General features: G+C 34.6%; 4 protein-coding genes and 6 non-coding genes across 13 annotated transcripts; 4 read left to right on the top strand and 6 right to left on the bottom strand.

Annotated features, from left to right (window-relative positions):
• The first annotated feature begins 20,306 nt into the window (after positions 1 to 20,306).
• Positions 20,307 to 21,291, top strand: LOC131612152 (RING-H2 finger protein ATL67-like). The gene has a single exon (XM_058883964.1). It carries the CDS (start codon positions 20,389 to 20,391, stop codon positions 20,944 to 20,946), a length of 558 nt encoding a protein of 185 aa, XP_058739947.1. The 5' UTR covers positions 20,307 to 20,388; the 3' UTR covers positions 20,947 to 21,291.
• An 11,298-nt stretch (positions 21,292 to 32,589) lies between these two features.
• Positions 32,590 to 41,687, bottom strand: LOC131609664 (golgin candidate 3-like). 2 transcript variants are annotated; one of them, XM_058881436.1, is made up of 15 exons: positions 41,244 to 41,687; positions 40,232 to 40,330; positions 38,830 to 38,925; positions 38,083 to 38,238; positions 37,588 to 37,726; positions 37,430 to 37,494; positions 36,321 to 36,488; positions 36,068 to 36,181; positions 35,804 to 35,950; positions 35,222 to 35,518; positions 34,982 to 35,047; positions 34,460 to 34,662; positions 34,212 to 34,266; positions 33,241 to 33,426; positions 32,590 to 33,110 (listed from the first exon to the last, which is right to left on the bottom strand). In XM_058881436.1, the coding sequence occupies exons 1-15, from the start codon at positions 41,472 to 41,474 to the stop codon at positions 32,784 to 32,786; spliced, it is 2,349 nt and encodes a 782-aa protein (XP_058737419.1). In that variant the 5' UTR covers positions 41,475 to 41,687; the 3' UTR covers positions 32,590 to 32,783. The 2 variants fall into 2 exon arrangements, with proteins under 2 accessions (XP_058737419.1, XP_058737420.1); XM_058881437.1 differs by lacking the exon at positions 38,083 to 38,238.
• Positions 41,688 to 50,991: 9,304 nt separating this feature from the next.
• On the top strand, positions 50,992 to 51,064 carry TRNAA-AGC (transfer RNA alanine (anticodon AGC)). Its single transcript has one exon. It is a non-coding gene; the product is annotated as a tRNA-Ala (tRNA).
• Positions 51,065 to 51,125: 61 nt separating this feature from the next.
• Positions 51,126 to 51,198, bottom strand: TRNAF-GAA (transfer RNA phenylalanine (anticodon GAA)). The gene has a single exon. It is a non-coding gene; the product is annotated as a tRNA-Phe (tRNA).
• A 31,453-nt stretch (positions 51,199 to 82,651) lies between these two features.
• TRNAA-AGC (transfer RNA alanine (anticodon AGC)) lies at positions 82,652 to 82,724 on the top strand. Its single transcript has one exon. It is a non-coding gene; the product is annotated as a tRNA-Ala (tRNA).
• A 61-nt stretch (positions 82,725 to 82,785) lies between these two features.
• On the bottom strand, positions 82,786 to 82,858 carry TRNAF-GAA (transfer RNA phenylalanine (anticodon GAA)). The gene has a single exon. It is a non-coding gene; the product is annotated as a tRNA-Phe (tRNA).
• Positions 82,859 to 122,531: 39,673 nt separating this feature from the next.
• TRNAF-GAA (transfer RNA phenylalanine (anticodon GAA)) lies at positions 122,532 to 122,604 on the top strand. Its single transcript has one exon. It is a non-coding gene; the product is annotated as a tRNA-Phe (tRNA).
• A 61-nt stretch (positions 122,605 to 122,665) lies between these two features.
• TRNAA-AGC (transfer RNA alanine (anticodon AGC)) lies at positions 122,666 to 122,738 on the bottom strand. Its single transcript has one exon. It is a non-coding gene; the product is annotated as a tRNA-Ala (tRNA).
• Positions 122,739 to 125,980: 3,242 nt separating this feature from the next.
• Positions 125,981 to 128,382, bottom strand: LOC131612151 (uncharacterized). Of its 3 annotated transcripts, none has more exons than XM_058883963.1 (4): positions 128,109 to 128,382; positions 127,392 to 128,018; positions 126,468 to 127,193; positions 125,981 to 126,294 (listed from the first exon to the last, which is right to left on the bottom strand). In XM_058883963.1, the coding sequence occupies exons 2-4, from the start codon at positions 128,001 to 128,003 to the stop codon at positions 126,082 to 126,084; spliced, it is 1,551 nt and encodes a 516-aa protein (XP_058739946.1). In that variant the 5' UTR covers positions 128,004 to 128,018; positions 128,109 to 128,382; the 3' UTR covers positions 125,981 to 126,081. The 3 variants fall into 3 exon arrangements, with proteins under 3 accessions (XP_058739946.1, XP_058739945.1, XP_058739944.1); XM_058883962.1 differs by having other exon boundaries at positions 127,392 to 128,026; positions 128,109 to 128,381; XM_058883961.1 differs by having other exon boundaries at positions 127,392 to 128,381.
• A 12,559-nt stretch (positions 128,383 to 140,941) lies between these two features.
• LOC131614457 (uncharacterized) lies at positions 140,942 to 143,264 on the bottom strand. The gene is made up of 4 exons (XM_058886039.1): positions 142,629 to 143,264; positions 141,829 to 142,548; positions 141,487 to 141,649; positions 140,942 to 141,189 (listed from the first exon to the last, which is right to left on the bottom strand). The coding sequence occupies exons 1-4, from the start codon at positions 143,262 to 143,264 to the stop codon at positions 140,942 to 140,944; spliced, it is 1,767 nt and encodes a 588-aa protein (XP_058742022.1).
• Positions 143,265 to 144,179: the final 915 nt, after the last annotated feature.

Here is a 144,179-nt window from a genome sequence, read left to right as displayed (position 1 = left end):
AGATATGTTTCAAATCTTGACCAAAAGGGTATTCATCTATCAACAATCAAACTCTAGAGATAGATTTGTGAGTTGATAATCACTTGTATCAAACTTTAAAGGTTATTATGTCAACTGTCGGCATGAGAGATCATCTGACGGTTAATATAATAACAATCACGACACTGCTTTAGAGATAAACAGTATCGAGAGGATACGTGATTGTATTAATCATTGATATGTTCATATACATGATCATCAGAGTATATACAAAAGCAAGCTAACAAAAACTAATCTTGATACAGTTTTACCAATCCGTTTTAAAATCCTAAGTTATTGTCTTTAATTTCTGTTCATGCTATTTATCTTTCATGACACTAAAAACATCCCGAATCTTAACTCAAAATACACTAAGTTGTAGAACGGCGATAATATCGCATCAATCCCTGAGGAGACGATACTAGAAATATTTATCCTATACTTTCTAACACTACCCAATATCCTTCTATTCCAACTAACTTTTGGATTTTTCTACTAATCCACTTACTCTTATAATAATCCTCCTTAGATTATTATAGAATAAGTCTATTGTGCAAACCAATTATCAATTAAATGATAATTACCTGGGTCGAAGAATCGGGATATTACATTCTCCCCCCCCCTTAAATTGAATTCGTCCTCGAATTCTTTCTGATCACCACGGAAACAACTATCCAAGTCTATTCCTGTAGTGTTGTGAACCCAAGTAGAAAGGATTAGTTGGGTGGTGAATTGTATATGGAAGCTGGATTTATTGGACGACTTAAGTAGAAGGGATATTGGAGTCGTCAAGCTTAAGAGGAGCGTTTGACGCAAAGAAGTAATACCGGAACTACCAAGGTGTGGATTGAGACAACTAGAACCCCCAGGATTTTGACTGGATAAAGTGAAACTTTCTCTATGTCTTGGTAATAGTAAGGGAAATCCAGACAGGACTTTCTATATCTAAAGCTTTTGTATGTACTCAGTAATCCTTTTTCCGACATGTGTGGGACAAAGGTGATCTGAAGCTCGAGGTAGAATTCTGATTTGGCACTTGTGAGATGCAGATCCAGACTCTCATAAGGTATGTGGGATAAGGATCCATACGTCGCGCTCGATAGTAGAGGAATAACTAGACAGGCGATGGTGAGATGGATCAAGATCCGATACTATGCTTATAGAGACTCTGAATGATCGTGCTCGCGCTAGTTAGAGTTAGATTATACCTTGCAGACGTTCTCATTTCGTGAAGTGTTAAGTTGGAAATTTTGCATGAGTGCCTAGGGTGGGACTCATGTGCGGTCATGATATCCTGGTCAGCATGGTGAGTGGCTATCATGTACCATTGGCGATCGGTGATGGAATATGCAGGTTGTATCTTGGATCGGCTCGATGTGTGGTGTGTCCGGTAAGGTATTGCTAGATACTCTGAATGGAGAAGTGTTAATCTTGGTAAAGCATGGACATTTTGGTTTGAGAACTGCTAAGGAGTTTATAAAGAGATGTTCGAAGTGCAAAGTGCAAAGTGCAATTTCTTGCATTATGGCTACACTCAGACCGTTGGAAGCACTGCAATGAAGGATGCAGCCGCTGAGGAAGTCAGTTCAGTGTCTGATTCAGAGGTGGAACATACGTTAGATGACTGTGTGAATAGAGTGTGGCTATGGGAGGATCGTTATATCAGTAAGTCACACGAGTTATCAGAGGTGATACTACGCTAAGAGAATGAAGGTGTATGGTTGGGTAGAAGTTGTGTAAAACTGCTAGAGTTATCATGAACTGCAGAATGTCGTGAAGGATTCGATATACCGGTTGAGCAACAAAGATTTGTTGGAATGAAAAACATAGCAGATGTACACTGTGGAAATCAGTGACAAGGACGAACCTCTAAGTCAGTGAGTGTTTGGGTTTCAATGTCCTGAGGATGAAACGTGTACCTAAATTGTGGTTGATGAACTATATGGAATGGCAGAGTAAGTAGAAGCTTGATTCTGGAGAGTACGGAACTTCGAAGAGTAGTAGTCGACGATGGATGTATATGGAGTTCTAGGACGTGTTGTAATTGGACAACTGTGGATAAGGAATTATTGTGTGTTAATGGAAACTAAGTGAGTTATGGATATAATGTGACTCAGAGGATTTCAAGGTGTGTGACTTGTTGGGATCAGAGTAGTGCAACGGATCAAGGAAGAATCAGATAAGTCTGAGGTAGGAACGAACGGACTGTTTTTGGGACTTTACGTTGGGATGAAAGTATCTTCCTAAGGGAAATTGTCGAAGCAGCATTTTGTTCGTTCTAGTTTCTCAAGGATCACCATAACTCGAGAGGTGTTGACAATGGACCAGCTTGGGAATACATTTTTGTGGATGGCATACGGTCCGACGTTCGTAGGTCATCAGTTTAGCTTGCAAGTCACAAGGGTTTGACTGAGTATCAGACTGTCGAAATGTTGAAGGCTAGAGAGGACATTCAGTTGGCGCAAGTTCTTTGTGGTTATGCCTTGTGTACTATGATTGTATAGGAAGACTGGTATAATGGTTACAGGTCAGTTGTTGAATTTCACGTCTTATCAGTAGAATCTTGTTCGAAGTTGTCGAATGTCAAGGCTATAGTTGCAAGATGATTACACCTTCGCGGTCTATGATGACAGTTGTTATGTCTAGACTGGAGTAAGTGTTAAAGTAAGGAGATTCAGTTGTATGAGTAAAGGTAAATTTGGGACAATCATCCTAAGACTCTGGGAACCAGAAATTAAGACCAAGGAATTTGGCTAACACCTAATGACATTGTATGGACTCGAGTGGAGAATAACTTGAAGTGTTATCGCAGAAGCGACGTTGTGGCGGTAATTCTCAAGTGGGAAATAATTCAAGGAGCTGAGTGAATCAGTAATGTTTGTTGAACGAGGGTGAACACACCAGAGAATGAAACGAAGGATATCCGACATGAGTGGATTATTGGAGTTTTTGAAGTTTTGGAGATTCAGTGCAGAGCAGTAAAGGTCAAGGACCCTGGAAGGACCCTTTCCCCAGGTGTGTCAAGACGAAGTATCAGATTAGACGTGTTGCTTGAGAGTTAAGGTTTCTAATCATGTGTAGTGGGATGCAAGTGTTTTGGCAAATTATGTTTCTTCGTATGGAATGACCATCATACAGAGTAGAGAGATTATCTAAAGAGGAATGTGAGTAACGTTCTTCCCTTTGATTGGATAGATATGAAGAGTTGGTTTTCATGGTGAACGGAAGGAATTCGAGGACGAATTCTATTTAAGGGGGGGAGAATGTAATACCCCGACTCTCCGACACTGGTAATTATCATTAAATTGGTTAATTGATAATTAAAATGCACTTTGGTCTTAGTCCATATCATCTAAGCATAATTGTATTAGAAGTCTTAAGAGAAAGCAATGGAATTGGTTGGAATTGAACTAAGTGGCATTTATGTAAATACCACTTAGTTAAAGGGCACATTGGACCTTAAATGATATTTGCATGGACTTAAAGTATGGTTAGAAAAGATAATCATTCCAAATCAGAATTTTTGAAGAAGAGAGAGCATAGGAACATGGAAAGAAAGAAGTTCATCATCTTCATATCTCCATTTTCGCAACCCTTGATACAGCTCCACTAAATCAGGTATATCTCTCAACTCGTAACTCCAATCGTAACGATTCTGGTCCCATTGGAAAGCTAACGAATTTTTTTTCGATTTGCACCTATGGTTCGCATCTATAGCTTATGTCTTGAAGGAGAAAAACGAGTTTGAAGTTGGGACATGCATGCTGAATGTGAAGAAGGAGGGGTTACGGGTTTGGTGAACTTGAAGGTGTAGTTTGTGTCAAGAAGATAGTTCAATGGCAGCAAGAACGTGATCTTAACCTCCATTGATGCAAGGTGAGTCCTTAGTTAGATACCTTGGGGAATTTGTATGCAAGGGTTTATGTTGGGAATTGGGGTTTGAGTGATAATCCATATTGCATGTGATCAACTTGCTTAATTGATGAGTATATGTTGCATGTTGATGATTATGAATATATGTGTGATATAAATTGTTGGGACTGTATTAGTAGTGCAGGGGATTCACTATAGAGCATTTGGGACTGTTATAGAACCCTTAAAATGCAGAAAAATGATTCTGGTACAGTGTAACCAGTTACGAGTTTTGTTGTAACCGGTTACGCTGTTGAAAAATTGGAAATCTGGGCATTTTCGTGCTCGTAACCGGTTACGGTTTTGGCGTAACCCGTTACGCTGGGTTAAAAGGGGAAAAATCAACAAACTTCGGAAATTCGTAACTTTCGGCTCGGGTATCGGAATTGCGCAAACTTTATATCGTTGGAAAGCTAGCGACGTGTACTTTCTAATAAAATTAGTCCCCAAACCAGAATGTTTGATTTAACCATAGTGGAACCCCATTTAGTGAATCAATGAATTAGTATGAGAACTTATGTCTCTATCATTCGATTAATAATTCTCATGTTATGCGTGATATATATTATCTATTGCTTACTATGAATGTGACATCCATATTTGAGAATGTTATGCCATTATGTTTTATACATGAAAATCTATGGACACCGTCGTTTCGGTTAAACGATCGGCATTGATTGCATTGTTTGTGACCTTGACTTTATGTCATATTTCTGTATGCTTGAATCGAAGTGGCCGGCAGGCTAGATTGGGACGCTGCTCTGACCGTGTAGTCTATGAGCCCTCCCGGACCGTGTAGTCCAATGGAATAACCCGTTCATGTGTATTGTTCAATATGGTGTGCATCTGAGCTATCGTTGCAGTGTGCTCGTGAGTTTCCGCACGGGGTGTTACTCACTTGGCGTTAACACACTTGCGTGCTTGGTATGGTGGGGTTATGCGGCCAAGTAGGCTAATGCATAATGAGATAACTCACCTTTAGTGAAGTCACGTAGACTAACACTAGGCTTTCGCCCGATGGGCTCAGGCGTCAAGGTGGCGGTTTGTACTCGGCGTAACTCACTAGCGTGAAGGAGGTTAACGGGACAATGACGCCAATTGGGCCAGGTCATCGCACGGCCATTTAGGCTTGTGTGGACTCGTTTAACCATCATGCAGTGTGCTTGTACAAGTCCCTTGACAAATAGGCAGGAAGTTACTCATCGAGGATACATTTATTCCATAATCCTAGCCGGGGTTGTTTACACTTCTGGATTCCCCGTATGTGGATGCGGGTTTGCATACTTGTTTGCTATACAGTGTGTATTTGCTTGAGACAAGTCAAATGGTGGACGAGTCACTTTGTTTTTCTCCGTATTTGTACCGGATGTGAGGTTAACCCCCGGATCAATGGTGGATTCGGTTTTGATGCATGTACCCTGTAGATCCGAGTGGACCCATAGGATAGGAGGACTCACTGAGATTTAGTAATCTCACCCCAATCAACTTATATTTTTTGCAGGTGTGGTTTAGTAGCTTTTGGTCAGAAGCAGGTTTGGACTAAAGACTCGGAAGTGGTGTTGGCTCGAAGACCTCGTTGGTTTTGACATTCCGCTGTGCAGATCCATCGAAGACAAATGTTATGAAATTCTTATTGAATTTCATGTTGTATTGTATTATGGATCTTTCTATATCTAAAGCTTTTGTATGTACTCAGTATCAATTTAACGTTTCATGCATAATATACTAGTCAGTTATGTATGGGGTGTTACAGTTGGTATCAGAGTAGCGCAACGGATCAAGGAAGAATCAGATAAGTCTGAGGTAGGAACGAACAAACTATTTGGTAGGATTTTATGTTGGGATGAAAGTATCTTCCTAAGAGAAATTGTCGAAGCAGTGTTTCGTTCATTCCAATCTCTTGACTAAATGATATCTGACGAAATTTCAATTTTGCCTTCCATTTTCGGAGATGTATCTCTAGAAGCACTCTTTATTTAATTAACATTGAATTGTTCCTTAGATGCATTTACGGAACGGTTTAAACGTTAAATAAATATTTCGTAGATGCACCTATGAAACAAATCAACGTTTAATAAAAAAATGTGTTTTCGAAGATATACTTTCGAAAGGAGGAGATATTTTTGGAAACACACATGATGTGTGAGAAATCCCAATGAGTGATATGAGAGATTGTCAAAATTGTATAGATCTTAGAGATACAACATTGTTATTTATAAGTATTTGAACTCTCTTTAAAAGATCAACTGCATTTCTGGTGCTAGAAAATTAAATATATCAAAGACAAATATTATAAAAACATGTTGATTGTCGGAACATATTTTTTTATGTTTAACTATTTTACATGAAGCAGCTTTAAGAGTTGTCTGTCTCACATTAAAACCACCCGAATAACATTAATAAATTATACTTGTTTTTTCTTTTATTAATAAATTATAAAAAAAATTAATTGATTAATGACAACTAAGATATTTGTCACACTATGAGTTATATGTGTAAATGATTTAAATGACTCATTTATAGGAGGATAACAACTTTTAAAATGCCAAAGTGGGAAAATTATAGTTATTGAATAATGATTATTTAAATTTATAAGACTTAAATAATCTTCTTATTTAGGTGTTTTTAATATTTTGATCTCTCTATTTTAAAATCTAATTTTTTGGTCTTCAATTTTACTTTGTTCGGAATTTTGTTGGTTCCTTCACTTTTGCAGACATGTCATTGATGATTGGAATAAAAATATTATTTTTAATAATATGACATAGATAATTAGGATAATTTATTAATTAATATTTTTTATAGAATAAATAAATTAATAATTAATTTTTTTAATTAATTTTTTAATTAAAATTTTGAAAAGAATTTTTAGGCCTAAATTCGATTTCATAGCAGCAACACTCAAGAATCAAAAACAATTTGAGGATTTTGTTTAATCCCCCTCTTTTGTTTCCTTTTCCTTCTTGGAATATATTGTTCTTTTTTGGTTAAAAAAAAATACCAAAAAAGACATTGTACTATGCATTGTTGACCTTTATAAATATTAAAATTGTTTGTGAAACAAACGATGTGGGACTCTAGAGTAATTACAAGCTTGTGGGATTTCACCCTTTTTCTTGAGACGCTTGACTTCATTTTTCAACTAACTCTTTTCTTTCTGTTTTGATTTCTTCTATGTGTTAGTATCTCTCACTCGCTGCATGAGCTTTTCTTTTCGGGCAAAATTATATCAGGGGTTTTTTTAAGTTATTTTATTGTAACACGTTGGACCTTTAATTTTTTTTGCAACAGCTTGGTCCTTTAAGTTAAATAATGTGTGCATCGCTGACCTTTTTTCCAAACTTCGTTCCAAAAAAAAAAAGGTTATGTGGCACTAACATCAGTGATGTGTTAGTTAACATTGCTGAGTTGTTATTTGTTTTCTTCTTATTTTTATATTTCTAAAGAAAAATGGAAAAAATTGAAATCCCTAATTCATAAAGCAACGATTCATAACTCTCCATTATCCATCAATGACCTCGTACCTTAGGAATGGACCAAATCGATGAAGTCAAAACTCTTAATCCTTCACTTTAAGTGTATCCCAACCTGAAATCAAACCAACATGTCCATGGGAAGATAAAACGGTGATAAGAACAATTAAGAAGAAAGGAAGAAACTTTGAGAAAGCTCTTTAGCGTTGCAGATACTTTGTGGTATGTTTATTATTTTACCTTTCTCTAACTATTATGGTTTTGCAAAGATTGATTGATATGTTGTGAATGTTATTGTTAACAGAGTGAAGGTGATAATTGTGGATGTAATTATTTCGAGTGGTATGAAAAATAATATACTAATGAAGTAAAATCAGAAATACATTCGTCAATAATTTCTAAATGTTCAAAATATGAGGAAAATGATGTAGAAATCAACATACTTAGAAGGGGCATTGAAAAAAATCCATGGAGATGACAACTACACTAAGGAGTTGATGAAGAACATGTTGAAGATGTTGAAGTTGCTAGTCTTTGTCATAATGTTTTCAGTTTTGATTTTTGTAGTGTTAATGTGTATTTTTGTCAAGAAGTGATGATTGTGTTTAATAATGATGTTAGTGTTGTAAGGTTGTTGGTCCATTGTTGTAAAAGTTGTTGAGTATGGTTAATATTAATGTTGCACTTCTGTCTAATTTGCGTTACACTTCTGTCAAATTTTATGTTGCAATAAGGATCTAATTTGTGATGCACTTATGTCAAAATTTATGTTGCAGTAAGGACCTAATTTGTACTCTATTTAAAACTTGAAGGACCTATTTGTTACAATTTAAAAACATGAAAGACCTGTTTGTTATAACTTAAAAACATGAAAGACATTTTTGTTATCCTATTTCAGGAACATTAATTCAACATCCAAAATACAGTGAGATCCTAATTCAACAACAATACATATTGATCAACGTCCTATTTTTTTTCTTATGGGCAACTTTGGCTTTTGGCTTGTTAGTGGCTGAAATGCTGCAGTGGGTCCATGTTTTTCCCTTCTAATAGCAAGTAACTGGGCTAATGTGATGGACTGTGATTGTCCTTCTAACAGCAAAGTCATACCACATTTTGAGTACCATTGGACACTTCATATCTTTAAAAATCCCTAAAATTTAAAAATAACTCCATCTATCACCATCACACTTCCAATTTGACACTTCTCCTCCTACATATTTGTCATTAATAAAATATCCTCCGTGATGAAAGTCAACATAAATTACATCCATTTTTTAACATGTTTACAACAACAACAACAGACAGACAATCTCATCACTCTAAAAATAGAGAACAATAAAATAAGCAAGAGACAGTCCCACAGTTACATCGAACTCAGTCAAACAAGCAAATAAGAAGGAGAGTTGCATTACCACTGCCATTACACAAAAAATAAACACTCACAAGCAAACCCTAAAATGAGAACCATGGTTACATTGGGGAAAATGAAACCTACCTCATCGTCACTTTCACTAACTTTGTCCCCTTCTGCGTTTTCTCAATCTTCGCCGTCCACTGCTTTTGTCTCCTTCTGTAATCCTTCTTCTCCATCTCCATTCTCTCTCACTCAGCAGCGTTAGGGTTCTTCTCTAATTTTTGGATTCAAACGACTTTAGTGATTTAGAATAAGACAAATACCAACTCAACAAAGTTAACTGACACATCAACATAATTAGTACCACATAACCTTTTTGAAATGGAGTTTGAAAAAAAAGTCAATGGTGCACACATTAGTTAACTTAAAGGATCAAACTGCTGCAAAAAAATTTAAAGGACCAACATGTTATAATAACATAACTTAAAGGACCCTTGGTGTAATTTTGCCTTCTTTTTGTTTCAAAATTATTAATGTGATCCTCAACCCCTTTTTTAGTCCTAACAAAGTCTTTGAAAAGGTTGGATTTTCAGGATGTCATTTTCTGAACAAGCTTCACAACATTAAGAGAAACATTTTCAAGAGATGCTTATTTTATGCATTTCAAAGAGATATGTAGTTTCCATTGTAGCTCAGCATCATTGAGAATAAACACAAGTAAATCATCCGCCAACTCCCCTATTGTTTAGTGATAAATGCTTTCATTTGCACACAGTGTCGGCCCAAGCTATAGGCAAGGTAGGCAATTGCCTAAGGCCTCACATTTGCTTTTACTAATCATACCATATGTAGCATAAATGATATCCGATAAGTATATTTCTTCCTTTTCAATACAATAGCCATCCTTTCCAATACAATAGCATATGTAGCATATTATGTGACTTTTAATATATATTACTTCTCTTATTCAATTTAATTGTAACTTAAACTATACTTTCTAATAAAAAGATAGAATATGAGTAAAAAAATATATAATATAGAAAAACAAAAATTGGTGCCATTTAGTTTTTTCTTTTATTTTGTTTTTTTTTTTTTACTGTTTACTCATTTATCGTTAAGAGTATATTATTAATTTTATAAAAAATAATGTAACAATTAATATTTTTAATTATATTCAGATATTTGATTATTCTAAATTTTCATGTATAATGTAAAATTAATAATTTTTTTTTAATATTGTGCTTGCTAAATTTCTTTTAATTGAAGTTAATAAAATTTTATTTCAATATCAACAATTTCACAAACTCACAATGAAAATTAAATTAATTAGTTTTATTATTAATTGAAAAAACTGTATTAAACAAAATTGAAAATAATAATTTAATAAACAATTTTTTTGTAAAGTAAAATTTTATCAAAAATATAATTATAAAAACTTTATTTTAAAATTCCCCTTATGCCTCAAAATGTGTTGGGCCGACCCTGTTTACATATTCCACCCATGTCGAAAGTGGTTTCATTGTTGCCTTTTGTACTATGTTTATGTTTTTTAAATCTTAGGAATGGCATTGCTTTTAATATGCTAGATGAAGTTGAGTTAATTAGAGCATCAAAAACTATGTTCCTCCCTAGTTTTTTGTTAAAAGACATGAGCTTCAAGAAGTTGATAGTAGAGATTGAATTTTTAGAAGTTTCAAACTCATTAAAAATTCCCTCATTTGGGGCAAATGGACCTAATGTTGAAATCTTGAACCCAATGTCATTTATAGATGGTTTTGTCATCATTGTAAGTAGCATGGTCTCTTCTTTTTTATTATTGAGATAATTAGTTAACAAACTATAGTACTATAAAAGTTCACATGTTTCTAAGACATGTTTGAATTTCTGAACCGAAGAATATCTTGGGTGACTATAATTTATTCTTTTTCAATTATCATTATTATTGATGGTTAAGAAAAAGGTGATAGAGGCATAAAATGATTCAATTTTGGGATTAATTATTCAGATTGTAAGATAGGTTATAATGCTTAGTCATGCTGGCCATTGGAGTCATTCACTTGAAAGAAAAGAATCAGTTGGAAGATGAAGCCAACGAAGAGTCCCACATCGTTTTTTCATAAACAATTTTAGTGTTAATAAAAGTCAACAATGCATAGCCAAGTGTCTTTTTTGGTATTTGAGTGATGCTGATGTGTAATGTGCTCTAGGTCTAAAATTATTTTCAAATTTTTAATTAATTATTTTTTAAAAAATTCAATTATTCTAGTCATTAAAAATTATATTTTATTCCAATCATCAATTTCGTAGATTAAAAGGCTAGATTTTAAAATAGGGAACTAAAACATTAAAAACACCTAAATAGAAAGTCCAAAAGTGCATTTGTTTGGCTCCTTAATCATGATCGATTACTTACTCAGCATCAGACTAGTTTATCTGGATTCGGGGGAGATGGGGGCTCTTTGTGTGGTGCTGTTAGTGAGACTTCCATGCATGCTCTTAGAGATTGTAGAGTTGCCAGAAGCTTGTGGGAGAGTATTGTGCCGCGCGAGGTCAGGTATGTTTTCTTTCATACAGGTTGGCAAGATTGGCTAGCTTTAAACATCCAAAACAAGCTTATTGCAGACACAAAATGGTGTACTATTTGGGTCATCAGCTGCCATTCCTTATGGATGTGGAGAAACAATGAGACTCATCATAGCAACTATGCGAGACCCAACAATGCTAAGGAGATTATTGTAGATAGGGCTGGAAATGAGTCGAGTCGAGTCGAACTCGCCTCAGCTCAGTTCGACTCGTTAAGAATTGGTCGAGTTCGAGTTCGAGTTCGAGTTCATGACGAACTCTTTTTTCGGCTCAAACTCGACTCGTTAAGACTTGACCGAGTTTGAGTTCGAGTTCGAGTTTATCTCGAACTTTTTTCAGGTCAAACTCGATTTGTTAGAAGTTCACGAACATCTCGATTCAACTCGTTAGGTTTATCTTGTTAGGTTCAACTCGCTTATTTCACGGACTTAAAAGTAATTTTTTAAAGTCTATTTTTTATATATATATATATATATTTGAATTTTTAAATTTATTTTTTTAAAATAAAAAATATAGAAATAAAATAAAAGTTATAAAATTGAAATTTATACAATTTAATTTTATTTGTATAATTATTTGTAGAAATATTTTGCTCACTAGAGAATATAAGTTATCAATTAAAACCGTTAGATTAAAATAAAATATGATACTAAGATTTAGAGCAAATATTTAAACCTACTATTAAATACAATATAATCTATCTCATATATAATCGAGTTGACTCATGAACCTAACGAGTCGAACTATGTATAGTTCAAGTTCAGCTCATTTAGTTAACGAACTTAGTTTTTAGCTCATACTCAGCTCATTTGGTTCATGAACCTAGTCCAACGATTTAATTTTCGAATCGAATTTCGAACTATTTTCGAGTTAGTTTGGTTCATTGCCAGCCCTAATTGTAGACAAAGCTCTCCAATACAAGAGGGCTATGGAAGTTAAAAACAAGATTATGGATGTTGTAAATTATTAATTATAATTAATAATATGGGTGTGTTCTAAAATGACAAGGAAAATATGCTAGTGGATTTGAATTTTGAATTTGAAAGTTGGCAACTCTTCATGAAATGTTGCAACCGTTGGTGAACCATGCTGTGGGCCAAAAGTCATAACTCTTGGAAAAGAAATTGTTTCACCAAGGGTCGCTACCTTGTGAAACAATATCAGCGTGGCCTATAAAATCATAATTTCGGATTATGAATTTACATCAGAAAAATTAAAAATCCTCTAGAATAATTCCAGAGCACTCTTCGCTACATTCGAGTTTTCGTCGGTCTTGCGCAAACTCGAGAAGGCTGAATTATCCTGGGTATTCCTGCGTAGAAACTCCAAGACAAATTGGGAGTGCTTGAAATACTATAAGGAAAGTGTTTCGTACACGATTCTAGCCTCGATTCCATTCGGTTTAAATTTAATTAATTTTTATAACAATCTTATAGTATGATCAAGCAATGGCAAATCGAGGCTTCCGTTTCAAGCATCAAATGACGAACAATTGTGTCGCTCATACATTCTAAACACAAGAATATTTTCGTTATTATGAATCCGGGTACGTTTTATTGTTTTTCATTAAAAAAAATTAGAAAAGTGTGAAAATCATAATATCAAAGATTTTAAACAAATATGAAATTTATCTAATAGTTAATATTAAAGCATGGTTAATGAATGACATTATGATTTCCTAGAATCGATTAATATGATAATTAGAAAACGATATAAAAGTGTTTGAATTGGCATGTATTATTGATGGAGCAGTGTGTCTTTCAAATCCATGTTCTATGTCATTGTATTGCTAACGTTCATATATAAACATTTCGTACTTCGTAATGAATTTTTTCTTATATACAGGGCATCTAAAGTATGTCATTGTATTGCTAACGTACACATATACATATTTCGTATTGAATTTTAAAATGCAAGTTTTATTTTTTTTCATGTTCTATGAATTGGTATGAATGACAAATATAATTAATTTGAATTGATTCCTGTTTGTTGTATTCCAAATATTAAAAGACTAATATTCAAATTACTATGGGGTCATATAAATGGTATTAATGAAAAAATGGTACTGTATCTACTAGTTTGGTAATTACAATTTTATAAATTGAGCAATTTCGATTAAAAGTGTTAACAATAATATATTATCATAAATTGTACACAGTGAATATATAAATTATATAATAATACTATTGTATTTTCGATTATATAAATTGTAAATTAATTTGGATTTTATGAAGATACATGTTTGTATTCAAAGAAACTTATTATTATAAGTTATATAAAGATCATCTAAAGATAGATCATGATTTATATAGAGCTCTGAATTTGGAGTCTAATATAACTATTAGATCCAAAGATGTGGAATTTTGAGAACCTTATCGTGGAGGATAAGAAATTCGAGTTTCTAACAAATGAAGAACTTTGTGAGGAAGGTTATCTAATGATTGTTAAAACACAAATTGAAGGTTCTTTATGGAATGTTGAAACACAAATCGAAAGTTTGTCAATGTTTGTTGAAAAACAAATCGAACTTAGAATTGACAAAAAGTCTAAAAGGCTAAGGATTTAGGACCGAACAAAATTGATTGTCGGCATATTTTTGTGTATCCAGTATAAGAAAAATGCGAGAATTTTGTTCATAAGATTCCTATAATTCTTCGAGTGGAAGATGATCCTAAGATTTACAATGAAGATGTAATTTCTAAGGACTCCTCTTGGAATGATGTTATCCAAGATGAAATGGAATCAACAATGTCAAACCATACTTGGTTGGATGCAAGTGAGTGTTTAAAAGAAAGTATCATAAAGATGGTACACTAAACACATACAAGTCTAGATTAATAGCCAAGTGTTTAGACAAGGAATGTGTTAATTATTTAAACACATATGCACTAGTAGCAAGAACGGCAACAATTAGAGTATTGTTTGCATTAGTTTTTTCATGAACTTATAGTTCATCAAAAGGATGTCATTCCTAAAATGGATATCTCGATGAGGAGATTTAATGAACAAATAATGGACAAGCTTGTTAAATCCTTGTATGGATTAAAACAAGCGCCAAAACAATGACATTAAAAGTTTAAATTTTTCATTGTAAGATTCTCCGGTTAAGGAGGAGACACACAAAGTAAAGGGGAGACACACAAGTTAGAGGGAAGAAATTTCAATATTATCAAAACAAGAATTCAAAGAGTTTGTCATCATCAAAAAGGGGGAGATTGTGAAGAATACATCTTATATTTAGTTTTGATGAAGACAAAGGTTATCAAATAAGAAAAGGATCTAAAGTGTCATGTACATCAATGATGTGGTTAATCAAGAAGGTTGAACATAGAAGTTCAAGAGAAGATTTGAGAGAAGTGAACATAACTAAGGTACTCATTGCAATTCATACTATTTATTTTAAATTGCTCATAATTTAATCTCTCACTTCATCTAAAAATATTCTTGCATCATCATGCATGATTATCTAAAAACCATTTTCATCTAATTCTTATGATAAGTGTTTGTACACAAAGTTGTGTAAGAATTTTGTGATATTCCTTTGTCTCCATGTTGATCATTATCAAAGAGACGAATGAAATCTTAGAAACAAAGAGGTTTCTAACTTCCACATTCAAGATGAAAAATCTTGAAATAGTGGGCACTCTTTGCGATCAAAGTAAAACGAAAGAGTGGGGGTTGAGAAAACCACATTCAAGATGAAAGATCTTGGACTAATTGACACTCTTTTGGAGATCTACTCTTTTGGACTAATTGACACTCTTTTGGAGATCAAAGTAATGCAAAAATAGTGGGGGTTATAAACTTAGTCAAAGACACTTTGAGAAAGTTCTTGATAAGTTCAAACTATCACGTTTCAAGAAAGTGGATATTCAATTTGATCTTAGTGTCAAAATGATGATGGAAGAAATGTGGCTATATTAGAATACGCAAGTGAAATTGGTTTTCTAATGTAATGTACTAGACCTGACATAGAATTTGCACTTAGTAAATGAGTAGATTTACTAGAAGTACAAATGGTGAGCATTAGGAGGCTATCACAAGGATTTTGATTATGTTTTAAAAAATCAAAATCTTGACCTCCATTATGGTAGGTTTCCTGCCATATTAGAAGGATATACCAATATGAGTTGGATATCGAGTGTTGGAGATCATATATTTACAACTAAGTGGATATTTACACTAATTGGAGGTGAGATTTCTTGGAAGAGCAAGAAACAAACATGCATCACTCTTTTGACCATGGAGCCATGGTGTGTGAATCTCGCTTCCACTGGTCAAGAAGTTAAATGGTTGAAGGACCTTCTGTTGAAAGTTCCATTGGCTAAAGACGATGTTTCAAATATGTTAACACAATGTGATAGTCAAGCCAATTTAGCAAGAGAATTCAGAGAAGTGTAAAATGAAAAGTCTAGGCACTGAGGCCTTAGACATTCATTCGTGAGAAAATTGATTAAAGATGTAATCATTTCATTCACATGTATATGATTGATCTATAATTTGAATGATTCATTTACTAAATTACTGGCCAGGGATTTAGTAAAGACAACCTCAAGAGGTGTGAGGTTAAAACTCCTTGAATAAGTGTTCCAACAATGATAGCAACTCAATCTGAAGTTAATACATCTTAACCTAAGATTCAATGGGTAACAAACAACAAGTCGTTGATTTGGAAGTTGGTGCAACATTTTGTGACAATGTTGACTATTACATAATTGAGGGTTGAGTTTTTTAGAAACTCTTAATGAAGTTCTGAGGATATGTGTCTCAAGAAAAAGATACAAACTAAACTTCACCTATATGAATTTCTAGATGGTGCCGTCTTAAAGTGAGAGTTGGAGTTTCTCTCATGAAAAATTCATGAAAAACAGGAAAAGCACATGGCCATAAATAGTGTTAGGCGAGATATGTAGGCGAAGAACCTTTAAAGAGTGTGTGTATAGTAACGCCGGTCTGATCACATGGGATAACGGTTCAAAGTATAGCTACCTAACATTCCGATTAGGCTTTGCGTTGTCTTTACTAAGGTTAAGTTCAAATCGAAAGATACCTAACTGTATTAACACTCTTTTGCTTTCTATATTCTGGAATTAGACTTGTCATTATTAGAACAAGTGGGGGATTGTTGTAAATTATTAATTATAATTAATAATATGGGTGTGTTCCAAAATGACAAGGAAAATATGCTAGTGGATTTGAATTTTGAATTTGAAAGTTGGCAACTCTTCATGAAATGTTGCAACCGTTGGTGAACCATGCTGTGGGCCAAAAGTCATAACTCTTGGAAAAGAAATTGTTTCACCAAGGGTCGCTACCTTGTGAAACAATATCAGCGTGGCCTATAAAATCATAATTTCGGATTATGAATTTACATCAGAAAAATTAAAAATCCTCTAGAATAATTCCAGAGCACTCTTCGCTACATTCGAGTTTTCGTCGGTCTTGCGCAAACTCGAGAAGGCTGAATTATCCTGGGTATTCCTGCGTAGAAACTCCAAGACAAATTGGGAGTGCTTGAAATACTATAAGGAAAGTGTTTCGTACACGATTCTAGCCTCGATTCCATTCGGTTTAAATTTAATTAATTTTTATAACAATGGATAGGAGCAGGGTAACGAAACTTGTGAAGTGGAGTCTACCTAAGCTTTCTTTTGTGAAACTCAATGTTGATGGTGCTCATGATCAGAACGGTATGGCAGGGTGTGGAGGTATTATGAGAAGTGATCAGGGAGCTTGGCTAGGAGGATTCTCTAAAAGTATTGGTGTTTGTAGCCCTTTAATGGCAGAGATTTGGAGCATTTTCATTGGCCTTAGATTGGTTGAGGAGCTTGGCTATAGAAGAATAGAAGTCGAAACTGATTCTAGTAAAGCAGTGGAGTGTATTCTTAATGGGGATAAGAAGCATATGAGTGCGGAAAGTTTGATTTGCAGGATCAAAAGCTTGATGACAGGATTTGAAATGGTGGATTTGCATTATAATTTCAGGGAGACTAACAATTGTGCTCACGTTCTTGCTCGAGAGGGGAAGAAGCTTCAAGGAACTACTATCTTCTATAGTGAAGTTCTCCCTTGGTTGAATCATCTTGTAGAGAAGGATAGAAGAAATACTATTCATCCTAGATCTGTTTCTTTGTAGTTTGTCTTTTGGGCCTTGGCCCTCCATGTTACCAAAAAAAAAAAGACCAAAAGTGCATTTAAGTATATTTATTATAATTATTCACATTTTTATACACTAATTCTTTAAGGGTAATGCTAACGAGTGTTCCAGGGGCACTGGTTAAGAGATTAAAAAGGTAAGTTAAAGATTGTTTAATAAAGTAAAAAGTTATGTTTTTACCCAAAATATATGTATTAAATGCATTGAAAATATAAATAATTAACTTTTTTAAAGAAGATTACGTGTATTCAATGTACTGAATCTAGAATATTTTCTTAATTTGGATTGAGTAATGTTTGATATTAAATTATAAATGATATATTATAATTATTTTAAAAAAAAGTTAATTGCTTCGTTGAAATACATTTTAAAAGTCATTGAAAAGCACGATAGAGAAGACAAGAATACATGGTTAATTAGGATAAAAACCTGATGAAGAATAAGATTATGTCTGATGATATTGTCTACGATGAGAAACCTCAATACCTCTCACGTGAACGACTTTGTAATTCTGAAAGTTTTTTGTTTTTTTTTTTAAACATACAGTGAGGGTTATTAACTCCACAAAATGAAACCCCACAAAATAATAATGAACAGTACACCTTTTTTATGGATAGTAAAAATAAATAATAACGATTATTTTGTGGGATTCAAAATCTCCACAAACCTGTTGAAAAATTAGTCAAACATATTTCATATGCATGAGAAAGAGAAACATGACTTTTTCATTAAACTATTGACCGATCATATTCTTGAATTTGTCTTCGTCAAAATCATTTTGTGTGTTTATATATAACGCAATACAGAAAATATGTATTTTGGATTAAGCTGTTAATTTAAATATTATGATGTTGAAAATAAAATTATAGTTGAAAGATAACATACCTTCAGCATAGAGTTAGAGTAGGTCGGCTACTACTAATTAATATATACTCATATTTATTGATTTTCATTCTATTTAAATATTTTAATAATTATAACTAATACAAATATTTTAATAATAAAATAAATTTTATTATTAGATAGAAAAATAATGTGAGACAGTGATGTATAGATAGATTTAGTAGAACATAATCAAAACCAAGTGACTAAATATTTTCTTAATTGCTGTAGTTTAATGCAAGAAGGTATGAAAGGACACACTATACAGCTGTTTTGTGTGATGCCATTTTCATGAAAATTTGTTTCCGTTAAGATTTCACGTGGGCAAAGATTTTAACCGAATTTATGGATTCCATAAGGCAAAAAATTGTTTGATGAGAACCGATGGTTGAAAATATAAAAAGAAAAAAAGGAATATTGCCTATTTCATGAAATGTATAGATATGTCATCATGACAGGTTTTCAAGGATTTGGTCCCATTATCCAACGAAATTTCAAGGACTTAGTCTCATTATCCAACGAAAAATGGAGTAACTCTTCATGAAAATTCGTGAAAAGTGACTATGATGCTTGGACTAGCTAAAATTATCTTAATGATTGTAATCACTTAGTTTTATGAAGTGAGAGAACGACATACGAAATGTTTGGAACTTTCCGCAGTTGCACCAAAGTCTATCTAGTTCAACGCTATAGTACCCCATTGGCCTACCCTCATTATGATCCATTGTCTCCTCTACACTGAACCAACCTTTAACACGGACAAACACTGTAACACCTTGTGTGTTAGCTTTGGCAGCTTCCTCTTGAATAAATTTCATGGAGCTTTCACTAAACAATTGCCCAGATTGCAACACTGACCGCCATTTTGAACCCCTGGTATCAAATAGTGACCCCAACCTAAAATAGGTTGCTATAACACAACAACAATACCCCACCACATCCACCCAAATCCGCCAACATTAATTTCATGCCACACACACAAACACAAACCCAAGAATAACACCCTGACCACCGCCAACATTATGCTGACACCACATCTTACCACAACAATGATGACACATATGACACATCTCCTTCCTACCATAGCACCCAACCAATATACAACCAAACATCTCACCACCAAAGCATCCAACCATCATATGGATTTCAAACCCCACAAGACTAAATGCTTCATTTTCAACTCGGTTCATCATCCCAATTCTACCAACAACCCCACCCACAAGTAACCCAACCGAGTCGACCCAGCTTCAACAACATGGGCGCTGATCTCTTTGAAAGCACTGCAAGTTGGGGAGAAATAGTCGAAGAATTGTACGATGCGACTATTGTCCTAGGACCATCACATCAAACACCTCTACCTCAAACAAACCAAAACATAAAAGAACGACCTCCAAAAGATCAAAATCAAAGATCTCGAAAGCAAATTTTTGGGCAGGTTTGTTTTACCGGCGGGCGTTTGAGGCATGTGGGTGGAGGACGATGACATCAATAAAAAAAATTATTCAAACGTCTTGTAATAGTATTTTCAAATGAATGTTATAATAATTTCATTTGAAAAAAAAAATTGAAAAAAACTTGTTATTCAAAAAGAAATCTCATTCTTCTATGCTAACTATTTTTTTTTAATATCAAAATAATAATAATAATAAAAGCAAACCAAGAAACAACACAACAAAACCAAAGAGTATTTTTGTAGTTGACTACTTTTGTACTTCTAATTGACTCTCAAATCTCAATAGAAGAAAGTTGAAACCAAAACAAAACTTCCCATTCACTCTCTCTCCCATACAATTTAATGCATCCTAACCCCCTTATTGAAATTTGAAACTCGAGTCTCTCCACAAAAACCCAGTATTAAATGCAGCAGATGAAACCCTCACCCACCCTTTACCCCTCAAAAAATAATCCCATCCTAACCCCTTAATTTCCTCCCTCAATTTCTCTTTCTCTCCCTCACAAATGGAGAATTCCCTATTCTCTCCTCCTCTTCTTCCTCTCCCTTCTCCATGTCCTCTCCTCACAGCTACTTCACCAACCTTGGCCTTGGCTACTCCATAGCCATAACCCTCGCTTTCCTCGTCCTCCTCGCCACTCTCTTCCTCTCTTTCTACCTATGTTGCCGCACCAACCACAACAACAATAACCCCAACAACAACAATAATAATCCTAACAACTACACTGAAGGTATCGTTTTGTCACGTGACATCTTCATATCTGAAACCGATGAAGAAAACCAACTCGCCGAAGAAAACACCGTGGTCGGTCTAGAAGACAACGTGATAAACTCCTATCCGAGGTTTCAATTCAACAGAGACAACGCAACTGTCTTAGGACAAAACACAACGTGCTCTATTTGTTTGTGTGAGTACAAGGATTCGGAGATGGTGAGAATGATGCCGGAGTGTCGTCATTATTTTCATCTCTGCTGTCTTGATTCGTGGTTGAAGCTTAACGGTTCTTGTCCGGTTTGTCGAAACTCCCCGCTTCCAACGCCGCTAGCTACTCCGCTTCAAGAGGTTGTTCCGCTTTCTCAGTACGGTGCTGATCGGAGACGAAGAAGGTGACTCTTTTTATATATAAATATAGTCAGGTTGAGAATTATTTTAGTCAGGAATTGAATTCAGATGCTATATGAATTATTAGATTTTTATGAGATTTATGTTTGGCTTTTTTATGTAAGAAAGTTAGAAAAGAAAATTATTTGTGAAAATTATTTGTGAAGATTGTAAAGTCCGTTGCGATCTGATGCAGTTATTGCGTTGCGCCCACTATGTTGCGGCCGTTGCAGTAGCATTATAATGCGTCTTTCTTTTGGTCAAATTACGAATTTACATCGGTTATGTAAATCTGGAAATCCAACGGTATAATTTGGAATCTTACTCTTGACATAATTACAATTAATTATTAACTATAGTTGGTGAAATTCAAATCGTTTAAATTTTAAAATCAAAAATTGTGTTTTTAATTTTTTTTATTAAAATCTGCAAACAAGATAATTAATTCAGAAAATATCCCGTAGGGTGTGTTTGTTTGAAGGATTAAAATTATAATGTTGGAAATATCAAGGAATTTTATTCCTATCAATGTGTTTCACAAATGAACAAAGTTTTTAAGAATTTTTTTAGGTTTTATTTTAAGAGAAAAAGGGTGATGCATTGACAGTATAAAATATTTTTACACTGTCAACTAATCACCACCATATATCCAATTAAACCATTTTTTTTATTTAAAAAATAATTTAATGACATGATTAATTGATAGCTTTCTATTGGATGACAGTGTAAAATTATTTTACAGTGTCAGTGCACTTCCTTTTAACTCTTATTTTAATTAAATTTAAAAAATTGAAAATTGAAAAAATAAATATGTTAAAATAATATGAGAGTGAGAAGTTATGATTGGTTATTTTATATTTTCATTCTTTGACATGTGAATAAAAATAAAGAAATTTATGAACAAAACTTATTCCTTGAATTAAAAAGTATCCACATATAATTTATCAAAAATTGAAACACAAATAAATATTTAAATTTCAATGTCACATTCCTGGAAATATCATTTGTATCCATAAAATAAGCACTCGCTTAGGGGTGTTCGCGGTGCGGTTTTGACGGTTTTGACGGAAAAAAATATCCGAACCGCAAGAGAAAAAATCATGGGTTTGATTTGGTTCGGTTGGTTTTTAAAAAAAATGAACCAAACGGTCCGGTTGGTTCGGTTTTTTTCAAATATTTTATTGAGCCATACATACACATATAGATGACAACATAACTTTGTGTTTATACATTCATACACTATCAAATAACAACGAAATTCGTCATATTTTGACAACAACTTTTCATTTAATATATAAAAATTAAATTATACAAAAGTGAAATAATAAACATAAAATAATAGCATAAAATAATATAAAAATTATTATAATGAAACAAAAAAAATAGAAGAGACGGGAGATTAGTGAAGGTGAAAAAAAAAAACAAAAGAGTTGAAAGATTAGAGAAGAAGATGTACGATAAAAACGAAACTGAAATAGGGAACATTTGCATAAAAATGAGAAGGTGAAAAAGAAAAATGTAAGAGAGTAAAGATTAGAGAATAAGAGGGAAGATGTATGTGGCAAAGAAGGCGCGATAATGCTATTAGAGATTTGAGAAGATCGGGACTGAAATCATGTGTAAGGATGAGAAAATTGTTTGTAATCATAAGACTAAGGTATAATAGGTTTAAGTTTGAGTTGAATGTGAGTTAAGTAAAAGTTAGGTTGTAACATAATACGGTTTGATTCGGTTTGGTTCGGTTTACAAAATACAAACCGCAAACCGAACCGAACCGTGCGGTTTTTTTAAAAGATGACCCAAACAAATCTGAACCAAATGCGGTTTTTTGCTGTTTCGGTTTGGTTTGCGATTTTCTATTGGGTTGGTTTGGTTTTGAACACCCCTACACTCGCTTAATCTAGAGCAAATGAATATTTTCACAAAATTAAAAAAAAAATGGCAAAATTATACGCAAAGTCCTTTATCTTATATTTTGTAACAAGGTGGTCCTTTAATTTTATTTCGCTACAAAGTGGTCATTTATCTTAACAAACGTTTGCACCGTTTACCTTTTCCACAAACTTCGTTCCAAAAACGCTTATGTGGCAGTAACCATTGCTGATGTGTCATTTAACTCTAGTGAATAGATATTTGTCACATGCAAAAATAGGATTATCCCTAATTTCAGATTAAACCTAATTTCAACTTGGTGATTGAACCCAGAGCTTGAAGACGAAGACGACGAAGCGACTGGAGACGAACACGATGTGGCTGGAGACGAACACGAAGCGACTGGAGAATCATAACTCGTGTGAGCAAACGAACCTGACCTAGGTAAGAAAGCTGCATTTTAAGTTTTTATTTTGTGTTTTTGATTGTATGTTTAGGTGTAATGTTACGTTGATAGTAGCTTTGATGTGTTGATGTTAGGGTTTCTTGTTTATTTGATTGTTGGGTCTGGAATTTCGTACTGTTAACAGGTAATGGATGGGTTTAATGTTGATTTCCACCATGGGGGTATTTTGATGGTGACAAATATGAAGGAGGGGAACTGACTAACTGGACGTGTGATGGTGATAGATGGAGTTACTTTGAGATCTTAGGGGTTGTGAAAGAGATGAAGTATGAAGGGGTCTTGGAGATGTGGTATGACTTTGCTGGAACATTGAAGCCGTTAGAAGATGACTTTGGTGCAATAGAAGCATTTAACTGGTCCAAGACTAATGGGAAGGTAAAAATATACATTGTCCACCCATTGATTTATCCAACAAGTGAGGAAAACTTATGGGAGTTGACAACATATCCTGATATACTTCCACCACCAACCAGAAGAGCACCAGGTAGGCCAAAAAGAAGGAGAAACAAGGATGCTGATGAAAAGAGGAATGATGCAACACATGTTTCAAGAAAGGGGCTGCCAAACAAGTGCTCAGTATGTGGTATGTCTGGAAACAACAAAGCATCTTGTCCAGCTGCTCCAAGGCAATCCCAAACTGCCACCAATGTGGAATCCCAAACTGCCACCAATGTTGAATCACAAACTGCCACCAATGTGGAATCACAGACTGTCCAATCTCAATCAGCCCAAAGAATGCAAACAAGAAAGTCATCTCTAAGTCAGCCCCAAGTTGGTGAAGCCCCAACAACAAGAGTCCAGACACGACAAACCATCACAGTTGCTCAGTTGCTTACAATGAGAAGGGCAAGACAAGGACCAACTGCTGCATTTCAGCCACCAACAAGCCAGAGACCAAAGTTGGCCATAAAGAGAAAGGGAAAATAGAATCTTTTTGGATTGGTGTTACTGCATTCTGTTGGATTGGTGTTACTGCATTATGTTTATTTTGTGTTTTTTGGTGAAAATTGGGGGTGCATGATATCTTTTGAGCTGGTGTGTTTGAGGTGTAACTTGTAATAGAAATGTTGTACTGATGTAATCTTGTTGGATTGTTACTTTGTAATTTGGATCTAATCTTGTTGTACTGATGTAATCTTGATGTACTCATGCTAGAGCTTTAATTTTGAATATATGGTTCTTAGTTTGGAGTTTGGTCCTAATATGGATCTAAAACATATATGATTCTTATTTTGTATTTTAAGTATTGTATCAATGTATTATGGATCTACAACATTGTGGATGTGTTTCAATCTATTAAGTTCTTTTTTAGGTTATTTTTGAGGTACCAAATATATGAACAAAACCTGGAAATTATATTTAAGATTGTAACAAATCAGGACTATTTGTTTTAAATTTGTAACAACCAGGTTCTTCTACTTATATTGTAGTAACATAATCCGTACATTGGTCAATGCAGAATGTTATACAAATACAACACAAAATATGCAGAATTGATATAATCATTAGCTTCATATTTTACACTGCAGTACAATTTGGTTATTCATTCACCATTGCTTGATCAAAATAAACATCAACCCTACAACAAGCATAACTAAAAACATAATGACATAGACTTGTAGCTTCATCATTTTTATCATATTCTTCAGCATCTCATTGTCATCCTTTGCAGAGGCCCTTCTAAGCATCTTTATTTCTACATATTTTTCTTCACATTTAGAACATTTCGAAATTACTGAAGCATGAATCCCTGGATTGGTTTCATCATTGTAATGGTTCTCATACCACTCAAAAAAGTTGCACCCAACATTATCAGGTTCACTCTGTTAGAAAAACATGAACAAGTCAAGAAAATAAGTTAAATATGACTCAAGAAAATAAGTTAAACTTACCACAAAGTATCTACATCCCCAAAATAGCTTCCCAAGGTTCCTTCCTTTCTTCTTAACTGTTCTAATAACTGCTTTGGCTCCACACGAACAAGTGGGTGCAATTTCATATTGAGAAGCACCTGAAATGAATGTATTAGAGCTCTGACTTCTTCGATTTGGACCGCTGCTATCATATGAGGCCATTGATTGAATTTGGGGAAGTTAGGGTTCTAAGCAATTTGAAATTGGGGATGTTAATGCTACGTATTCCACTCCTAATATAGAATAAATATTATAATTAATGCTTATTCAGCACAGTTAAGTAACACATCAGCGACGTTACTGCCACATAAGCGTTTTTGGAACGAAGTTTGTGGAAAAGGTAAACGGTGCAAACGTTTGTTAAGATAAAGGACCACTTTGTAGCGAAATAAACTAAAAGGACCACCTTGTTACAAAAAAATAAGATAAAAGACCATGCGTATAATTTTGCCAAAAAAAATTGTACAAAAACAAAGCATTTGACTCTAAGGCTCTGTTTCGTAAGACACTTTTTTGAACTTATAGTCTATAGTTTATAGTTTATAAACTCATAACAATTTAGATATTTCATCACGAGCTTATAGCTTATTTTGTTATCTTATTGCTTCTTTTTCATATGTTATTTCAAATAGTCTTTTAGCTTATTTTGCTTATCATTTTTTCTTCTTTTTTATCTTTATTATTTTAACAAAAAAAATCAATTTTATGTCCTTTATAATTTATTTTAATTTAAAATAAAATAAATGTGTATTAAATATTTTTTATGTTATTTTACATTTATAAATTAGTTGAGCCACTAATTTTACCAAACATTTCAATTAGCTTATCAGTCTCAAAAATTATAAGTCATAAGCTATGTCATCAACCATAAACTATAAATTATCAGCTAACTTATCAGTCAACCGCTATTTTTATCAAACAGATCATAAATTAACTCTCCCGATAAATATGCTTTTTAATTTTTAAGTAACAAAGAAAATGTAACTCAACTACTAGACAATACAAACTTTTCAACTAACGGCTTAGATTTTTAATTACATTAATTTATGATGGTTGGCAATCTATTCTCAATTGTAGATAAAAAATATATATTATGCATGCATTAATATGCTTTATAATGCATGATATCTCAATACAAAATAGAGGTGTAAATGTGTCGGCGTTTTTTTCCCTTCACGAAGATATTGTTTTGTTCGAGAATAAGAATTGTTGATAAAGTTTTTGATGCGCTGGTACGAGCTATTTCGATGCAAATGTGCATATGGATATGTAATGTTAACACTCAAATGTACATGTTAGTCCTCAAATGAAGGGGGTTAAATTAATTATGAGTAGAATCATACTTTTGTTGTTTGCGTTGATATATATATATATATATATATATATATATATGTGTGTGCAATAGGAAATAGTTGGGCCTATATCGTATTCGGTGTACATAATATGCGCTGGTACGAGCTATTTCGATGCAAATGTGCATATGGATATGTAATGTTAACACTCAAATGTACATGTTAGTCCTAAGGGGGTAGAATTAATTATGAGTAGAATCATACTTTTGTTGTTTGCGTTGATATATATATATATATATATGCAATAGGAAATAGTTGGGCCTATATCGTATTCGGTGTACATAATAGTTTCCCCAAGACTTATTGTGTTGTGATGCACGAGAACTCTTTTAAGAAATTGGGTCGGGTATTCTTAGTTGGGATCCTCTGTGGAGAAGTGGAAGAGATTCGGGGAGAGTTGCATTAAATGTCAGTATCATCATTGAGAAGTTTCACAGATTTTCTCCACATGTGGTCCTAGGTTCGTAGGTTAGGGCGTAACTCTTCCCCCTAAGGTGTTTGAGTGCACTCAAGTGTTGTTATATTATTCAGGTTAATCTTGATTGTTGGTTTTTCATCTTTTATTTACATTCATTATGCAACATTGATTCACTACATCTGACTCCATTATATAATGGTTATTTTGGTCTTTCAAACAATTTTTGTTTCTTCTCATAACTGAGCCTTACTTTTTTTGCGAACTATTTCTTCTTCTCTTAAGCTCTGGTGATTTCTTTTTTTTCTTCATATTTGTCTCTAGTTTGGGTCCATTGTCCCTGATTCAACCCAATTATCAAGTTCTTATTGCTCTTAGTTGTCTCTTTGTTTCACTTCTTACTCAAGTACCATTTATAATCCTTTTTCCCTACACTTGTTATTTATCTTTCTAGTAATCAGTATGGAAAACATAGAAAATATATCTCAGAACATGATAAATCAGTTGATGGGTGAGATTCTCTAGTATCAGCAATATATGAGAACACTGGTGTTTGAGATAATGATCCTTTAGAAGTTAAGGGCCTCAACTCTAACTTTATTGTACTTAGCAATATCCCTAAATTTTGAAGGGGATTCTGTGGAGAAGCGTGACCGACACCTCAATACTTCTACTGAGAAAAATATTGAAGATTCATAGAAGAAGATGAAGTAGGTAACTCCAACAATCTGGATTTTAGGGAGGTGGTTACCGTTCTTTACCAATACTTTTAAGGCAACACATGGTTGGGACCCAAGCGATATAGAGATTAGGGATCATCTTGTTTTTAGGAGTAACACTGCAGTTTCTGACAATCAAGGTAATCATAACCAGACCGGACATAAAACCGGTATAGGTTTGACCGGGGTCGAACTGAGGTCGGACCGTTATACATATATATATATATATATATATATATATATATATATATATATATATATATATATATATATATATATATATATATATATATATAAAGGTTAAAAACAATATAAAGTTACATATATTTATTTTTCAGTTTTTTTTTTCTCTTTAACGTTTATAATCTTTTAAACTTAGTATTGTTTTTGAACTTGATCTTTACATTGCAAAAGTCCCACATCGACCAATTCTCTCAGTATAATATGTTTGTAATCTTTTAAACTTAGTATTGTTTTTGAACTTGATCTTTACATTACAAAAGTCTCACATCGACCAATTCTCTCTGTATAAGATGAGCATGCATTATAAATATACATGAAGTGGGCATGGCGTATTCTGATTCAGTATGGCTCGTTTTCCCACGCAAGTACATACTTTTTTAGCCAAATAATAAGTTCAAAATTTTAAATAGTATTAAGTGGTTCATCCATGAACCGCCGGTTTCCGGTTTCTCCCGGCCTTAAATCCGGTTTTCCTCTCTTAAATCCGGTAAGCGGTTTTAAGAGACAACCGAACCGTATGCTTGTCCGGTTTGTGGTTGGACCGGTTAGACCGGTCGGTCCGGTCCGGTTTAAATTACCTTGCTGACAATCATTACCTTTGCCATGACAGCCGGGAAGAAATGGTTAAACGAGGACGTGCAGACTTAGAGGAGCTAGAAGACGCCATTATTTACCACTGAGTAGACCTTGAATTGGTGGGAATGATTTCTTACTTTGATAATGTTGAGGAAGTGGAGGAAACTCACATAGAAGTTGGTCCTTCTTATGAAAGGTTAGTCTCACATATTGATATTGGCAAAAAGATCTACAACTACATTGATGAATGTGTTGTCCCTTTGTCCACGGTGTTTTTATACTCGATTAAAGTTCAAGCTCTCATTCAAACTTCAGCGGACTTGGGATGGAGTTATTGAGGCGTATGAATATTTCCCTCTCCTAGTTTCATTTGTCAACCTGGATGTTGGTAAAGTAATCCAATACTTGTGTATGTACTAGAGTAAGGAAATATCCATTTTTATCTTTTTGACAAAATATATTTTTTAGTCCTTTATCTGTACCTCGGGTCCATTTTGGTCTCTTAACTTTCAAAAGTATAAATGTAGTCCTTTATGTCTTAAACAACGTCATTTAGGTTTCTTCATCTAATTTTCACAACCGGCGTCTATTTATGCATGCAGAGCATCTGACGTGGCATATATTTATCACAAAGATCATCAAATTCCATGAAAATTCCAAAATAAAAAATCCTTTACCAAGATTCAAAGTAAGACCACATTGATTGTTGCACAAATGAGTCTACCATCGAACCAAGTCACTTTTCATGATTTATAATTACTTAATTTAATGTTAAAATGGATCTTATGATTTTTTTAAAATTTAACATCGTGAACTACATTGGCAACAGGTAACTTATTATCCCAGCTCAATACACTCAAATCAGAATTTATATGAAATGCATTGGCATTCAAAGGTAAATCGGGATTTGTTGCCAATAAAATGTAGCTATTATTTTTGGTAGCTTGAAACAACAAAGCACCACCACCACATGAGTTATAAGATTCCTCATGAGTGTAGAGATGATTGGAAGCATTTCCTCAAACACTTTGTGAGAAATGAAGGTGGGATAAGATCTTAACATTAAAATTTTCAAAAGAACACCCTGCAACAACAAAAAACCTAAATGAAATAACAACATTAAAGAAGAAACAAAATACCATTTTAAATGAAATATTGGAAAAATTGTTAACCTTTAGTACCTTTATTATCATCAACAAAAGGAGGAGGTATGAGATTTGAAAAGAGCGAGCTTGGTGTAGAACAAAAATGAAGCAACCCAGAGGTAAATTTAAAGGACCAAGAAAGATATTTTGCCTCTAAGGTTCCCTACCGTGGGCATGGGATGTTTTTATTTTGTCACGCATCCAAGATGATTGGCGTTTACACGGACAATTGAAAGGCATTTAAAGATCGCTTCCATCTGGTAACTCCTCGGGCTCTATAGGCCCATTCAGTCTTCTGCAAGGTCCCGGAGGGAAGACCTATTCCAATCGGCGCCTCTTCCTCGTCGTCAGCCAACTATAAAGGGAAGATCCATAAATATTGGGTCTGAAACCATTTTATTCTGGAGTCGCGCCACCACTATGTTGTCCCTTATGAAAATGTGATCCTAAAAGAGATGTCAACAAAAGAATATTTGGTAACCTTTTGGGAACAAATGGGTTTTGAAGAAGGTAAGGGTCCCCAAATATGTGGGGTCTTTTATCCAAGATATGCGGCTTATCAATACTCGGGTTATACTAGACGCGGTTAACGCCCGTGAGAGAAAAGAACATTTATGTGGAGAGGAAATTTGTTTGGTACTTGCTTTTGGTATTTCTTGGATGTTTACTAACTTTTTTTTGTTTTTGAAGATACCATGGTGTATGTCAATAGTCTTTAAAATAGGGGGAAAGGCCAAGATGGTGGCTCTTGAGCTCCAGGCGAGGTAGTGGAGGACCAGCCATCCGCAACTGTTGAATCCTAGTGGTAATAACAAAATTGGTCGAGAAAAGAATTTTATCGAGGAAGAAAGATCTAACAAGAGACCTGAATCTTCTAGATCTAAGCTGTGGGGATCACTCTTACTACCACTGAAACTACTCCTCCCAATTTTTCAACTGCTTTCCCTTTTCAGGTGCCTCAAACTTCTCAAGAAGTGCAGCCTTGTGTCACAAAGCAAGACGCTGCATATATTCAAAGCCTTTCTAACACTTAGAGTTGATATTGGAGACCGCTTTTCACATGTTTTAGTCCCACCCTTGCCTCCCAGAACCAGTCCTGCCCCCGGCGATGAACGGGTTTCCTTGCCCCGTCCCGCCCACATAAATTGTAATTTTTTTAAAATGCATATTTTTCTATAGCAATAAAAATCAATAATTAAACTAAATAATTGGTCATTTTAGAAATAATCATAATGCTTGATCATTTTTATTTAATTTATATTTTCAAAAAAATAGATAATAATTCTAATAATCTTGATATTTTAGGATTAAGTATAAATAAGTAATACAATTATTAAAAACAAAGGTAATAAATCAAATTTAATAGACAGGGCAAGTACTAGCATTCTCTGCCCCCGTAATTAAAAATCATGCTTTTCCCGCACCCGCTCTCAATTAAATTAGTTTTTTCCTGTTAAATTCAAAGCGGGACGGTCGGGGCTGACCGGGGCCAAATTTATTTGCCTTACCTAGTATTAAGGGAATCTTTGATACTTTCTAAAATGTTTGCAACCAAGTTGATGTCTTGTCTCCGGACATTGAGATTCCTCAAAATAAGATGTACCCACGGAATAAAGTTATTGATGGAGAAATTATTAGTGATCAGGAGGAGACCGAAAAGGACGGGAAGTCTAGAGAAGAGGTGGAATAATTTTGTAATCTTTAATGCTCTAAGGCTTTTGTAATTTGACTTGAACAAATTTTCAATTATGTTACGTCATTACTGATATTTCATTTGTACCATTTCCAAGCATACATCCGCTAACTTTTTTACGTATCTTTGGTCATATGTTGATTATTATACTGAGGATAAACCATATGCTTCCGCATTCATCCCGCTCAGAGGAAATTAGGCGATTGAGTCCTTCAGAGTGTTTCTTGACCACATTGTAGGAATATGTTACACACCGTATGACGATCACTACCAGACGCGTACCTTGGATAACAAATCCTTCTACTCTAAATGGTTGTTTTGTGGGTCACGTCTGATATATCCACATCTGCCTGAGAGAGTCATGTGTTAGTTCGCGTATCCATATGTTGTTCGAAGAGGCTCTTATGTGTTTGCTCCTTCCACTATGGTCCACAGAGATGTAGATGTGATCTATGATGATTTATATAATCATCTGATACCAGCTAAAGCTCGAAGTAAAGTAGCCCTCACGAATGGAGTTCAGCATTCAACTACATTCAAGGTATTTCAGAGTGTCACATCATTACATGGCACCAGATGCTCACGTAGATCCACTTAGGTAAGCTCATTATGAGATATTAGAGCGTTTGCAAACTAGGACAGATTATGTCGTTGATGTATTACCTACATTTTATCATATAGAGGTCATTGCAGGAGGGGATATATATGGGAGACTTTTGGAAGGCACTTTTGTGAGGGTCCCCACATATGTCATTCTATTTGAGAAACAAACAACATTGCAGTACAAGAGACAGAGAAGGAACATGGGGTGGTCAGATATACCCAATAGCGTTTGATAGTATTTGTTTGAGATTATGAATAGTATTATGGTTTGTAATTTCTATTTTGATAGTATTATGAATGATGGATTGATTCTAATATATGGCACTTTAATCTTATTAGATCAGTGTATGATTTAATTGATAACTATTTATTATGATAGATAGTATACTTATTATTATGCATGACCTATTAAATCATTGTATTTCTTTAAAAATGTCAAACTTTATTGCTTAAAGGGGTGATTACAAAGTTTAGAGATGCGTCTCTCAACTAAATTATGAAAAAATATGGTGTGTCTTACTTACAAAGAAATGTGGTACATATGAAATTATTACAAAATTGCACCTCCGGACAACCCCCTTCTAATTAATTGAATATGTTTAAAAAAATTTGCAAAACCTGGCACAGCTAATGTGAATTTAAAAACATAGACGCGGAACCAACAAGCTATATATGTATATCATGATGCAAGTATCACAAGAGATTATGAAGGTCTTGAAAAAAAAAAAAAATCTTGTGAAACTTTTGAATATAATACACTCATTTATGTTAAAGAATTGATTGAACAAGATTGCATGCCTATAGTATAACAATGATATCTACCTTTGAGTAATTACATTCAAAAAAATATTAGTATCTAGGAAGAAGTTTTGCACTAGTTGTTCTGCTATCTGAATATGTAAGGGGAACTGTTGAGAATTCTGAACCAATTTGTTCAGAATGCTGAAAATATCCACGAGAGGGAGGACTGGAATTCTGATTAGTAGGAGAACTGATTGGTGCATTTCCAGTACTAAACCTCTGATTTGAAGGTGGTGGTGGTGAAGAAGCAGAATTAGTATTTGTAGTTTTATCACGTGAATCACCCATGGGTTCACCTGTGCTTCCAGACATCTCCCTCTTTTCTCTTTCTTCTGTTTCCTTGAGAAGGAAATCAACCCACATATCTGCAAAGGACTGAAGGGGAAAAATACTTGTTCAAATCTGAATTTATCTTTGGCACCTTACTTTCTAAGTGAAACCCCCGCAGAAAAACAAATGAAGTGCACCAAAGGGGAAAATATACTAGTACCAGAGAAGAAATTACCTGGTTATCAGATCCCACATTTACAGCTGATTCAGATGAACTTCCTCCTAAGATGCCTCCAACCAGGCGGCCAGGCAACCCAAGAACACCACGGACAACACCTTTTCCTGGACCTTGTTGAGCAAGGCCTATCCTTTGCTTGTCCTCATTAGAGAACCCCAGCATACGAACCATTAGGTCCAAAACCTATCCCAACATCAAAAACTCCATGAAAACATCTTTTGAGCAATACTAATCAGGTAAAAGAACACAGCATTGGGAGTAAAAGTTGAGGGAAGGAACCAAAATATATACAGCCAAAAGTAAACATAAAAACTGGAGAACATATAACCTTCACAAGTTAAATGGTTCTTAAAACATCAAATAACACCAACTTCTTAAAACCCTATCCTAGCATGGTTATCCTATTTTCACATAATTTTATAACCTTCACAAGTTAAATGGTTCTTAAAACATCAACTAACACTGTAACTTCTTAAAATCCTATCTTAGCCTGGTTATCCTATTTTCACATAGATGTGGGCATCCTCATGGATCTGGCCATATAGTCATATACTAGTTTTCTTGGACAATCTAGCAACCATAAACTAACTCGGCAAATAGTATTAAAACTGAGTCCTTAATTTCTCTCCCCCGTCACAAAAGGGCGCGCCACGTACTGATAGGAGTTCGGTTATAACGTGGTGCCGAAGTCTAACTTCGAGTAGTATGTGATGCTCGGTGGAGTATTTAAGTGGTTTGGTTCTCCCCCCAAATACCACATCGAACAGTATGGGATGCACGGTGGAGTATTTAAGTGGTTTGGTTTTCTCCCTTTGATAGCTAGTTTTTAGGTGGGATCCCCCAAGTTCTTTTATACTTATCAGTTATCACATACACACAAATATCGTTGTTACAGAAGAATTAAAGGAAAGGGCTTCAGTGCTGAAAAATGTATACAACATAACTACTACAATTGGAACACTTAATACCTCTTTGCTGTGGTTTCTCTGGAAATAAGTTATAAGGAGTTTTATCACAATGCGCCTGTCAAAATACAATTAAAACCAGTAAATAATTTATTCTCAAAAACGGAAACATTATAAGAAAAAAAAGTTCCTAGCTTATTTTTTATTTTTTGTAAATACAGCTTTCTCGTAGACTGGGAGGGGCTACATTGGTCGAACGATATCATAATGTTCTACTATAGAAATTTTACTCAGAAGAAAAACATGACAACCTGTCAACAAGAAAATCAGAATCCACTGACATTCTATTTAGCCGTGTCATACTCTGTTCAAGAGCTCGTCTCAATTTTGCATTTTCTTCCTCAATCTTGCTTACTCTACTTCTCCATTCTGATTGTACCTTCTCAGAATGAGAGAGCTTGGCTAAAATTTCTTCTTTTTCACCCCTCAATATATCTGCTCTAGAATCTGCATCCTGGCAATAACATATCCATTTAAAATAATATGCTACTTAATTTTAAACACCAACAAGTTGACTTAATATCCTTTGGAGTTGAAAAAACGATACACAATGTCAATATAGTAAGCAAAATTATCAGGGATGATGGAAAATAATACAAGATGTGTTAAATTTTAAGCAAAAGATAAAGTTTAAAACATAGAGTACAACATGATACAAAAACTCAAATACTTATGTTACAAACAGCAAAGATCCAATTGCTGTTCAATTCAAATTTTCAACAATGCATAAGTTGAACGTATATTAATTTAGCAAAAGTGAGATAGATTCATACTTTCAACAGTTGAGAAAGACTAGCTGTTTCTTCCCTTGCACGAGCCAACTCTCCTTCTAGATATTCCTTCAGGAAATAAAATTTAACAGCAGATATAAGCTTACTCGGTGTATCAATAAGCAGACAGACAGGTGCGAAGATATTGACAGAAAAATATAAAAGGTGAGTGGGAATATTAGGGGTGTTAACAACTCAATTCATGGCATAAAATTTGTAATAATAAAAAAATCTAAAAACAACCTTAGCTTCAATTTCAGCATAATACTGTCCAAGAGCTGTCTGCAAATTTATCAGTTCAACATTTTTGGCATCTATTGTGCTTATACAGTTTGTAAGCTTTTTGTTCAAGTCATCAATGACTTCTCTCGACTTCAGAACTTCACTGCTGTTTGCCATCTTCAGTTTCTCCTGATCTGAAGTAGCTTGCTTCAGAACTCTCTCGAGATGTGATATTTGAGCCTTTAAGTAATTGTTACTATCCCGTAGCTCTTCAATGATTTTGGTATCCTCGTCCATTTTTTCTGACTCTTCATTTTCCTAAAGGAATAGCATCGAGATGAAAATATTTAGTCTGATGCTGAAAGACTGACATGCTAAATTCATATTTGATCTATAAGCAATTGTAGTTCATGCACACTCATTATAAAATTACGGAGACAATAATTAACTATATAATGGAGGGGGAAACAAAAACTTATGAGATGAAAACTATAAAAAGATAAAGATAGGTAGGAACATTTTCTAGTCTTGAAAGTTGAATATCACATTCATTCATCATTAATCTTGCTTCAACAGATAAATGTAATAATTAAAAAATGAAACCTTCTCTAACAAATGTTGTTTAAGGCGGGTCAATCCTTGTACTGCTTTGTCCCTCTCCTGTTGTGTTTTCTTCAACTCATTACTCATCTTCTGTAAGGATATCTCCATCTCTTCTTTTCCAGGGAAACTTTTGGAGGGATCTGACAACTGTTACCAAAAGCCAATTTCACCAATCCCCATGAAAGAGAATAAAGACGACAGTTATTAGCATGGCGCTTTAAGGACAAATTGAAAAGTAAATATTAATATGAAGTTTGGGCTCACATCACTGACAGTACTTGAATCCCTATTCTGGATTTGAGAAGCATCGGGTGACTTCTTATCATGGAAAGACGCCCTACTTACTTTGAGTGCAGCCTCAAGTTCACTTTTTTCCATCTATTAACAATGTGAAGATAGGATAAATTAGAGTGCAGTCGAGAGCACAAAATCAAAAAACAACTATTTCAAGTTTTGATTGATAAGATGGTTAACATTTTATATTATGGGAAAATAAAGTAATGCATTATCTACAAACCTTAAGAGTACTGTTTTCCTTCTCTAAAGTTTCTATTAGTCGTTTAGAGCTATCCATAGCATTGCCTGCTTCTTCACCTTCCTGTCTAGTCAACTCCAATTGCAGACGTTTTATTTCTGATACTTTTTCATTCAACTCATTATGTAATTGCCTCACCTCATCTGTAGTCTTCAAACAACAGTAATACATAAAGGGGTTAGATAGTTAAAAAATTATAACACAACTCATCAGGTTACAAATCTATAAAACAAACCAGCATCGTTATTCCTTGAAAGGATGTATCTATTACTCAACGATGCAATTAAAGTTATTAAGAAAAAAACAACCAAGAAAATGGTCAAATTATTACTTTGCGTTTACACACGCGTGCACATACACACATATACTCACATAAAAAGTCCTCTCATATACACAGAAATATTGATATTGAGAGTTTGAACTTTGAAGCATTGGAAAAAGATATTGTGTTCTCTTGTACTTTCTAGTCCTATCATTCTCGTGAATCCATGCAAATATATTCTTCAGTTCTCTACAAATATATATTTTAAACTTCTTCCTTTATAAAACTGTTATTGGATTTTCTTCCTTTTTTTTTTCTTAATTTAATATCAATTTGTGATATTTCATTCACAAACAAATAAAAATAGGAGATCTCAACTCCGATTGCTATCTCAATTCATAATATCAAGGCAGCCTATCTTCTCTAGATTGAAGATAAGCCCGTTTTCCTTATAGGGATCTGGAGGGAAAGCTGGGTGGGCAGAACTAATTGTGCTATTAACTCATCTGCTGATAATTTGTCATTATTATGTCCATCAAATGTTATTTACATATATTCCTACACCAGATAACTTCCTGAAAAGAATTGATTTGGATTGTTTGCTTTATAACTTTGTGTATTGTTTGTTAAAAGTAGTAAATATCAAAATACAAAAAAAATTACAAGTAGATATCCTAGACTAGACTACAGAACACAGTAAAACATGACATTCATTTCACAGTACATCTGTTTATCAAGTCTTTATGTCAATAGTGATCTCACATTGTAAACTACTTATGAAATAAAGGTGTTGAACATCAAATTTACATCTATGCTTATATGAACTTACTTTGTCTCTTTCCAATTTTAATAATTTAAGCTCCTCTTGGAAAGACTTGTTCAATTTCTGTTCCTCTGGCAGTGGAGAAAGAATTAGATTTATTATCAGTTTCTATTTGAACATACAAATGGTGATTCAATCAAGATATTCCATATGCAGATAAATACCGTGGAATTGTAGCTGAATGTTTGCCAATTTATCTCGTTCTTGCTGCAGTTCCAACTTCAACTTTTGTATCTCATGAGTATGTGGTACTTGTGTTGCTACTGTGGGGCTACTTTTTCCTTCTACCGAATCTGCTAGCTCCTAGAAGGCATTCATACATCTGTTGTCAAGTTCACTCATCACTAAAAAATAAAAATATATATCCTATCAAAAGTCTCAATCAAAATGATTAGACAAAAAAATAAGTTTTCAAATTATAGAAATAGAAAAGTCAAATTAAGATATATGCTCATTTTCTATAGAAGGTGCACTACATGCGGGGACTAAATGAAAGTGAACATGGACTTGGGATAGAAGAACAAAAAGTTCTTGATCAAAATCATACTAGGCTGATGAAAAACAAAAAGAAAAACTAAGTTGTCATGAATACCACGTAATGGTCAATGATATGTTAGTTCATAACTAATGAATAGCCAAAAAAACTAAATTGTCAATACCTTGTCCTTTTCTTGTAAGTTTGAATGGTTAGATACCATGTTACTTGGAATTGCATTGGATTCCAAAGTAGGCATGGTTCCGTTGTTTGTAGCATAACGGTTTTTCGTTTGAGTTGCAAACCTATGTTGTCGACTAGATGACTGGTCATTGCTTCCCTGCATAAATATATGCAACCATGGTTTCTCACTTTTTTATAAAGTTGTACGAGATGAGTCAACAATATAAACAGATTTTTTTTCTCTGTTTCTAATCAGCCCTAGTTTATAAAGACATAGATCAACTAGCCAGAAGAATTCATATTTCTTATTATTTACATTGATCCAACGTTGAGGTCAAATAACATTTTAAAGAAAACTATTGGCTTTGCTGTAACTAGAAGCCACAACAATAATTCTATGTCAAAGATTGATAAGGGTAAACCTCTAAATGAAGAGTTAAGCTTTATAATCAATTGCATCATCCCGTAAGAGAATAAATTGCACGCTATAAAAAAATACTTCATTGCTTTTCGATCCTAAAACTAAGGAAATAACTGTAATTAAAGTTCTGCAAAGAAACTGGTCAAACCCACTGCCGATTAATAACTATGACAGTTTACAAGGAAGTTGGTTTTTATATTCTTTAGGGACAGCTTATTATATTTACCTAGTTTAGGGACTAAATTGATAGTTAAATTTAAAATTTATGTAGCTAAACACAAACATTAAATTCTTATAAATAAAGTTTGAATCTAAATATAGGATTACCTTGACTTTGTAGTTGCCATTTGAAGATGCAGGACTTGAAGCCTCTAAATTCTGTTTTAACGAGCCATTTTCTTTATTCAGTCTAATGATGTGATCCTGCAAAGTTAAAATGGTTGAATAGTAAACTTACCAAATGCTTAGAATTAAAGAATCACAAATTAATACATAGGCCATTAATGGAATGTTTGATACTTCTTCAAGAGAAAGATTGCATGATGAGATATAATCTATAGCACATTGAAGCAAATAAAAAAATCTTTTTGTTTGGGTGAAGAGAATATCAAGACTCAGAGTTTTAGAAAGAAGCAACAGATTGAGATGCACAGATATATTTATTTTATTTTCAAATGGTAAATTGCAGCTGAGTTCATCTTATTTTAAACAAATACTCTCTCCGGTCTCATATATAAGCAACTTAACAAAAAAAAACACCCTTTAAGAAAAATGTCTAAATGCATTTAAGTGTTACACTCTTTCTATTTTTACCCCTACTTTTTGCTTTGGAAATCGTTAAAAACATAGAAATATGAAAGAAAGTAGGGTTATATTTGGAATAATGACATTGAATGTACTAATTATAGGTGACTTTTGCTTATATTAAGACCAAAGAAAAAAAATTGTGTTGCTTATATTCGAGACCGGAGGGAGTATGATATAAGGTCCTGATTGGGGATTACATCATACCGCTAGATGTACAGTTGAATTTGTGACTTCGATCCATCTTACAATGTGATGGGAAAAAAGATTAATGGGGACAGCTAGCAGAAGGATTCAGGTTGAATGGATGGCATCAAAAAATGTTCAAGTTAATCATAATTTGTGGATGAAAATATACATTTAAAAATAGAAAAGGGTAATTACCGGACAACTACAGATTATATAACAACCGCAGTGAAACGCGATATGACTTGAGAGAAAAAAATAAGTGTACTGTAGCAAAGATGAGAATAGGGTAGATTAAAAGGAGACATATAAAACTTTGGAATTACATTATCCACGGGAAAGTTAGAGCATATATTGAGGGGAAGATAATGCAAATTTAACTAAGGTCTGTGCGGTAATGTGAGAAGAACACCAACAGAGTATCAAGTGAAAACGGGACAAACGAGAGGCAACTTCATGATAAGTAGATGAACACAAATTATTTAAATGTATTAACAATTTTCATAAACTTTTGTTGGATAATAGAACACAATGGCATGTGGCAAACCCACCAAGTGTAAATAGAATATGGGTTGACTGTTTTTGTTTGCAAAACAATACAAGGTCCATAACAAGTTTAAAAAGAATGGTTAATGCTGCCCAACAGCTGAAACTGAACATTAAGAAGCTCCAACATTAGAAGGAACATAAAAATAATTGATATATTACCAGTGCGTAGAAAAGTGACAGCTAGCTGTACCTCTTTTTCTTTTAATAGAGCTGCGTAATTAACTGATAGTGCTTTAATTTCCGCTTCAGATGCTTGAAGTCTCGTGATTTCTGCTCTATATTGCTCTATCTACAAGAAATACCATAAAATTTAAAAAGACAATTTTAATCAACGTACCATATTTAACTAGAGGATTCAAGGGAAAATATAAAGGACAAACACCAAATAAATTAATAATACATAACAATCTCATGCATTGGGTAAAAAAATCTCTAAAGTAACTCAAGCATGAACCTTCTGTTAAGAAAAGAGAAGTGGATTGAAACATTACTTACTAGTTGGTTATAGTCACCATTTCACCCTAATGATGAACAAAACTACCCACTTCAGATAATGGACGACAAAAAACATATAAACAAACAAAACTTAACACCAGCAACTAACACTATCCACAGAGATGAAATCATATGAATACGAACATAGACAGATGTATGGGCTGTAAACTTAATAGTTGTGTTATTAATATCCTAGACCAATCCAAGCACTCTAAACACTACATGACAGCATATTAAGAAGATCTTATTCATACAGATGGAATTTCTCGCAATCTATGTTTGAGCAGGAAAAGAGATAGCCATATGGCGTATAAAATGATAACTCCCTCGGATCCAAGACAAACACTAGTAACATAGGGAAAAGTTGCACTTGCACATACGAAATTTTTCACAGACTACATATGCTGAGGACTGAGGTTGAGAAATTTTGTTGCCAGTGAGAATCTTGAAGCCAGCAAAATTTATTTTCTACGCCTCAGTATAACATGCATTCAATAATCTTGAAGCATGGCATTCAATAACACCAATCATTAATTAAACCCTGCGAATTGTTAATCTGTTTTGACTTTCAATTCTAATTTGAAATCTCTGCAATACAACTACTTGTACAGAATTCACAATCACACAATGCTAGATATAGTTCAGAAGCTAAACGGCACCGACAACAGCAACTTAAGCCACTTTTTCGCGAATTTCATGATGCATACCTCGGAACCATAAGAATCATCTGTATTTCCGTTTGGAGCCGGCGATCTATGAATCGAATTGGAGTGCACGGAGCCACGAGAATTCCGGCGATCGGAGACGGAAGGACTCTCGCCGTCGGCTTGGAATCCGTACGAAGCTAAATCGACGTCGTCTTCATCATCGTCGGCGTGGTGAACATCGAGGGCAATCTTGTTCAAGTTCTCCTTCAAATTGGCAATGGTGCTCCACATGATTCAAAACCCTAAATCAAATCGATGAATCTGAGTTTAGAAGGATATTTGAAATTGATTGAATCAGTTGTTGGTTGTTGTTGAATCTGTGATTCGGTGAAGTTACACCCACTGCAATTTGCGCTGGATCTCGACTTCGAATCTATATCAGCGTTTCCATAGCAATGCAATTTTTCCGTAATCGTTTTTCCTTCTTTTTTTATTGAAAGTTCAATCGTTATTCTTCCAAAAAAATAAAATAAATAAACATATATAATAATAATAATAATAATAATAATAATAATAATAATAATAATAATAATAATAATAATAATAATAATAATAATAATAATAATAATAATAATAATAATAATAATAATAATAATAATAATAATAAGGCTTAAATGCAGTTTTGGTCCCCTATATTCAATTTGATAACTTTTTAGTCCCCTTTAAAAAAAACCAGCTTTTTAGTCCCCATTTATTATATTTCATGGTTTTTTGCTGTCCCCCTTGACATGGCAGACTCATTTGCAGATGTGGCATCTCAACTTATAAGACTATGTACAATGGTTACATTATTCAACACTTTACTTTTTCACTTTTTATCTTCTACATCATCTTCTCTCTCTTCCACCTAATAATTCAACACCTATTCAATTTTTTTTCACTACAATGGTTTTGTTTAATAAAATTCAACACCCTACCCCACATCATATTCTTATTTTCTTTTAAAGTTTTGTTTTTATGATTATATATTAATATCTATTATCAATTAAAAGTGAATTTTTTTTTATGAGTCCAAATCAAATGAACCAAGTCTCTATTTATAGAGGAAAAAAATAATGAATTTTGATAAAAATAAAAATAAATAAAAAATTTATTTACTATGAAATAATTAATTTTAAATGATTAAAAGAAAATAAAATCTAAATAATCACAACAACCAATAAAATTGTGTAAAGTGTTGCATGTGGCCCCACTTTTTTCTCATTCAACATGTTGAATCTTTTCAACACCAATTAATCCACATCACATTAAACACCTCATTCAACAAACCATTGTAGACATTCAACTATTGAATAATTTTTTCAACACCCCCATTGTAAATGGTCTAACTTGTCAAGTTTTTAATCATGCCATGTCACTAAAATCCAAAAAATATTTAAAAAAATATAGTTTATATAAAATAACATTATAAATGATTAAGTATAAAAAAAATTAAAAAAAGACTCAAAATTAATTTTGATAGCCTTTTACAAATCATTAAAATTAAATTCTCTTTAATATTTTTTTCTGAAATTTAATTGATTTCTTAAATTCTCTTAAATTCTTATTTGCATTTAACGAATTATTGAGGAATTAAAGTATTTGTGCTAGTATTACATTTCTATTTAATATTGCTTTGCAGGAAGCTTGGTTGGGATCCTAATCTAAGAGGAATTCATGATGACGCGTTGTTGAGAGGAGAAATTTTAACTTCCCTTGCTGAATGCAGACATGTTCTTACACTGGATGAAGCAAGCAAGCGATACCAAGCTTTAGGTCTAAATAAACTCACCATATTCACCAATTTGGGTTTAATTAAACTCAAAAAATCTCTTCCTTTTTATCTCCGATAACATCAACAACAACAACAAAAATCTCTTCCTTAGTCTAAATATTTTTTCTATATTCCACAACATTTGAGTAAATCTTTTCCTCTTAATCAAAATAGTCTGCTACAATTTCTGCTTATTTTTCTATTTGGTAGTTTCAAGCTCATAAAAAATTAAACATAAAATCTCCAAAATCAACAACTTTGAAATAGATGGAATCGAAATCAGGAATATTCATATCTATTTTAGTGTTTCATTTCTTTGGTGTTGTTGTCTAATTTTGACTCCATCAACATTCAGATCTGATTTAGTGTTTCATTTGTTTGCAATAATAGTGAACTATGAGAGGAGAGATTGAGAAGAAAAATCCTTTCTTTTTCTGTTTACTTTCCGAGAGAGAATATGCTGATTAAGTAGGTGATGAAAAATGGGGTTGAAAAGCTTGATGGATGATAAGTAATTCTGGGTTTGTGTCTGAGATACACATGAGGAATGATGATTGATGAACATAAATTGAAATACAGATATTTGAGATTAATGAATAAATAATACCTTTTATTTTTTAAAATAAAATAATTGAAAGTATTTAATTAGTGGCCCAATATTGAAGGGCTAATACTTTTAATTAATAATTGAAATTATTTATTAGTGATTTTTTAATGACATGGCAAGATTTAGTGATTTTTTTTTAAAGGGGACTAAAAAGTTATCAAATTGAATATAGGGGGACCAAAACTGCATTTAAGCCTAATAATAATAATAATAATAATAATAATAATAATAATAATTATTATTATTATTATTATTATTATAATAATACTAATGATAAAAAATAATAATAATAAAAATAAAAATTAAAAAATAAAAAGAATAATAATAATAATTGTTATTCTTCCAAACAATAAATAATAATAATAAATAAAAATAAATATAAAAATAATAATAATAATAATAATAAATAATAATAATAATGATAAAAATAATAAAGCTTAAATAGTTTTTTGTTCCATGTAAGTTAGCGTGTTTTTAGTTTTTGTCAATGTGTTTTTTTTTTCTTGGATAAAGTCCTTAAATATTGAATTTCTTTCGGATTTAGTCTTTAAAACTAAAATTCACAGAAAAATCTGCATGTTTCCTGCGAATTTTCCTGCGGATTTTAACTTTATAGACTAAAATCAAAAAGATTTTAACATTGAGGGATCATTCCCAAGAAAAAAAAAGATACATAGACGAAAATCAAAAACACACTGACTTACAGGGACCAACTGACAATTTAAGTCTAATAATAATAATGATGATAATAATAATAATAATGATAATGATGATAATAATAATAATAATAATATATTTATAATAACAATAATAATAATAATAATAATAATAAAGTTTTTTATTTTTTGAGAAAAAAAATTATATCAAAAGATTTTGGTTTTATGAGCTAAGACTAGTAACTCTTTGTCTCAAATTATAAGACTTTTTAGACATTTCACGCAAATTAAGAAACCCAATTAAACTTGTATTGAAAAGATAAATTATATTTGATTTTACAATATTGTTCGTTAATTACATTGAATGGCTTGCTAGAGGAGCATGTGGCTCTTCTGTCAAGTCATTCATTGTGGCGCATGCATGTAGTTGTTGCATGCAGTAGTCATTTAGTCCGGCTACTCAGTTGTTTTAAGTGATTTTTATAAAAAAAAAATAATAAAATAAATAATTAATAAATTGAAATAAAAACAACTTATAATAATATTACTTGAAAAATGAATTACACAGCGATTGGAACCGTATTTTTCCGTCCCCGTCCCGCTCACCCAAACGACCACCGGTAAAATAATAACGATCTCTTAACCGATCCAATCAGCCCGGAAGTTGTGAGACCAACTATGCATTATATGTGTTGGTATACATCAATTTTTACAAATTTGTGTCTGGCTCAAGAGCAATATTTGGTCAACCCACACCAAAGAGCTACATCATACGCCCAAAAACCAACCCACAATTGTACCAAACCCAACAACATTGTAACCACACCCAAATCCAACAACATTAAGCCACCACATCCACAAAACCCTGTGCAGGTTTTAGTCACAAAGGTTATCTGTGTAGGTCGTTAGTCACAGGGTTTGGCTCGTGCGATTGTAATCGGTTCGGTTATAATGGATTAATTCCTCAATTGAGGGAGGCAAAATCACCTCGGAAGGGTGGACTGGATTAGCTTGGGAGTTCTCAAGTGAACTAGTATAAAAATACTGAGTTCTTTCCTTCTTGCATCTTTTTGTCATTATCCATAGTAAAGAACATGTAGTTTCAAGAAAGGGGAATATTTTTATAAAAAGCTTTGTGTTTTAAAAACCCTATTCACCCCCCCCCCTTTCTAGTGTTTTTCACACCTTCAGTTGGCCTCAGAGCTCCGGTTTTGAGGAGTGATAAAGAGATTGAATTTTTATTAAGCACTTAACAATGTTCAGTGTCGATCTAGGCTGAGTGAAAAACAATGGTTGAAACCACATGAACTTCTACCAACAATTGTGCTATTGATAATAAGAATAAAGATCATTATAGTTCAAAACCTCCTATGTTCGATGGAGAAAACTTTGACTATTGGAAGGATATAATAGAAACATACTTCATGGAATCTGAGTTTGATCTCTGGGATCTGGTAGCTGATGGCTACAGTTATCCAGTAGATGAAAATGGTGTCAAGATTGCAAGAAGTGCAATGAATGATGACCTGAAGAAGGCTTACAAGAATCACTTCAAAGCCAAGTCAATCTTGTTATTTGTTATTTCCAATGTTGAATATGATAAGATCGTTGATAAAGAGATGGCAAACTCCATATTTGATTCTCTCAAGATGACTCGTGAAGGCAACTCTCAAGTTAAGGAGAAAAAGGCTATGGCCCTAATCCAGAGATATGAAGCCTTCAAGATGGAAGAAGATGAACATGCGGAAACGATGTTTTCAAGATTTCAGATTCTTGTTGCAAGACTTAAGGTTTTGGACAAAGGTTACTCTACTTCATATCATGTTAAGAAGATTATCAAAAGTCTGCCTGTAAAATGGAGACCAATGGTAACTGCTTTGAAACTACCAAAGGATCTGAACAATACTAGTCTTGAAGAACTTATAAGTTCTTTGAGATTTCATGAGATTGAGCTTCAAGGAGATGAACCTCAGAAGAGGTGTCTCTGATATCCAAAAGATTGACTCAACTATGGAAACATAGAAAGAGCAAATTTCAAGCATCAAGAATATCAAAAGATAGAAGCGGATCATCTGGTCAAAGAAGAACTTATGACCAAGAAGTTATATGTTATGAGTGCAATGAACCTGGACATTACATGAATGATTGTCCAAAGCTCACAAAAGAAGACAAGCCCAAGAAGAAGTTCAAAGCAAAGAAAGGCCTCATGGCAACATGGGATGACTCTAACTCAAAAGAAGAAAGAGATTCTGATGAAGAACGGGGAAAAGTAGCTCTTGAGCTAGACTCTGATATTCAAGAGGAATAGTTACTTGAAACATACGACAAGAGAAAGACGTATGTTCCAACATTGGGAACTTAGGCCTAGAGACCTTGTTGGTTTCAGAGGTAATCAAGAAGGTATGATTATTGGCTCTGAAACCAAAGAGAATAAGTGTTCGTTATTAAGGATACTGTAGAAGCTCAAAAAGCTACAGAATTTAAAACACATAAACACGTGATGTGGAAAAATCTTGTAGTTTAATCTGTTTTGATCCTTCTGATCTCACAGAACAAAAAGAAAAGGATAAATAAAAATAGAAAAATATATAAAATAGTGATCTTGTTCAGAAACCTAAAGGTATCCTTTTAGTTGGAACCAGTTGGGTGGTCAGAAACAAGCTCATAGAAAAAGAAAAAGCTGAGTTTGATAAGTATGATGGGAGAAGCGAAATTCCCTCTGGAATTTCAAAGAAGATGAAGATCAGAAGCCATATACATTCAGAAGCCAGCACAATCAGGATGCGTCACAAGCATCAGAAGCCAGATCATCAGAATGCTTCTGAAAAGGATCAACACACATTCTGAAGAAGGAAAGAGGTAAGTGAAAAGGTATGTCAGAAGTTATTCTTTTATTTTTAAAATTCATATATTGCTGTCAGTTTATCTTTATCACAACCTCAGTTATCAGAAGATGTTTTTGGTCAGAAACATCTCTGATCAGATGGGAATCGTTTGATTTTCCATAATCTGAGTACATCAAACGTGTCTCTTGGCATGATTAATATGTGTAACCTTAGTTATACTTATTATTAATCATAACTAATGACACTCGAGCAGTGTGTTTTATTTTCTTGGAATTGGTTAAAATCAAAATTATGATCTTCATTAATTTCCCCTAATGATTGTACTATCTCTTGATTTCTCACCTTTTCAAATACTCTATGTACACTCACACACACAACCACACTATTCACCTCCAAACTTTTTAGAAACCCTAAACCCTAACTCTCTCAACAATTCACCGAGTTCTTCTTTCTTCTCAACAAAGTCATCATCTTCGACTTCTCCTCAACTACTCTTTCATGGATCATCTACCACAAGAAGCTGCTAAGTTCTCTCAAGAGCATGAACAAAGTCTGAATCGCCCGGGGTCATCATCTACAACTGTTTCTACATCCACAACTGTTTTTTCTTCATCCTTCACAACTCACGCATCTTCATCCAATGCTCATCCCAGCTCGAAAACTGAACCAACCCTTGATGAACATCATATTACTATGAGAGATCTTAAGGTTCATTGTATCACTCCTGCTCAAGACCTAACGGTACTTTGTGAACAAATTATGGATTTCAAGAACTTGGCTGCCAACAACTTTGATTTAAGTCAAGAGTTGAATACTCAAGGATGGAAAAGCTACTTTGAAAGATTGCATGGTCCAAGAGTTATCTTATGTGTTCATATTTCTTGAGATCACTTGAGGCTTTAGCTAAATGCTCATTGTTTGTCTTTTTCTATAAATGGTCAAGTTCATCAAACCACATCTCTTGGGTTTGCATATTTATTCGTTTAAGCATTGTGCTTGACTTACCATTAGTTGTCTTTAAGATTGACCATATGATTTACCTTGTAGATTCTTTTACTGTTGTCTTGATATTTGTCTTTAAGGTTAACCTTATGATTTATCTTAGTTAAAGATGTATTACCCGCAAAACAAGCTTCCACGTTCTCTCCTTTTTTGGCCCTTGATTGGTACATACAATTGGAAATTAAATTCCTAACATAACCAATCTAGTTGGAATTGAAATTGGTGATTATCCAATACAGATGCACTACGTTTAAGATGCACTTCATTGTAAAGGTCACAAGTGATCATGATGGTGAGTTTAAGAATAAAAGTTTTGAAAAGTTTTTAATGAAAATGACATTTCTGATGATTTCTCTTGTCCTAGAACTCCCCAACAAAACAGAGTTGTAGAACGAAAGAATAAAATATTGCAAGAAATGACCAGAAACGTGATCAATGAGACTAACATTGCTAAACAATTCTAGGCAGAGGCAGTTAACACAGCGTGCTACATTCAAAATAGAATCTCTATAAGACATATTCTGGAAAAGACTCCATATGAATTATGGAAGAACAGAAAGCCCAACATTTCTTATTTCCGTCCATTTGGATGTACTTGGTATATTCTGAACACCAAAGAACATCTGAACAAGCTTGATTCTTAGGCACAAAAATGTTTCATGTTAGGATATTCTGAACGCTCAAAAGATTATAGAGAAATCAAGCATCATTTTATTAGGGACTATACTTAGAAGGGGGTTCTTTTCTTAAAATTCATTAATACAAACCATCAATGGACTGATATATTTACAAAACCCCTTGTTGAAGATAGATTCAGTTTCATTCTGAAACATCTCATACTTCTAATGGCTCCATCCATAACACGCAGTCAGACTTAAAGCATGTATTGGGTCAACAAACGTTATATATGAAGTCATGGGATTTAACTATACTTCTTAGATTTCGGGGAACCAACCACCCATTTTTAGAGTGGTTTCTACATTTTAAAAAAGTCAGTTTCTGGTCCCTAGAACTATATATACAATAGTATGGTGATACTCATGGACAACAAATAATACCGAGAAAATACATTGATATATTAACTTCTCGCCTCACGTGACCTAACTCTCAATGCCATAACAATCTTAAATCCTTTGGCGGCCCTTATCCCCTAGGTGTTGTTACACATTTGTAACTTTAGTTAGTAAAATTGGTGCCTATCGTGGGACCTCAATAAAACTAACTTGGGCCACTTATATTATTTACTCTCGATTACTTCCACCATCTTCTCATAAGGATGTTCGAGCAAAGTTCCAAGAAAACTATCAACACCATCCTTGGGGGTATCACAAGGGTGGATAGATGATTTAGCTCCTTCTATAGAAGGTATGCCCAATAAATGTTTACAACAAACATCACACCCACAAAAGCTCTCAGTGTCGTCGGTAGGAACTAGGAGCCTAAAATCACCTTTTGGAGAGAAGGCGTGGTTTGTGTATCCCCCACACAACCATCATGTGGTTATCTCTATTCAATGCACCAACTAGGATGTCAAACATGTATTAATTGACCATTAAAGCCTAAAATACATAATGTTCTTGAGCATTTACATGGGCTCTAGCTGGATCCCAAAAACATTGGATCTTTCCAAGGGTCTCTGGTCATCCTTTCGAGCGAACAAGTGCATGTTAAGGGCCACAACAACCTCAAAACAACTTGGGACTATAAGATAAGTAAACTGGTGAATGGTCTTTGCATTGATTTTTTGTCATTTATTTATCTTTTGTAATATGTATATCCTGCTACGGAAAACTGATGTGAACATGTATTTTAACAATGACATTACAACTTAGTTTATTTTAGATGTAAGTGACATTTTATATCCATTGGTGATTAGTTTCTAAATGTAAGCCATCGGAGTAAGTTGTTGCTTCAGTCTTGGTTAAAGTACACAATAGATACTTTTATGATCCAACATAGAGACCCTCTTAGAAATTAAGAAGAAGTTGGTGTTCCACTGTTGGTTTTAACTTATATAGAATAAGTTCACTTACATACAATGAAGAAAGAAACTCTTAAATCTAGACTCAAAATCAAGGAGATCCATCTAGCGGGTGTACTTACCAAGCATGGAAATAGGCAAGTTTGGGGCACTGCATCTTAGCAACAATCGAGGTTGCGATGGTTTCTTACGAGTGGCCTGCGTGTAGTAGTGTCAAACAGTGTTCTACATAGTCGAAGGTGAATACATTTGATTTTTCGTAATATTTGAAGAATTCAAGCATATTATAGTCGATATATGTTGATATGTGTTATGGATCGGTAAAGTCAAATAATATAAATTAAAATAATATAAAATAATAATTAAAGACATATAATTTCTATTATATCGATAAAGTCATTCACATCTTAAATTTACGTCAATTTTCTAACTATCCAACACTCTTCATTTTTGGTTCCTTTGGGGAGATAGATCATCGATTTTTAATTCTCGAACGGAACAATATTCAAGAACAATTGGATGCGATAACAATAATTTTTTTTGAACTCAACCTTGTTATTGTGGTCATAAAAAAAACAATCTAGATTAATATATTTTAATAATAAGAGGCTGAGTTTATTAAGCATGTAAAAGAAAATATATCAAAATAATAATACTTTATTTATTTTAATTCAAGATTATTTATGGTTTTATTATTACGATTTAGAGTACATAAAATGAATGATTTAATATAAAAAGAATCACCTGTACAAAACATGGTCTCTTCACTTATGTGTGAGACTCACAAATATGATTTAAAGTTATTATTTAACAATTAAATTATGTTTATTTATGCCCACAACACAACAGTTTCTTAACGGATATAACAAACAGATACTGACTTTCCAAGCAATTAAACAACATGGGGATGTAGCTCAGATGGTAGAGCGCTCGCTTAGCATGCGAGAGGTACGGGGATCGATACCCCGCATCTCCATTTATTATTTTCAGTTTTTCCTTTGTTTCGTTTCGTTAAAAATGCTTATTTCAAAAAAGAATGCGGTGAGCGTGGATCGAACACGCGACCTTCAGATCTTCAGTCTGACGCTCTCCCAACTGAGCTATCCCCGCTTTCTGTTCGTCGCTTGTTTTACGCTAATTACAATTAAATAACTCTGCTGCAACGTAAAAACTGAAGATGTGTATCTTCATTTTTCAATTTATGTCATTTTCAAATTCAGACATTGTTTTCACTCAACAATTTTTTATATTATTACTTATTTTGATTTTCAAATCAATATGCATTTAGGTAATAATTTAATCTCAGCATTTTTTTTTTGTTAACTTTATTTATTTGTAAACTCTACTAACAAATAAGACATTATGGATGTATTTGCAATTTCCTTATGTTTTAATTATAATGATATTTTTTTTTTTAACAAATTATAACTACAAGATAAAATGATTATTTAATTATTCATTTTTGTTTCTTTACCTTAATCATTTTAAATGTCACTTTTTTGTTTTATAATTCATGAAAATTTAAATATTTAGATTTTTTTTTATCAGAAGAAACAAAAATAAAATATTTTAAATATTATAAAAATTAATTTCAATATAAATCAATTTTACAGATATTAAAACAAAAGGGACCATGACGACTTAGTTCACAAAGAAAGCACGAGCACAACTCCATTGACTAGTTTCTTACTCACTGTTGATAGAACTCATTCATAAAATTAATTATTAATGCCACATCCCTAAGTTTTTGGAGAAGTTCACAAAGTTGGAAGCTTATGAAAAGGGTCGTGATGACTTTGTTCAAGGCCCCCGTCTAGTTTCTCAAATTACACCACATTAAACACATCCAATGAAAGAATCCTGCAAGAGTGTGCCAACACAAATAAAAGAAAGACATGGTGAAATACCCATATGTTGTTAATGAGTTATCACAATTGACAAGTCCATAAATTTGTGGAGAAAACTGTGCGATGAGCGCACATCCCACTTCACAACACGCAAACTCCAACTGAATATATTGGTCTTTCTTAGCACCATTCCACAAAGTAAGAGGAGACGTTACTTGAGTATATTGACATGTTCACCAGGGAAGTTATATTAGTAAGGGGTTCATGACAAACTTAAACTCTGGATATTTTAAAAGGCATTGAGGTTGGATTGCTACCGGGGTGTAAAAAGTATCTCCCCCCTAACGCTCATTCACATATAGACAAGAGCGTTAGAGTGCTAAATTTTTTTGCAAGGCTATTTCTTAGATGTGTCGATCGCAAACATACACGTACACATGAATATTTCTTAGATACAGGCACACCTTACTTTTCTGGCATTGGATGGACTATGGAGCGATTGCTCGTCATGAACATTGATAGAACTAGTTCCAAAAGCTTATTCAAACATGTTGGTAGAAATTGGAGCTCTCAAATTCACAATCTGATCATGACTCTTATCATAATGATTCTTTGGAAAACTTGGTGTAACACCCTAATTTACCCCGGCGAATAATAATAAAATTAGAGTAAAAATTTATTTAAAATATTCATCACAAAACTAAGATGTCACATTCTTCAAAACATAAACATTTGCTCGCAATTATTAACGGATACATAACACATTTAATTCGGATGAACCGGTTTAAATAACTTAGTCTTCAAAAGGAAAAAGGGTTTTCTTACTACTTTATCATTAATTTGACGAGTAGGGTAGACCGGACCATCAACTATTATTTTTCTATAAAATATTTGAATTTAATTTGCCCAAACTAAAAGTTGTTATTTTCAAAAAGGTGGTGGTGAGTTTAAAACATAACTTGCGTAGGAAGTCATTTTCCTCATGAGACAATTTGTCCTTTAAACTTGAGTTAGACTCTGATGCGACTTGTTGGACTTTACACTTCACACGCAAGAGGGGGTGAATTGTGTGGTTTAGAAAAATATGGTTTTGAAAACTTTTGGGCAAATTAACTTAAATTAGAGGTTTAAAATCATTTTCAAATATTAAACAGTAAAAATAAATAGCATAAAGTAAAATATAAGGGAAGGAGGAGGACAAAAAGAATTATAGAGGTTCGATCAAAACTAAAGGACCTACTCCTCCCCCCCAAGACTTGATCTTGAGAGTTTCCAACAATACTAAAGGTAGAGAAAAACACAAGAAATGGGGGGGGGGGGTTGAATTGGGTTTTCAAAACTTTTCCCTTTAGAAAAATGATTCGTGCAAGATAAACAATAACGAATGCAATAAAGAGAAAGATGACACATTCAGTTATCCAGGTTCTCCTTAAAAAAGGTTAGTCATGCCCACCCGCCAAGGTGATTTTGCATTAGAAAAGCACTTAATTCACTAATCATTTAAATTATTACAATTGCACGGGCCAACTGCCGGTGACTAACAACCAAAGCATTGATCAATCTGTTAGTGATCTCTTAAGAATTATGACCCAAATGGTCCCCTAAGAGATATAACTATCAATGACTCCTTTTAGAATTCTGACCTAACTGGTCCCCTAAAGAAGATTTCTCCATGATGACAAATTGTCAAAGACTTCTTGAGTATATAGACTAAAACTAGTCACTCAAGGAACAATCAATAGAAATTGATTTACAAGTTGTGTTTACATGATTGCTTCTATTAATAAGATTACACAAAGGTTTACGTACAAATATAACACAAAAGTGTTAAGCAAGATGTGAGCTACAACTCCTTGCTTTTACATGATTCTATAAAGATGTATTTGATGAATGTTTGGGTAGCATCTTGTAGTAATCTTCTTTCTCTTCTTTCTTTTCTTTCTCTTCACGATTTATCCTCTTTTTTGTTCAGCTTTAACTTTCATAATTTTGCAACAGCTTTCGCTTTGCTTCAGTATATGAGCTTGAGTGGCTTATTCGCATTAAGCAGTAACATTGCATCTTTTGCATTGGCGATGAGCGACAATTCTTCTGAATTCTTGATCTTCTTTCATAGTCTTAAAAAAAAGAGACGTTCAGGATAGAAGAATCCTTTCGAGAGCCAACTATTACTTTCCATTGGATAATTTCAAGTGTAGATGTTGGATAATACAACAAGTTACTTCCTTAGCATGTAGCTTGTGTCGCGGCCGACAAAAAAATTTCAATGAAGTCGCCACTATTATTTATTTGTCCCAAGGACGGGGAGATAACGGGAAAACCCTAAAAGGTATAGATAAGGTAGTCGTCGTGACCAAGCTAAGGGTTCGGGAGTCAATTAAGGGAGGGGAAGGTGTTACGTGTTGGGGAAGTTACTAGGAGCATTGATACATAGTGTAGGATCATGCATCTTTGTGAGAGACAATCCACCTAAAACCTTAAGGTGGTAGGTGAATGGGTTCTCCCACTTATAAATGCTCAAGTCACGATATTCCTACCCTATGTGGGTCTATTTCCACACTTACCCACACTTGCATTATTATTCTAACGTTAGGCACCCCTCACCTCCCTTGTACTCAAGGGGAATGTTCTCTAATATTAGGGTTGCTATGTGTGTTTGTTTAATTCTCGTTTATTATGCTTTTATTTATTTTTTAATAACCATAAATAACCTAGATTAATTAATAAAACTAAATAAATAAAACCTAATAAAACTAATTTAATTAAACTTAATTAACCTAATAATTTTTTAAAATAGTACACAAAAAATATCACTATATTATGTTAAACTAGAAATAGAACTATTAAATAAATGGTAATTTTATGGTGCATCACGTGAGCGTTAGATTATAATAACACAACATGTTTTTATCCTATGTAAGATGTATCATATCATATCATAAAAACATGAATTTTCTCTACAGTAACTACTACCTCAGTTTTTTTATTATAAGTCGTTTTAGACTTTTCACACATATTAAGGAAATTAATAATTATTGTTTGAAAATGATAAATTATGAAGGTTTTTACAAAATCGTCCTTCGTTAATGATATGTGGAAGATAAATTTACATAATTGAAATGAGAGAGAATAATAAATATTTAAAGATATAATAAGAAAAATATCATTAATTATTTATTGGAATTTTAAAGCGACTTATATTTAAATACAATTTTTTTCTAAAGTGACTTATAATAAAAAACGGAGAGAGTATTATTCCTTACCATACTAACTATACAAAAAATATATAGATAAAATGTTACAAATATAATCCATGCTTACCATTATCTGTATATGACAATAAACCTCTGTATGTTAAAACACCACAACAATCGGAGAGTGGAACACTTCGGAGATGGATTTGTGGCTGGGGGAGCTTCGATCTCACTTCTTCTTCTTTATGATTTCAACTCTGTTTTTGCTATTGTTTGGCTCAGAAGCTTGTTACCGTGCTCACCACGTGTTCGACAAAAGTTCTAAGCCAAATTTCTTCTTTCTTGTTTTAATCTTTCGATTCAGCTTTGTTCTTCTTATGTTGATTCATTTTAAATCTGCAAGTGATGAGTGTTAGTGATTGTTGTTTCAAATAATTATGACTGTTATTGTTTTTTGTTTTTCGTGTACAGGAGGCTGTGAATTCGTTTTGCCTTTGTTCATGTATTTATGAGATTGTTTGGACTCTGTGGAGATGTTATAGATTTTGCGAAGTTTCACAGGTTGGTTAGTTGTCGTTATTTAGTGGCAATGAAAGCGAAAATGGAGGTGAAGGATGTTGATTTATATAACAAAATTATAGTCACGGTAAAGATTTATTTTTAAAAACGTGGAGCCAAGGGGTGAAGGAGACTTGACTTATCCTAGGATTCAGAAATAAGATTATCTCTGAGTGGAACGCGAAAATTGTGTCTTTGAATGGTTAATGATGGTAAATGTGTACAGAACAAAAAGAAAGAAAAAAAGTTGTGTAGAGCGTGGCAAAGTTGTTAGTTTGTGAATTGGTTTGTATATGTACGTTTAAATTGAGAGTCTATGCAGTGTGGAAATTTGTTAGATTTAGTGGGAAAAAGTCAGATAAAATAGTGTGAAATATAAAGATAAAAGGTCGGAAATTGTCGATTTTAAAGAAAACCATCAGAGATTCATCATCTAGTTTAAACAACGAACAAATAAAAATTAAAAAAAAAAAGACGAAATCTCATATGGAAATCATTGGTCAAATAGTTTTGAAAAAAAAAGTTTTGAAAAGAAATTGCAAAAGTGAGTTTGTGAATGAAGTGTGTAAGAAATTGCAATATTGTGGATTCGTAGTGTAAATGTGAATTGTTGATGAATCAAGTAGTAAACGATATGATCTATTTATAGTGAGAGATTAGGGTAAATGATGGATTGGATCTGATTGAAACTTAGGCTATGTTTGGGAGTTTGGAGGGAAGGAGAGGGGAAGGCTTCCGAAAATGAATTTTTAAAAAAATATAGAAAAATATTTGACATTTTTTGAAAAAATGATTTTATTTAGAATGATAAAAGAGTCATTATCATTACAAAAATTTTAATTTTCAAAATAGTATAACAACCTAAAACATATTTGGATAATTTATGTAAGCCCTCCAAAACCCTCCTTCAATACAATTTTTGAGTTCCCCCATTATATGGAGTTTTTGGTGTTATGAATAAAATCAAACCCTAAAAAACCCTCCTACCCAAAATCCTTTTATTCTTTTCACCTAATTCTTCCTATTTTCCAAAGCCCTCCCCTCCCTTCCCCTCCAAACTCCCAAACATAGCCTTAGAGACCAAGTTATTGCATATTAGGAATGTATCCACGGGCCCTTGATTATGATTGATTTGATGATAAAAGAGATTGATTTTGAAAAAGATTTTATTTATTTTTGGGATTTTGTCTATTTAGTGCATAAAATCAAAGATTTAAGAATAAAACAATTAATTTTAAAATATCCCTAAAATAGAAAACGAAAATAATTATTAAATAATAAAAAAATACTTATTGTTGTGATTTTTAAGTAATAGTGCAAAAATGAAAGGAAACTGAGAAATAAATAAAATACAAAAGTACGGGAAATGGGATTTGAACTCATGACCTCTCAATTATACCTCCTTACGAATGCTCCTTTGCCAACTGCGCTATCTTACTTATTCGAAAATAAATAACACTGCAAATTATATGAAAGGTAGGGCAAATTTGGGGTATGACAGCTTGCAGCTTTATCATGATAGCGTGAAAGACAACATCTGAATAGTACGAACGTCTTGGTAATAGTGAATTTATTCAAGCATACCGTTGTACTGAATTCTTCTTGAGAAAGTTTCTTGATTTTAACTTCAAATGATATACTTCTGATCTGAAATAATATGCTTGGAAGAGATCAACTTTTTATCTTTGTTTTACTGATGATTTATTTGATGAGTAGTTCATAAACTATTTTGTTATGATAGCATGAAAACATCAGAGCCAGTAGGAACATAACTTTGTCTTTCAGAAATAATAGCAACAATTTTTTTGAAGTATGACACAAGGCTTCCTAGATCAAATATGTATCTGAAGTAAGATAACTGATTTGAGGAGTGAATGAGAAATCATATAACATTACATACAATAGTGTCAGAGTCTTTCAGAATAGAACAATGTTTTCAGATATATATATATATATATATATATATATAAAGCAAGAGATTTTCTGAAGAAAAGTCTTGATATCTGAACAGAGAGTCTGTTAGAACAAGATTTGGTTCTGCAATACGTCTCTGAGTTTTGGTGATAACAATATGTATGAACAAATTTTGTTATTGTTATGCTAACGTTTGTTATTGTTGAGTAATTAACAAACAGGTTTGATTCTGATGAGAAGGTGTGGCCAAAATATCATAAGCCATGAGGTTATGTTTCCGTGCTACAAAGTTCTGATGAATAGTAGCAATAACTTCCGAAGCAAAAGCATCTGAAGTCATCACTCTGAAAAAAGTTCTGAAGAAACCAGTTATGAAGAAACCAGTTCTAAAAGACTCTGAAGACGTGGTTCAGAAGACTTGAAGCTCAGAAGACTCAAGTTTCTAAAGAGAAAAGGATTCTGAAGACCAAGTGCTGAAGACTCTGAAGACGTGGTTCTGAAGACTCTGAAGACTTGAAGCTCTGAAGAATTCGATGTTCATTCTTTTTCTTCCAACTCATGCTGAGAGCCTTTGCAGTTCAAGAAGAAAAAGTTAACGTTATACTGTAGTACAGAAGTACAAGGTACAGATGAATGTTTCACTCCACTACAAGAAAAGGACGGACGTTGCGTACTATCTTGTCTCCCACTACAAGCAAGCCGCCAAAATTCTGCAAGATTCAGAATTTGCCCTCTAATGGTTATATTTCTCTATTGGCTATAAAAGGGCTTGAAGATTCAAAGAAGAAGCTAAGGAACTTCGACGAAAACACTTACTCTGTATAGATTGTTAATAGCTTCATTTTTCTTTTAATCTTAGATTTGAAAAGAGAGAGTTTACATCCTGCTTGTGTAGAAGCACTTATATTGTAAACAAACCTGTGATTAAAGGTTAATTGGTCGTTCCTTGAGAGACTGAGTGAAGGTCAGTTGTCTCAAGAAGTCTAGGATTAGAGAGTCTTAGAGGATGATAGTCACAGGGGGTACCTGTGCAGGTTTTAGTCACAGAGGCTATCTGTGTAGGTCGTTAGTCACAGGGGTTGTCTGTGCAAACGTTAGTCATCAGCTGTTGGCCCGTGCGTTTGTAATCGGTTCGGTTATAGTGGATTAATTCCTCACTTGAGGGAGGCAAAATCACCTCGGAAGGGTGGACTGGATTAGCTTGAGAGTTCTCAAGTGAACTAGTATAAAAATACTGAGTTCTTTCCTTCTTGCATCTTTTTGTTATTATCCATAGTAAAGAACATGTAGTTTCAAGAAAGGGGGATATTTTTATAAAAAGCTTTGTGTTTTAAAAACCCTATTCAACCCCCCTTTCTAGTGTTTTTCACACCTTCAGTTGGCCTCAGAGCTCTGGTTTTGAAGAGTGATAAAGAGATTGAATTTTTATTAAGCACTTAACAATGTTAAGTGTCGATCTAGGCTGTGTGAAAAACAATGGTTGAAACCACATGAACTTCTACCAACAATTGTGCTATTGATAATAAGAATAAATATCATTATAGTTCAAAACCTCCTATGTTCGATGGAGAAAACTTTGACTATTGGAAGGATAGAATAGAAACATACTTCATGGAATTTGAGTTTGATCTCTGGGATCTGGTAGCTGATGGCTACAGTTATCCAGTAGATGAAAATGGTGTCAAGATTGCAAGAAGTGCAATGAATGATGACCTGAAGAAGGCTTACAAGAATCACTTCAAAGCCAGGTCAATCTTGTTATTTGTTATTTCCTATGTTGAATATGATAAGATCATTGATAAAGAGATGGAAAACTCCATATTTGATTCTCTCAAGATGACTCGTGAAGGCAACTCTCAAGTTAAGGAGAAAAAGGCTCTGGCCCTAATCCATAGATATGAAGCCTTCAAGATGGAAGAAGATGAATATGCGGAAACGATGTTTTCAAGATTTCAGATTCTTGTTGCAAGACTTAAGGGTCTAGACAAAGGTTACTCTACTTCATATCATGTTAAGAAGATTATCAGAAGTCTGCCTGTAAAATGGAGACCAATGGTATCTACTTTGAAACTATCAAAGGATCTGAACAATACTAGTCTTGAAGAACTTATAAGTTCTTTGAGAATTCATGAGATTGAGCTTCAAGGAGATGAACCTCAGAAGAGAGGAAAGTTTGTGGCTCTACGGTCAAAATCTGAGAAGACAAAGGCGTGTCAAACAAAAGAAGATTCAGGAGAAGAAGACTCAAGCGAATACGAGGTGTCTCTGAAGACCAAAAGATTGACTCAACTATGGAAACATAGAAAGAGCAAATTTCAAGCATCAAGAAGATCAAAAGATAGAAGCAGATCATCTGGTCAAAGAAGAACTTATGACCAAGAAGTTATATGTTATGAGTGCAATGAACCTGGACATTACATGAATGATTGTCCAAAGCTCAGAAAAGAAGACAAGACTAAGAAGAAGTTCAAAGCAAAGAAAGGCCTCATGGCAACATGGGATGACTCTGACTCAAAAGAAGAAAGAGATTCTGATGAAGAATAGGGAAAAGTAGCTCTTGTGGCTGGAGTAAGCACAAATGGAGTCTTTTCAGAGAATGTTCTGACAACGGGAAATGAGTCAGACTCTGATATTCAAGAGGAATGGTTACTTGAAACATACGACAAGAGAAAGCCGTATGTTCCAACATTGGGAACTTAGGCCTGGAGACCTTGTTGGTTTCAGAGGTAATCAAGAAGGTATGATTATTGGCTCTGAAACCAAGGAGAATAAGTGTTCGTTATTAAGGATACTGTAGAAGCTCAAAAAGCTACAGAATTTAAAACACATAAACACGTGATGTGGAAGAATCTTGTAGTTTAATCTGTTTTGATCCTTTTGATCTCACAGAGCAAAAAGAAAAGGATAAATAAAAATAGAAAAATATATAAAATAGTGATCTTGTTCAGAAACCTAAAGGTATCCTTTTAGTTGGAACCAGTTGGGTGGTCAGAAACAAGCTCATAGAAAAAGAAAAAGCTGAGTTTGATAAGTATGATGGGAGAAGCGAAATTCCCTCTGGAATTTCAAAGAAGATGAAGATCAGAAGCCATATACATTCAAAAGCTAGCACAATCAGGATGCGACACAAGTATCAAAAGTCAGATCATTAGAATGCTTCTGAAACGGATCAACACACATTCTGAAGAAGGAAAGAGGTAAGTGAAAAGGTATGACAGAAGTTATTCTTTTATTTTTAAAATTCATACACTGTTGTCAGTTTATCTTTATCACAACCCCAATTATCAGAAGATGTTTTTGGTCAGAAACATCTCTGACCAGATGGGAATCGTTTGATTTTCCATAATCTGAGTACATCAAACGTGTCTCTTAGCATGATTAATATGTGTAACCTTAGTTATACTTATTATTAATCATAACTAATGACACTCGAGTAGTGTGTTTTATTTTCTTGGAATTGGTTAAAATCAAAATTATGATCTTCATTAATTTCCCCTAATGATTGTACTATCTCTTGATTTCTCACCTTTTCAAATACTCTATGTACACTCACACACTTTTTAGAAACCCTAAACCCCAACTCTCTCAACAATTCACCGAGTTCTTCTTTCTTCTCAACAAAGTCATCATCTTCGACTTCTCCTCAACTACTCATTCATGGATCATCTACCACAAGAAGCTGCTAAGTTCTCTCAAGAGCATGAACAAAGTCTGAATCGCTCGGGGTCATCATCTACAACTGTTTCTACATCCACAACTGTTTTTCCTTCATCCTTCACAACCCACGCATCTTCATCCAATGCTCATCCCAGCTCGAAAACTGAACCAACCCTTGATGAACATCATATTACTATGAGAGATCTTAAGGTTCATTGTATCACTCCTGCTCAAGACCTAACGGTACTTTGTGAACAAATTGTGGATTTCAAGAACTTGGCTGCCAACAACTTTGATTTAAGTCAAGAGTTGAATACTCAAGGATGGAAAAGCTACTTTGAAAGATTGCATGGTCCAAGAGTTATCTTATGTGTTCATATTTCTTGAGATCACTTGAGGCTTTAGCTAAATGCTCATTGTTTGTCTTTTTCTATAAATGGTCAAGTTCATCAAACCACATCTCTTGGGTTTGCATATTTATTCGTTTAAGCATTGTGCTTGACTTACCATTAGTTGTCTTTAAGATTGACCATATGATTTACCTTGTAGATTCTTTTATTGTTGTCTTTATATTTGTCTTTAAGGTTAACCTTATGATTTATCTTAGTTAAAGATGTATTACCCGCAAAACAAGCTTCCACGTTCTCTCCCTTTTTGACCCTTGATTGTTACATACCATTGGAAATTAAATTCCTAACATAACCAATCTAGTTGGAATTGAAATTGGTGATTAACCAATACAGATGCATTTTGTTTAAGATGCACTTCATTGTAAAGGTCATAAGTGATCATGGTGGTGAGTTTAAGAATAAAAGTTTTGAAAAGTTTTTAATGAAAATGACATTTCTGATGATTTCTCCTGTCCTAGAACTCCCCAACAAAACAGAGTTGTAGAACGAAAGAATAGAATATTGCAAGAAATGACCAGAAACGTGATCAATGAGACTAACATTGCTAAACACTTCTAGGCAGAGGCAGTTAACACAGCGTGCTACATTCAAAATAGAATCTCTATAAGACATATTCTGAAAAAGACTCCATATGAATTATGGAAGAACAGAAAGCCCAACATTTCTTATTTCCGTCCATTTGGATGTACTTGGTATATTCTGAACACCAAAGAACATCTGAACAAGTTTGATTCTTAGGCACAAAAATGTTTCATGTTAGGATATTCTGAACGCTCAAAAGATTATAGAGAAATCAAGCATCATTTTATTAGGGACTATACTTAGAAGGGGATTCTTTTCTTAAAATTCATTGATACAAACCATCAATGGACTGGTATATTTACAAAACCCCTTGTTGAAGGTAGATTCAGTTTCATTCTGAAACATCTCATACTTCTAATGGCTCCATCCATAACACGCAGTCATACATAAAGCATGTATTGCATCAACAAATGTTATATATGAAGTCATGGGATTTAACTATACTTCTTAGATTTCGGGGAACCAGCTGTAGCAACCTGCCCTAAAAATTAAATTTAGAGTCGCCACCTATTCTGAAGGGCGAATAGGAAACCCTACGCAGTATAGAGATCAGGGTAAGATACTATATTCAGGTCGAGGGAAGGTGTTAGGCACCCTCAACCCTTTCCTATTGGCTTTGAATCTAAGGTAAAGGTTTATAGCAAAATTATAGAGGTTTAATAGCTAAGGAAGTGAATAGGGGAAAAAATGAGATTTTGAGGAAGGGGACTCGCCTTATTGCCAAGTGCCTACGTACCTCCTTATGGAGGATCAGAGTCAACGTAGTTCGGGGAAGGGTTGTACGCCTTAGGATTAGAATTGAAGGTGTTCGGAATTGTTTGTGCTTTGAAAAGCGTTTTTGAATTGTTTAATTGATAAGGATGAAAATCCATGGTCTAATGTTGTGGTTTTGAAAGGTTTGAGAAGTGTTTTGAGGTTTTGGGCGTACAACCCTGATTTTAATTTGTACTATTAATCGCGATGATCAATAGGTTTGATCACCATAATTAACAGATTAATAAAAGCATTGCTAATTATTCTAATCGATTGATTCGATTATCACCGTTAGCAAATTGATGTGTTTTAATAATTAATTATTGATTTTATCGTTATCCCTCATAATCGATAGATTCGATTACAAATAATAACGAGTTTTAAAAGGTATGCTAATCATCGTAACCAATAGATTTGGTTAAAACCATTTAGCAAAATAAATATTATTTTAATTTATAGGATTTGATTAATTAAATTAACCGATTATTAATCATCGCGACCAATAAATTTAGTCGAAACGAATAATAATTTAAATCCTAATATTTTGATACTTTTGCCAAATGGGATGGGGTAAACCCTAATACCTTAATACATTTCTCTAAGGTTTTTGTGATTTATAATTAAAATTAAATTAATTAATCGGGATAGTCGGATGATCAGGAAATATTATAATCCTACCTCAATCATTAGCCTAATACTAATTTTATACCTTAATCTTAACTAAAATAAAATTAACTAAACTAAATACAATTAACTTAATCTAAATAATTAGAATAAAATAAAAAAATCTATAAAGAAACCTGGCAGTAATCCTGTGTGCGTGCTTATTGATGCCCATGGTGAACCTCCAGCCTTTGGTGCCTTGGATCTGGATCGGTGAGGATTGTATGGCCCAGATTAGAGGGTGTACCATGGTCCCTTCTGGCAATGCGTATGGGATCCGCAAGTGGGTAAATTCAACAAAAAAATATGTCCTTTGCCAGGATCGAACCCAGCACCATTAGTTTACCAAGAGAGAATCCCACCACCATGCTGCAATTGATTAGTCGTTAATGAGGTAAACTGAAATCAATAAATAATAATGAACCTGGTGAATGGTTGACTCAAACAAAACATCAGACGTGGGCCCCCCATCCATCTGTGCGAACCAATAGAGAAGAGAGAGAGAGCTTTCTTCGTTGACCCACCAATGAGGTCTTTGCGCGCGCAGCCTCTCCTCTTCAAGTTTTGAATGGACCAATTGACACCTGCCACGCGTGGATCTGCAAACCCAGGCCGCCGGAATCTCTTTCTTCCCCGTCGAGACTTCGTCTTCTCCGATGATCAACAAGCCGACACACCTGCACAAGCAGCCAAAAACAACAAAGAAACAACCCAGACCCACTAATTCATCCATTCTGATTTCAATGGTGCAATCATATGGCTCTGAAAACGCCTGTATCCCTTGGTTCGAAGCTCCTCCAAGTTTTTGCCCTAACAATGGCATATAGTGTTTCCGGTCCAGAACTTTACATGTGATACGTCAAAACGATCCTAAACCTGTCCCTGAGCGTAACTATATACAAAAGATCGGTTAGAAAGGCGTGGATCAATGAAATTGAAATCAAAGAGTCTTACCTCCGGCGAGATTGCCTTGAGGACGTTCTGAACGTGTCTCTTCTTGCCTGATGCTTGCGTTTCGCTCCTTGTGGTCTCAGGGACGTGAATGGGCACTTGGTTTGTGTTGAGAATGCTTGGAGAGGGCCATGCGAATTTGGTAGTTTCTCTTCATGTTTTCTCTTTGGAACCCTAATCCTTTGCTGCAAAAACCAACCCCCCTCGTGGCTGCATCTCTTCCCTATATATATGAGGTGATTTAGGTCTAATAATATGGGGAAAGAATCAAATGGTTTGATTAGAAAATTTGATTTGAGAATTTGCTTCAAAACTTTCTATTTTTGTACCCCATCTATTTTCTTTCTCTCCCCACGAGATTTGCACCATTTATTGGATATTTGGATGATTGAAATTTGACTGAAAAATCAATCCTTGATTTAAAACCATTTATTTCATATTTATATAATTTATAAATGTTAAAATGAATAAAAATTCAATTAAACAAAAATAAATGTAATAAACATAAAAATAAAAGGTTCAAGAGTCCTTTTATGGGCCATGGTCATATTTGAAATTAGAATTCTAAGCCCATTAGTCCAAAAACCACGTTTTGGTCAATTAGGGTTTTATGCTTCTCTTGAAAATTGCTCAACTTCCATCATGCATATCTTTCTCAATTCTAACCCTATGGAGGCAATCTTGATCATTTTAGAAAGCTTAGAGGGTCCTCTAAATGATGTCTTTGGTTTCATCTCGATTGAAGTTTCCATGCTCAAGTTATGAGCTTTGACCCAAAAGGTATACTTCATTGACTTTTAGGAGGACCTATAATGTATTGCGCCATATCTCTTGAATGAAGCATTTCTAACCTTGGCTTGTGAGAGACAAAGTCGTAGAGAATCAAATTTCCTTCAAGATAGGCTTTGGTTGGGAAATTTTTGATACTCCATGTGAAAGTTATGGTCAGTCAAAGTTGCGTTGACTTTCTCCTAAAGAAACCCTAATTTGAACCTTTTTGTATTTGTTCATCTCTGAGTTTCTATTAATGGAATCATGATCAATCTTTGATCAAATGATGGATAAACTTTAATTCACTTCATGTTTGATCAATGATCAGAGGCTTGAATCATGCTTTGATTGTAGTTGACCTTCAGGTTTGAATCAGTTGACTGTGGATCTTGGGATTATTTGAGCAAGGCTTTGGGATTGAATCTTGAACTTTGAATTATTGTAAATGGAATATGGAAGGCAAATTTTGGGGTATGACAGCTGCCCCTGTTCAATCTTCTTGAACCTGAAGAGGTGGAAGATGATTGGACACTGAAATGCCCTGAAATTTGCTTGCGTAGGGAAGGAGTTCTGTGGGAGATGGATTTATAGATGCCACCTGTTTGCCTGGCGGGGCATTTGTCTAAAGCATGTGCTTTTTAGACCTGGATCATTTGATTGTATCTGAGGAGAGAGGAAGTAATGTCTTACATAAGACTACCTGAAGAGGTTCCTGAATAGGGTATATCGAAGGTTGATGCGAAGAAGCTTAGGCTTTGAACAATGCTTAGGAAGGATGTCTTGGAGAAGACTAACTGAGGAGGTTTTTTTTTTTAAAGAACTAAGTGTGTCTTAGAAAAGATTGGAGAAACATTTTAAGAAGGCTACCTAGAAAGGCATGATATGTCTTAAATAAGACTCACCTAGAAAGGTTATGGTACGTCTTAAACAAGACTAACCTAGAAAGGTTCTTGGGAATGATACGACACGCCTTAAATAAGACTATAAGGTTAACTTGGATATGTCTCAAACAAGACTGACCTATAGAGGCTCCTGGAGAGGATAAGGAGGGATTGGATATATGTTTGAAGAAGATTACCTAGAAAGGTATGATATGTCCTAAACAAGACTAACCTAGAAAAGTTGTTTTTGGAAATGGTGTAATACGTCTTACACAAGACTCACCTGGAAAGGCTCTTAGATAGGATACGGGATACCTTAAACAGGACTTACCAAGAGAGGTTCCTATAAAGGGGAGTGATACGTTTTAAACAAAACTATCTAGAAAGATTCCTATAAAGGGAACGATATGTTTTAAACAAAACTATCTAGAAAGATTCCTATAAAGGGAACGATATGTTTTAAACAAAACTACCTATAAAGGTTCCTATAAAGGGCGTGATACGTTTTAAACAAAACTACCTAGAAAGGTTCCTATAAAGGACATAAAACGTTTTAAACAAAACTACCTGGAAAGGTTCCTATAAAGGACATAAGATGTTTTAAACAAAACTACCTAGAAAGGTTCCTATAAAGGGCATGATACGTTTTAAACAAAACCACCTAGAAAGGTTCCTATAGAGGGCGCGATACGTTTTAAACAAAACTACCTAGAAAGGTTTCTATAAAGGACATAAAATGTTTTAAACAAAACCACCTAAAAAGGTTCCTATAAAGGATGCGAAGCATTTTAAACAAAACTACCTAGAAAGGTTCCTATAAAGGTCGTGGAATGTTTTAAACAAAACTGCCTAGAAAGGTTCCTATAAAGGCTATGAAATATTTTAAACAAAACTACCTAGAAATGTTAGGATATGTCTTAAACAAGACTGCTTGGAAAGATTAGGATAATCGTCTTGGACAAGACTACCTGGAGAGGTAAAAAAATTCTTTGATTGCTTCTGGATTATCTTTGAAGAAAGACTTGGAATGAGGTATTGGAATTGTATCTGTTAAGATTGAATCGTTGATACGACCGTATTTGCACTGTAATTGGATGATAACATCCTTTTCGATTATGAAATGACCTGAAAAGGCAGCGTTAGTTTTATGCAATGTCATGATGCATGTGTCATGTAATGAGATTCTCAAAATAAATGAGAATTATGCATGTATGCTTATCCCACACTTCGGGACGTAAATAGTACCGGCGTGGGAAGATCAATTGTGCAATCAATACTCCTTGTATGATACTAGTGTGACTCCCCGATTATCAGAAATTTTGAGAGACGTGCCCCTTAATATGAAGGAGGGACCTTTAGAGGGAACTCGAGTTTCACCATGTCTTGCCTGATATGCATTGCCCCAGTGTTTGATTTTTTAAAAGATATGACCCTAGTCAATAGGATCCTTGGTTGTATGCCCCTGTTTTAGGAAAACCCTCTGGATGTGGTTTCCCCATTCAAGAGTCTTTATCAGGAATGATCGTCTTTGATTAGACCAATTTTGAGGTCTCCTTGATGCTAAGTGTTGATTTGAATGTGAAGCAGATGCTTTTCAGAATGAGTCACGCGTTTTAGGTTGCATCCTGACGGACAATGATTTGCTGAGTACTTAGGATGAGATGATGCCTTCTATACGACTACCTGAAAAGGTCCTTGGAAAGAAATGGGAGATTGTCTTAAATAAGATCGCGCTTTAAACAAAGCTCAAAGGGATGTGTTTGTGCAGAGGGTCAAAATATTCCTATAGAGGATAGAGACTGTTTTTTTTTGTGGCGTTTTAAACAAAACTTAAGAAAAGATATCTTGAAGAAGATCACCCTAAAAAGGATGGTGAACTGTCTTAGAGAAGACTCTGTACTTTAAACAAAGTTTGACAAGGTTCTTGATAGCATAAGAGAAGTTTGAATATGTCTTAAAAGACTAACTGAAAAAAATTAAGAGATGTCTTACAGAAGACTACCTAGAAAAGGTTCTTGGAAAGGAATATGTCTTAGAGAAGACTGTTTGAAAGGGTTTGAAAATAGAAAGGATAAGAAGGTGGGTCTTTAAAAGACTGTCTGAAAAAAGGCTCCTAAAAAGGGTGAGAAGTATTTGAACATGTCTTAAAGAAGACTATATGGGCAGATTGAGAAGTATCCTATAAAGGTTCCTGGAAAGGATGTGAGACTGGCATTGACACCATCTGATACTGAGTGACCTTTGCAACGTGCCCCCAGGTGATGGACTTACCCCATGGGCTATTCAGTGTCCTTGAGAGATTCCAATGGATCTTGATTAGATTGCCCCATGTAAATGGGATAATGAAGAGTTATGCCATGTGTACACATTAGCCATCCCAGTCATGAGTAAGGGATGTTTCTTCTTTTGACGAGTTCTTAAAGCTACTTCGTCAGTCAGTAGGATTTTTAGTCATTAGCTATGCCCCATGCAACTTCTCCCTGATGTTTAAACATCTGAAACTACATAGACAAGTGTACTTTGTAATGAAATTCATAAGATGCGAATGCACATGTTTGTCTTGAAAGTTTAAAAACATTTTTGAGAATAAAACGAAGTTTTTTTTTGTGTAAGAAAGTGATATCAACTCAAAAGTTATAGTAGACCTTAAGGAGTCGGGATACCTTTGGTAACAATGTGCTTTCGAGCTAACCATGCTTCAGTTAGGACTTTTAAGGGTTGTAACGTGGCCTGGTTCACGGTTAAAAGAAACAGAAGACAGAGGCTCAAAGTTTATTTGTACCCAATCCCCATCTTCGTGATGTTCTCCAGTCCTATGCTCAGTTAGCTATGCGTTTAGTCTCCAAAAGAATTTTGGAATTGTGACATTGGCATTTATGATGGTTCAAAAACCAAAGGTTTATCTGCAAAGGCAGTCATCCTCCTTTCTCTTCTTTTGTGAGGGTATGTAATGACCTCTTTTTGACTTTGTTGTCCCTAACTTTTGCCTGAACTGTTCGTTTTAAAACTGCAGTCAGCGGGATGCCCCAATGTTGCCTAAGTCTCCTTAATAGGTTTTGACTCAGCAGGCTTTTGCATTGCTTTCTCTTTTTTTCTTTGCGGATATTGACTGCCAGGTTTAATCATGACGGAGAACCATCGGTGGTTATGTTCAAAGGAACAGTTTGGAATAATTAAGTTAACTGAGCAGCTACCCTACCCCAGGTTATATATTAAGGATTTTATTTTGTATGAAGGAAAACTCCTACTTCTTTGGGCTCAAAGGGGTTGACGAGGGATTAACATCCTTATATCTCCATTATTTTAGGGATTGAACAAATGCCTGTACATCGTCAACACGGTCTGTTCGAAAGCATAGTGTATGAAATTATGGTATCGTTTTCGTCATTCTCCCTCTAAAGGTGTACGACTTTAATCGAGAGTTGAATATCACAAAGAAGAAAACCGAGTAAAAACACAATTTTAAATATAGTGAGAACACTAGGAATGAATCAAGACAAACGTAAGCAATGCATTAATGATTGTTGTAAAGTACATAGCATATGTCATAAGACTAATGTTTAAACAAACGGAAAGAAATTGCGAATGAAAACAAAACTAATGATCTGAGAAATCTTCCTTCTAGCCACCTATGGCTTTTAGACTTGCTAGGATCTTCGAACTCAATGAGCCCTTCTTCAATCAAATCTTGTATCTTGTGTTTCAACGGCCCACAATCCTCTGTATCATGACCAGGACTGTCTGAATGATAAGCGCATCTAGCATGATGCTTGTACCCGGGAGCGGGGTTAGCTGGAGCTGAGTATGGAGGCAGCAGAGTTATCAAGTTCTGACTGAGCAGATGTTGCAGAGCTTGAGACATCGGCATGTGCAACGGGGTAAACGATCGTTTTGGCTTGGACCTCCAGGGGCGTTGGCCACCCTGTTGTTTTTGCTGATCCTTCTGTTGTAGTGTTGGTGTCTGATTAACCAGGATTGCTCCAACGGTGTTGGGTTCCTTTTTTCCGTCATATGACTTCTTTGTGTGATAGGAACCTGAGGGTGCCCCTTGTATCTTCCCATTTTTTATTCCATCTTCAATCCTCTCACCAATGACTACCAAGTCCGAGAACCCTGAAGATATGCTTCCGACCATCTTGTCGTAGTATGGTCCTTGCAAGGTGCTCATAAATATGTCCACCAGTTCTTTTTCCATTAGGGGAGGTTGGACTCGAGAAGCCATTTCCCTCCACCTTTGAGCATACTCCTTGAATGATTCATCCTTCTTCTGCGTCATGTTTTGTAATTGCATCCGATTGGGTGCCATGTCCAAGTTGTTCTTGTACTGCTTCAAGAATGTGTTAGCCAGTTCATTCCAGCTTCGGACAAAAGACTTCTCTAATTGCATGTACCAGTCAATAGACGCTCCGCTTAAGCTTTCTTGAAAGAAATGTATCATTAGCTTTTGATCGTGGGCGTAGGCAGCCATTTTCCGCACATACATGCGCAAGTGATTCCTCGGACATGTGTGTCCTTTGTATTTCTCGAAATCGGGAATCTTGAATTTGCGAGGGATAGTCAAGTTTGAGACCAAACTCATTTCGAAGGCATCCACATCGAAGGCATCGTATCCTTCTACCACTTTTAGTCTCTCTTCCAGTGCTTTGATTTGTTCACTATCCTTGGAGTCTTCCCTAGAGTCGGGATTAGACTGTTCCGTCTGAGGTGCTTGGTTTGTATCGTCCACCTCTTGTACTCCGTATTGTAGGTCCAGGTAATCTTCGTCCTTAGGGACATTGTCAGCAGGAATGCGAACTGTGCGGGTTGTCCCTTTCGTTTGTAGAGTGGGGACAAATCCTTCTTGGGAGGCTTCTCCTTCCTCTTGGAATTGGATAGCTCTCCTAACAGAGCGGGCCTGAGGTCTGTCCTTAGCCGGGCCAAAGCCTGAAACAAATCCTAGCAGCGGGTTTTCGTCATTGGGGATCTCATCTTGAACCAGGGTATCCCTAGACTGAACCTCTTTTGCCTTTTCTTTGTTGTCCATGAGGGCCTTCATGAATTCTAGCATCTGAGCCATACCTCCTTTAACCTCTTCCATACTAACCTTTAGTTGATCCACGTCCTCACGAAGGGCGGTTTGATTCTGTTCTAGCTGCTCCATCGATTTCTTTTGCTAAAATCTTGTTTGATAAGACGGTCGGGATGTTAGGTTATCCTTCCCGATGGTCCCTTGCTCTGGAGATAGAAGAGAAATCTTCTCTTAATGCCATGAAAATGATGTGTATGCCATGCATGATATGCTTTGTTTGTATTGATGTCTTTATCCACATCTATGGATTAAATGTAATAAAAATCTCTTTTTTTATTTTATTTTTGGATAAGACATGATGCAAGAATGCAAATGAGGAATGATGCATGCAAACACAAAGATATAGCAACAAACAAACAAAACAAAAAACACATCATATAAGGTAAAAATGCAAATCATATCATACTATTTCAAGAAATCCAGGTTCATAGGACCGACGTAGCGGCTCTTGGGAGCCAACCTTTTATAGGGGGTTCTAGAAGGTCTCATGGGGTCGTTCGTAACCTCCGAGACTTTTTGTCTCTTCGGATTTTAGAACAACTCATTTTATCCATGAGGTTCGAATTTTTGGGGTAGGTTCTCGGAGAGATAAGCCAAGTATCCAGTCCTGCCCTCAACAAAGTCAAGCCTCGTTTTGGACATTTCCGAATACTCAACCCACTCCGAGTGGAGTTATCAACGAGACTCGTAGGCGATTCATACTCCCCTATTGATCTCAAAGTTAACTCCCACACTTAGGGTTTTAACATTACATAATGTCAGCAGTGTATATAAAAATATAACAATTAGGCAATTAAATATAAATATATTAACATAAACAATTAAATATAAACATATTATAAACAATTAAATATTTTTAGACAAAAACCAAAAAAAAAATTGCAAACCCTTAAAAAAAGCGAATTAGCCAAACCCTAAAAGGTTGTCAAACCTAAACCCTGCCAAAACCTATAACCTATAGGAGCATAATATTCACCATTTAAGTTATCCCCAGCAGAGTCGCCAGCTGTAGCAACCTGCCCTAAAAATTAAATTTAGAGTCGCCACCTATTCTGAAGGGCGAATAGGAAACCCTACGCAGTATAGAGATCAGGGTAAGATACTATATTCAGGTCGAGGGAAGGTGTTAGGCACCCTCAACCCTTTCCTATTGGCTTTGAATCTAAGGTAAAGGTTTATAGCAAAATTATAGAGGTTTAATAGCTAAGGAAGTGAATAGGGGAAAAAAATGAGATTTTGAGGAAGGGGACTCGCCTTGTTGCCAAGTGCCTACGTACCTCCTTATGGAGGATCAGAGTCAACGTAGTTCGGGGAAGGGTTGTACGCCTTAGGATTAGAATTGAAGGTGTTCGGAATTGTTTGTGCTTTGAAAAGCGTTTTTGAATTGTTTAATTGATAAGGATGAAAATCCATGGTCTAATGTTGTGGTTTTGAAAGGTTTGAGAAGTGTTTTGAGGTTTTGGGCGTACAACCCTGATTTTAATTTGTACTATTAATCGCGATGATCAATAGGTTTGATCACCATAATTAACAGATTAATAAAAGCATTGCTAATTATTCTAATCGATTGATTCGATTATCACCGTTAGCAAATTGATGTGTTTTAATAATTAATTATTGATTTTATCGTTATCCCTCATAATCGATAGATTCGATTACAAATAATAACGAGTTTTAAAAGGTATGCTAATCATCGTAACCAATAGATTTGGTTAAAACCATTTAGCAAAATAAATATTATTTTAATTTATAGGATTTGATTAATTAAATTAACCGATTATTAATCATCGCGACCAATAAATTTAGTCGAAACGAATAATAATTTAAATCCTAATATTTTGATACTTTTGCCAAATGGGATGGGGTAAACCCTAATACCTTAATACATTTCTCTAAGGTTTTTGTGATTTATAATTAAAATTAAATTAATTAATCGGGATAGTCGGATGATCAGGAAATATTATAATCCTACCTCAATCATTAGCCTAATACTAATTTTATACCTTAATCTTAACTAAAATAAAATTAACTAAACTAAATACAATTAACTTAATCTAAATAATTAGAATAAAATAAAAAAATCTATAAAGAAACCTGGCAGTAATCCTGTGTGCGTGCTTATTGATGCCCATGGTGAACCTCCAGCCTTTGGTGCCTTGGATCTGGATCGGTGAGGATTGTATGGCCCAGATTAGAGGGTGTACCATGGTCCCTTCTGGCAATGCGTATGGGATCCGCAAGTGGGTAAATTCAACAAAAAAATATGTCCTTTGCCAGGATCGAACCCAGCACCATTAGTTTACCAAGAGAGAATCCCACCACCATGCTGCAATTGATTAGTCGTTAATGAGGTAAACTGAAATCAATAAATAATAATGAACCTGGTGAATGGTTGACTCAAACAAAACATCAGACGTGGGCCCCCCATCCATCTGTGCGAACCAATAGAGAAGAGAGAGAGAGCTTTCTTCGTTGACCCACCAATGAGGTCTTTGCGCGCGCAGCCTCTCCTCTTCAAGTTTTGAATGGACCAATTGACACCTGCCACGCGTGGATCTGCAAACCCAGGCCGCCGGAATCTCTTTCTTCCCCGTCGAGACTTCGTCTTCTCCGATGATCAACAAGCCGACACACCTGCACAAGCAGCCAAAAACAACAAAGAAACAACCCAGACCCACTAATTCATCCATTCCGATTTCAATGGTGCAATCATATGGCTCTGAAAACGCCTGTATCCCTTGGTTCGAAGCTCCTCCAAGTTTTTGCCCTAACAATGGCATATAGTGTTTCCGGTCCAGAACTTTACATGTGATACGTCAAAACGATCCTAAACCTGTCCCTGAGCGTAACTATATACAAAAGATCGGTTAGAAAGGCGTGGATCAATGAAATTGAAATCAAAGAGTCTTACCTCCGGCGAGATTGCCTTGAGGACGTTCTGAACGTGTCTCTTCTTGCCTGATGCTTGCGTTTCGCTCCTTGTGGTCTCAGGGACGTGAATGGGCACTTGGTTTGTGTTGAGAATGCTTGGAGAGGGCCATGCGAATTTGGTAGTTTCTCTTCATGTTTTCTCTTTGGAACCCTAATCCTTTGCTGCAAAAACCAACCCCCCTCGTGGCTGCATCTCTTCCCTATATATATGAGGTGATTTAGGTCTAATAATATGGGGAAAGAATCAAATGGTTTGATTAGAAAATTTGATTTGAGAATTTGCTTCAAAACTTTCTATTTTTGTACCCCATCTATTTTCTTTCTCTCCCCACGAGATTTGCACCATTTATTGGATATTTGGATGATTGAAATTTGACTGAAAAATCAATCCTTGATTTAAAACCATTTATTTCATATTTATATAATTTATAAATGTTAAAATGAATAAAAATTCAATTAAACAAAAATAAATGTAATAAACATAAAAATAAAAGGTTCAAGAGTCCTTTTATGGGCCATGGTCATATTTGAAATTAGAATTCTAAGCCCATTAGTCCAAAAACCACGTTTTGGTCAATTAGGGTTTTATGCTTCTCTTGAAAATTGCTCAACTTCCATCATGCATATCTTTCTCAATTCTAACCCTATGGAGGCAATCTTGATCATTTTAGAAAGCTTAGAGGGTCCTCTAAATGATGTCTTTGGTTTCATCTCGATTGAAGTTTCCATGCTCAAGTTATGAGCTTTGACCCAAAAGGTATACTTCATTGACTTTTAGGAGGACCTATAATGTATTGCGCCATATCTCTTGAATGAAGCATTTCTAACCTTGGCTTGTGAGAGACAAAGTCGTAGAGAATCAAATTTCCTTCAAGATAGGCTTTGGTTGGGAAATTTTTGATACTCCATGTGAAAGTTATGGTCAGTCAAAGTTGCGTTGACTTTCTCCTAAAGAAACCCTAATTTGAACCTTTTTGTATTTGTTCATCTCTGAGTTTCTATTAATGGAATCATGATCAATCTTTGATCAAATGATGGATAAACTTTAATTCACTTCATGTTTGATCAATGATCAGAGGCTTGAATCATGCTTTGATTGTAGTTGACCTTCAGGTTTGAATCAGTTGACTGTGGATCTTGGGATTGTTTGAGCAAGGCTTTGGGATTGAATCTTGAACTTTGAATTATTGTAAATGGAATATGGAAGGCAAATTTTGGGGTATGACAGCTGCCCCTGTTCAATCTTCTTGAACCTGAAGAGGTGGAAGATGATTGGACACTGAAATGCCCTGAAATTTGCTTGCGTAGGGAAGGAGTTCTGTGGGAGATGGATTTATAGATGCCACCTGTTTGCCTGGCGGGGCATTTGTCTAAAGCATGTGCTTTTTAGACCTGGATCATTTGATTGTATCTGAGGAGAGAGGAAGTAATGTCTTACATAAGACTACCTGAAGAGGTTCCTGAATAGGGTATATCGAAGGTTGATGCGAAGAAGCTTAGGCTTTGAACAATGCTTAGGAAGGATGTCTTGGAGAAGACTAACTGAGGAGGTTTTTTTTTTTTAAAGAACTAAGTGTGTCTTAGAAAAGATTGGAGAAACATTTTAAGAAGGCTACCTAGAAAGGCATGATATGTCTTAAATAAGACTCACCTAGAAAGGTTATGGTACGTCTTAAACAAGACTAACCTAGAAAGGTTCTTGGGAATGATACGACACGCCTTAAATAAGACTATAAGGTTAACTTGGATATGTCTCAAACAAGACTGACCTATAGAGGCTCCTGGAGAGGATAAGGAGGGATTGGATATATGTTTGAAGAAGATTACCTAGAAAGGTATGATATGTCCTAAACAAGACTAACCTAGAAAAGTTGTTTTTGGAAATGGTGTAATACGTCTTACACAAGACTCACCTGGAAAGGCTCTTAGATAGGATACGGGATACCTTAAACAGGACTTACCAAGAGAGGTTCCTATAAAGGGGAGTGATACGTTTTAAACAAAACTATCTAGAAAGATTCCTATAAAGGGAACGATATGTTTTAAACAAAACTATCTAGAAAGATTCCTATAAAGGGAACGATATGTTTTAAACAAAACTACCTATAAAGGTTCCTATAAAGGGCGTGATACGTTTTAAACAAAACTACCTAGAAAGGTTCCTATAAAGGACATAAAACGTTTTAAACAAAACTACCTGGAAAGGTTCCTATAAAGGACATAAGATGTTTTAAACAAAACTACCTAGAAAGGTTCCTATAAAGGGCATGATACGTTTTAAACAAAACCACCTAGAAAGGTTCCTATAGAGGGCGCGATACGTTTTAAACAAAACTACCTAGAAAGGTTTCTATAAAGGACATAAAATGTTTTAAACAAAACCACCTAAAAAGGTTCCTATAAAGGATGCGAAGCATTTTAAACAAAACTACCTAGAAAGGTTCCTATAAAGGTCGTGGAATGTTTTAAACAAAACTGCCTAGAAAGGTTCCTATAAAGGCTATGAAATATTTTAAACAAAACTACCTAGAAAGGTTAGGATATGTCTTAAACAAGACTGCTTGGAAAGATTAGGATAATCGTCTTGGACAAGACTACCTGGAGAGGTAAAAAAATTCTTTGATTGCTTCTGGATTGTCTTTGAAGAAAGACTTGGAATGAGGTATTGGAATTGTATCTGTTAAGATTGAATCGTTGATACGACCGTATTTGCACTGTAATTGGATGATAACATCCTTTTCGATTATGAAATGACCTGAAAAGGCAGCGTTAGTTTTATGCAATGTCATGATGCATGTGTCATGTAATGAGATTCTCAAAATAAATGAGAATTATGCATGTATGCTTATCCCACACTGCGGGACGTAAATAGTACCGGCGTGGGAAGATCAATTATGCAATCAATACTCCTTGTATGATACTAGTGTGACTCCCCGATTATCAGAAATTTTGAGAGACGTGCCCCTTAATATGAAGGAGGGACCTTTAGAGGGAACTCGAGTTTCACCATGTCTTGCCTGATATGCATTGCCCCAGTGTTTGATTTTTTAAAAGATATGACCCTAGTCAATAGGATCCTTGGTTGTATGCCCCTGTTTTAGGAAAACCCTCTGGATGTGGTTTCCCCATTCAAGAGTCTTTATCAGGAATGATCGTCTTTGATTAGACCAATTTTGAGGTCTCCTTGATGCTAAGTGTTGATTTGAATGTGAAGCAGATGCTTTTCAGAATGAGTCACGCGTTTTAGGTTGCATCCTGACGGACAATGATTTGCTGAGTACTTAGGATGAGATGATGCCTTCTATACGACTACCTGAAAAGGTCCTTGGAAAGAAATGGGAGATTGTCTTAAATAAGATCGCGCTTTAAACAAAGCTCAAAGGGATGTGTTTGTGCAGAGGGTCAAAATATTCCTATAGAGGATAGAGACTGTTTTTTTTTGTGGCGTTTTAAACAAAACTTAAGAAAAGATATCTTGAAGAAGATCACCCTAAAAAGGATGGTGAACTGTCTTAGAGAAGACTCTGTACTTTAAACAAAGTTTGACAAGGTTCTTGAAAGCATAAGAGAAGTTTGAATATGTCTTAAAAGACTAACTGAAAAAAATTAAGAGATGTCTTACAGAAGACTACCTAGAAAAGGTTCTTGGAAAGGAATATGTCTTAGAGAAGACTGTTTGAAAGGGTTTGAAAATAGAAAGGATAAGAAGGTGGGTCTTTAAAAGACTGTCTGAAAAAAGGCTCCTAAAAAGGGTGAGAAGTATTTGAACATGTCTTAAAGAAGACTATATGGGCAGATTGAGAAGTATCCTATAAAGGTTCCTGGAAAGGATGTGAGACTGGCATTGACACCATCTGATACTGAGTGACCTTTGCAACGTGCCCCCAGGTGATGGACTTACCCCATGGGCTATTCAGTGTCCTTGAGAGATTCCAATGGATCTTGATTAGATTGCCCCATGTAAATGGGATAATGACGAGTTATGCCATGTGTACACATTAGCCATCCCAGTCATGAGTAAGGGATGTTTCTTCTTTTGACGAGTTCTTAAAGCTACTTCGTCAGTCAGTAGGATTTTTAGCCATTAGCTATGTCCCATGCAACTTCTCCCTGATGTTTAAACATCTGAAACTACATAGACAAGTGTACTTTGTAATGAAATTCATAAGATGCGAATGCACATGTTTGTCTTGAAAGTTTAAAAACATTTTTGAGAATAAAACGAAGTTTTTTTTTGTGTAAGAAAGTGATATCAACTCAAAAGTTATAGTAGACCTTAAGGAGTCGGGATACCTTTGGTAACAGTGTGCTTTCGAGCTAACCATGCTTCAGTTAGGACTTTTAAGGGTTGTAACGTGGCCTGGTTCACGGTTCAAAGAAACAGAAGACAGAGGCTCAAAGTTTATTTGTACCCAATCCCCATCTTCGTGATGTTCTCCAGTCCTATGCTCAGTTAGCTATGCGTTTAGTCTCCAAAAGAATTTGGGAATTGTGACATTGGCATTTATGATGGTTCAAAAACCAAAGGTTTATCTGCAAAGGCAGTCATCCTCCTTTCTCTTCTTTTGTGTGGGTATGTAATAACCTCTTTTTGACTTTGTTGTCCCTAACTTTTGCCTGAACTGTTCATTTTAAAACTGCAGTCAGCGGGATGCCCCAATGTTGCCTAAGTCTCCTTAATAGGTTTTGACTCAGCAGGCTTTTGCATTGCTTTCTCTTTTTTTCTTTGCGGATATTGACTGCCAGGTTTAATCATGACGGAGAACCATCGGTGGTTATGTTCAAAGGAACAGTTTGGAATAATTAAGTTAACTGAGCAGCTACCCTACCCCAGGTTATATATTAAGGGTTTTATTTTGTATGAAGGAAAACTCCTACTTCTTTGGGCTCAAAGGGGTTGACGAGGGATTAACATCCTTATATCTCCATTATTTTAGGGATTGAACAAATGCCTATACATCGTCAACACGGTCTGTTCGAAAGCATAATGTATGAAATTATGGTATCGTTTTCGTCATTCTCCCTCTAAAGGTGTACGACTTTAATCGAGAGTTGAATATCACAAAGAAGAAAACCGAGTAAAAACACAATTTTAAATATATTGAGAACACTAGGAATGAATCAAGACAAACGTAAGAAATGCATTAATGATTGTTGTAAAGTACATAGCATATGTCATAAGACTAATGTTTAAACAAACGGAAAGAAATTGCGAATGAAAACAAAACTAATGATCTGAGAAATCTTCCTTCTAGCCACCTATGGCTTTTAGACTTGCTAGGATCTTCGAACTCAATGAGCCCTTCTTCAATCAAATCTTGTATCTTGTGTTTCAACGGCCCACAATCCTCTGTATCATGACCAGGACTGTCTGAATGATAAGCGCATCTAGCATGATGCTTGTACCCGAGAGCGGGGTTAGCTGGAGCTGAGTATGGAGGCAGCAGAGTTATCAAGTTCTGACTGAGCAGATGTTGCAGAGCTTGAGACATCGGCATGTGCAACGGGGTAAACGATCGTTTTGGCTTGGACCTCCAGGGGCGTTGGCCACCCTGTTGTTTTTGCTGATCCTTCTGTTGTAGTGTTGGTGTCTGATTAACCATGATTGCTCCAACGGTGTTGGGTTCCTTTTTTCCGTCATATGACTTCTTTGTGTGATAGGAACCTGAGGGTGCCCCTTGTATCTTCCCATTTTTGATTCCATCTTCAATCCTCTCACGAATGACTACCAAGTCCGAGAACCCTGAAGATATGCTTCCGACCATCTTGTCGTAGTATGGTCCTTGCACACTTAAAGGGATTCAAAGTATTCTTCAAAGGAGAGATAGTGTTGAGGGTATCAGGAAGTTAGATATAAAGATGCAGCAGGACCTTAGTGACATTCTTAAAGAAGAGGAGTTTATGTGGTAGCAAATATTTAGAGTGCGATGGCTAGCTGATGAAGACTGTAATATAAGTTATTATTATTATCACATGAAGATTATCAATAGAAGGAGGCAAAACAAAATAAACAGGCTGAAGAATGAACAAGGTGTTTGAGAATAAAGGAAACATGTGAATGAGTATTACAAAATATTATTTGAGAATAAAGGAAATTGAAGTTGTGAGAATCGAATCGAACTCTATTAGGTCGAAGGGGAGTTTCTGGTTCGACAGAGAATATGCATGAGGTCGAAGTTTGTTCGCATACTGCTGTCGAAGACCTACATACTGTAGTCGAAGTATGCCGGTGTTGAAATGTTAGGGTTGTTAGTATTTCGAATTGGGCCTGTTTGTTATGTTCAATTGTTAAGTTAGCTTGTAATAGGTATTTGTGAAAAAGCCCGTTAGTTTAGTATGTTAGGTTTATTATAAATAGTATACTAGTCTCTCATCATTGCATAAGGCAAATCCTAATTTAGGGTGAGAGGATTATTTGTTATTCTTGTAACACTTGTAATCTTGATTTAAAGAGAAAGTAAAGAATAGCAGTTATAACCAATTCCTTGTTGTTCTTCTTGCTTCCCATTGTGTTTCCTATTATACTTTGTTCTTCGCATCGTTTTCACAACAAACTGGTGCGGTGAGCGTGGACAAGATGCCTTCAACAAAGTATGAGATTGAAAAGTTCACCGGAGTGAACGATTTCGGTCTATGGCGCTTGAAGATGAAAGCCCTACTGGTCCAGCAAGGTTATTTGGAAGCATTAAAGGGAGCGGCAGCTATGGACGCTGCGTTAACGGAAAAAGAAAAGACGACCATGATCGAGAAAGCCCACAACGCAATCTTGTTGAGCCTTGGTGATAAGGTTCTTCGTTGTTGAGCCTTGGTGATAAGGTTCTTCGACAGGTATCAAAAGAGACGACGACATCAGGATTATGGGTGAAACTTGAAAGTTTGTACATGACCAAATTGTTGGTAAATCAACTCTACCTGAAGAAAGCTTTGTATTCATTCAAGATGATTGAAGACAGAGTGTTGGCTGAGCAGTTGGATATGTTCAACAAGCTGATTTTTTATCTTGAAAATATTGATGTAAAGATCGATGATGAAGATCAAGTGCTGTTGTTGTTGTGCGTTTTGCCTAGGCCACATGCTCACTTCAAAGAAACTCTCTTGTATGGAAGGAAGTCTCTGACCTTCGAAGAAGTTCAATCAGTCTTGTATTCTAAGGACTTGAATGAACGAAAGGAGCATTAAACTTCGACGGTTGGTCAAGGTTTGGCCGTTAAAGGAAATTCTTGCGAAAGGATAGTAAGTTCGACAAGAAGAGAGGCAAAAGTTAGCAGAAGTCTTAAAATGGAGAAGCATCTGATATTCGATGCTATTATTGTAAGAAGGAGGGTCACACAAGAAAAGTGTGTCTTGAACACCTCAAAGATCATGGAGGTAAGATTGCAGGTGTTGGATATGTGAGATTCAATCTCCATGATGAGTCAATAAGGTTGTTGACTGAAGTCAGGTGTGCTCCTGATTTAAAGAGAAACTTGAATTCTGTTGGTGAATTCGACAAGAAAGGATATGTTTTCCAAGGAGAGAAAAGTATTCCAAGGATATATAAAGGGCTTCATCTGGATGGAGCTTGCTGCAAGAACCAACTTGAAACCTCTCCTTACACAGAAACGCCATCACATCTTCTCTCATGTTGAAAATTTTAACTTCCATGCGTTTATCTCGCATAGCAGGAAAATCGTTTGGTAGCTCATATGAGGCGAACTCCTTGAAATCCTTTCTAACCATTAGCATCTCTTTTGGAATTCTTTTTTTTTTTTTCTTTACAACACTCATCACCTATTTAGTTTGTACTTAACATAAATGTTTAGTTTCTTTAATCGCCTCCTCAAGCTTCATTTCACTCTGCGTTATCACCAAGAAACTATATTTTATATCGATAAAGTCATTCGCATCTTAAATTTACGTCAATTTTGTTACTATCCAACACTCTTCATTTTTGGTTCCTTCGTGGAGATAGATCATCGATTTTTAATTCTCGAACGGAACAATATTCAAGAACAATTGGATGCGATAACAATAATTTTTTTTGAACTCAACCTTGTTATTGTGGTCATAAAAAAAACAATCTAGATTAATATATTTTAATAATAAGAGGCTGAGTTTATTAAGCATGTAAAAGAAAATATATCAAAATAATAATACTTTATTTATTTTAATTCAAGATTATTTATGGTTTTATTATTACGATTTAGAGTACATAAAATGAATGATTTAATATAAAAAGAATCACCTGTACAAAACATGGTCTCTTCACTTATGTGTGAGACTCACAAATATGATTTAAAGTTATTATTTAACAATTAAATTATGTTTATTTATGCCCACAACACAACAGTTTCTTAACGGATATAACAAACAGATACTGACTTTCCAAGCAATTAAACAACATGGGGATGTAGCTCAGATGGTAGAGCGCTCGCTTAGCATGCGAGAGGTACGGGGATCGATACCCCGCATCTCCATTTATTATTTTCAGTTTTTCCTTTGTTTCGTTTCGTTAAAAATGCTTATTTCAAAAAAGAATGCGGTGAGCGTGGATCGAACACGCGACCTTCAGATCTTCAGTCTGACGCTCTCCCAACTGAGCTATCCCCGCTTTCTGTTCGTCGCTTGTTTTACGCTAATTACAATTAAATAACTCTGCTGCAACGTAAAAACTGAAGATGTGTATCTTCATTTTTCAATTTATGTCATTTTCAAATTCAGACATTGTTTTCACTCAACAATTTTTTATATTATTACTTATTTTGATTTTCAAATCAATATGCATTTAGGTAATAATTTAATCTCAGCATTTTTTTTTTGTTAACTTTATTTATTTGTAAACTCTACTAACAAATAAGACATTATGGATGTATTTGCAATTTCCTTATGTTTTAATTATAATGATATTTTTTTTTTAACAAATTATAACTACAAGATAAAATGATTATTTAATTATTCATTTTTGTTTCTTTACCTTAATCATTTTAAATGTCACTTTTTTGTTTTATAATTCATGAAAATTTAAATATTTAGATTTTTTTTTATCAGAAGAAACAAAAATAAAATATTTTAAATATTATAAAAATTAATTTCAATATAAATCAATTTTACAGATATTAAAACAAAAGGGACCATGACGACTTAGTTCACAAAGAAAGCACGAGCACAACTCCATTGACTAGTTTCTTACTCACTGTTGATAGAACTCATTCATAAAATTAATTATTAATGCCACATCCCTAAGTTTTTGGAGAAGTTCACAAAGTTGGAAGCTTATGAAAAGGGTCGTGATGACTTTGTTCAAGGCCCCCGTCTAGTTTCTCAAATTACACCACATTAAACACATCCAATGAAAGAATCCTGCAAGAGTGTGCCAACACAAATAAAAGAAAGACATGGTGAAATACCCATATGTTGTTAATGAGTTATCACAATTGACAAGTCCATAAATTTGTGGAGAAAACTGTGCGATGAGCGCACATCCCACTTCACAACACGCAAACTCCAACTGAATATATTGGTCTTTCTTAGCACCATTCCACAAAGTAAGAGGAGACGTTACTTGAGTATATTGACATGTTCACCAGGGAAGTTATATTAGTAAGGGGTTCATGACAAACTTAAACTCTGGATATTTTAAAAGGCATTGAGGTTGGATTGCTACCGGGGTGTAAAAAGTATCTCCCCCCTAACGCTCATTCACATATAGACAAGAGCGTTAGAGTGCTAAATTTTTTTGCAAGGCTATTTCTTAGATGTGTCGATCGCAAACATACACGTACACATGAATATTTCTTAGATACAGGCACACCTTACTTTTCTGGCATTGGATGGACTATGGAGCGATTGCTCGTCATGAACATTGATAGAACTAGTTCCAAAAGCTTATTCAAACATGTTGGTAGAAATTGGAGCTCTCAAATTCACAATCTGATCATGACTCTTATCATAATGATTCTTTGGAAAACTTGGTGTAACACCCTAATTTACCCCGGCGAATAATAATAAAATTAGAGTAAAAATTTATTTAAAATATTCATCACAAAACTAAGATGTCACATTCTTCAAAACATAAACATTTGCTCGCAATTATTAACGGATACATAACACATTTAATTCGGATGAACCGGTTTAAATAACTTAGTCTTCAAAAGGAAAAAGGGTTTTCTTACTACTTTATCATTAATTTGACGAGTAGGGTAGACCGGACCATCAACTATTATTTTTCTATAAAATATTTGAATTTAATTTGCCCAAACTAAAAGTTGTTATTTTCAAAAAGGTGGTGGTGAGTTTAAAACATAACTTGCGTAGGAAGTCATTTTCCTCATGAGACAATTTGTCCTTTAAACTTGAGTTAGACTCTGATGCGACTTGTTGGACTTTACACTTCACACGCAAGAGGGGGTGAATTGTGTGGTTTAGAAAAATATGGTTTTGAAAACTTTTGGGCAAATTAACTTAAATTAGAGGTTTAAAATCATTTTCAAATATTAAAAAGTAAAAATAAATAGCATAAAGTAAAATATAAGGGAAGGAGGAGGACAAAAAGAATTATAGAGGTTCGATCAAAACTAAAGGACCTACTCCTCCCCCCCAAGACTTGATCTTGAGAGTTTCCAACAATACTAAAGGTAGAGAAAAACACAAGAAATGGGGGGGGGGGGGGGTGAATTGGGTTTTCAAAACTTTTCCCTTTAGAAAAATGATTCGTGCAAGATAAACAATAACGAATGCAATAAAGAGAAAGATGACACATTCAGTTATCCAGGTTCCCCTTAAAAAAGGTTAGTCATGCCCACCCGCCAAGGTGATTTTGCATTAGAAAAGCACTTAATTCACTAATCATTTAAATTATTACAATTGCACGGGCCAACTGCCGGTGACTAACAACCAAAGCATTGATCAATCTGTTAGTGATCTCTTAAGAATTATGACCCAAATGGTCCCCTAAGAGATATAACTATAAATGACTCCTTTTAGAATTCTGACCTAACTGGTCCCCTAAAGAAGATTTCCCCACAATGACAAATTGTCAAAGTCTTCTTGAGTATATAGACTAAAACTAGTTACTCAAGGAACAATCAATAGAAATTGATTTACAAGTTGTGTTTACATGATTGCTTCTATTAAGAAGATTACACAAATGTTTAAGTACAAATATAACACAAAAGTGTTAAGCAAGATATGAGCTACAACTCCTTGCTTTTACATGATTCTATAAAGATGTATTTGATGAATGTTTGGGTAGCATCTTGTAGTAATCTTCTTTCTCTTCTTTCTTTTCTTTCTCTTCACGATTTATCCTCTTTTTTGTTCAGCTTTAACTTTCATAATTTTGCAACAGCTTTCGCTTTGCTTCAGTATATGAGCTTGAGTGGCTTATTCGCATTAAGCAGTAGCATTGCATCTTTTGCATTGGCGATGAGCGACAGTTATTATGAATTCTTGATTTTGGATAATTTCAAGTGTAGATGTTGGATAATACAAAAGTTACTTCCTTAGCTTGTAGCTTGTGTCGCGGCCAACAAAAAAATTTCAATGAAGTCGCCACTATTATTTATTTGTCCCAAGGACGGGGAGATAACGGGAAAACCCTAAAAGGTATAGATAAGGTAGTCGTCGTGACCAAGCTAAGGGTTCGGGAGTCAATTAAGTGAGGGGAAGGTGTTAGGTGTTGGGGAAGTTACTAGGAGCATTGATACATAATGTAGGATTATGCATCTTTGTGAGAGACAATCCACCTAAAACCTTAAGGTGGTAGGTGAGTGGGTTCTCCCACTTATAAATGCTCAAGTCACGATATTCCTACCCTATGTGGGACTATTTCCACACTTACTCACACTTGCATTATTATTCTAACATTTGGCACCCCTCACCTCCCTTGTACTCAAGAGGAATCTTCTCTAATATTAGGGTTGCTATGTGTGTTTGTTTACTTCTCGTTTATTATGCTTTTATTTATTTTTTAATAACCATAAATAACCTAAATTAATTAATAAAACTAAATAAATAAAACCTAATAAAAATAATTTAATTAAAATTAATTAACCTAATAATTTTTTAAAATAGTACACGAAAAATATCACTATATTATGTTAAACTAGAAATAGAACTATTAAATAAATGGTAATTTTATGGTGCATCATGTGAGCGTTAGATTATAATAACACATCATGTTTTTATCCTATGTAAGATGTATAATATCATACCATATAAATACACAATTAACATAAAAACATGAATTTTCCCTACAGTAACTACTACCTCCGTTTTTTATTATAAGTCGTTTTAGACTTCTCACACATATTATAGAAATTAATAATTATTGTTTGAAAATGAGAAATTATGAAGGTTTTTAGAAAATTGTCCTTCGTTAATGATATGTGGAAGATAAATTTACATAATTGAAATGAGAGAGAATAATAAATATTTAAAGATATAATAAGAAAAATATCATTAATTATTTATTGGAATTGTAAAGCGACTTATATTTAAATACAATTTTTTTCTAAAGTGACTTATAATAAAAAACGGAGAGAATATTACTCCTTACCATACTAACTATACAAAAAATATATAGATAAAATGTTACAAATATAATCCATCCTTACCATTATCTGTATATGACAATAAACCTTTGTATGTTAAAACACCACAACAATCGGAGAGTGGAACACGTTGGAGATGGATTTGCAGCTGGGGGAGCTTCGATCTCACTTCTTCTTCTTCTTCTTTATGATTTCAACTCTGTTTTTGCTGTTGTTTGGCTCAGAAGCTTATTTCCATGCTCACCACGTGTTCGACAGAAGTTCTAAGCCAAACTTCTTCTTTCTTGTTTTAATATTTCGATTAAGCTTTGTTCTTCTTATGTTGATTCATTTTAAATCTGCTAGTGATGACTGTTAGTGATTGTTGTTTCAAATAATTATAACTGTTATTGTTTTTTGTTTTTGTGTACAGGAGGCTGTGAATTCGTTTTGCCTTTGTTCATGTATTTATGAGATTGTTTGAACTTTGTGGAGATGTTATAGATTTTGCGAAGTTTCACATGTTGGTTAGTTGTCGTTATTTAGTGGCAATGAAAGTGAAAATTGAGGTGAAGGATGTTGATTTATATAACAAAATTATAGTCACAGTAAAGATTTGTTTTTAAAAAACGTGAAGCCAAGGGGTGAAGGAGATTTGACTTATCCTTGGATTCTGAAATAAGATTAACTGTGAGTGGAATGCGAAAATTGTGTGTTTGATTGGTTAATGATGGTAAATGTGTACAGAACAAAAAGAAATAAAAAAGTTGTGTAGAACGTGGAAAAGTTGTTAGTTTGTGAATTGGTTTGTATATGTACGTTTAAATTGGGAGTCTATGCAGTGTGGAAATTTGTTAGATTTACGGGGAAAAAGTCAGATAAAATAGTGTGTAATATAAAGATAAAAGGTCGGAAATTGTCGATTTTAAAGAAAACCATCAGAGATTCATCATCTAGTTTAAACAGCGAACAAATAAAAATTAAAAAAAAAAAGACGAAATCTCATATGGAAATCATTGGTCAAATAGTTTTGAAAAAAAAAAGTTTTGAAAAGAAATTGCAAAAGTGAGTTTGTGAATGAAGTGTGTAAGAAATTGCAAAATTGTGGATTCATAGTGTAAATGTGAATTGTTGATGAATCAAGTAGTAAAAGATAGGGTCTATTTATAGTGAGAGATTAGGGTAAATGATGGATAGGATCTGATTGAAACTTAGGCTATGTTTGGGAGTTTGGATGGAAGGAGAGGGGAAGGCTTCCGAAAATGATTTTTTTTTAAAATATAGAAAAATATTTGACATTTTTTGAAAAAAGATTTTGTTTAGAATGATACAAGAGTTATTATCATTACAAAAATTTTAATTTTCAAAATAGTATAACAACCTAAAAGATATTTGGATAATTTATGTAAACCCTCTAAAACCCTCCTTCAATACAATTTTTGAGTTCCCCCATTTTATGGAGTTTTTGGTGTTATGAATAAAACAAAACCCTCCAAAACCCTCATACCCAAAATCCTTTTATTCTTTTCACCTAATTCTTACTATTTTCCAAAGCCCTCCCCTCCCTTCCCCTCCAAACTCCCAAACATAGCCTTAGAGACCAAGTTATTGCATATTAGGAATGTATCCACGGGCCCTTGATTATGATTGATTTGATGATAATAGAGATTGATTTTGAAAAAGATTTTATTTATTTTTGGGATTTTGTCTATTTAGTGCATAAAATCAAAGATTTAAGAATAAAACAATTAATTTTAAAATATTCCTAAAATAGAAAACGAAAATAATTATTAAATAAAAAAAATACTTATTTTTGTGATTTTTAAGTAATAATGCAAAAATGAAAGGAAACTGAAAAATAAATAAAATACAAAAGTACGGGAAGTGGGATTTGAACTCATGACCTCTCATTTATACCTCCTTACGCATGCTCCTTTGCCAACTGTGCTATCTTACTTATTCGAAAATAAATAACACTGCAAATTATATGAAAGGTAGGGCAAATTTGGGGTATGACAGCTTGCAGCTTTATCATGATAGCGTGAAAGATAACATCTGAATAATACGAACGTCTTGGTAATAGTGGATTTATTCAAGCATACCGTTGTACTGAATTCTTCTTGAGAAATTTTTTGATTTTATCTTCAAATGATATACTTCTGATCTGAAGTAATATGCTTGGAAGAGATCAACTTTTTATCTTTGTTTTACTGATGATTTATTTGATGAGTAGTTTATAAACTATTTTGTTATGATAGCATGAAAACATCAGAGCCAGTAGGAACATAACTTTGTCTTTCAGAAATAATAGCAACAACTTTTTTGAAATATGACACAAGGCTTCCTAGATCAAATATGTATCTTAAGTAAGATAACTGATTTGAGGAGTGAGATAGAAATCATATAACATTACATACAATAGTGTTAGAGTCTTTCAGAATAGAACAATGTTTTCAAATATATATAAAGCAAGAGCTTTTTTGAAGAAAAGTCTTGATATCTGAACAGAGAGTCTGTTAGAACAAGATTTGGTTCTACAATACGTCTCTGAGTTTTGATGATAACAATATGTATGAACAAATTTTGTTATTGTTATGCTAACGTTTTTTATTGTTGAGTAATTAACAAACATGTTTGATTCTGATGAGAAGGCGTGGCCAAAACAACATAAGCCATCAGGTTATGTTTCCGTACTACAAAGTTCTGATGAATAGTAGCAATAACTTCCGAAGCAGAAGCATCTGAAGTCATCACTCTGAGAAAAGTTCTGAAGAAACCAGTTCTGAAGACCAAGTGCTGAAAGACACTGAAGATGTGGTTCTAAAGACTCTGAAGATTTGAAGCTTTAAAGACTTAAGTTTCTGAAGACAAAAGGATTTTGAAGACCAAGTGCTGAAGACTCTGAAGACGTGGTTCTGAAGAATTTGAAGACTTGAAGCTATGAAGAATTCAATGTTCATTCTTTTTTTTCCAACTCATGCTGGGAGCCTCTAAAGTTCAAGAAGAAAAAGTTAACGTTATATTGTAGTACAAAAGTACAAGGTACAGACGAATGTTTCGCTCCACTCCAAGAAAAGGACGGGCGTTACGCACTATCTTGTCTCCCACTACAAGCAAGCCGCCAACATTCTGCCAGATTCGGAATTTTCTCTCCAACAGTTATATTTCTCTATTGGCTATAAAGAGGCTCGAAGACTCAAAGAAGAAGCTAAGGAACTTCAACGAAAAACACTCACTATGTATAGATTGTTAATAGCTTCATTTTTCTTATAGTCTTAGATTTGAAAAAGAGAGTTTACATCCTGCTTGTGTAGAAGTACTTATAATGTAAACAAACCTTTGATCAAAGGTTGTTTGATCGTTCCTTGAGAGACCGAGTGAAGGTTAGTTGTCCCAAGAAGTCTAGGATTAGACAGTATTAGAATTTGTTAATAACATGGGGGTACCTGTGCAGGTGTTAGTCACAGAGGTTATTTGTGTAGGTCGTTAGTTACGGGGATTATCTGTGCAAACGTTAGTCATCGGCTGTTGGCTTGTGCAATTGTAATCGGTTCGATTATAGTGGATTAAGTCATCGCTTGAAAGGGGGGAAATCACCTCGGAAGGGTGGACTGTTCTTTCCTTCTTGCATCTTTTTGATATTATCCATAGTAAAGAACATGTAGTTTCAAGAAAGGGGAATGTTTTTATAAAAAACTTTGTGTTTTAAAAACCCTATTTAACCCCCCCCCCCCTTTCTAGTGTTTTCCACACCTTCACTTGGCATCAGAGCTCCGGTTCTGAGGAGTGATAAAGAGATTGAATTTTTATTAAGCACTTAACTGTGTTCAATACCGATCTAGGTTGTGTGAAAAATAATGGTTGAAACCACAGGAACTTCTACCAACAATGGTGCTATTAATAATAAGAATAAATATTGAAAAATCTAGTAACACACGCTCGATGTCAAACTGGATGTTATGACATCCATAATTATGCAGCACAGACAGTAATCACAAAACAGCATAAAACAGTAAAGAACATACAAAATTGTTTACCCAGTTCGGTTCAAACAACCTACTCTGGGGGCTACCAAGCCAGGGATGAAGTCCACTATCAGTAGTATCAATTCAAAGCTAAACTCCCCCGTTTACAACTTCTCACTTAATCACTACCCAATGACCCTTCTACCTAGGTTCTACCTAGATATGGAATATCTCCATTCCACTCCCCCTCAATCACAGCAGTGATTACACATACACAATAAACAATTACAGATAGAAGACACACTTCAAAAACAAACCTTGATCTGCTTAAAAGCTTCAATCAAGAGACACAACAAAAACACAAACTAATTCCAACGCAATCATCAAAGATAATAGCGTGGATCACAAGAGACAGTTACAGAACAACAGTTCTTCACAATACACAATCTTCTGTCCGCGATCCAAATTAGGATTGTAGTTCTTTTTATATGCAGTCTTGGGCCTTGGGATTTTTAAGAAACACATTAGGGTTAACAAAGTTAACCTAATTCACACGCCAACTGTCTGTTACACAATATGCTGTCAGTAGAATCTTTTGAACGAAATTTGCAGCACTCAATAAAAAATTTCCTAAACAGATAAAAGTGATAAATCAGGAAACACAATTAATAAACACTAACAGCTCCTGCTGTCACACATGGATGTCATGACATCGATCATGACATTCACTACAAAACCTGTATTAGCTCCACACATATATGCAACCTGCATATACACAATCAACCAGGTATGTTTTACCAATAATGCAGCCAACATGCAAACACCTTCAATCTCCCCCTTTGGCAAACTTTTCGCTAAAACATCCTGTCACACCATACCAGAGAAAAACTTGCAGCGGATAACCAAAACACAATAACACAAGCTAATACAAACAAACAACATACATCACCAGTATGCACATAGTGCTCAAACAAAAACAGACAGACAACCACAAGAGTAGCACAAGCACAAACAGATCAACACAAAGATAAGCAAATAGAATTGTTGATCATACACAACCACCATTCTTATTGTTCTGGGGTGATACATAATACTTCTCCCCCTGTTTGGCCATAAATGTTGCCAAAACCAAAAGAAGTGTCTTCTCCACCTGTATTTTTTTTGTTGTTGTTGTTGTCTACTCTATGGTTCTTCAAGGATGCAGAGTCCTAACTTGCTTCGCAAGTTCTCAAACTGTGTAGCATCAAGAGCTTTTGTGAAGATGTCAGCTAGCTGAAGTTCAGAATTTATGTGCTCTAGGCAAATTACCTTGTCTTCGACAAGCTCTCTGATAAAATGGTGTCGGATATCAATATGTTTGGTTCTGCTATGCTGAATTGGATTTTTGGAGATATTGAGAGCACTGAGATTGTCACAATATAAAGTCATGACATCCTGAGGAACATTGTACTCAGTCAGCATTTGTTTCATCCAGACCAATTGTGAACAACTACTACCAGCTGCTATGTACTCTGCTTCAGCAGTAGATAAGGAGACATAATTTTGTTTCTTGTTGAACCACGATATAAGGTTGCTACCTAGAAAGAAACATCCTCCAGATGTGCTCTTTCTGTCATCAGCACTTCCAGCCCAGTCAGCATCATAGTATACAGTCAAGACAGGGTTACTTCCTTCTGAGTGAGTGTGTAGGAAAGGTATTGTTTCAAGAGAGATGAACCGAGATTGTTGAGGCATCTCAACATTGTGAGTTAGCTCTAAACTTGTTTCTCAGGTAAAATTGTACTCTGTGATCACACTAGGGCTATTGTGGTGGGATGTCATATGATAGTTCTCCTGGATATCTAGCTTGTTGGCAATATCTGGATCAGTAGTTGACTTTTTATACGAGGTTCCATTTGTCCTCCACCTTGTTTTTGATGTAGTAAGGCATAGTTACGACATTCCACTCTATATTTTGGTGAGATACACCAAGGTATGTCCAGCTTGATTTAAACCAGTTCAACATATTAGTAGAAATCATACTTGTCATCAGCTTATCATCTTCAGCTGTGATTACAATAATCCTGCTCTCCTTGCTTACTTGATCTTTCAAGTGTGACTGTGAGTCTAGAGCTCTTTCCATCCAGAATCTTGAGACTTGGTCTATCTCTAGAATCTTCTTTCTCAGGGGATCCTGAATGTTGATAGATACCTTCCTTGGGACAGTATTTGGAGTAGTGATATCCCTTTGAATGATTCTTTGGATATTTACTGAAGAACATTCATCAATCACGGATGCTTTGTTTGTCTCAATTTGCACAATTGAGCTCTCAGCCAACTTTGATGTTAAGACATCTGTATTAACATTGACCTGATCTGCTGAGTGAGTCAACTCACTTCCTTATACAATATCCTTTATGACTGTTTTGTTCTTGTTTGTTTGTAGCTGAGAAACCTACATCCTTTTTGTGATGTTTGTTTCGCCTGTATTTCCTTTTTCTGGAGTTTCCTGCTTTCTTTACAGCCTTCTCTTCAGGTATGTGATGGCTTGAGTGATTAGCTTTCACCCATGGCTTTTGTTTTGATGGTTTCTCTTTAGTCAGGTTTTCCTGATGAGGTGTACTTCTATAGGAGGATTCTTGAGTCTCAGGGCAAGTGAACCTTAGGTGACCTAACTTACCACATTGATAGCACCTTTTGGATGAGATAGGAGTGTGCTGAGCCTCTTGTTTTGCCTTCTTTCCCCTTTTTGTGTCTTGCACCTCTCCTTCTAGATCAACAATGTTCATCATGAGTTTTACTCTTTCTTCTTGTAACAGTGCATAAGCATTTTCATACATTGTCAATCTCTTGCTCAGTTCTCCATTTAGTACACACATCTCAGAGTATCTAGTAGCTAGTTCTTCGCTGGTGAGTTCTTTAATGAAGATCTCATCATCAGACTCATCCATTTCTTCTATCAAGACTCTTGTTCTGGAATATGAGCTTCTGGTTTGATGATCCTTTCTTGATCTTTTTCTTCATTGTTACTTTTGGTCATGGGATAAGTAGTTAGAGACTTGAAATTTTTTGGCTCCCATAGATAACAATTATTTTCAAATCTGACTCCTTTCATGACTTCTTCATTTTCTTTGTTGGTAACAATACACTCTTCTTTAGTGAATCTGACATACATTCCTTCATCACACAGTTGGATGATGCTTATAAGGTTTGTGGCCAGTCCTTGCACAAGTAGAACATTATGTAAGTTAGGAACACCCTGACCTTCTATCATGCCAACACCTTTGATTTCTCTTACATATCCATCACCAAGAGTCACATAGTTGGATCCCTCAGGTTTGAGGTTTACTAGTGAGTTCGTGCTACCAGTCATATGGTTTGAGCATCCACTGTCAAGGTACCAATCTTCTTTGGTGGACATTCTTAGAGCGGTGTGTGCTATCAGAGCAATATTCTTGGCTATCCCAGATTGCTTCCTGTTACAAGTATCATGATCAAGTTTGACTTATTGAGTTTGGTCTGGATATCCAAATAATCTGAAACAGAATGGCTTTATGTGACCAAATCTTCCACAGTGATGACACCTCCACTTCTGGAACCTTTTCTTTGAGTGCCTCCTTCTTATGTTTCCTTGATGTTGTGACATTTGGATTGCCATATGGTTAGTCACACACTTCTTGGATTCTATCCTCCTGAGTCCAGAGATTAATTTCTCTTTAGCCACAAATCCCACTCCAGACATGTTTCCTGATCTTTGTCCAAATTCCAGTATTTCTTCTAGAGTATCAGATCCATTGTTCAGCGTTCTGAATGACTTGGTCATTTGACCAAGTTTGTGGTTTAAAATGCTTACTTCACTACTGAGGGAGTCTATGGTTGCAAGATGTTTAATCTTCTCAGTTTCTATTTCTCTTATGATCACTTCTTGCTTCTCCACTTGTTTGCAGACTTCAGCATTCTCCCTACACAACTTCTTGTACGAGGCAGCTAGTTCATCAAAGGTTACCTCACCATCACTGGAATCATCATTAGATTCATAGATTCTTGTTGAAACTGTGGCATGCTTTGCAGTTTCCTTTTCTGAATCAGAGTCTTCATCAGACCAAGTAACAGTCAGTCCTTTCTTTTGCTCCTTGTGATAGGTAGGACATTCAACTCTAATGTGTCTGAATCCTTCACATCCATGACATTGAACCCCTTTCCCTAGATAGGGCTTCTCCTCAGCTTTGAACCTTTTGCTTGAGTCATATGTTTGACTAATGTCATAGGAAGTGTTCTTGACATTGGGTCTGGAATTCTGATCAACCCTTTTAATAAGTCTGTTGAATTGTTTTCCAAGCATGGCTATGGCGTCTGATAAATTCTCATCACTTACACCATTGCTTTCTTTTGAATTATCACCTGTGTTGGTGACAAACGCAATGCTTTTGTTCTTCTTTTCAACAGGCTCACAGATGCTTGACTCAAAGGTTTGGAGAGAACCAAGAAGTTCGTCCAGCTTCATGTTGCTGATGTCTTGAGCTTCCTCTATGGCAGTTACCTTCCTATCAAATCGCTTAGGCAGTGATCTGAGGATCTTCCTTACCAGTTTTTCTTCAGTCATTTTCTCACTTAAGGCTGCAGAGTTGTTTGAAATCTCGCGGACATTCATGTAAAACTCATAAATGGTTTCATCCTCTTTCATCTTGAGATTTTCAAACTTAGTGGTAAGTATTTGAAGTCTTGACATCTTTACCTTGGACGTGCCTTCATGTGCTATTTTGAGAATATCCCAAGCTTTTTTAGCCACCTCACAGTGTTGTACAAGTCTGAAGATGTTTTTGTCAATACCATTGAACGGTGCACTTAGGGCCTTGGAATTGCCCAACGCTAACTCTTCTTCAGATTTGCTCCATTGAGTTTCAGGAATTAGAACAGTGGTTCCATCTTCCAGAATTTTCTCAGGATGTTTCCATCCACTTTCAACAACTCTCCAGGCCGTGCTGTCCACTGACTTAATGACTGCTACCATACGAGGTTTCCAGTAGTCATAGTTAGAGCCATCCAGGATAGGTGGTCTGTTTCCAAACACTAACAGTTCCTTCTCCATAGTACCAGAATTTTGTTATCCCTAGATCTCACCCAGATGTAAATAGGCAGTGTGCCTACTCTGATGCCAATTGAAAATTCTAGTAACACACGCTCGATGTCAAACTAGATGTTATGACATCCACAATTATGCAGCACAGACAGTAATAACAAAACAGCATAAAACAGTAAAGAACACACAGAATTGTTTACCCAGTTCGGTTCAAACAACCTACTCTGGGGGCTACCAAGCCAGGGATGAAGTCCACTATCAGTAGTATCAATTCAAAGCTAAACTCCCCCGTTTACAACTTCTCACTTAATCACTACCCAATGACCCTTCTACCTAAGTTCTACCTAGATATGGAAATGGAATATCTCCATTCCACTCCCCCTCAATCACAGCAGTGATTACACATACATAATAAACAATTACAGATAGAAGACACACTTCAAAAACACACCTTGATCTGCTTAAAAGCTTCAATCAATAGACACACACACTCGTGCTTAAAAGCTTAGAGTGACACAACAAAAACACAAACTAATTCTTACGCAATCATCAAAGATAATAGCGTGGATCACAAGAGACAGTTACAGAACAACAGTTCTTCACATTACATAATCTTCTGTCTGCGTTCCAAATTAGGATTGCAGTTCTTTTTATATGCAGTCTTGGGCCTTGGGCTTTTTAAGAAACACATTAGGGTTAACAAAGTTAACCTAATTCACACGCCAAATGTCTGTTACACAATCTGTTGTCAGTAGGATCTTCTGAACGAAATTTGCAGCACTCAATAAAAAGTTTCCTAAACAGATAAAAGTGATAAATCAGGAAACACAATTAATAAACACTAACAGCTCCTGCTGTCACACATGGATGTCATGACATCGATCATGACATTCACTACAAAACCTGTATTAGCTCCACACATATATGCAACCTGCATATACACAATCAACCAGGTATGTTTTACCAATAATGCAGCCAACATGTAAACACCTTCAAAGATCATTATAGTTCAAAACCTCCTATGTTCGATGGAGAAAACTTTGACTATTGGAAGGATAGAATAGAAACATACTTCATGGCATTTGACTTTGATCTCAGGGATCTGATAGCTGATCGCTACAGTTATCCAGTAGATGAAAATGGTGTCAAGATTTCAATAAGTGTAATGAATGATGACCAGAAGAAAGCTTACAAGAATCACTTCAAAGCCAGGTCAATATTGTTATCTTCTATTTCCTATGTTGAGTATGAGAAGATCACTGATAAAGAGATGACAAAGTCAATATATGATTCTCTCAAGATGACTCATGAAGGCAAGTCTCAAGTTAAGGAGACAAAGGCTCTGGCCCTAATCCAAAGATATGAAGCCTTCAAGATGGAAGAAGATTAATCTGTTGAAACGATGTTTTCAAGATTTCAGATTCTTGTTGCAAGACTTAAGGTTCTGGACAAAGGTTACTCTACTTCATATCATGTTAAGAAGATTATCAGAAGTCTACTTGTAAACTAGAGACCAATGGTAACTGCTTTGAAACTGTCAAAGGATCTGAACAATACTAGTCTTGAAGAACTTATAAGTTCTTTGAGAAGTCATTAGACTGAGCTTCAAGGAGATAAACCTCATAAGAGAGGAAAGTATGCGGCTCTAAGGTCAAAATCTAAGAAGACAAAGGCGTGTCAAACAAAAGAAGATTAAGGAGAAGAAGACTCAAGAGAATACGAGGTGTCTCTGATATCCAGAAGATAGACTCAACTATGGAAACGTAGAAAGAGCAAATTTCAAGCATTAAGATGATCAAAGGATAGAAGTGAATCATCCGGTAAAAGAAGAACTTCTGAACAAGAAGTTATATGTTATGAGTGCAATGAACCTGGACATTACAAGAATGATTGTCCAAAGCTCACAAAAGAAGACAAGCAAAAGAAGAAGTTCAAAGTAAAGAAATGCCTCATGGAAACATGGGATGACTCTGACTCAGAAGAAGAAAGAGATTCTGATGAAGAGCAAGGAAAAGTAGCTCTTGTGGCTGGAGTAAGCACAAATGAAGTCCTATCAGAGAATGTTCTGACAACAGGAAATTAGCCAGACTCTGATATTCAAGAGGAAGGGTTACTTGAAACATACGACAAGAGAAAGACGTATGTTCCTACATTGGGAACTTAGGCATGGAGACCTTGTTGGTTTCAGAGGTAATCAAGAAGGTATGTGTAATACGGTGGGAGAACTGACTTTTTTTTAATGTGCGGATAGCAAGAGTCGCCACCGACTTTTATTTTATCCAATTGGAAAGGCAAAAAGAACAGGAAAGACCTTTTAAAATATTTTGAGTTCGGGGGGTAGGTTATACAAAGGGAAGGTGTAAGCACCCTTTGTATCCATGGTTATCCATGGGCTCTTAATTGCTTAGCTCACTTTTGTTTGTTTGAAAAGTGTCGTGTGTGTTTAGAAAATATTTTCAATAAGGACTTTAACTTGTAAATAAGTGTAGCCTTTTAGAAATTGTTTGAAATAGGAGGTATGTGAAGTAATTTGAATTTTAATTGATTATGAGCAAGCAATTAAGAGCTACCTACCCTAAGTTTGTCTTTCTTGTTCTTTAAGTATTTCGTTTGAAAGGGCTATCCATACCATAAGGAGGTGTCATACCCCAAAATTTGCCCATACCTTTTCTCTTATTCAAACTCAAATCAAGGCACAATGCTCGAAGACACCCCCTCCTAAAACAAAGACTCAAGGGACTAAGGTTTTTGTTGTTCTGAAGAAAATCAATGGATCCAAAGCTACAAGGCATCTCATATGATTTATGATATTTCAAACTACCCCATGAAAAAATTCAAGACTCAATTCAAAGAGTTGGTCACTCAATTACTCAAAAGGTCAACAGTCGACTGATTTGGCCTAAAAGTCAATTGTGGTTAAAGTACAGTCAAAACTCCTGATTTTTTGTCAACATCCTTATTTTGAAGTATCATTCACCATTTGATCAAGAATTGATCATGGTTCATCAAGGAAAGATCAGAAATCATCAAAAACCTAAGTTTCTAAATTAGGGTTTTCATAGGAGAAAGTCAACTAAACTTTGACCAGCCATAACTTCCACATGGAACATCATAAATTTCCCATTCAAATCTCATTTTGAAGTAAATTGAATTCCCTACAACTCTGTCTCTCACATGCCAAGTCTAAAAATGCTTCATTTGAGAGATATGGAGCAAAAGATTATAGGTCCTTTTTGAAAGTCAACCAAAAGCAGTTTTTTGTCAAAGCCCATGTCACCAAGATAAATTCTCCAAATGGGAAAAATCTTCCAAAGTGGCTTGTAGAGGACGTCTTGAGGTTTCCAAAAAGTCCTAGAACTCCTCCATATCTTAAAAATTGAGGGAGATATGCCTTGTCAAAGTTGGATAATTTTTGAAGAAAAAATGTGAAGTAAAGGGCTCCAAAATGAATCTTTTTGCAAAAGGACCCAATCTTTTTTGATTCAATCTTGTTCCCCAAGCCATGAAAGATACTCAATCTCCAATCCACGAAAATATGATTAAAATTTGATTTTATTTGAATTTTATTTCATTAAAATCATGGATTTATTCAATATTTGGAAGAAGAATTGAAAAGATTTGATTTTTTTTTAGTTCCAATCACATTCAATCATCAAATCACACTTTATATGATACAAATTTCGTGCACAAGGAGATTGGTAAAAAAGGATTGAAATTTGGCCATAATTAGAAAGATTTCTTCCATAATTTCAATCAAATTTCCCAAACATCAAATATCAAGATTCAATTGGATTTTTCACAATTTTGTTGCCCTAACTCCATCTCATATATATATGCAAGCTAGACAAACCTAAAAATTCACGAAATCTGCAGTTCAAGAACCCCAAACCGAGTGCAAGAATTGAAGAAAAAATCAAATTTGTTTTTGGCAATTGAGGCGAATTCAAGGAGTTTTGAAGGTACTAATACATTCCTGGGACATCATTGATTGTTTCTCAATCACGAACGAAGCTTGAAGCATCCAGAATCATTATCAACAACGCACGGTTTGCCAACTTTTGTTTGAAATCGATTCACGTAATTCATGCATCATACTCATGTTTCAATTGCATATTTATGTTTATAATTGTATTTGTAAACTTTCTGGATGGTTTAATTTGGTTTTAAGCACAGGTACAGAGGTTCACCATGGTTAGGGTTTCGAACCTTAATTTGGGGTTTTTGTTTATAGGCAAAATTAAGCAAAATCATGACCATCATCGCGTTCAGGAACACTGGACGATCACAATGATGAGGTCGCGACAAATTTCTTTAGCCTGTGTGTGAATTCGTCTGTTGCAGGTGGGATAGCTACGAAAGGAATCATAGCTAATTCCTAACAAAATCCCTAGCTAATTTTTGCAGGTTTTCGTTGAAGAAGAAGAGACGTGTCACTTGGTGATTGGCCGGTTTGCAAAAAAAGGCGTGCGCTGCCCAGGTTTGGAATCCAGAGATTCAGTGTTTCTCATGCTCACGTGTATGGTGCGTCTTCTCAATCCAGGCCATCCGACCATCATCTCATTCAATCTAACGCGCCATAAAGCGCAGGTGCACCATGTTCCTTCGCTGATGCATCACACTGGATCATAAGTTACATTTTTTTTTTGTTTTTTTTAATTACATAACTTAATATTTATTTTTATTATATATATATATATATTTATATATTCCTTTTTTTTTCTTTAATAATTTCCCCAATAAATCTTTTTTACTAAAATTCTTTTTTACAAATATTATAATAAAATCTATATTTTAATTTATTTGATTAAAATTGTTTTTTATTCATTTAAATAGTTTAATAAATCATAATTCTTTTTATTAGTTGATAAAAAATATATTAGGGTTAGATATTTATTCGAAACTTGTTTTTCCATCGATTTAATTAATTAGGTTGAAAAACCAATAATTAATTAAATTGATTATTTATTTTGTTATTTTTATTTAATTCGTACCCTAATCAGGGTTTGCGAAGATCACGCCTACTCTAAAAAAAAATTCTTTTCTTTGTGAGTTTCAGGGTTAGCACCAGGATTTCCTCCGACTACGAACCACATCAGATCAAAGCTAAGTCCCTGATTCTATTCATTTAAATATTTATTTTTGCCTTTCAATTTAAATATTTATTTTTCTCCTTTCCATTTAAATATTCATTTTTGCCTCTTAATTTAATTATTTATTTTTGCCTTTTTGATCAATGAACTGGCCATACACTCACCCCTTTTGTGTTTATTTTTCTTTTTCCAAATTTCAGGGTTAGCCAACCGGTCAAAGCTCGAATGTTCGGTAACCCTAAAATTCCTCTTTCCTTATTTAATTTTCTTGCTTTAAATTATTACTTATGCCAAACCCTATTGGGGTTTAAATTTATTGTTTTTCCTCCCCCATCCCCGTGGTTTATTTTGTATCTGCTTCGAGGTTGTATTGTTTGGCCTTGAAGGCACTTAAAACTTCAGTATATTAACTGCGTGGTTAGTAATCCTAGGGAGTGGTAACCTCAAATTGAATTAGAATCACCTAATTACAAGATAAATTATTCTGAATCTGATCACCTGATTGTTGCACCCACACACACCTTTTATGGTAACCCATCTTGTTGCCTGTTGCCTGTTGCCTTGTGTTTTAATGCAGAATAGCCAAGTCCCTCGAATACGAGGATACCTCAGCAATGTTGCCCTCGGTTCATTCAGATCATAAGTCCCTAATGATACTGCCTTCGATTCGCTAATATGATCTCGTCCCTCGAAGTTGCCTACGAAATGCTGAGGTATCCTCCGGTTGCCTAAAAGTAAATGGCTATTCTGATCCTTCCCTTAGACTACATGCCTCTATGGCTAAGGACAGTCTTATGGCGAACGATAATTCGACGACCCTTTAACCTCCAAATAAAAGGACTTCTCTACCCTCCTATGGTATGGATAGCCCTGAAAGGCTAATAGAACACTTTTCATCTAACCAGGTAATTTGCCTCTAATTGCTTTGCTCTGGTTTAAAAAATCTTTTTTCTTACACTTTTTCATAAACCTTCAAAAAGGCTACGCTCATTTACGAGCTAAAGTCCTTATTTCTTCTTCTTCTACATTTCTAAACTTTTGGTTTCAAAGAGCAAAGCAATTAAGAGCCCATGGAAAACCATGGATGCAAAGGGTGCCTTACACCTTCCCTTTGCATAAATTACCCCCCGAACTCAGTTTTTATTTAAAAGGTTTTTCCTGTTCTTTTAGCCTTTCTGTTAATTTGGATAAAATAAAAGACGGTGGCGACTCTTGCTTACCGCGACATTCCAAATAAAGTCAGTTCACCGTATTACAGGAGGGTAGGTACTTTTCATTGGATGTATCGGGTCATCGAGAATCATCGTTTGCCATAAGGCTATCCATACCAAATGGGAGGTAGGAAGTTTTAGGAAAGGATGGAATAGTCATTTGTAGGCAACCAGTAAGGATACCTTAGCATTCGGAAGAGACTATCATCATTTTATTCGAGGCAACATCGAGGGACCAAATCATTTTTAATCGTAGGCAACTCGAAGAGACTATGATCTTTCTATGATGACTTAATTCATATGCAGCAGGCTAAGGTATCCCTACGCTCGAAGGGACTTGACTATTATTCGAAGGCAGCATAAGAGGGATTACCTTAAAGGTGTGTGGGTGCAACCATCATGTGAATTCAATTCAAATATTTTTATCTTGTATTAGGCGAGCTAAATTCAGTTAAATGTTGTCACTCCCTATTTTACTAACCACGCAGTTAATATAAGCAAAATTAAAGACAGAAATTAAAAGTCCTACGCTATTACAAGGCTTCGGGGAGGGGTAATTACAAACCAAAAACCGGGGGGAAAAGCAGAAAATAAACCCTAATTACTATTACAAGAAAACTTTTTGCGACCTATTCCTATTCTAGAATTTTAAATGACAGAAAATTAAATAATTGAAATAAAGGCAAAAATTTAAATAAAAGGCAGAAATTAAAAGGCAAAAAACATTAAATAGAAGGCATTCGACAATCACAGAATAAGAGATGAGAAGAGAAATTGCGCATTTTAGAAATTCAAGGTTTGAAGGCAAATGAGGTGTTCATGGTGATAAATCTTAAATCTTAAAGGTTAGCCTAAAATTAGTTTAAGGCGAAATAAATTATAGCGTAAAAATGAAAACGAGGTTAAAAATTAATAAATCTAAAATTAAATTAATTAGCCTGAAAATAATTATTAGCCTCGAGAAACCCTAATCCTATTTGACAACATTCACCTAAAATCTAGTGGGTGAAAAAAACCTAATGGGTAAAATAAACCTACAGGGTTAACAAACCTAATGCGTTAAAAAACCTAATTAACTAAATTAATTATTTTGGTTAAAAAAACCTAATTAACTAAAGGTTAAACCTAGACGAATGTTAATGGACAACCCCTACCTATTATACATTTTAGGGTTTTTTATGGTCTTTGGGTTAAGGCTAAACCTAATTCTAAATTAATTATAATCCTAAAAATTAAATCAAGGTTAAATAAAAAACTTAAAATTAATTAATATAGTTAGCCTAAAAAATAATTAAACCAAAAATTAAAACCAAAATTTTTTATGTTTAGGTAGGAAAATAGGGTTTATGGTCAATAGAGGGAAAATTGAGATTTTACCAAGGTTATCAAGGGAAAGTAGCAAATGGGAGATAAGATTTACACCTGCTCTCCTTTGGCCAAAGGAAGTACCTGCAAAAAAATATAATAATAAGAATATGATAATAATAGTATAATAATAATAATAATATAAGGTAAAAAACGAATTGGGGTTTAGAAAATTAAATTGTAGCCAAAATTACAAATAACCTTGATTTGGTCAAAAACTAAAAGATTTTTGGCCAAATACGAATAACCTTGATTTGGCCAAAAGCCAAAAAGGCTTTTGGCAAAAAAAAAAAATACTTGGGTACCCTTGAGGTCAAGGGATAAAGCTCATTCCACTTGATCAATCCACAGGAAACCTGATTATAAATCAAATAAAACAAGATAACGAAACTACAATTTTTTTGAGATTTTTTTGAAAATATGAAAATAGAAATTAAATCAAATAAAATCGAAAAACGAGGAATTTGCGATTTTGAGCGTCGAAATCCTTTAGAATTCTATTCTAAAGGAGTATTATTCCTCGATTTTTTTTCTGAACTTCTAGAAAAAATTCGGAGCAAATCGAAACAGTAGTTTCAGAATTCGGCTGATAGGCTGGAAAATTTACCACTCTGCTGCAACCAGAATTAGAGTGACGGAAGATTATTCGTAATGGTCAGAAACTATGGTAAATGATTTTTTGTGGATGGGTGTAAAATTATGAGGTATGGGAACGGAGAATTTGGTAGAGGTGAATGGTTGATGCCTGGTTAAAAATAAGGGTTGTTAGTTATTTATAAGAAAACATTAGGTTAAAAGGAAAATGGGCTTGGACCTCAATAAGAGCTTAATTTATTTTATTTTCCTTATTTTGAATTATTTAAATGAATAAATCAAAACAATTAAAATAAAACAATTTAAGGGATGATTGGATTAAAACTGTGGCCCAATAGTGAATTTGCTTAATTTGGATTTTATGCACTGACTTAAAATTTTCCAATTTTCACCAGCCATAATTTTCTCAATTCTCATTATTTGGGAATAATTTTGAATTTGTTTGAAAGCTTATGGTGTCCTCTTCAATTATTTTCGCATTTGAAGATTTTTGTCTTTAAAAATGAGAGGGCAATTTTGGGGTATGACAGTATGATTATTGGCTCTAAAACCATAGAGAATAAGTGTTCGTTGTTAAGGATACTGTAGAAGCTCAAAAAACTACAGAATCTAAAACACAAAAACACGTGATATGGAAAATTCTTGTAGTTTAATCTGTTTTAATCCTTCTAATCTCACAGAAAAAAAAAGAAAAGGATAAATAAAAATAGAAAATATATAAAACAGTGATCTTGTTTAGAAACCTAAAGGTATCCTTTTAGTTGGAACCACTTGGGTGGTCAAAAACAAGCTCATAGAAAAAGAAAAGGCTGAGTTTAATAAGTATGATGGAAGAAGCGAAATTCCATCAGGAATTTCAAAGAACATGAAGATCAAAATCCATCTACATTCAAAAGCTAGCACAATCAGGATGCGTCACAAGCATCAAAAGCCATATCATCAGAATGCTTCTGAAAAGGATCAACACACATTCTGTCAGTTTATCTTTATCACAACCTCAGTTATTAGAAGATGTTTTTTGGTCAGAAACATCTCTGATCAGATGGGAAACATTTGATTTTCCATAATCTGATTACATCAAACGTGTCTCTTAGCATGATTAATATGTGTAATCTTAGTTATACTTATTATTAATCATGACTAATGACACTCGAGTAGTGTGTTTTATTTTCTTGGAATTGGTTCAAATTAAAATTATGATCTTCATTAATTTCCCCTAATGAATATACTATCTCTTGATTTCTCACCTTTTCAAATACTCTATGTACACTCACACACATAACTGTACTATTCACCTCCACACTTTTTAGAAACTCTAAACCCCAGATCTGTCAATTGTTCATCGAGTTATTATTTCTTCTCAACAAAGTCATCATCTTCAACTTCTCCTCAACTACTCTTTCATGGATCATCTACAACAAGAAGCTGCTAAGTTCTTTTAAGAGCATGAACGAAGTCTGAATCGCACGGGGTCATCATCTACAACTGTTTCTACATCTAAAACTGGTTTTCTGTCATCCTTCACTGCCCACACATCTTCATCCAATGCTCATCCCAGCTCGTCAACTGAACCAACCATTGATGAACATCATATTACAAGGAGATATCTTCAGGTTCACTGTATCACTCCTGCCCAAGACCTAACAGTACTTTGTGAACAAATGGTGGATTTTGAGAACTTGGCTGCCAGCAACTTTGATTTAAGTCAAGAGTTGAATACTCAAGGATGGAAAAGCTACTTTGAAATATTGCATGGTCCAATCTATGAAGTTCTTGTAAAGGATTTTTAGAGACAAGCTAAGTGTGATAAGGATCACATTGTATCTCATGTCCTAGGCTCCAGGATTGTCATAACTGAAAAATCTATTTCAGATCTTTTGGGGATTAACTATGCAGAAGGGAAAAATGTCTACAACATAAACGAAAAGTCAACCTTTCTAAGAAGAAACATCCATAGCACTATCTTAAAGAACTTTTCTCCAGATCAAAAGGAATACAAAGCAGTTGATCTACTTGATAATCTGAGGAATTGGCATAAGATCATTTTGGGATGCATAAACCCTAGAACTTACTCAAACACCTCAAACTACTTCAGTACAGATCAAAAGTACATGGTGTACTATTTGATGGCTCATAAGAAGATGAATCTTCCTTTCATTCTATTCCATTATCTAAGGGACACTATCTTGAACACCAGAACCACTGATAATGAAAAAAGAAGATTCAACCGTATATTCTGTTTGGAAGACTTATGTCTGATATCTTTATGGAAAATGGTCTAATACCTTATCCTCCATTTCATTTCATCATCACCTTTTCAAACCTTCACAACACTAGTGGTAACTCCATCTTCTAAAGCAGTTGAATTCACTGCTAACCAAATTGTGTCTGAAACTAGGTTCCTATCTTAAACGCTGACAATTAGTAAGGCACCATCCAATTATAAAGAAAGTTTTCTTGATGTTGTGTGTCCTAAACTTCCTCGTACATCTACCTCTGAACCATCTTTCGTTGTACCTTTTGAAACTCTATTGGCTGAACCATCATCAACCTTTCCATCGTTATCTGTGAGAAGTCCTTGTTAGAACAAGATTTGTTCTTATCAATTATCTTAGTTTTGATGATAACAATAATATGAATTTTGCTTAAGATAATATGGTACTCTAATCCAATGCAATTTCCCTTTCAGGAAATATATATAAAGAGTACGCATAATTCAGCGCTCAGAAGTTGTGTCTCAAATGGTTCAGCATGCAACATCAGAACATGGTCTGGCAAGACATCAGAAGATGGTCGAAGCAGAATCAGAACATGGGTCTATGGAAGCATCAGAAGAACATGAGATCAGAAGCACTGAAGATCAGAAGATGGTATCACGCTCAGAAGCACTTCAAGGTCAGAAGATCAGAAGATGCTATGCACCATGCTGTTTGACTCTGATGATATTCAAACGTCGTATTCACAAACATCAGATCAGAAGGAAGTACACGTGGCAGACTACGCTGACTGACAAAAGGAACGTTAAAGCTACTAAAGGCTACGTCAGTAGACACAGCGTGAACAAGGCTCGAGGTAGTTGACAAAAGCGTATAACATTAAATGCGACGCTGTACGGAACACGCAAAGCATTAAATGCATTCAACGGTCATCTTCTCAACGCCTATAAATATGAAGTTCTGATGAGAAGCAAGGTTAACGATTTCGCACCAATACAATTCAAATTAACTTGCTGAAACTCTGTTCAAATCAAAACTCAGAATCTTCATCTTCATCAAAGCTCACTACATTGCTGTTGTAATATTTTAGTGAGATTAAGCTTAAACGTTAAGAGAAATATCACAGTTGTGATTATCGCTTTTAAGAAGCATTTGTAAACTCTTGAATAGATTACATTAAGTTGTAAGGAACTAGAGTGATCGGTTGATCAGTATACTCTAGGAAGTCTTGGCAGTTGGCTGAGCAGAAAGTCTTAGGAGTGAACTAAGCCTAGAGTGATCATGTTGATCAGTAGACTCTAGAAAAGTCTTAGGAGTGAACTAAGCAGTTGTTCCTGGAGTGATCAAGTTGTGATCAGAAGACTCTGGAAGACTTAGTTGCGGACTAAGTGGAAAACCATTGTAATCCGTGCGATTAGTGGATTAAATCCTCAGTTGAGGTAAATCATCTCTGCGGGGGTGGACTGGAGTAGCTTCGTTAACAGCGAACCAGGATAAAAATAATTGTGCAATTTATTTTTATCGTCCAAGATTTAAAGTCACACTTATTCAATCCCCCCCTTTCTAAGTGTTTTTCTATCCTTCAATTGGCATCAGAGCGCCGGTTCTAAGGTGCAAGCACTTAACCGTGTTTAGAAAAGATTCAGGAAGAGAAAAACGCTTCATTTAAAAGATGGTTGATGAAAGTGAAAGGACTACACCTACACCTGCATCTACATCTGGCTCTGCTGAGCAATACAACGGTAACAATGGTTATACTAGACCGCCGGTATTTGATGGTGAAAACTTTGAATACTGGAAAGATAAACTGGAAAGTTACTTTCTGGGTCTAGATGGTGATCTATGGGATCTTCTGATGGATGGTTACAAACATCCTGTAAATGCCAGAGGCGTAAAGCTGTCAAGGCAAGAAATGAATGATGATCAAAAGAAGCTTTTCAGGAATCATCATAAATGCAGAACTGTTTTGCTGAATGCTATCTCTCATGCTGAGTATGAGAAGATATCTAACAGGGAAACGGCCTATGATATATATGAGTCCTTGAAAATGACTCATGAAGGAAATGCTCAAGTCAAGGAGACTAAAGCTCTAGCCTTAATCCAGAAGTATGAAGCCTTCAAGATGGAGGATGATGAAGACATTGAAAAGATGTTTTCAAGATTTCAAACTCTTACTGCTGGATTGAGAGTTCTTGACAAGGGATACACCAAGGCGGATCACGTAAAGAAGATCATCAGAAGCTTACCCAGAAGATGGGGTCCTATGGTGACTGCATTCAAGATTGCAAAGAATCTGAATGAAGTTTCTCTGGAAGAGCTGATCAGTGCCTTGAGAAGCCATGAGATTGAGCTGGATGCAAATGAGCCTAAAAAGAAAGGTAAGTCTATTGCATTAAAATCAAATATCAAGAAATGCACTAACGATTTTCAGGCCAAAGAAGAAGATCCTGAAGAATCAGAATCTGAAGAAGAAGATGAACTGTCCCTGATTTCCAGAAGGCTAAATCAACTCTGGAAGACCAAGCAAAGGAAGTTCAGAGGCTTCAGAAGTTCAAGGAAATTTGAACGTGGAGAATCTTCTGATGAAAGAAGATTTGACAAGAAGAAGGTCATGTGCTATGAATGCAATGAGCCTGGACACTACAAGAATGAATGTCCAAATCTTCAGAAGGAAAGTCCCAAGAAGAAGTTTCATAAGAAGAAAGGTCTTATGGCAACCTGGGATGAGTCAGAAGATGATTCAGAAGATGAGCAGGCCAACTGTGCGCTGATGGCGACAGAAGATGATGGATCAGAATCTACATCAGAATCAGATTCTGAAGAGGTATTTTCTGAACTTACTAGAGATGAGTTAGTTTCCGGTCTAACTGAACTTCTGGAACTCAAGTCTCAAATTAGTCTCAAATACAAAAAGCTGAAAAAGCAATTTGAATTTGAAACGAAGAAGCTTGAGTTGGAGAATTCTGAATTAAAAGAAAAACTTTTAAAATTATCCAATAATGTTGGATCTCCTTCTGATTCAGAAAAATCCACTCCTAGTCTGAACCATATTCTGAAAGAATATGATTTAAGTTTCAGAAAGTTCTTATCTAGAAGTATTGGCAGAAGTCAGCTAGCTTCTATGATATATGCTGTGTCTGGAAACAAAAGAGTTGGCATTGGTTATGAGGGTGAAACCCCATACAAACTTGAACCTGTTGATGAAATGAAAATTACATACAAGCCATTGTATAATCAGTTCAAGTATGGCCACTCTCATGATATTAGGCACACTTCACATGCTCAAAGTTTTCACATTACACACACCAAGAAGCATGTGACACAACCTAGGAAATATCATGAAACTCATATTAAAAATTATCATGTTGTTCCTCTTATTGCTTATAATGTTAAACCCAAGTTCAATCAGAACTTGAGAAAATCTAACAAGAAAGGACCCAAAAAGATGTGGGTACCTAAGGATAAGATTATTCCTATTGCAGATATCCTTGACTGCAAAAAGGACAAGGCACAACATGTCATGGTACCTGGACTCTGGATGCTCGCGACACATGACAGGAAGAAGGTCTATGTTCCAAGACCTGGTGCTTAAGTCTGGAGGAGAAGTCAAGTTCGGAGGAGATAAGAAGGGCAAGATAATTGGCTCTGGAACTATAAAGTCTGGTAACTCTCCTTCCATCTCTAATGTACTTCTTGTAGAAGGTTTAACACATAACCTCTTATCTATCAGTCAATTAAGTGACAATGGTTATGATATAATCTTCAATCAAGAGTCTTGCAAGGCTGTAAATCAGAAGGATGGCTCAATCCTATTTACAGGCAAGAGGAAGAACAACATTTATAAGACAGATCTGCAAGATCTTATGAGTCAGAAGATGACTTGTCTTATGTCTGTTTCTGAAGAGCAGTGGGTCTGGCACAGGAGATTAGGTCATGCTAGTTTGAGAAAGATCTCTCAGATTAACAAACTGAATCTTGTCAGAGGACTCCCTAATCTGAAATTCAAATCAGATGCTCTTTGTGAAGCATGTCAGAAGGGCAAGTTCTCCAAACCTGCATTCAAGTCTAAGAATGTTGTTTCTACCTCAAGGCCATTAGAACTCTTGCACATTGATCTGTTTGGACCAGTCAAAACAGCATCTGTCAGAGGAAAGAAATATGGATTAGTCATCGTGGATGATTATAGCCGCTGGACATGGGTGAAATTCTTGAAACACAAGGATGAGACTCATTCAGTGTTCTTTGATTTCTGCATTCAGATTCAATCTGAAAAAGAGTGTAAAATCATAAAGGTCAGAAGTGATCATGGTGGTGAATTTGAGAACAGATCCTTTGAAGAATTCTTCAAAGAAAATGGTATTGCCCATGATTTCTCTTGTCCTAGAACTCCACAGCAAAATGGAGTTGTAGAGCGAAAGAATAGGACTCTTCAAGAAATGGCCAGAACCATGATCAATGAAACCAATATGGCTAAGCATTTCTGGGCAGAAGCAATAAACACTGCATGCTATATTCAGAATAGAATCTCTATCAGACCTATTCTAAATAAGACTCCCTATGAATTGTGGAAGAATAGAAAGCCCAACATTTCATATTTCCATCCTTTTGGATGTGTATGCTTTATTCTGAACACTAAAGATCATCTTGGTAAGTTTGATTCCAAAGCACAAAAATGTTTTCTTCTTGGATATTCTGAACGCTCAAAAGGCTACAGAGTATACAATACTGAAACATTGGTTGTAGAAGAATCAATCAATATCAGGTTTGATGATAAGCTTGGTTCTGAAAAACCAAAGCAGGTTGATAATTTTGCAGGTTATGATATTGACATCTCAGAAGTTGTTGAGCCAAGAAGCAACGCATCAGAAGCAGAACCTCTCAGAAGCAAAGAATCGGAAGATCAAGTATCAGCTTCTCTGGAGGATCTAAGCATATCTGAAGAACCATCTGTCAGAAGATCATCCAGACTCATCTCTGGTCATTCAGAAGATGTCATTCTTGGAAAGAAGGATGATCCAATCAGAACAAGAGCATTCCTTAAGAACAATGCAGACTGTCAATTAGGTCTTGTATCTTTGATCGAGCCAACTTCTGTTGATCATGCTCTAGAAGATCCAGACTGGATAATTGCTATGCAAGAAGAACTGAATCAGTTTACAAGGAATGATGTTTGGGATCTTGTTCCTAGACCAGATGGATTCAATATAATTGGTACAAAATGGGTCTTCAGAAACAAGCTTAGTGAGAAAGGTGAAGTGGTAAGGAACAAAGCCAGACTGGTGGCTCAGGGTTATAGTCAGCAAGAAGGGATTGACTACACAGAAACCTTTGCACCAGTGGCCAGGTTAGAATATATTCGTCTACTAATTTCTTTTGCCACTCAACATAACATCACTCTCTATCAGATGGATGTTAAGAGTGCCTTCTTAAATGGTTATATAGATGAAGAAGTTTATGTCCATCAACCTCCTGGTTTTGAAGACTCTATGTCTCCTAATCATGTCTTTAAACTTAAGAAATCATTATATGGATTGAAACAGGCTCCCAGAGCTTGGTATGAACGCTTAAGTTCTTTCCTTCTGGATAATGGTTTCACTAGAGGAAAAGTGGACACTACTCTCTTTTGTAAAACCTTTGAAAAGGATATTTTAATTTGTCAAATATATGTAGATGATATTATTTTTGGAACATCTAATGCTACACTTGGAAAGGAGTTTGCTAAGTCTATGCAGGCTGAGTTTGAAATGAGCATGATGGGAGAACTCAAGTACTTCCTTGGAATACAAATAAATCAAACATCAGAAGGAACGTACGTTCACCAAACCAAGTATGTGAAGGAACTTCTGAAGAAGTTTAACCTTCTAGACTGCAAAGAAGCCAAAACTCCTATGCATCCAACATGCATCCTAGGTAAGGATGAGGTAAGTAAGAAGGTAGATCAGAAGTTATACAGAGGTATGATTGGATCTCTTCTATATCTGACTGCTTCTAGACCTGACATTCTGTTCAGTGTTTGTTTGTGTGCTAGATTCCAATCAGATCCTAGAGAATCTCATTTAACTGCTGTTAAGAGAATTCTAAGGTATCTGAAAGGTACTACTAATGTTGGCTTAGTTTACAGAAAATCTAAAGAATACAACTTAGTAGGATTCTGCGATGCTGATTATGCTGGAGACAGAATCGAAAGAAAAAGTACTTCAGGAAGTTGCCAATTTCTTGGAAGTCACTTAATCTCCTGGTACAGCAAGAAGCAAGCAACCATTGCTCTATCAACAACAGAAGCAGAATATGTCGCAGCTGCTGGTTGTAGTACACAGATGCTCTGGATGAAAAGTCAGTTGGAAGACTATCAGATATATGAGAGTAACATTCCTATATTCTGTGATAATACTTCTGCTATATGCTTATCTAAGAATCCCATTCTTCATTCAAAAGCTAAACATATTGAGATAAAACATCATTTCATAAGGGACTATGTTCAGAAGGGTGTTATTTCTTTAAACTTTGTCGATACAGACCATCAATGGGCTGATATCTTTACAAAACCCCTGGCTGAAGATAGGTTTAAGTTCATTCTGAAGAACATCAGTATGGATTTATGCCCAGAATGAGAAGATGAGAAGTTCTCATGTATGAGTATCTTCTGAAATGAATGTGGAACATTTCTTTTAATCAGAAGTTCTGTTTGAATTCTTTTAGAAATTATGATTCGGTTATTACTAACGTTTCATTGTCTAAGTTGATTCAGAACCTCTTTTAAAGCAAAACAGCTGTTACGTTTTATCTCGGGATGGTAAACCTGTCGTTACTATTCATGGATAAGCGTGCGTGCAGTTGAAGGGACGCCGACCATAGGTAACTGTGCTAGTCACCTCATTTGTCTTTATTATCTCTCCTCACGTCACGTAACATTAAATGCTTTTCATCATTCGTTTCATTTTTTTCTTTTAAATACTCTTCAAAATGGTTTTTGGTTTCCTATCTCTTTGTTTTCCTCTTAAAGTTTTTTCTTCTCTTTCTCTCTCTCTCTCTCTCTGTTTTCCTTTTCTTCTCTCAAAACCCAGCGTTCACCCTAAGCCTGTTGAAGCTCCATGACTCAAAGGCGACAAATCTCTGTGCATCTCGGGATGGCTCTTCTAATACCGCTCAAGTCAGACTCTTCTTTGATGTTGTTATCAACTTTCATCCAAAGACAGAAGACTTTCTTGAGTTGTGGGAAGATATACTCAACTTCTATGTTGAGTTTCTTGACCGAATGTTGTATTTTTTAATTTTTGTAGTCATTTCCTCTTTGGAAATTCTACTTTGTAGTTTTCTTTTCCTTGCTGCTTCTGCTTGTCAAACATAGGAACCTTTTGTAATATCTTTTGATTATCAATAAAAAAGTTTCCTTGTTTTACATTCCAGTAAATGTTTTCTTTTGTCGTTTTATACATCTGAATCTTTTTAAATATTCTTTTTGATGTTATGACAAAAAGGGGGAGAAAGATAAATGATAAATGATTTGATTAAATCTATCAGTTGCTGGGTAAAGGCTCTCACACATTCACTAACAAGAACTGCAAGTTCTATATGGTTTAAGTGTTTTGCAGGTACAAAGAAGTGAAGAGAATCTTCAAAGCAAACACTAGAAGCAAAACCATGGAGACTGAAGCAAGCTGAGTGCTGTCAAGCTTCAGAGATCAGAAGCAAGAAAGAAGAATGAATCAGAAGCACTGATAATAGAATTTGAATTTGAATATATTTGTCTATCCTGTTCTGACAAAATTCTATTTGCTCTGATACATATAATGTTATGGCTCTGATACATTATTTGCTCTGAAACATTATATCAGCCTATATGGCTCTGATACATATAATGTGTTCAAACATACATTTTATGTTCTAACTCGTTCATGCTGACTTTTGTCGTTTAGTTTTTGTTCTGTAACATTTCAGGATGTAGAGATGCTCTGATGATGCTCTGGTACATTCAACAATGTTCTGATACAAATCTAGCATGAAGTGATGTTGGTAGACATTCAAGTTCTGAAGCTGTCCTGAATGGAAGCAGAAGTCAGAAGCTGTGAATGTTCTGAAGATCAAAGAAATTCAAGTTCTGAAGCTGTCCTGAATGGAAGCAGAAGTCAGAAGCTGTGAATGTTCTGAAGATCAAAGAAATTCAAGTTCTGAAGCTGTCCAATGGAAGCAGAAGTCAGAAGCTATGAATTCTCTGAAGGCAGAAGCTTATATGATCGTCTCTACCGAAATAATCAGGGAAGTCTTTTATTAAAGTTCTTCGAGTATTTATTTCAGGGGGAGATTATTTATCTCAGGGGGAGATTGTTAATCTCAGGGGGAGACATATTCATATGCTTATGCTATAGCTGTGTAATTTGTCTTTTGCCGTCTACTCTTTCTGATCGCAAATTCATATCATTTATATATGTTTTTGTCATCATCAAAAAGGGGGAGATTGTTAGAACAAGATTTGTTCTTATCAATTATCTTAGTTTTGATGATAACAATAATATGAATTTTGCTTAAGATAATATGGTACTCTAATCCAATGCAATTTCCCTTTCAGGAAATATATATAAAGAGTACGCATAATTCAGCGCTCAGAAGTTGTGTCTCAAATGGTTCAGCATGCAACATCAGAACATGGTCTGGCAAGACATCAGAAGATGGTCGAAGCAGAATCAGAACATGGGTCTATGGAAGCATCAGAAGAACATGAGATCAGAAGCACTGAAGATCAGAAGATGGTATCACGCTCAGAAGCACTTCAAGGTCAGAAGATCAGAAGATGCTATGCACCATGCTGTTTGACTCTGATGATATTCAAACGTCGTATTCACAAACATCAGATCAGAAGGAAGTACACGTGGCAGACTACGCTGACTGAAAAAAGGAACGTTAAAGCTACTAAAGGCTACGTCAGTAGACACAGCGTGAACAAGGCTCGAGGTAGTTGACAAAAGCGTATAACATTAAATGCGATGCTGTACGGAACACGCAAAGCATTAAATGCATTCAACGGTCATCTTCTCAACGCCTATAAATATGAAGTTCTGATGAGAAGCAAGGTTAACGATTTCGCACCAATACAATTCAAATTAACTTGCTGAAACTCTGTTCAAATCAAAACTCAGAATCTTCATCTTCATCAAAGCTTACTACATTGCTGTTGTAATATTTTAGTGAGATTAAGCTTAAACGTTAAGAGAAATATCACAGTTGTGATTATCGCTTTTAAGAAGCATTTGTAAACTCTTGAATAGATTACATTAAGTTGTAAGGAACTAGAGTGATCGGTTGATCAGTATACTCTAGGAAGTCTTGGCAGTTGGCTGAGCAGAAAGTCTTAGGAGTGAACTAAGCCTAGAGTGATCGTGTTGATCAGTAGACTCTAGAAAAGTCTTAGGAGTGAACTAAGCAGTTGTTCCTGGAGTGATCAAGTTGTGATCAGAAGACTCTGGAAGACTTAGTTGCGGACTAAGTGGAAAACCATTGTAATCCGTGCGATTAGTGGATTAAATCCTCAGTTGAGGTAAATCATCTCTGCGGGGGTGGACTGGAGTAGCTTCGTTAACAGCGAACCAGGATAAAAATAATTGTGCAATTTATTTTTATCGTCCAAGATTTAAAGTCACACTTATTCAATCCCCCCCTTTCTAAGTGTTTTTCTATCCTTCAGTCCTCTCCTAAAACCTTAGGTGAATGCATCAATATTTTCAGAATCAAAGCTTTGAAGAGGATCTCTAAGCTTAAATCAGAAGTTGTTACCAGTACTCATTCTCAAGATTTGGATAATTTTTTGGCACTGATTCAGAAGTGGTTATCATCAAAATTTGAGAGAATAATGGACTTCTCTAAGATATCTAGAACTTCTGATGTTCAGAAGAAGATTGAAGAAGAAGCAAAAAAGGAGAGAATCAAACTCTTTAAACTACTTGTTGCTAAGCAAATGGAAGCTGAAGCTAAGGCGCTTCAAGAAGCTGAAGAGAAGAGACTCCGCGAGGCTGAAGAGGATGCTAAGAAGGCTAAGGAGAAAGGAACAGAAGCCAAAGCTAAGGAAGCTGAAGACAAGGAAGATGAAGCTGTTGTTGTTTTTTCTTCTACTAATTATGTTATTATCCGCTTGGAGCAAGCTGTCAATGAGATCAAAGAAGAACAAGTGGGATACAAGAGAGAGCAAGAAGTTTTTAAGGAAAACTTCAAGGAACATAAGGAAGTTAATGTGAATGTTCAGAATATGCTTCAAGAAATTTTGGCATCTCTGAAAACATCCTCCTTTGGACCTTCCAAACCATAGATTCTAGGATTGCTTTTACCTTTTGCTATCAGAACCCTAGGAATCTTATGTGTTTTGCTTTGTATGCCATGTTTATCTTGCAGCTATTTGCATAAGCATAATGTTTAATCTATCAAATATTTTACTTCTGATATTTACTCGCTTCTTATGTCTTATGTCTTATGTTTTTCACACATAATATCTTTTTGACTATAACAAAAAGGGGGAGAAATCTGAAGGCATATTTTGATGATTAATAATCAATTCCTAAAATAAAACTGCTTACATTTACTAACCCCATATAAAACTGTTGTTTTGTGTTAGAAATGTTTTCATTTTTCAAGTAAATCATGCAACTCTGAATCGCATCAGAATGATTGGCAGATTGGTGACAGACTCTGAAAGCCTTGAATATCAAAATTTGAAAATCAGATATTGGAAATTAGACTCTAAAGAGTTCATTTGCAATCTAACTCCGAGAATGTGATTCTGGAATCAGGATATGCAACAAGACTCTGAGAACCTACAAACCAGGCTCTGAGCTTATCAAGACTATATCTAAGCTGTAACACCCTTCTAAACCCCCGCAGAATATTAATTAAATTCAGATTAAAACATGTACAAGGGCAATAACAAAATTGAAATATTTAAAACATTTAATCATTTCATGCCTTATGAGGAACATCAAACCATATTGTTCTGCAAACATGTTAACACAGCGGAATTAATTCATAATCTGAATAACATAAAACATCGGTATTTAACACTAAGAAATCACCGACTCAAAACCAACCAAAACATTATTCCAAAAAAAGAGATAATAGTTCATCAAACAACTCTAAGTAAATGTTCCCCAGTGTTACAAGACCAGAGCATGACACCGACACAACCGAACTAAACGAAATAAATCTACAAGCTATCCTCACCAAGCACAAGCCGTTACTCCTTAATCTGAAAATGGTCAACAATAAGGGTGAGACATATCACATTTAAACTATATTATAAGCTCATAATAATAAAACGTCATAAATAGATCATTCACACAAATGCAGTACAATTAGATTTCAAGAATCATTCATAAACAGTTATCCACACAGCTGAATCATAATTCACAACAAACGATATAACACTGGGCAACCTCCAATCATGTTATATTAACATATATGCAAATGCAATGACTCTTATGCATGTGGTACCAATCATGAGATCAACCCATCTCACTGATCCACCACCATTAGGATACGACTACTTCCACTCACTAATTCCACATAATGGGAATTAGCTACCACTGATCCAACACCACCAATATGATTATGAATGCATGCACCACCTTAAGCATGCTAATCATCAACACCAATTAATATGAATAATCATTATCATATTTCAACTCATTGAAGCAACACCAAAATAATGCATTTATATTTCAACACCATTCAGAAATTACATTATGCATAATCAACATCCAAATACAACATCCACAAAGCAATTACATTGCCACCATTCTACCTTATTGTTACACTTACACTTAAACATGTAACATACAACTCACCATCATAAAATAAAATCGGGTCTTAAAAATAAAATCAAGCTACAACCCAAAACACTAGTTAATTATATAAAATATTTAATTAATGACACAATGCTCAAAATGACGTTTAAAACGGATATATGGTTTGAAAGATATGGATTTTTAAAATAATTTTCCAAAATGCATAAGGTGTAACCGGTTACAGCATGGGCGTTACCCGGTTACGCCTTTACGTGCCTGTAATCGGTTACAACATCGTGGATAACCGATTACAATACTCAAAATTTCCTAATTTATTCATTTTTCCATGCGGTAACCGGTTACAACAGGGCTGTTACCCAGTTACAGCATGCACAGAACCAAAAATATCAGTTTTTGACAGCACTTCTCCATTCCAATTCCAGCACAAATCATTCCAACATCATCAAATCACCAATACAGTCCCAATTCAAACATTCTAACATCTTTCTAACATAATTAGGGGTTCATTAACATCAAGCATCATTCCAATTCATCCAATTTCATCATAATCCAACAATTATTCTACATTTTTCAAAAACCCCAAACCTAACATACTATCAATCGAATCAAATAACCTACATACTCAATCCTACCACTATTAAACCGATAATAAAGAGTAAATGGATTAGTCATCCCTTACCTTAGCAAAATTCATGAGATTCTTCTGCTATTTCACGTACTCGCTCTTCTCCTTCTCTGACTCTTTTGCTTTCTATTTTTCAATTTTCCTTCTTTTCTTATTTTATAAAAATAGAACCATTAGTTAGTAGGCATACTCAACTTAACACCTCCCTTTACTACCTACTACACTAAGCCCAATAACACTATTTTCCAAAATTCTCCATTATTTAAATATAAGCCAATTAATTCCAAATAATTAATTTAAATTCTGATTAAATTAAATTAGGAAATTATGGGGTGTTACATAAGCAACCAAGCCTTGGAGATTGAAGATGAGGTTTTGGAAAACCTCGATCAGAATCAACATAATCAGGCTCTGAAAGATTTCATTTAGGCACTGGATTTTCCGGAATGGAAATCAGGTTCTGAAATGAATCTATCAGTCAGGCTCTGATAAAAAGAGTTCTCATGAATCAAGACCTAAAGATAGTATCTGATCTATTGGAACCAGGGGGAGTTACCCATAAAGGTTCATAATCAGGATGTTTGATCTTTGCCAAGTCTTTGACTCAGGGGGAGTATCTCTACAAAGGATAAGTATTCCTTATATTTTCAATCCTGATATTTGTATGATTATGTGCAAAATTGTGTCATCAAAATATATAGTTTTGTCATCATCAAAAAGGGGGAGACTGTTAGGACAATATTTGGTTATGCAATACGTCTCTCAGTTTTGCTGATAACAATATGTATGAACTATTTTGTTATTGTTATGATAATGTTTGTTATTGTTGAGTACTTAATAAACTGTTTTGATTCTTATGAGAAGGCGTGGCCAAAACATCATAAGCCATCAGGTTATGTTTTCGGGCTACAAAGTTCTGATGACCAGTAGCAACAACTTCAGAAGCAGAAGAATCTGAAGTCATCACTCTGACAAAAGTTCTGAAGAAACTAGTTCTGAAGACCAAGTGTTGAAAGACTCTGAAGACGTGGTTCTGAAGACTCTAAAGACTTGAAGCTATGAAGACTCAAGTTTTTGAAGACAAAAGGATTTTGAAGACCAAGTGTTGAAGACTCTGAAGACTCGGTTCTGAAGACTTGAAGCTCTGATGAATTCAATGTTCATTCTTTTTCTTCCAACTCATGTTGAGAGCCTTTGAAGTTCAAGAAGAAAAAGTTAACGTTATACCGTAGTACATAAGTACAAGGTACAGATAAATGTTTTACTCCACTCCAAGAAAAGGATGGGTGTTGCGTACTATCTTGTCTCCCACTACAAGCAAGCCGCCAACATTCTGTAAGAATCAGAATTTGCCCTCCAACGGTTATATTTCTCTGTTGGCTATAAAAGGGCTTGAAGACTCAAAGAATAAGCTAAGGAACTTCAACAAAAACACTCACTCTGTATAGATTGTTAATAGCTTCATTTTTATTTTAGTCTTAGATTTGAAAAAGAGAGTTTACATCCTGCTTGTGTAGAAGCACTTATATTGCAAACAAACCTGTGATCAAAGGTTGTTTGATTATTCCTTGAGAGACCGAGTAAAGGTCAACTGTCTCAAGAAGTCTAGGACTAGAGAGTCTTAGAGGTTGTTAGTCACAGGGGGTACTTGTGCAGGTGTTAGTCACATAGGTTATTTGTGCAGGTCGTTAGTCATAGAGTTGTCTGTGCAAACGTTAGTCACCGACTGTTGGCCCGTGCGATTGTAATCACTCGGTTATAGTGGATTAAGTCATCGCTTTAGAGAGGCAAAATCACCTCGGAAGGGTGGACTGGATTAGCTTGAGAGTTCTCAAGTGAAACAGCAAAAATAATTTGCCAAAAAGTTTTTGGCAAATTAACTTAAATTAGAGTTTTAAAATTCTTTTTGTCCTCCTTCTTCCCTTATCTTTTACTTTATGCTATTTATTTTTACTGTTTAATATTTGAAAATGATTTTAAAACTCTAATTTAAGTTAATTTGCCAAAAAAAATTCAAAATCATATTTTTCTGAACCACACAAATTACCCCCTCTTGCGTGTGAAGTGTAAAGTCCAACAAGTCGCATCAGAGTCTAACTCAAGTTTAAAGGACAAATTGTCTCATGAGGAAAATGACTTCCTACGCAAGTTATGTTTTAAACTCACCACCACCTTTTTGAAAATAACAACTTTTAGTTTGGGCAAATTAAATTCAAATATTTTATAGAAAAATGATAGTTGATGGTCCGGTCTACCCTACTCGTCAAATTAATGATAAAGTAGTAAGAAAACCCTTTTTCCTTTTGAAGACTAAGTTATTTAAACCGGTTCATCCGAATTAAATGTGTTATGTATCCGTTAATAATTGCGAGCAAATGTTTATGTTTTGAAGAATGTGACATCTTAGTTTTGTGATGAATATTTTAAATAAATTTTTACTCTAATTTTATTATTATTCGCTGGGGTAAATTAGGGTGTTACACCAAGTTTTCCAAAGAATCATTATGATAAGAGTCATGATCAGATTGTGAATTTGAGAGCTCCAATTTCTACCAACATGTTTGAATAAGCTTTTGGAACTAGTTCTATCAATGTTCATGACGAGCAATCGCTCCATAGTCCATCCAATGCCAGAAAAGTAAGGTGTGCCTGTATCTAAGAAATATTCATGTGTACGTGTATGTTTGCGATCGACACATCTAAGAAATAGCCTTGCAAAAAAATTTAGCACTCTAACGCTCTTGTCTATATGTGAATGAGCGTTAGGGGGGAGATACTTTTTACACCCCGGTAGCAATCCAACCTCAATGCCTTTTAAAATATCCAGAGTTTAAGTTTGTCATGAACCCCTTACTAATATAACTTCCCTGGTGAACATGTCAATATACTCAAGTAACGTCTCCTCTTACTTTGTGGAATGGTGCTAAGAAAGACCAATATATTCAGTTGGAGTTTGCGTGTTGTGAAGTGGGATGTGCGCTCATCGCACAGTTTTCTCCACAAATTTATGGACTTGTCAATTGTGATAACTCATTAACAACATATGGGTATTTCACCATGTCTTTCTTTTATTTGTGTTGGCACACTCTTGCAGGATTCTTTCATTGGATGTGTTTAATGTGGTGTAATTTGAGAAACTAGACGGGGGCCTTGAACAGAGTCATCACGACCCTTTTCATAAGCTTCCAACTTTGTGAACTTCTCCAAAAACTTAGGGATGTGGCATTAATAATTAATTTTATGAATGAGTTCTATCAACAGTGAGTAAGAAACTAGTCAATGGAGTTGTGCTCGTGCTTTCTTTGTGAACTAAGTCGTCATGGTCCCTTTTGTTTTAATATCTGTAAAATTGATTTATATTGAAATTAATTTTTATAATATTTAAAATATTTTATTTTTGTTTCTTCTGATAAAAAAAAATCTAAATATTTAAATTTTCATGAATTATAAAACAAAAAAGTGACATTTAAAATGATTAAGGTAAAGAAACAAAAATGAATAATTAAATAATCATTTTATCTTGTAGTTATAATTTGTTAAAAAAAAAAAATCATTATAATTAAAACATAAGGAAATTGCAAATACATCCATAATGTCTTATTTGTTAGTAGAGTTTACAAATAAATAAAGTTAACAAAAAAAAAATGCTGAGATTAAATTATTACCTAAATGCATATTGATTTGAAAATCAAAATAAGTAATAATATAAAAAATTGTTGAGTGAAAACAATGTCTGAATTTGAAAATGACATAAATTGAAAAATGAAGATACACATGTTCAGTTTTTACGTTGCAGCAGAGTTATTTAATTGTAATTAGCGTAAAACAAGCGACGAACAGAAAGCGGGGATAGCTCAGTTGGGAGAGCGTCAGACTGAAGATCTGAAGGTCGCGTGTTCGATCCACGCTCACCGCATTATTTTTTGAAATAAGCATTTTTAACGAAACGAAACAAAGGAAAAACTGAAAATAATAAATGGAGATGCGGGGTATCGATCCCCGTACCTCTCGCATGCTAAGCGAGCGCTCTACCATCTGAGCTACATCCCCATGTTGTTCAATTGCTTGGAAAGCCATTATGTGTTTCTTATACTCCGTTAAGAAACTGTTGTGGGCATAAATATTGCATTTGAAACATAATTTAATTGTTAAATCATATTTGTGAGTCTCACACATTAGGGAAGAGACAATGTTTTGTACAGGTGATTCTTTTTATATTAAATCATTCATTTTAAGTACTCTAAATCGTAATAATAAAACCATAAATAATCTTGAATTAAAATAAATAAAGTATTATTATTTTGATATATTTTCTTTTACATGCTTAATAAACTCAGCCTCTTATTATTAAAATATATTAATCTAGATTGTTTTTTTTATGACCACAATAACAAGGTTGAGTTCAAAAAATATTATTGTTATCGCATCCAATTGTTCTTGAATATTGTTCCGTTCGAGAATTAAAAATCGATGATCTATCTCCACAAAGGAACCAAAAATGAAGAGTGTTGGATAGTAACAAAATTGACGTAAATTTAAGATGCGAATGACTTTATCGATATAAAATATAGTTTCTTGGTGATAACGCAGAGTGAAATGAAGCTTGAGGAGGCGATTAAAGAAACTAAACATTTATGTTAAGTACAAACTAAATAGGTGATGAGTGTTGTAAAGAAAAAAAAAAAAGAATTCCAAAAGAGATGCTAATGGTTAGAAAGGATTTCAAGGAGTTCGCCTCATATGAGCTACCAAACGATTTTCCTGCTATGCGAGATAAACGCATGGAAGTTAAAATTTTCAACATGAGAGAAGATGTGATGGCGTTTCTGTGTAAGGAGAGGTTTCAAGTTGGTTCTTGCAGCAAGCTCCATCCAGATGAAGCCCTTTATATATCCTTGGAATACTTTTCTCTCCTTGGAAAACATATCCTTTCTTGTCGAATTCACCAACAGAATTCAAGTTTCTCTTTAAATCAGGAGCACACCTGACTTCAGTCAACAACCTTATTGACTCATCATGGAGATTGAATCTCACATATCCAACACCTGCAATCTTACCTCCATGATCTTTGAGGTGTTCAAGACACACTTTTCTTGTGTGACCCTCCTTCTTACAATAATAGCATCGAATATCAGATGCTTCTCCATTTTAAGACTTCTGCTAACTTTTGCCTCTCTTCTTGTCGAACTTACTATCCTTTCGCAAGAATTTCCTTTAACGGCCAAACCTTGACCAACCGTCGAAGTTTAATGCTCCTTTCGTTCATTCAAGTCCTTAGAATACAAGACTGATTGAACTTCTTCGAAGGTCAGAGACTTCCTTCCATACAAGAGAGTTTCTTTGAAGTGAGCATGTGGCCTAGGCAAAACGCACAACAACAACAGCACTTGATCTTCATCATCGATCTTTACATCAATATTTTCAAGATAAAAAATCAGCTTGTTGAACATATCCAACTGCTCAGCCAACACTCTGTCTTCAATCATCTTGAATGAATACAAAGCTTTCTTCAGGTAGAGTTGATTTACCAACAATTTGGTCATGTACAAACTTTCAAGTTTCACCCATAATCCTGATGTCGTCGTCTCTTTTGATACCTGTCGAAGAACCTTATCACCAAGGCTCAACAACGAAGAACCTTATCACCAAGGCTCAACAAGATTGCGTTGTGGGCTTTCTCGATCATGGTCGTCTTTTCTTTTTCCGTTAACGCAGCGTCCATAGCTGCCGCTCCCTTTAATGCTTCCAAATAACCTTGCTGGACCAGTAGGGCTTTCATCTTCAAGCGCCATAGACCGAAATCGTTCACTCCGATGAACTTTTCAATCTCATACTTTGTTGAAGGCATCTTGTCCACGCTCACCGCACCAGTTTGTTGTGAAAACGATGCGAAGAACAAAGTATAATAGGAAACACAATGGGAAGCAAGAAGAACAACAAGGAATTGGTTATAACTGCTATTCTTTACTTTCTCTTTAAATCAAGATTACAAGTGTTACAAGAATAACAAATAATCCTTTCACCCTAAATTAGGATTTGCCTTATGCAATGATGAGAGACTAGTATACTATTTATAATAAACCTAACATACTAAACTAACGGGCTTTTTCACAAATACCCATTACAAGCTAACTTAACAATTGAACATAACAAACAGGCCCGATTCGAAATACTAACAACCCTAACATTTCAACACCCACACACTTCGACTACAGTATGTAGGTATTCGACAGCAGTATGCGAACAAACTTCGACCTCATGCATATTCTCTGTCAAATCAGAAACTCCCCTTCGACCTAATAGAGTTCGATTCAATTCTCACAACTTCAATTTCCTTTATTCTCAAATAATTTTTTGTAATACTCATTCACATGTTTCCTTTATTCTCAAACACCTTGTTCATTCTTCAGCCTGTTTATTTTGTTTTGCCTCCTTCTATTGATAATCTTCATGTGATAATAATACCTTATATTACAGTCTCCATCAGCTAGCCATCGCACTCTAAATCTTTGATACCACATAAACTCCTCTTTTTTAAGAATGTCACTAAGGTCCTGCTGCATCTTTATATCTAACTTCCTGATACCCTCAACACTATCTCTCCTTTGAAGAATACTTTGAATCCCTTTAAGTCTGCAAGTGTTAATTCTTTCTCTGAATGCATTACATTTTTTTATAGATACTTGAACTCCTCCTTTTTTTCTCCAATGAACTTGCAATATCATTAAAATCAGTAGCTACCATCCAAGCTCCATCGGCATTCTCAGAGATCTTCTTAAAGTCTTCCCACAAAACTCTCCTTTTATCCTCATTCGGATTAGCATAAACTGAAGTAAAATAGCATTAACTTATTTAGATATATAAGTTATCTACCATACATAAATGAGTTATCAAATTACTTATGGTTGTGAGTAGAATATGTTATCCGTGACTCTTTGTAGAACATAATAAGCTGCTTAGACTTGCAACTAACAAACTTAAGTATGTTGGCAGAGATCACGATCTGTCCCATAATACTTATCATGGGTTGATGGGAAAGAAACTAGATAAGCTATCAAACTTATATGACTAATTCAATTGTCCATGTTTCTTATTTCAGAATTACATGTATTCACTACCTTGGTGATAGAACTAATGCAAATGAAAAATCTGGTTATTGAGTATTAGGACCATTTTAGGCACACATTCTTTTAGGACTGTGCAATGCCAAATTCATGTTTAGTTGGTCGAGAAAGCTTATAGATTGAGACAACTGATGATGAATGCCATTAACATGATGCATGCAGTAAATTCAAGCTATGGAAATGAAGATGAAAATAAGAAAAATCCCATTACAATAGGAACAATGTCACTTAGATCATTACTTTGATCTTATTTGTCAATTATTTGACTGTCATATATATGCGAAAAAAATTACAAACAGGTGCAATATGATAAATATACAATTAAGTGCAATTGAATATGTCCTAATCCTAGACCAATTCCTCTTCCAATATGACTCATCTTCCTCGTCCTCCTCCTTGTCGTGAGCTTGGGTTAAAAGGTGACCGAGACCATTTGTTAGAGCTGAAGTTGATGTCAAAGCTGCTTTCAATATGCTAAGACCCTGCAATGCAACATTTTAAAATGAGCAATATCAAAACATAACTTGCAACTACATTGATTTATGAATATGGCATCAAGGTTTCGACGCCAAGATTTTTTATATTGCCCAAACCACAACACAATTTAAAACAAGAAAACTAGAATTATATAGGAATATAGAATAGTCTTTCATACCTCCTTGACACCAATGAAGACAACCTTTTCAATGATATTACTAGGAGGGGTTTCTAACTGATTGAGTAGAGAAATAGTTGAAGTCGGAGACATTGGTTCTAAACTCAAATCATTTGTAGCCATAAACAATGATGGTCCCTTGACATAACCTTCTTGAGCTTCCTTATTAGATGATTTGGGATCAACTAATTCCATCTTTGTAGCAGTAAGGAAATTGTATACGCTAAGATTGGAAGTTAAATTGGTAACACGACGAATTCCATCTATAAATTGATAATCAGAATAATACAAAGAAGAGGGTGGTTCATAAATTTGTAATATCTGTTTGCTTGATTTGAACTGTGGGGCAATGCAAGGAGCAACAAGCTTGCTCTTTACATCATCTATCATCATGTATTTATTTTCATCCAATTCAGTTATGCTTCGGTACAAGGAATCTATGCAGCCCAGCGAAGAATCTCCTCCTAACATGCGTACAACTCCTCCCAATGGAAAAGTTAGAAAACTAACAAGGAAGTCAGCAAAATCTTCTTCACCTTGAGCAAACAATATGTCACCATCGGTTTTTCGGAAAAACAATTTCAGCTTGATTTGAATACTACTGTTATTTGGAATGTCACACTCACAAGTGGTAAAACTGGTCCCCTCAAGAAATGGTTTGTTTCTTAAGAACAAATTAGTCAAAGATGACTTGGATAGCAAGGAATACTTCAACAGATCCAAAATCTGTTTAAAATACAAAACAATGAAAAGGTTATAGAACATTGCACAAAATTTGCTAGCGAGGTGATTGATTTCAACAGATCTGAAATAGGAATGATTAAATATTACAATTTAAATTGATTCTATCTCAACTTCTTTGTAAAGTGAGATACTATTACTAACTATTCAGTATCATACAAAAAACAAGGAATTGAGAAAAACCTGTGATTTCTGAGTGATGATTGCAGTCATTGTCTTCACTGAATCAGAGTTTTTAATTCCAAAATTCTTGAGAAGATCAAAGCTTGTATCCATTGAGTTAGGCAAAACCCTAAGATCATCCGTAACTAAAAAAGTTGGACAATCCTTGACAAATCCATTGCACACTTTCTCTTTTTCCATTAAAATTTGATGATCCAAAGGACTCCCACATTCACATCTTTGATTACTAAAACTGCTCAACAATTTGAATTTACAACTAGCCGAATCGGAACACACGAAGAAGGGCCTAGTGGGATCGACAGCATCATCAATGTTAAATTTAAGAGTGTCGCAGTAATCTTCAGATGAGTTCCTCGGATGCAACAGCATTTCCTTGCATGTGTTTGTCGTAAGATAAGATAAATCAAGGTTTTCTACACTCTTATAAAGAGAGTTGAGAGAACCAAGTGTAAGAGGTTCCATGGTTGTGTGGTTTTGGATAATTCTTGCAATGGTTCCTAATGGGATTGTTAAGAAGCTGCATAGAATGTCCACAAAATCCTTACCGGCTTCTGCAAATAAGACTTTGTCCGTCTCTTTGTTCACAACAAGTTTCAACGACACCGTCTTCATGGTTTCCGTATCTTCCTGCATAGCTATAAAAAATGAGTTAGTTTAACGGGGACGGATCAATGTTGTATTGTAGTTGGCGGGGAGGTTGATGAAACCCTAAATCACCTAAAGAAACATATATGTAGATGTTGGAAATACTATCATTTAATACTGATACTATAAGTTTCTAAATTAGGAAATTCCCATCAATGATTCATAATGTATAAGGCGTGAATCAATCTGCAGTGTTTAATCGTAATTAGGTTTTTTGAGATTTAGATGTATGATGAGAGAAATGTTAGCTCTCAAAAAGTGATGTTATTCTACTATGGTGGGAATGAGCTGTGATGTTATTCTACTATGGTGGGAATGAGCTGTGTGATTTTTTTTTTATTGCAAAGCTGTGTGATTTAGAAAAAGCAAATCACTTTGTAGATCTGAATGACCGGCTTGATTAAGAAAAATTAAATAACTCAATATTTTTAACAGGGCTGTAGAATTGGCCGGTTCGGTGGGCTAATATGTTTAAATGGATTAGTCCGGTCCAATTACTTAATGAACTACATAAAATAAGCGCAGTCCATTTTTCAAAGGTACGGTCCGATGGATCAATCCAGTCTGTGTTTTAGTATTATAGTTTTAATTTTATAATAAAGAATGTAATGGATAAGTGAAACATAACATAAGTAGAGAATCATTATAAACGTATCTAAGTAATGTTTAAAATATTTATCCAACCAATTGTTAGTTGGTCCAGTGGTAATTGACGCTGGACTTGGTAGAATCGAACCACGGTTCGATCCCCGCAACTGCGATCGGAAGTGGAATGGAACCACTTGATGCCATGTAAAGTGCAAAATAACTTAATATTATTCATAATACTTATCAAATTTTCTCTTCATCTCACAACTATTTTTTTATCACATCACCTTGTGAGAATGAATCTTAACCATTGAAATTTAAAGTAAATGTAAAAAAGACATTCTCATATGATATATATATATATATATATATATATATATATATATATATATATATATATATATATATATATATATATATATATATATATATATATATATATATAAATGAATACCACAAAAACGTACATGTAAAAGTGCAAAATAACTTAATATTATCCCCAATACTTATCAAATTTTCTCTTCATCTCACAACCATTTTTTTATCACATCATCTTGAAAATATATCTTCATTCTCTTGAACTTTTGTTTATCACTCGAAAACACAATTATGCAATCATATCTTATCTCAATCTTTTTTTCCCCAAAATTTACCAAAACCTTTTTTTAATAGACCAGCCCGAAGCCAGCTTGGCCTGGTCTGGTCCAGTCCATAAAAAACATAGACCCGATACACTGACCCATTTTTTTGACAACTCTAGTTTTTAACTTAGTTATTTAGAAATAACCTTTTAGTCACACTTAATTCCGCTAAAAAACTGAATAATAACTTTAATAATTTGTTTTAAAGCTTTTATTAGCATTAAACATAAAAGTCATTTATCCATTATTTAGACAAAACATTTAAGGTAAATGCTACCCGAACACATGTTAAAAAATTTATAAAAAAAAGTTTATTGAAAAAAGTAATAAAAAATATATTTGTAATAAATTCAATCCATAATAATTAAGATAATTTTTTTTTTAACAAAGGAAAATCAACTCATATCATTAATAAGCAAATGTTCAATACAAGGAGGAAACATATTAAAGAAACTACGCCTAGTCTAAGAATCGACTGCCTTAGCTAAAGCATGAGCAATCAAATTTGTTTGGCGCTTTACAAACTTTACCTCAAAGTTGGAAAAATTAGCCAATAAACTACGAATAGTCGAAGTAATAGTACTAAACTCAGAGAAGCCATTAACATCAGAACAAATGGCGTGAATCGTAATTTGTGAATCACTCTCGAAAGTAACATACTCTAGATGCAAATCAATAACACTAAAGATAATTTTTTTTATTTAGTTCTTAACACGTGCTCTAAGAATATATTTAGTATTATCCAAGTAAAAATACTAGTATTTTATGAAAAATATTGTCATATAAAAAAATTATTATCCATGGGCTTTTGCTTAAAGATTAAAATATGATTTTATCTTTTATTTTTTAAAAACAATTTTTTATCATAATATTTATTAAATATAGTAGAATTTATATCAAATTTATATATGTTATTAAGTCAAAGAATAATTTTGACATCAAATAATTTAAATATTCATTATTAAAGATTTTAACACAATAAATGTTTTATTATTTACAAAAATCACGGAAAGAAAATATATTAAATATTCATTATTAAATATTTCAACATAACAAAACTAATTATATTTAAATAAATTTCTAAATTGAGGTTATAGATAAATTATTAAATATTTTAGATTAATAAAAATTTAATATGTAAATAAATTAGGGCAAAAAGGATAAAATACATAAAAAACTATTATATATTTTATTTGAACAATTTTTTAATAAAACTCGATAATACTTTCATAAACACAATAAAAGTATATTATCTTTAATATAATATATTTTTACGTACAATATTATTTTTTATAAAAGCTATAATATGTTAATACATGTTTAAATTGTATAGCATTAATATTAATATAAGAGAAACTAATATAATATTAGAAAATTATGATGCAAAACACAAAATAATTAAATATTTGTTTGAATATATTAATGTATAATATTTATGAAAAAGAAAGATCGAATAGAATAGAGATAAATTATTCCGAAGTGAGAAAAATCAATGCTTTATTTTGGAGCGAGACAATATAAATACTAATATTCTTTTGAATTTATACTAAGCGGGCCTAACAGGCTATTTTTTATATTACTTTTTATAAAAAATTAAAATAAAACTCCATAATATATCAATACAATAAAAAGTATAATACTTTTAATGTAATATATTTTTAAGTAGAATAATAATTTTTTATAAAAACTATAATATGTTAATGCATATCTAAATTGTATAACATTAATATTAATATAAGAGAAACTAATAGAATATGAAAAATTTGTGAAGTAAAATTCAAAACAATTAAATATTAGTTTGAATATATTAAATTATAATATTTTAAAAAAATAGAATAGAATAGAGGTAAAGTATAGTAATATGAGAAAAGACAATATGTTATTTTGGAGCGAGACAACATAAATATTAATATTCTTTTGAATTTATATTAAGCGGATCTAATGGAATATTTTTTATTAAAATAAATAAATAAAACTCCATAATATTTTTTATAAATACAAAAAAAGTATATTATTTTTAATATAATATATTTTAAGTAAAATATAATTTTTTATAAAAACTATAAATGTCTAAATTTTATTACAATAATATTAATATAAGAGAAACTAATAGATTATGAGGAAATTGAGAAGTAAAACACAAAATAAATAAATATTAGTTTTAATATATTAATATATAATATTTAGAAAAAGAAAGATCGAATAGAGTAGAGATAAAACATAGTGAGATGATAAAAATCAATGTGCTATTTTGGAGTGAGACAACATAAATATTAATATTATTTTGAATTTATATACTAAGTGGGCTTAATGGTCTACCCGCAACCCATACAAACTAACTCTAATGAGTACCGGGCTTTTTAGGGCTGAACTTGAAAAATCCTAAAAAATATGGACTCTATTTTAGGGGTCAAGCTCTACGATTTTCCGGGCTTACATGACCGGCCCATATGGGCTAGCCCATTTTGACGGCTCTAGACTTCACCTTTCAGAGTCAATCTCAGTATCATGCTGCAAGTCAAAGTCTGCAACTCTCCTTGATATCTGTCTAATTCTTTATGGTCTCTGAAATTGCGCAAGTCTATCTTCGCATCCAATTCCACCTTCAGAAGCTCCACCTTCAGAGACTGGATCACCTTTAGAAGTTGGATTACCTTCAGAGGCTAAATTACTTACAGAGGATGGATTACCTTCAGAGGCCGGATTACCTTCAGAGGCTAGATTACCTTTAGACTCAGAATCACCTTCAAAGTCAGAGTCACCTTTTAAGTTAGAATCTCCTTCAAAAGAAGATTTTCCTTCACAGTCAAACTCACCTTTAGAGTCACCTTTAGAGGCAGAATCTCCTTTAGAGGAAAATTCTCCTTCAAAGTCAGACTCAACTTCAGATGGAGGACCTTTAGAGGCAGGTCCTTTAGAGGTAGACTGAGACTTATTCTAGTTCCATGTTTATGATCTTTCACTATGGCTGCTAACAACGATTTTGTTGGTGAGTGGACAATGGCGCTTATAAGCACATGTACAATGCTAACTTATAAGCAACATAATGACTTTGATTCTATCATCCAATTTCCTTCTAGTAGCATTTGGTACTGTTTGTAACATATAGAACCAAACACCTAGAAATGACTCACACTTTTCTTTCTTCTAGTCCAGTTCTCAAGCGGAACTACTTCCTTTAACTTCTTTGTGACACCTATTGAGCACATATGTTGTAGTGGCAATAGCTTCACCCCAAATGTGTGAGGCATGTTCTTTTCTTTCAACATGTTTCTTGTCATATCAAGCAGAATTTTATTCCTTCTCTCAGCAAGACCATTGTGATGTGGAATGTATGAAGTCGTCACCTCATGCTCAATATCATGCTTCTCACAAAACTTCTTGAACTATATTTAATTGAACTCACCTTCACCATCAGTTCTGAGGATCTTCAACCTTTGCTAATGTTAATTTTCAGCCTTCACTTGAAATTCTTAAACTCATCAAACACCAGGTGTTTGAAATTTATGAGTGCAACCCATGTCATTCTTGTGAATGTACCTCGAATGGCCCACATACATCAAAATGCACCACACCTAAAGCATGAGTTGCTTTGGAGGCATTTCTGATGAGAATGGCAATCTTGGTTGCTTTCCTTTCATGCATATATTACATGGTTTCTCTTGTGCCACAATCTTTGGAATTTCATGTACCAGATTCTTTGAACTCATATGCTCTAAACTTCTAAAGCTCAAATGTCCCAATATCTTGTCCCCCCGACTCATTTTCCTTTACAACACTAGTTGCACTAAGGCATTGAGTAGCTATTGTTTTAACATTCACCTTGAATGTTCTGTTTCTTCCCAGTGTAGATTGCATAATCAACTTCTTGTTACATTCATACAACTTCAAGAGATTATCCTTTATGGTTACTGAAAACCCTTTTTCAAGCAGTTAACCTACACTCATCTGATTGCTCTCCATGCCAGGAACATACCATACTACAGTTTTTTGATTCTTCAACTTTTATTTTACATTTCTCATTCCTTCAGCATTTAGATACTTATCATCAGCTCATCTAATCTTGATCTTTCTACCTGAGTCAAAATCAATTAGTCATTGCTTGTTTCCAGTTAGGTGGTTCGAGCAGTCGGTGTCCACATACCGCCACCAGTCTACCATTTTCCCACCTTCATTCTCAGATGTCATCAATAACACACATTCATCCTTAGAATCTCCTCTAGATATGTTGGCTTCTTCACCATTTCTTTATTTGTTTGACCAGTAATCAACAGCAAAATGGCCAAACCTGTTACAGTTGAAGAACTGAACCTTTCTCTTATCAAACTTCTCCTTTTTTTCCTTCTGTAGTTGTGTCTCTTGTACTCCAAGCAATTATCTTTTGATGATTGTATTGGAATATGTTGTTTATGTATTTTGTCACTCTAAGCTTTTAAGCACGAATGTGTGTCTCTTGATTGAAGCTTTTAAGCAGATCAAGGTGTGTTTTTGAAGTGTCTCTTCTCTATCAATTTGTTAACGTTTGTAATCACTGTTGTGATTGAGGGGGAGTGAGTGGAGATACTCAGGTCTACGAATGGATTGGAATTACATTGGGTAGGTCTTAAGTGAGGAGTTTTAAACGGGGGAGTTTAACTCCGAATTAATTCTGCTTATATTGGATTCCCTCCCTGGCTTGGTAGCCCCCAGAGTAGGTTGTTTGAATCGAACTGGGTAAACAATTATGTGTGTTCTCTATTGTTTTATGTGTTTCTGTTTTAACATTTTGTTTTGTGTAATTGTGGATGACATAACATTCAGTACGACATTGCACGTGAGTTGCTAGAATTTTCATTTGGCATCAGAGCAGGCACCCTGCTGTTTACATCTGGGTGAGACTGGGGACAACAAAATTCTGGTACTATGGAGAAAGAATTGTTAGTGTTTGGGAATATACTATCCATCCTGGATGGCTCTAACTATGACTACTGGAAACCTCGTATGGTAGATGTCATAAAGTCAATGGACAGCAAGGCCTGGAGAGCTGTGGAAAGCGGATGGAAACATCCTGAGAAGGTTATGGAAGATGGAACCACTGTTCTAATTCCTGAAGAAATTGATGTGAAATGGGTATACAAGGTGAAGTGTAATCCCAAAGGGGAGGTGAGTCGACACAAGGAAATGCTTGTGGCAAAAGGATTTCTTCAGAAGAAAGGAATCAACTTCAATGAAGTTTTTACACCTGTTTCCAAGATCAAAAAAATTAGGTTGGTTGTTGATATGACGAACATGAACAATTGGCACATGTGTCAGATGGATGTTAAATGTGAATTCCTAAATGGTTCCTTAGAGGAAGAATCCTATGATGCATAACCAGTTGGGTTTGTGAAACATGGCGAAGAAAGAAAGGTGTACAGGATGCATAAAGCCCTGTAAGGACTTAGGCATGCTCCAAGAGCTTGGAATAAGAAAATTGACAGTTTCCTAAGGGAGAAGAAATTAATGAAGTGCACAACTGAGCATGGAGTATATGTAAGAAGAAGAAAGAGTAAATTGCTTATAGTATGTCTCTATGTCGATGACTTGTTGATAACGAGTAGTTGCAAGAAACAGATTGAAGACTTCAAAGGTGATCTTAGCGAGGAATTCAATATGTCTGATCTGGGAAACATTTCATATTTCCTTGGCATTGAATTCTACAAGAGTAGTAGAGGATTAATGATGCATCAAAGAAGATATGTAAGTGAAATTCTCAAGAGATTTGAGATGGAAGAATGCAACTCGATTTCGACACTTGCATAACCAAGACTGCAATTGTCGAAAGAATCAGATGAAGATGATGTCAACACAACCCAATACAGAAGACTCATTGAGTCATTAAGGTACCTTTGTCACACAAGGCTTGACTTAGCATACAATGTGGGTAGGTGAGTAAATTCATACAAAAGTTAAAGGTACAACATCTAGCAGCAAAGAAGAGGATACAAAGGTATCTGAAAGGAATTCTCGATTATGGCATTGTTTCCTACAGCTGATGAGGGAAAAGAATGCAAACAAGTGGATTATAATGAGTCAAGTTGGTGTAGTGATGTTGAGGATCGAAAAATCCACAACAGGTTATGTATTTATGCTAGGTCGAGCACCAGTTTCTTGGAACTCGAGAAAAGAAACAGTAGTAGCACTCTCATTATCTGAAGCAGAATACATAGTTTCTTCCCTTTGTGTATGTCAAGCAACATAGATGGTGAATATGGTCGAAGAGATTATAGGGAAAAATCATGGAGCAATTACCATGTAGATCGACAAAATGCCAGCTAATAATTTGGCGAAGAACCCGATAGCACATGGTCGAAGCAAGCACATCGGAATGAGATTCCATTATCGTTGAGAACGGGTAGATAAAGGAAAGATGAATATGAAACACTGTAGAACTGAGAATCATATCGCTGACATCACGACGAAAGGTGTGCAGGTCGAAGTATTCATAAGACTAAGAGTTATGGTGAATGTAGATAGCTTAGACACAATGAATTATGTGGTGTGTTGAAATTGTAATTCTTTGTGTCGAATCAGATTTCTCAACAGAAGGAAGGTTGTGTCAAAATAATCTAGCATAGTGTGTGTCAAAATGTTGAAGGAGTTACCTCGACAGATATTTCGACTTAGACATAATTTTGTAGTGTTAGCAAAATTATGTATTTTTGACTTTTGTAGTTTTAGGCTTTGACTTTGGAAGAAAGCAACCTAAAACTATAAATAGAGGGAGTAATCCATAAATTTTTATTGAGACTTGTATTCACAAAATTTGGCAGTTGCAAAGTGGATAGGAATTTTCCACAGTTTCTGGTCAGAGAGAAACTCTGTAGAAAATATTATTCTTCCTCCTCTTAATTTTCAAACCCTAATTCACCTTTCTTTCCGAATTTTCTTTCTTGTTTCTTTCATATTGTCACTGTGTAGCGATAAGAAATTACTCAAAGTTTTGGATTTAATTCCAACAATTTGTATGGAATGTAAAAGATTTTTTTTCAAAGAAAACTCAAAAAAATAAAATGAAAAGACTAATTTTTTAAAAAAAATTAAAAGCCAGAGCATAATAAACCAATGATATTTAAATGATTTTTATAATTAATTAAATTGATAATGTAAGCACTATGATTTTAAATTGCGGTTGTGATCGCAAATGTGGTTGCGGGTGTTGCGATTGCAATCATTGCGGTTGTTGTGATGCCTAATGCGGCCGATGCGGCGTGAATTTTGATTGGAAGGTATTTGAAATACACAATTAAATTTTTTTTAATATTAATATTTAACATTACAAATCACACCCCAATTGCGGACCGATGCAGATGTAGAAGCTACCGCATTAGCAAAATTGTGGTTGGGGACCGAAATTTAAAACCATAGTAAGCACTTTTCAGTATCATATAAAAATCAAAGAATTGAAAAAACAATAAAGTGAAAAAACTAATACGAAATCATAAGAGAAGATTAAAAACCTGTGATCTGTCGGTGATGACTGCAGTCATTGTCTTCACTAAATCAGAGTTTTTAATTCCAAAATTTTGTAGCAGATTTGGATGAAATAGTACACAATGTGAAGATGTTTTCATGGTGGTGGCTGGTGATTGGAAATAAACAAAAAGATTTGTGTAACTTTTACGAATGGAATCACAGTCCTTTGGATTTTATGTAATTATTGATATGTAAGATTGATGGTTTAGTGTTTACAATCACCATATATATTGTAATGTTTGTGAGTACTTTCTGTGCCCAGTTATGAAATATATCATTGATTATAAAAAAAACAATGGGTCCTTAATAAACTCGTAAAGAAAATTGGAATGTGTAATTTTCCCGCAAAAGAACCACTTCCATACCAAAAACTTTATGTTCCAAACAGTTGTTAAAGTTCCAAACTTCATTCCAGAAACAAACTCTATTCCTCACCAACCATAACTACTCCTAACTTACTTTCTTTAACCTTTTTAAACCGAAAAAACAAGTGTCAATCCATAAAATGCGATAAACACTCTTCCTCCATCCTATACAATTTACCAACCCAACAAGCAATTTCACTCCATATCTTCCTAACCACCAAGAAATTAAAAAAGGAATGATCTCGATTCTCCAAATTGATTCCACAAAAATTGCACTTTAAATCATGTAAAGGAAAAGAAATACCTCTATACACTAAAAGGTCCTTTGTTGGAATCCTATTGAGAAAAAGCCTCCACCCATAAGCCTTAATTTTAAATGGCACATCCAATTTTCAAACTATCCCAAAAGCTCCATCAAATTTGTTAGAAGGACCGAATGGAATTATAGATCTACCATAAAAAGCATAACACGAAGACACCGGAAATTCAACTTCTGAATTTAAATTCCAAACTATCAAATCTTTCCCTTCCAAGAACCTACTAAAACCCTCCAACCGCTCTTGGAAATGGGCAAAAAAAACCAAAAGTCCGAAATTTTCCAAAGACTCCAAATTAATGCCAAAATCATCCCATTGTCACGATCCTTCTAACCAATCTCCCATCGCCACCACCGATACCCTCTTCAAACTAGAAGCCATAAATAAAACCGGATATTTCTTCTTCAAAACAATTCCTTTGTTGTGAATTCAATACCAAGAACAAAGTATAATGAAAGAGAAGAATAAAGAACAAGGAAGAAGAAGAACACAAGAATTGGTTATAACTGCTATTCTTTTACTTTCTCTTAAAACAAGATTACAAGTTTACAAGAATAACAAATAACCTTTCTCACCCTAAATTAGGATTTGCAGCTTAGCAATGATGAGAGACTAGTATGCTATTTATAATAAAACCTAACATACTAACTAATGGGCTTTTTCAGCAAGGCCCATTACACAAGCCAACTTAATAAACAAGCTAACTTAACAAATTAAGGTTTAAACACTAAAACCTAATTTAACATGCTAACAACCCTAGCATATTCGACATCTGCATGCTAGACCCATCTTCGACTACAGCATGCACACTTCGACACCAGCATGTGAACAATCCTTCGACTTCATGCTTAACTCTGTCGAACTGTCGAACCAAGAAGCTACCCTTCGACAATACTAGAGTTCGATCCAATATCTCACATCCTTCAAACCACCTAGCTTCCCAAAAAGGAGTATTGAAACCATTATGCACAACAAAACTACTACAAGCAACAATAGGATCAAGAGAAGAATTTGTACCTATTTTTAAAATATCCCTCCACCATGTAGAAATAGAAGAGGAAAATTTACCTTCACCACCACAAAATACTTGAGACGATAAATCTCTATACCGCACTTTTAAAATATCAAACCAAAGGGAATTTTGTCCTTTAAGAATCCTCCACCTCCATTTGTTAAGAAGATATAAGTTGAACAACGCTATATTTTTAACCCCCAACCCCCCTTTCTTAAAAGGTAAGTTAACATCCTTCCAATTCACCCAATGAATCTTGGTATAATATAATTCGTGTTTTTAGGTATGAATATATTTTTTTAATGTAAAAAAATAAAAAAATAAAGGTTAATAATTAACCAATGTATTTTAGAATATTTAAAAACCACAAAATAATTTTTTTATCAATAATTGATTTATCAAAATAATATGCTATATCTTTTGCATATCCATTTTCTGATGCCTAAAAATAGATGAGCAAATGCTTTGCATTAGATGCCTTTGTTCTCATTTGTTCTTTTGATCCGATTATTTTTTTTAATCTCAAGAAAATGAATGGGCGTTAGAAATTCAGAGTTCGCGCTGAGAGGTACTGGCTAAGTACTTTTTCTATCAGAAATCATACTCGACATTTTCTAAATATATTTTTTATCAGGAGTTTGTTTACCACTCAAATCCAAATGCTTAGTTATTTTCATTATTATTCTTATGATAGGTTCGAATTGTTTGTCACCAAGCGTTGGAGGCTGCTTATCCGAAAATTTTCGAACACGCAGTCCGCAAGGACTGTAGTTGAAAGGCTAAACAGTTCAAGTTTACAACTTTTATCCTAATCACTATCCATCGCAATTTCTACCTAGAAATCAACATCTAGATATGATAAATTGACATCTCACTCCAATCACCGCAGTGATAAACAACAGTCACACACCTTGTGACCAGATGAACCAAATAGAAAGATTACACTTTCAAATAAATAATGCTTAAAAGTTTCGATCAAGAACAATACTCAATTCTCTTGCTTAAAAGCTTCAAGAGTGAAAACACACGTCCACTTCAATGTATCAGAAGATACATGAGAGACACAAAGAACAAAAACACATGAAGGACTTGAACTCCCCTCAAAACACTAACCCTTATTGCACCCACAGTTTCCCTTTTGTGAATGCTTGCAAAACTACGATTAGCAAGTTGTTATTTATATACTTTTGCAATATGAGCTTGAACTCTGAAATAAACTCAGTCTTCTCATTTCTAAAATAAATATGCATTTGTCCTAAAAATTCCTTGATTGCCTGCGCCAGTAATGAGTGTCTGAATCTTCCAAAATTCTCACATTTTTCAATCAAACCTTTCAAGGATTAAAAATCCAGCCTGAATTGTTAGAATGTTCTGGTGTAGGATGTCACAACATCTGGCAAAACATCTGTCAAAACATATAACAGTTGAACCTGTTATGACAGTTGGTTAAGATGTTTCAACATCTTATTCAACATCAGTTAAGAACCATGTTTTAGAGAAATTGATGTCAATCACAAAATCATGGAACTAACCATTCATTTTCTCTATTTCTCTTTTTTTTTTTCTTTCTTTCAATATTCTCTCATTTTTCTCTCCCTTACAAAATCAACTTTTTATTTACCAACCTTCTCGCTAATTTCCTGACCGGACATGTCGCTGAATTTGTTCAAAATATCCATTATACATTGCATTTGACTTTCCTTAGCTTCTCATATTAATAACAAATAGTCAGAAAACATCAAATGAGATATCCACGAACCCTGATTTTCCCATCCTAATAGCTCTCCAATTTTTTGATTAGCTGCTTCAAGAATTAGATGAGACAATTTCTCCATGTACAACACAAATAGGTAAGGTGATATCAGATATCCTTGCCTAATACCAAGTTGAGGTCTAAAGAAGTCACACCTAACTCCATTCCAATTAATGTTTGTCTCAACACTAGTAACTGTGTGCATCATCAGGTTTACGATGTTATCAGGTAATTAAACTCTTAACTTAGTTTATCATAGGCTTTGGATAAATCAACCTTAATAACAAAATAGCCTTTCCTACTCTTCATATTTTGCCTGTTGTGTAAAATTTCTTTTGCTATGATGATGTTCTCGAATATTCCTACAAAGAACAAACCCAGTTTGATAAGGAAATATCATCTTGGTCATGCAAGATTTCAATCTGTCAACCACTACCTTACTCACCACTTTATAGATTGCATTACACAAAGATATGGGACAAAATTGAGATATAATTTGAGGATGTTCATCAGCTAGCCATCTCACTTTAGATCTTTGATACCACATAAGCTCCTCTTTTCTAAGAATGTCACTAAGGTCCTGCTGCAGCTTTATTTCTAACTTCCTGAAACCCTCAACACTATCGCTCCTTTGAAGAATACATTGAATCTCTTTAAGTCTAGCCATCAGTTCCTTCTTCTTGTTAAGACTTTGATCTAGAGAATTTGATCTACAGATTTTCCTCCAAGTTTGTGTCATCTCTTCATGATCTCTAAATCACTTTCAAATATAAAGTGCTTTTGATTTTTAAAGATATGAATGTTGTTCAGACATATCAGTATCAGATGGTGGTCTGAAAAATCTACTCTAGTGAGAACTTTCACATGTGCTTCTGGATAGTCCATACTACAAGTATCATTACAAAGTGCCCTATCCATGTTTCTTATATTAGAATTCCATGAATTCACTACCTTGGGTGATACAACTAATGCAACCGAAAAATCTGTTTATTGAGTAGTAGGACCATTTTAGGCACACATTCTTTTAGGACTGTGCAATGCCAAATTCATGTTTATAGTTTGTCGAGAATGCTTATAGATTGAGACAACTGATTATGAATGCCAGTAACATGACGTACGCAGTAAATTCAAGCAATGGAAATGAAGAGGCAAATAAGAACAATCCCATTACAATCGGAACAATGTCATTTAGATCATTACTTTGATCTTATTTGTCAATTATTTGACTGTCTTATATATGCCAAAAAAAATTACAACCAGATGCAATATAATAAATATACAATTAAGCGCAACTGAATATGTCCTAAAGCGAGACCAATTCTTCATCAAATACGACTCCTGTTCCTCCTCCTCTTCCTTGTCGCGAGCTTGGGTTAAAAGGTGACCGAGACCATTTGTTAGAGCTGAAGTTGATGTCAAAGCTGCTTTCAATATGCTAAGACCCTGCAATGCAACATTTTAAAATGAGCAATATCAAAACATAACTTGCAACTACATTGACTTATGAATATGGCATCAAGGTTTCAATTTCAACACCAAGATTTTTTATATTGCCCAAACCACAACACAATTTAAAACAAGAAAACTAGAATTACATAGGAATATAGAATAGTCTTTCATACCTCGTTGACACCAATGAAGACAACCTTTTCAATGATATTACTAGGAGGGGTTTCTAACTGATTGAGTAGAGAAATAGTTGAAGTCGGAGACATTGGTTCTAAACTCAAATCATTTGTAGCCATAAACAATGATGGTCCCTTGACATAACCTTCTTGAGCTTCCTTATTAGATGATTTGGGATCAACTAATTCCATCTTCGTAGCAGTAAGGAAATTGTATACGCTAAGATTGGAAGTTAAATTGGTAACACGACGAATTCCATCTATAAATTGATAATCAGAATAATACGAAGAAGAGGGTGGTTCATAAATTTGTAATATCTGTTTGCTTGATTTGAACTGTGGGGCAATGCAAGGAGCAACAAGCTTGCTCTTTACATCATCTATCATCATGTATTTATTTTCATCCAATTCAGTTATGCTCCGGTACAAGGAATCTATGCAACCAAGCGAAGAATCTCCTCCTAACATGCGTACAACTCCTCCCAAAGGAAAAGTTAGAAAACTAACCAGAAAGTCAGCAAAATCTTCTTCACCTTGAGCAAACAATATGTCACCGTCGGTTTTTCGGAAAAACAATTTCACCTTGATTTGGATGCTACTAGTGATTGGAATGTCACAAGGGGTAAAACTTGTCCCCTCAAGAAATGGTTTGTTTCTTAAGAACAAATTAGTCAAAGATGACTTGGATAGCAAGGAATACTTCAACAGATCCAAAATCTGTTTAAAATACAAAACAATAAAAAACAAAGAATTGAAAAAACTATAAAGTGAAAATAAGCTACTAAATGATATAAAACCTGTGATCTCGGAGTGATGGTTGCAGTCATTGTCTTCACTGAATCAGAGTTCTTAATTCCAAAATTCTTGAGAAGATCAAAGCTTGTATCCATTGAGTTAGGCAAAACCCTAAGATCATCCGTAACTAAAAAAGTTGGACAATCCTTGACAAATCCATTGCACACTTTCTCTTTTTTCATTAAAATTTGATGATCCAGAAGACTCCCACATTCACATCTTTGATTACTAAAACTGCTCAACAATTTGTATTTACAACTAGCCCAATCGGAACAGATGAAGAAGGGCCTAGTGGGATCGACAGCATCATCAATGTTAAATTTAAGAGTGTCGCAGTAATCTTCAGATGAGTTCCTCGGATGCAACAGCATTTCCTTGCATGAGTTTGTCGTAAGATAAGATGAATCAAGGTTTTCTACACTCTTATAAAGAGAGTTGAGAGAACCAAGTGTAAGAGGTTCCATGGTTGTGTGGTTTTGGATAAGTGTTGCAATGGTTCCTAATGGGATTGTTAAGAAGCTGCATAGAATGTCCACAAAATCCTTACCGGCTTCTGCAAATAAGACTTTGTCCGTCTCTTTGTTCACAACAAGTTTCAACGACACCGTCTTCATGGTTTCCGTAGTATCTTCCTGCATAGCTATCAAATCAAATGAGTTAGTTTAACGGGAACGGATCAATGTTGTATTGTACTTGACGGTGAGGTTGGTAATACAAATCTCATTTAATACTGATACTATAAATCTCTAAATTAGGAAATTCCCATCAATGATTCATAATGTATAAAGCGTGAATGAATCTGCAGTGTTTAATCGTAATTAGGTTTTTTGAGATTTAGATTAATGATCAGAGAAATTTTACCTCTCAAGTGATGTTATTCTACCAAGGTGGAATGAGTTGTGTGATTTAGAAATGAGATAAATTGGTATGTATCACTGTAAAATTTATACTAGTGCACCATTACCATTCAAATGAATTATTTTAATAGAAATTAAAATAAAAATTAAATAATTTTAACAAATTAACGGTTAAGATTTTCTAATGATATAAAATTTCTTTGTAGATCTGAATGGACGACTTGATTAAGAAAAATTAAAGCACTAAATAGTTTTAAACTTATTTATTAAGAAATAACCTTTTAGTCACACTTAATTCGGCTAAAAAAAGTGAAGAGTAATTTTAATAATTTGATTGTTCAATTTTTTTATTAATAATTTGATTTAAAGCTTTTATTAGCATTAAACATAAAATTCATTTCATCCATTATTTGGGCAGAACATTTAATTGTCATGAAGGTAAATTGTCCTCAAATAAAAATATTATTCTCTCTGTTTTTTTTTTTTTTGTCATTTTAGCATAAAACTCTTCAATAATCAATATAGTGGATTGTTATAGTTGTTTTTTTTTTCTATTATATCCTTATTTATTTTCTCTTTCTAAATAAATTCAATCATCATTCTCTTTTTTCAATAACTAATTAAGAGAGTTATTGAAAAATTAATTGTATAATTGACAAATTATAACATTAAACTATAAAAACGACACTTAAATAG

Source organism: Vicia villosa, linkage group LG6, assembly GCF_029867415.1.
Source record: "Vicia villosa cultivar HV-30 ecotype Madison, WI linkage group LG6, Vvil1.0, whole genome shotgun sequence".
Classification (NCBI taxonomy): Eukaryota; Viridiplantae; Streptophyta; class Magnoliopsida; order Fabales; family Fabaceae; genus Vicia; species Vicia villosa.
The sequence above is the reverse complement of the archived record's forward strand: the minus strand, read 5'-3'. Positions and strand labels throughout refer to the sequence as shown.

Excerpts from the sequence above, each read along its gene's own strand:
- LOC131614457 (XM_058886039.1), bottom strand. The coding sequence starts at position 143,264 with ATGCAGGAAGATACTACGGAAACCATGAAGACGGTGTCGTTGAAACTT. Across the intron at positions 141,650-141,828 it reads TCTTCATTGGTGTCAACGAG|GGTCTTAGCATATTGAAAGC; the intron begins GTATGAAAGACT and ends GTTGCATTGCAG. Across the intron at positions 141,190-141,486 it reads ATATTCAGTTGCGCTTAATT|ATTTTTCGGTTGCATTAGTT; the intron begins GTATATTTATTA and ends CTCAATAAACAG.
- LOC131612152 (XM_058883964.1), top strand. The coding sequence starts at position 20,389 with ATGTCCTCTCCTCACAGCTACTTCACCAACCTTGGCCTTGGCTACTCC.
- LOC131609664 (XM_058881436.1), bottom strand. The coding sequence starts at position 41,474 with ATGTGGAGCACCATTGCCAATTTGAAGGAGAACTTGAACAAGATTGCC. Across the intron at positions 36,489-37,429 it reads TAAAATTGGAAAGAGACAAA|ACTACAGATGAGGTGAGGCA; the intron begins GTAAGTTCATAT and ends TGTTGTTTGAAG. Across the intron at positions 34,663-34,981 it reads GTCTTTCTCAACTGTTGAAA|GATGCAGATTCTAGAGCAGA; the intron begins GTATGAATCTAT and ends TGTTATTGCCAG.
- LOC131612151 (XM_058883961.1), bottom strand. The coding sequence starts at position 128,024 with ATGCAGGAAGATACGGAAACCATGAAGACGGTGTCGTTGAAACTTGTT. Across the intron at positions 127,194-127,391 it reads TCATCACTCAGAAATCACAG|ATTTTGGATCTGTTGAAGTA; the intron begins GTTTTTCTCAAT and ends TATTTTAAACAG. Across the intron at positions 126,295-126,467 it reads TCTTCATTGGTGTCAAGGAG|GGTCTTAGCATATTGAAAGC; the intron begins GTATGAAAGACT and ends GTTGCATTGCAG.